A 118,097-nucleotide genomic window follows, 5' to 3' on the forward strand; every position below is an offset into this window, starting at 1 on the left:
ACCTGATGTCCAAGGCAGCAATGCTAACAACTGCAGAAATGTGCCAGCCTATCTGTGAATATTTCTTGAGAGCAAATAGGTGATATGGTACTGTATCCCCAGAGTTAATAAAACCTGTCTCAAATTAGCCAAGCTAATTTTTCACTTCACAGAATCTTTTACAGTTTTTATCTTTGCTTCAAGGAAAACAGTCTTGGGAAAATGGTTCCCAGAAAGAGTTTTCAGAAGGAGTCCAGGCAGTTGAATGAGTCAGCACCTCACACATTAAGAGTTTACAAACAAAGTCAAGGTTGTGTAAAAATACTGATTTTGTTTTCAATGGCTGATCAGAGGGAACCCACCTGTCATGACGGTGTCGAGGTGCTCTCTGTGTGGACAGGTGGGGTGACAGGGCAGGACAGAGGGTCAGGACCGAAGACAGAAGCAAGCATACGGCTAAACTGTGTTTTAATCACGTCATTAATTAAGAAAAGGCCATACTTGAGGGATTTCCTAAGCTGTTCAGTCTTATTTCATAGGCTTCGACCCAAAAGAAACAGCACTTTGTACGCATTTACATTTTTAGAAAATTCTGTTATAGGTATGTTTACATGCTTTTTTTATGATTATGCATTATGCTTTGAAGCCAAGTATTTTGGAGTGCCATATCGAAACTATCTGCCTTTAGGTTAACTAATAGCCGACTAATCTGAAATCTAAAAAAAATCCAAATCCCAAAGCAGACCAACAACCAGAAAATTCGAGAAGGGTAGAATATCATGTAATTCTGATGTTCTAATTTTCTGACTCTAATTTTGCCCCGAGCAGCAAGCGTGAACTAATGTTTGCCTGGACCCCCCTTTACTACACCTGACACATTGCCACGTGAATGTTGTGTATACATACTTGAACAATCTTAAAAATGAACCAAATTAAAGATATACAGTCATGTCTGCTGTTTACAAGCAGTAGGGAGATGGCATGTTTTCAGCTCTTTCCAGAAGAGGATACTCACGTAAATATTCTAGGTTCAGAGTGCTAAACAAGATAATCCCCTGAAATCCAGACGGAGTAAGACTGATGTGTCCGAGGACCTGATCCTTAGGCATGGTGGAATTATTCTCTGTCTAGCCAGCGGCACTGGGCCGGGTCAGAATCATGGCAGAGTAAGAGTAAGTTTGGCAGAGCCACAGTAGTGACTGGTGACATGTGATGCGGAACTCTCACATGATGCAGGACAGGTCATTGGCGTGGGGGGAGTTATGTGCTGTCTAGGGAGTAACACTGATTATGTATGGCGCCCGCAAAGCACTACGCTCGAAATTCACCTATCCGCCACACATTTTAAAATCACCGCAGTGCATTCTAATCAGCCCAGTTCTTTCAAATCCAAGCCTGTAGGTCTGGGCCTGTAGAGAGTATCGCTGTGAAGCCAAACAATGACTTTGTTCAACAGCATCCACAGATGGCCTCATGTTGCTCAGCTCAACCATATTGTTAAAAGACAGGTAACAGTTTGTAAATGAGGAAAGATTTAAATTTAACCTTCTTCCAGCCTATTCCCTGTGGGATTGTTCTTCCTGTGCTACAAGCAGAATCTCAGCATATTCCACATCAAGCTTGTGACACTCTGAACTTCCCACACCAGGGAGCCCCTGTGAACTAATACGAACACTTGGTTTTTGTCTTATTTTTCACAAAGTGGCAACCACAAGCACTTATTATTTCTGTAGGTTACTATCGTCATGAGAGAGAAGCAATAGGGTCAGGATTCCTTGGCATACAAAATCGCACATCTTGCCTCTTACTAATCAAAGCCATTACAGGGGCGTTCCACTGCTAGAACACATCTTCAAAGATGACAATTTTAAGTTTGGCAAAGTAAACCACGAAGGAATCTTCCACAATTTTAGGTCAAGCTATTGTTCATACTGTAAACACTGTCCCTCCTTTATTTATTAGAAAAGCACAGTGGCTGGAAATTTAATGTATAAACCAATGAAAACCAGGAACACAGGACTGAATTGCACTGAGACATTTATTTATGTATTTATTTAATTCACTTGGACCGAATGCAAATACAGCAAACACACACCACCAAGCACTAGGGGGCAATGTAGAGCAAAGGGGGGGTGACAGGAGTGGGTGGGGGGAGAAACGTATTTAGTGGGTGAGAGTTGGGGGAGCAGAGTAAATAGGTGCTCCTACTAGCCGTGCACAGAGCTACAAGGGTGTAGACTGGGATGCTCACGCCACTAGTGCTTTGTTTTCTGCAGTGCACAGAGCTCCTTTGCAGTAATGCAAAACTGTCCACACAGAGCCTGGCCGCTGTCAGCAATGATACGGGACTCTCCGTCTGCATGACCCCTGCAGATTCCTCTTTGCACTTGCCTGAGTCTCCTGAGTGCTGCTGCGTGTATATAACTAAAGTCATTTTTTCACACAGCCGAGTTCCCACATAAAGACAGGCTATGCACAGTGGTAAAATACTGCCCCAGGTACCTGTGCTGCACAAACTCCTCAAGCTGTTTTCAGAGTTCAGCTGCACCAGTGGGGCAGACTGCACGTATTCTTTAAAACTGCCCACTTGTAATGAGACGTGTATCGGCATGATCCATGTCTGACTCCAGCAGCAGATACAGCACTATCCTACTGCAAGTTGATACCAAACCTCTTGGCCTGGTTAACAAGAAATCTGTTTTAAACATTGACATTAACAGCCCATGCTAAGTTTAAATTAATTTAAATGATACAAGTAAACAGGTATTGCTGTGTCATGTTCTTTCTGGACAACATCTGAAACATCTGAAACATTGAGATTCATTAAGCTCCCTGCCTCCCCATCCCACTCCAGATAGATGCTGGAGTTCTACAGCATCACAAGCAGGGGATACTCTCAAGTAGTTCTGGAGTCATTTCCGAGAGCCTGAACCCCAGAGCTTTGGTACAGTCAGGCTTGTCCTAACCAGCACTCTGAGCCGGACCGCACCATTGCTGACAGTGACTTAAGCTGCACTTTGGAACGGAGTGCCATGAACATTACAGACAACCATCAACTCCAGCATTACCTGACAAAAAAAGAACTTAAAAAATATATTTATATATATATATTTAAGAAACAAAAGTCACCAGCAGGTAAGACAGATCAGGATTGGATTTTTTTTTTCCTGAAAAAGTACATTAGTGGTCCAGTGAGGGTTTTGTCCCATCCCCAATCGAGTGCAAGAAGGGAGGCGATAAACTGGGTGTCGAGGTGATGTGAAACCATGGCAACCGCATCCAGGGGGCTGCAGAGATGCACTACTGGGCCACAACGAGCCATGTTGCCAGGTAAAGCTGTGAAGGCTACAAATACAGGTTCAGCAAAGCTGTATCTTTATTTCCTCCAAGAGCATTCATTGTGAAACCACAGCACACTAAAATCATATTTTTGTAAGACCTTGGCACTGTAAGTGTGATTGTAGCAGAAACCCGGATACTTCAAGTAAGCTTTTCTGTATCAGTGTCGCTAAGAGGCCACTTTGATCTACTGTTTATATTCTGTGAAATACCTGCTGTACATAACATATATCGATGGATTGCATTAATAGGTGTTGAACGTTGTGTGTTCGCTGGCTGTCAGGGCTTGGCTACTGCTTGGGTAGATTCAGATGTGGGGGTATGGCTCTCAAAGGCTGGACTGCACTATCCTGAACAGCAGGGACTCTTGGGTTCTTTGACTGACACGGCTCAGCTTCAACGTGTTGGCTCAGTTCCGCTGGGAAGAGAAAACCGGTTACAGATCACATTGCCTCTACTGTGTTCCGCAGACAGAAAGTTGCCTGGGATCAACCTCTCGTTGCTGCATTTCTTCCCTCTGGGGTGTTTGTACTCACCCAGCAAGAGATCATGCACTCGGTTCCAGGAGGATAAAACCCTTGCCCCACATTCACCATTCTCATAAATACACAGGCAAATTCATACATTATAAATTAAAAAAAACAACAAAAGAAAAAGATCTCCTCACATTTCAATATTACTTAATAGAATTCATATATTAAAACCAATTTACTGTCTATGTCCAATCCGTAATGAGCCTACATCAGGATTCATTAGCTTTTCAACCATAGCGATGGGGATGGAGGCGACATTTGAAGGCAGGCATGGGGAAGGGGTAGGAAACTAAAATTGGTTTTTGGAACCAAGCCCGTTTTCTTTAATTGGAACTTTAAAAAAAAAAAGGAGGCAAAACCCAAAAGTACCAAAATGACAACCGACGTACAAGAAAAAGATTTTCTGCCCTTGTGTCTTGTTGGTATGGGAGCACAGGCCCCTGAGCCTACGGTGGCGATGGAGCCCCTGCCCGGCTGGTCGAGGTCCATCTGCACACACGCACCTTCCCATCGGGCCTTGCCACAGCGGAGGAGCTCCTCGATTCCTGCTTCTCCCGTCTCTGCTGCTTCTCTGCTCCTCCTTCCCGCCCCTCTCGGGCAGCGTGGAAGCACAGCCGCACATGTTCCACGGAATTGCATGTCTTTGCACGGGTCTCAAGGATGCTGAACTAGTTCTGCCTCTATTCACGATGCTAATGTGTTTCCCCAGTGGGAAACAGTCCTGTATTCTAAGCCAGCGTCTGGATTTTTTAAAAAGTCGTTTGGCTTAAATTAATTTACAAACCAGCACTGAAGCCATCCAAGCTGTTTTTGGACTGGATAGTTTTTTCCCCACGAGTTATCTTTTCCAGTGTAAGTTGTTAAGAAAACTGAATTATCTAACAGTGCTCGACTTGCTCGTTTACAGCGGTTTGGGGCTGGGCTGTGTTCTAAATACTACTTGTTTTAAACAAACTGGGGGTAGAATGATACCATTCATGGTGTTTGTGTCAGATTTGGCTGAACACTTTGGCACAGAGCACGACAGAAATCAATGAGGAAGTCTGAAAAAACTCTAAGGGAAGGGAGAAGTCACTGAAATATCTCTTATCTCCTCTTCCTGTCCCCTGACTACAGCGAACTCTGAAGCCCATGCATGAGGAGGACTGAGAGACAGCAGCACAGGCCACAGTGTGTGTGGATTTGACTGTTGTGGATATATAGTGATAGGGGACATTAAACAAACACAGGATGGGAACCTGCAGAGTTGAGTCAACAGGGCAATGAGGAAGAATAAATCATTTCCTTACATGTCTACAGAACAGAACTGAAATGAAGGATTCTGGGCTTACCTAAGTGCTCAAATATGACGATAATATCACATTACAAACACATAACCCCCATCCTGCAAGAGTGAATATACAGTAACAAACAGGGGCTCTTATGGTCCAAACTGTTGTTCCTTCTGTTCACAAAAACCCTTATGATTTAGTGGAGTGGAGGACGAAGGAGGGCTAGCTCCAGTCCCTGTGAACGGGACTCAAACCTGTTGCCACGAGCAACTCTGTGTCCGATCTCTGTGCTCCTGCTCCCTTCCCACAGGCCTCAGGCCTGACAAATACAGCAAGTGTTTTGGCCTACCCATGGCAAACCAAGCTAGGCAAAGTGCAACAAAAAAACACGACGTCACTTGAAAAGCAGAACAGAAGACTTTCTAAAACGCGTTAGTTGTAGGTGTGTGTAGTTTGCATGTGACTACCTTTCTAAGTCTAGTTTTGTGGGTCAGTCCAGGCGGGGTTTGGGGTGGGGTCAGGGGGGTTGTATCTAGAAGCAGCAAAGATCCCCAGGTGAAAGGAAGAACATGCTCCAGCAGAGGGGTGGCTGTTGCACTCACAGGCGGCGCTGGCGGGAGTGAGTCCAGGGGGGGGAAGAGCAGTGGGGGCACCCCGTGCGGCGGGGCCTCTCATTGCAGTTTCTTTCGCGAGCTCGTCTGCAGTTCTGGTCGTCCTCCCGTGCAGCAGATGGGGTGTGGTGCGGTGTGTTTTTCTCTCTCTCTCTCTCATCCGTTGCCAGCGAGTGAGGTTGGTACTGGGAAGCAGCCAGGGGGCTCGTAGGCATTGGCGGGCAGTAGCAGGCGAGGGTCCCCTCCCGTCCCCATTCCCAGCAGGGGCCCGGGCTCCGGAGCAGGCGGTTCAGAGATCAGGACTGTGGGAGAACACAGACCGCCTTAAAAACTCACAGACCGCCTTAAAAACTCACAGACCGCCTTAAAAACTCACTTCCCATGAGCAGCCCAACTGCTAATGTCATTAGAAAATTCACCGCTCTTTGCGTATTCATGCAAATCATTGCCAGACGCCATGAGCAACTAAACAGATGGTAACCTACTCCTGTTTTTTTTTTTATAAAACTGCATTTTTTAGGAAGATAAATGTAAATGTAATACAAAATGTAAATCCTGTCTGCCAGGGCTTAAAATGTCTTACAGGCGTATTCACCCCTTTCCAACAAGTCCCATATTATCGTTGATGCATTTTGTTAAAGTGAACGTTTCTTTTTTTAAAGATGAATGTTCGACCAGAAGGTGTCAAAGTGGCGCAGTGGTCAGCATTGCTGCCTTACAGCACTGGGGCCCTGGGTCCAATTCTGGGAGGAGTATCTTGCTGAGAAGAGATATTTTGCTGTAGTCATATCAGTTATGCCCTTGTCAAAATGGCTTGTAAATTATGATAAGGGATCTTTTCACAGGCCTTTTGTTGATTTTTTACTTGACAGGTGAAGCCCAGTGTTTCTTCTGCAATTGTTCTACAAAATACTGATTTGCTTGGGTTATTTGGCTCCAAAAGCTTTGGATTTCTCATTTATGCATAGCAAAGGGTGTGATTTTCTTTTCAGACAGCTCAGTGCTCTTTTACTGCTGCAGGAAATTATCATTAACATCCCCCTAAGGAGCTTCTTAGTGGGTGACACACTCTCAACACTTTTTTTACAGGCAACCATTACACTGATGTTTTGCAAAAGCTCATGTCATAACAGGGTCCAGGAAGGCAGAAGAGGTCTAGAAGGATCAGTCATCAAAACTGTCAGAATTGAATTACAAACTACAGACACAGGTTGACAATCACTGTCTGGGGTACCTCTGACTTGCTGTGTTTCTCTTGAGCAGTGGATTGTGTTTCCCTGACAACCACTGCCTTGGTAACCAGCATGTCAGGGTGCTGTTGCTTGGCTTCTTGTATAGCCAGGGCCAGGGCCTGAGAAAGAAGAGAGGAGAAGATTATTTGACAATCTGCTGGTCAAATCAATCATCGTGGCTCCATATTCATTGTGAAGTTTTTCTGTTGCTCTACACGATTAAACAATTGGTTTGTCACAAAAAATGATAATAGAGTTCAAACTAGCAACAATTTCCCTGTCCCAACAATCTCCATACAGATAACTAAACTGATTAAACTACAAAGGTTCTTCCTCTGAGAGCTCAGAGTCGATGATCAGGATTAATAACATATAACACAGCAATTCCCACCACATGGGAACATATAGAACACAACAGAACTACATGTTCTAGGCTGAAGAGGTGTGTGAAAGGGTCTGTCTAGTTCTGTAGGTCTTGACTTCAATCTAGACTCAAGACTGGTTCGTTTACTAGTATCTAGTAATAATGAGTTTTGGCTTTATTTTGAGTGTTCTTTTGCCGATGTACTGTAAACTATTGATGTACCTGGAAAAATAGGATCAAAGAGAAACATAGACAATAGAAGTGCCAGTATGATCTGAGGACAACGCACCTGGTCTTGGTCGACATCGTCATCCCCAGTGATGATGATTCTCTTCTCGATCCTGGTCTCCGAGTATCCACCCTTCACAGTCTGCAACACAACAGCACACTTCAGTCTACAAGACTGCTAGAAGCAATCCAGTCTGATGGATCTGCTTTTCATCGCGTAGAGCAGAGGATTAAGTCAATACAGTTCCCCAGCAGTACAGTCAAGAACCACAGAGGGGTTTTTCCAATTGGGTAGGAGGAGAAGCCCCTTTCTGGGGAAAGAGAGGAGACTGGGTTAAAAGTGTGCATCCAATCTGTCACAAAAAAAGGATCTGCATTTTGCACTGTTTTGTTGCTTTAGTTTCAGTGCCTGTTGCTCACAGTCTAAATACTTGTCATGTGCACAGCATCACATTAGCCTGCAGCAGGCAGTTTTATGATTTATTTTACCACACCCAAGCTTTACTGAGATTTCAATGTGTTTTACTAAACTCTTTTTTTACTTTTACTAAGATTTTAATGTCTAATAATCAATCTATTAGGCCCACTCTGTAAGTCATATGCTGTCTGTAACTTACGGGGCGCAACCCAAAACTGAGGCGTCACGATCCTCTCTAATAAGCTGAAAGTTTCTCCTACACAAGCGGGTTTTTGTGTAAGCCTTTCAGCAGCGTGGAGAAAACAAATATTGCATTATTACAAGTGGACACGGCATTATTTCACAAATAATTTTTAATGCAAAATCTGAAAAAAATGTTAAAAAACATTTTGCGACTTTGTTCAAAAATAATTGTTTAAAAACTGAAATACAATCTTCATGAAAGTACTCTCTTACATTCATAGAATAAAACAACAGTGTTACTTTCCCTTTTGTAGAAAGGAATTAGTATAAGGAAAATGCGTACTACTGTACATCTACTTTTAGACATCAAGTATAACTCCAGGTAATGGAGCATTCCTGGGTTAAACGTGCAGCATTAAAACATACTCCCAGAAGGACAGCTACATCCAGAAGGATGGGATTAAACACAGCTGGGCGCACAGCCCATCGACATCGATGTGGAAGATTTGGCTGATGACATTTTGAGCGCTGCTGGCCTTCACGAGCAGCTCGTCGAGATCCAAAAACGACAAGACACTGTTTCAAAACCAAACAGAATCACTAAATGCGCTCTGGATCAAAGCGAAAGAACAAAAAGCCATCCTAGGAAATGGAGCTCTTGAAGGTTTTACTACCATTTTTTTTCCAACCAACTTGTGTGAAGCCGGTTTCTGAGCGCCCCCCCCATCACAGAACTGAAGCTTTGAAGCCGACAGCAACCAGAGCAGGACTCAAGACGCAGCCTTTCAAAATACAGGCCAGGGTTTGAACTACTGTACCTTCAAAGCTTGTGGAAAGTCGCAACGTTTTTTTGTACTATCCGTGCTTCTGCAAACCTATTGTGCACTACCACTTAATAAAGAAACCATTTTCCTAAGCTATGATTATATTTTACGGAAATCAATTAGTATTTAGTACATACAACATACAACAAACATACATACAACAAAAGGAAGTCAATTTAAAACTGAGGCTGTGAAGCTGACTGCCAAACTCAGTCTGGTTCCTGACTAAAAAAGGTTTAGGAGCCTTGCTGTAAGTGTCCAGAGGAACTGTACAGCCTGTAGAACACCTGAGAGGCATGGCATGACTGTTCACATCCCAGCACAGCCCAGCGCCCTTTCGGAACCCTGGGGGGGTCGTTACCTTGGTAACATGTGTGGTAGTTGCTGAGGTAACGTTTTCTGTGGTGACGCTGTGTGGGGACATCCCTGCCTCCTTCCCCAAAGTGCTGGTCTTCACCTGTAAACAACCCACAAGAGCCAGTCAGTTCCCCAGGCCTGGCCACCCACTAGCAGTCTGCATTAACAGGTGGCCCACAGCTCTGTTCTTAGAAACATGTTACAAGTTCACTGGAGCATTCTTAACATTTTTTTTTTGTTTCTTAACCTCCACCACCAAGGGGTGAGGAGTTTTATGTTCTCAAGCATGACAAGTGAGATGAATTTAATAACTGCAAACGTCAATGGGTGCTTTCCGTAACTTTTTCGGCTACCACCAGGACAACCGGGCCTGATACCATTTAGAGGACTCTGCAATTTATTTATATGTTTTAAATGAATCATTAAACCTGGAACTCAAGGTCTTGTACTTTCCCCAGAGAGTAAACAAGCTCTGTCTCTTTAAAGCACAGATAAGAGAGCTTAAAAAAAAAGTCTGTGGTTAGATACAAAATTAACAGTAAAGAACCTCAATAACAACATCCCAGGAGAATACAGTGAGACTATTTAATACTGGAGGGCCTAGTGAGTAAGACTATTGATATTTCCAGTCTAGGAGCCAAGAGAGAAGGTTTGTACTGTAGCTGCAGAGTCATCCACTCATATGACCTTTCAAAATAACATGAGGTCATTCATTTCGGAGAGAGACTTTTCAAAGGCAGCTGCTGGAAAAGGGGGGTGTACTCACAGGGGAACTGGTGTCCAGGGGTGTTGCCTGGGGACTGGGAGGTGCCTCCTTCCCACTGCTCAGACTGTGACTCTGGAGGAGACAAGAGCAGGGGGTTACATGCAGGTAGCAGAAACCCATTTTAAATAAAAGACAGGAAACGGAGAAATGTCTTCCTTTTTTGACAATGTGGGGAAGCAAATAGGTTCCCCACATTGAAGAAGAGCAAATAGGATGCAGGGACACTGTTGTGTGCTGGTGGTATACTAGTTATACCTACATGAATTATGACGTAACCATTGCTAGACCATATAGCCAGTACAGCCAATGGCCTACAGCCACAGTTCCTGGTGAGTGGCTTCACTATGTCCAGAGAGCTATGCAGGCTGGAGAGCACAAGGTCAGGAGACAGAACTGGAACATGCAAAGCCCCTGAGAGAGTTTCTAGCTGGCTACAAACAGAAAATACCTCATCACATATTGCGATGAACCTCTTGCCTTAAAGTGGGAGGTACAATCAGTGTGAAAGATGTCCAGGCAAGGTAATGAAATTGTATGCTAAGAGATGAATGGCTGGGCCAGGAAAACCAGCTCAGTATATCCATAGCAGGATTAGCAATCTGTCACAAACACCACAGGGCAATAAGCAAGACACTATGAGCTCCACCCTCGCCAAAACCAAAGGCTTGGGAGCTCTGGCCTGCACTTTGAGGACTGAAACTGAAATCCCTTCTTATACGTGGCTCTGAGGGTCTCCCTGTGTCCTGGGCTCACCCACAGGGTCAGCCAGATTCAGGTACCTCACTCTGTGACCGAGGCAAATCTGCTGGGAACTCTTTTCCTTTGCAACCAGATCGCATACAGGTTCGCCTGGGGGACAGCCCTAGCGATCTCCTGTCGATGCTCCAGCAGCTGCCTGGCACTGCAATCTGTCAGAGGACACTGCAGTATCCAGTCAGCACACTCATGTGTGTCAAGAAACGGTTCACAGTGGAGGCTATGGGCGCTGCAGTACTCTGGATTGACAAGTACGGTATTGCTGAGAGAGTTTCACGCAGGTCAGCCGTCAGTTTTGAATGGTTAGTGAATTATAATGGTAACGATCAAAGGGAGAAATACTTTTTAAAAGGGAAATCTCTGGTACAATTACCTCATGTGTTTATTTACATACGTACCTTAACTATCTATCAATAATTATTATGATTAGTTCCAAGAAAGGTTGAAATTTCTCACACCTGGCACAGCTACAGTAAGTAGTTTAGTTCCTTTCTTGCACTGAAGCTCCTGAGAACTTCAAAAGCTGATACTGAGCCAGGTGTTGCCCATTGTATCTAGATTCACCTCGATAGCCACTTTCAGTTTCCATAACAATATAAAATGTTGTAAATACTATGGGGATCAAATATGATATTCTTCTAACATGGCTAAACATGTTATGTGAAATAATACCCAGAAACAAAAGCTGAAATAAAAGTTTCAGTGCTGCACAAAGCAAACAAAGACATATTTCACTTCACTGTCTCGATACTTTTCACTGTATGCTTATTACATGAGTGTTCATGATGATGAGGGCGGGTATCCAGTCGAGCAGAGAGCACTTACTGTATGCCCAGACTGTGATGCCACCTCTGGTGAGAGTTTATTACCTTGCAGGTTCTCACCACTGCACACTACCTGTGAGTTTATTTGCCCTTACAACACTTTACTCATCGTTTACCTCAGTAAGCTGTTATAAATTCCATGCCATCTGCCACACAGAGAGGATCAAAAAGGCTTCATTCACAAAGCCGTAACATATGAGTTATTCAATAAAAGGATTTACATACAAAGACTCTCTTAAGGGCAGGATTCCTAGTTATGTTATTATTGTTAGCACACTGGAATTTAATAAACCAGCTGCAGAGATAAAACGATGTGGAAAATGACAAACATCTCACAGATACCTCACAGATAGTGAAACATCTATACAAACCTTTATGAAAGAATGAGTAGTACTGAGTAGAGAATACAGCTGAACAGTATTCTGTCTACAGAGAAGGCTGTGAGTCTCTATCAGGCTGAAGATGATATCAACAACTAAGTCATTGTTAGGCAGTGAGTATATTAAATATTTTCCTTTATATCAAAGCTGCTTAAAATGAAACTAAAAAAGATTGTTTCACTTTTTGAAATAATATACAACATGGTGCAATACAGGATGTTGGGTGTGGTCATTTTTTGACTAGTTGCATGAGTCTAATTACTTCTACAAAAACACATTTGTGCAGAAGCACTAAAATTGCAAGTTTTGCAGCAAGTTATTGATGATAATATACTTTTATTTCTTTAACAGCTTGTAGATTCTGACTCATTTGCTGACCAACACAGAACAGGGAATGGGGAAACACAATATAATCTTGCAAACAGAAAAAAAGTTAAGTTAAAAAACCTCCTACTGCAGCTACAAAATTACAACTGTACTGTAGCTATGGATCCAGTTGCATGAGAGTGATAAAAGAAAGATGTGTGGAGCTGTGGAGCTGTCAAGCAGGAGATGCTCGTGGAGTTATTAAGATAAAGATACATACCGGGGAGGCTTCAGCAGGCTGTGCAGCCACAGTGACAGATACAACTCCTGTCTCCTTACTGCTGCTCTCGTTCACCACCTGCTAATCATATAAAAGACACACATCACTACACAGCTTTGCAGTACTACTGCAGGGTCACTGCCCTCGCATCAACACACAGCCATGCAACACTGCTGCTGGGTCACTGACAGCTGTGCAACACAGCAGGGTCACTGCCCTCGCATCTACATCCAGCTGTGCAACACTGCTGCTGGGTCACTGACAGCTGTGCAACACAGCAGGGTCACTGCCCTCGCATCTACATCCAGCTGTGCAACACTGCTGCTGGGTCACTGACAGCTGTGCAACACAGAAGTTGGGTCACTGCTCTCGCATCTGCATACAGCTGTGCAACACTGCTGCTGGGTCACTGACAGCTGTGCAACACAGCAGGGTCACTGCCCTCGCATCTACATCCAGCTGTGCAACACTGCTGCTGGGTCACTGACAGCTGTGCAACACAGCAGGGTCACTGCCCTCGCATCTACATCCAGCTGTGCAACACTGCTGCTGGGTCACTGACAGCTGTGCAACACAGCAGGGTCACTGCCCTCGCATCTACATCCAGCTGTGCAACACTGCTGCTGGGTCACTGACAGCTGTGCAACACAGCAGGGTCACTGCCCTCGCATCTACATCCAGCTGTGCAACACTGCTGCTGGGTCACTGACAGCTGTGCAACACAGAAGTTGGGTCACTGCTCTCGCATCTGCATACAGCTGTGCAACACTGCAGCTGGGTCACTGACAGCTGTGCAACACAGCAGGGTCACTGCCCTCGCATCTACATCCAGCTGTGCAACACTGCTGCTGGGTCACTGACAGCTGTGCAACACAGCAGGGTCACTGCCCTCGCATCTACATCCAGCTGTGCAACACTGCTGCTGGGTCACTGACAGCTGTGCAACACAGCAGGGTCACTGCCCTCGCATCTACATCCAGCTGTGCAACACTGCTGCTGGGTCACTGACAGCTGTGCAACACAGCAGGGTCACTGCCCTCGCATCTACATCCAGCTGTGCAACACTGCTGCTGGGTCACTGACAGCTGTGCAACACAGCAGGGTCACTGCCCTCGCATCTACATCCAGCTGTGCAACACTGCTGCTGGGTCACTGACAGCTGTGCAACACAGAAGTTGGGTCACTGCTCTCGCATCTGCATACAGCTGTGCAACACTGCAGCTGGGTCACTGACAGCTGTGCAACACAGCAGGGTCACTGCCCTCGCATCTACATCCAGCTGTGCAACACTGCTGCTGGGTCACTGACAGCTGTGCAACACAGCAGGGTCACTGCCCTCGCATCTACATCCAGCTGTGCAACACTGCTGCTGGGTCACTGACAGCTGTGCAACACAGCAGGGTCACTGCCCTCGCATCTACATCCAGCTGTGCAACACTGCTGCTGGGTCACTGATAGCTCTTAACACTGCTGCTGGGTCACTGATAGCTCTTAACACAGCTGCTGGGTCACTGTCCCCACATCAACACTGCTGTTGTGAAACTGACAGGTCTGCAACACTGCTGCTGGGTCACTGTATGGTTCTGCAGAACTACAGTGAAACCTTTCCACAAGTTGCTGTGCTTCAATGGCCTCATTTCGAGTAAAAAAAGATCAAATTTACAGTCTAATCAGACAATTGTGGGGAGCAGAAGCCTTCATGTGTCCTTTCTGGAGATGAATTGGTCTGTCTTTTGTTTTATGACTATCATAACTTTACTGTCAATTTAATTCCTCAAGGGTAACAACATAATTGAAGCTCTTCTGCGACAGAAAACCATATTTATCATAACATTGAAGTTCTTAATGACCACCTAATTCACAAAGCAGGTTTCTAAACTGCATTAATTAAACAGAAAATACAATCCATTTCATGTCAGAATGTTTGTACAGACACAAAGTTGCTCAATAGTATAATATACTAATGCTTAGAATTAGCATCTTCTGAGGTCTAGAGAAAGTTAATAAAGAAAGATGTTTTTCTTTTCAGCTGCATGTAGCACAGGAGCTCTCCAGAAGGATCACAGGAGAAACTTTTTCCTGCACCCTTTCAGTAATCATTTTATTTTATTGTTAGTTTTGTCCAACCACTTTATAAACAGCATTCTCTACAATAACAGGGATGTTGTAGACATTGGTATGAAATGTTATACTGAACCTGCTCCGATGTTTCCACAACTATGGTCTTAGTCTCTGAGGTGACAGGGGCTCCATTGGGTGACATGTCAGTTTTGGAGTCTGTTTTTTTGAGTGACTGTGCAACACTCACAGCACTGGGATCTTTCTTGGCCACAGGAGGCTGAGGAAGAAGAGGGACAGATTAGCAACAGAGCTGTACTTGGCCCTGTCTGCTTCAGAGGAACTGCACGGAGAAAACAGACAAATGTCATAAGGAGACGAGGACCTTTTTTCTGATGACCCAGGGCTTGTATGACTCAATACTAATGTGCTCAACAGGGAAAGATCTTAATAACACATTAGCACTTTTGGTGATTAACAGTTTTTAAAACATTCACTTGTATTAAGCTTTTGTTTCCCTTTTTGCCAGTTCTACCTCATGCACATGGAAGCAGGCAAAACAGTTTCTCCCACACCTTTCACTAGGTTGGGCCTGCAAATAGGTAGCTTTATCTCAGTGCACCTAGCAAGGCCTAAAAAAACCCACAATCTTAAAAGTATAAAGTAATTTAGTATAAGGGCGTTCACTGTTGGAACAAGCATTCATTGTACAAACACTGCTCAGAAGAGACCACTGCCAGGAATCTTTATCACTGATTCTTTTGGCTTGCATTTATAACACATGGTACTTTCCAACTGTGACCTTTGCGGATTTCCTTGGGAGAAGAAGTGAGAAAAATAAACCAGCAACCAAGAACTAAATAAACCCCGAGTTTAGATTCACGTGCAGGACAAAGGCAGATCAGCCGCAAAAGTCATGTCAGTTTAAGGTGTCAAGTCCTTGGGAGTGGGGTTCTCAGAGTAGCTTTTTCAGGAGCTCACCAGGAGCCTCACTCAAGTGTTCAGAGATACTGTACAAATGGCGCGCCCCGCAGGCTGGGAGGACTCAAGGCTTCACAGGTGAAAAACCAGTGCGTTTGACTCCACAGCAATGGAAAACACGAGAATCAACGCTAAGGGATGGAACAGAGAAGCCAAAAAATGAAGGGCAACTATAAGACGAGGCACAAAATGGATTCACAAAAGAACGAAAATCAACTAGATACAAAAAAAAATAAGTAAAGTGCCATGCTTCTCAGGAGGGTTTATTCAAAACCATGCGGATGTTGTATTGAGATGGTCCACCGGAGCGTGGGGTGGTAGCATGCTGGACGGCTAACACAGACGGGATGGTTCATGCAGCGCAGATGGCTCCAGGCTGGGGCAGGGGAGGCTCTTTGCTACCTCGTGCAGAGGGAGATCTTCCGAGCGGCTGTCCTCGGCAGGAGATCTCTCCTGGGAGGCCATCAGGCGGGCCGAGTAGAAGCGGGAGGTCTCTTCGAAGTCGTCGCGGCCCACCTCGGGCAGGCGATCCCGCTCGCCCAACTCGGACATGCCCTTGGAGAACTCCTCCACCCCTGTGTGGAGGTCCATGATGACGGTGAAGTCCACCTCGGCCTCCAGGCTGGAGGTGGAGCTGACGGTGATGCTGGAGCACTTACGCTCTATGCCCAGATGGGTCTCCTTCAGGTACAGGGTCTCGCGCTCCTGGTCGTCCTCGGAGGCTGAGCCTGTCCGTCTCTCCCAGGGCTCCCTCTGGACAAAAGACCAAGACAGTGAGACAGACGGGGGGGGGGGGGGGGGGCGCCAGGGCACACAGGTCATTTCTTTCACCTGTGGCAATGTGGAGGTGAACAGGAGATGAAAGATGAACAGAGAAAAACAGGGAGAGAAAGCCCGGATGTCCTGGCTAATGGCACGGGAAGCAACTCCCGGAGTGTCTGTTACCGGACTCTTTCCAAAATTCCCCAAAAATCGGAAGCGTTGGTTAGACTCCTTGACTGTTGGGAGACCGGCATGTCATGTCATGGTCCGTGACAGGGGTGAAAAAGAGAAGACAACCCCGCTTCTGCGATGAAATGCAATTGTGCCACATCCATAAAGAACAAGAAATGGGATCTTAAAAGAAAGAGATTAGATACAACACAACAATGGCAGAGGAGAGACGGACAGGGGTTTCCACATCGTTGGTCCCAACTGTATGTTGCATGCATGTTCCAGAACCAGTCCTTCATGTATACAGTACATTCCAAGCACAATTTTTCACAGTATCAATACAGGATTGGTTACTGGATTAAACCAGAAACTGTCTTAAGAAATCGACAATCACATAACCATAGAGGTGCACAGATCCACGTTAAAGCAAGGCATTATAAAAAGTACTCGGTACCTGGCTTTTATTGGCCAGGAAAGGTTTAAGAAGGTAGAGTGAAAAAGCCTTGAGAAGAGATGAGATGAGAGGCAGCAACGCACACAAGTCTAATGGACTTGGCAGCATGCAGTCCGAGGACTCTGGGAGTGTGGGGAGCGAACACGGGGGAGATCCAGATAGTGAAAAGGTTAAAGGATGAGGTTAATGAGGAGACAGAGATGGACCAAGGCCAGAAACGGATGCTGAGGTTAATGGGCAATGGATGATGGAGGGGGTGATGTTTTAAATCCAAGAAAAAACGGGCAACCTGAGATTCGTCAAGCGGCTCTTCGTGAATGGCGGGAGTGGAGAGGGGCTCCTGCAAAGGCAAAAGGACAGCGGTCCAGAGTTAGTCCAGCGTTGCCATGGCAACGGGGCTGGGAGGAAGTAACAGGGCCAGGCCTGGAGTCTACCGGCTCTCAGCTTCTCCGCCAAAAACGCCTCTCCTCAGAGACTCGACCAAACTCTGGCTCAGCGTGACTGGCAATCCAGCAGCACCAAGAAATACCACAACATATTTTCTATATCGCCATTTTAATACAGCTCCCTAAACTGTTAGGACCTTTCATTTCATTCTCAGCTCTCTCCATAAAGTAAGAACCAACCTTTCCCATTAGATACATGCTCCTGTATTTAGTGACCTCTGAATTAACCTGTACATTCAGACACACACACAAATAAAAAAACAGCCTTCAGATACAATGTGTAATAAATTTTCAATACAACATGAACGCTATTCCAAATTTCACATAATATGAAAACACAATATGAAAGCACTAATTTTACATATTTCCAAACCTCCAAAACACATACTTATTAAGACCTACAGTATTTGTATAATTGTATGTTTTAGTTTTAGCAGAAAAAAAAGACACCTAACCAAACCATTACAACAGTAGATACTGTAAAATGTCTATGAAACAATGAGACCAATGCAATGACTGTTTGTGCCTGTCCCAGAAGGTGTCCCACAACAATAGTTACTCCAGTTAAATATGTATTTTATAAATCTCAAACAAAATCTGAAAAGAATTGGGCTCACAGATAGGTCCAGCACTAGGCCAGAATATTTATATAAATATATATAAATCACCACTATGGGAATACTGACAACACTGCCTGAATGTGTGTGACAATGTGACCTGTTTGACACTGTGTATATTTGATGCAGAGTGCTGTATATTTCACTGCGTCACATCTGTGGTCATTGAGCACGGTATCTTGTATCAGTCTCAGAGATCGAAGCAAGTACAGTAGCAGTGGTCTGGCTTCTTTCTCCAGGTCAGCCAGGTTTAGACTGCATGTGGTGTCTAACACTAATTCCAAGCAGGAATTCGGAAACATTCACCCAGAATTAAGAATTCGTGTTGTTGTTTTTTTGTCAAACACCTGGATTTTCCCCCCAGGAATTTCACTTCATGAAAAGTAATTCTGAACCTGTTGCAAAATAACCCACCTATGCCCCTATTAACATTCCACTGGTTCCAGAGCCTGACATATTGCAACTTGTAATTACTGCACTTTCTAAATTACTGTGGCAAGCAGGATATTTTTTAAATGTGCCAGGAAAGGTTTTCTTAGGGTTTTCCCACCATGCAAAACCATGCATCTCTCTCTCAAATTCTTGAAGCTGCTCTGCTAGTTCTGTAGAGAGTGGGAAAAAGCTCTGAGACACCATTCCCTAAGTAATAAAAGAGTTGAACGCTGACAAGGAAAGGTGATAACGTAGAAACATTCATGTATTGCAAGTACAATGCTTAAGATATAAACAGCTCACTGCATATGGCAGAAAAGGCCTTGATTGGTATTGCCAGTATATGTCTAATCTGGGATCTCTAGTATCTGGTTCAGTTTGGCTGAAAACCTGATATTCTGTGAAAGTGCACACCCATATGCAGCACAAACCTTCCTCTGCTATCCTGCAGCATTGAACTCCCCTGTGGAACATCTCATGAAGTGGAAGAGGCTGCAATTTCAGCACCTCACACGTATTTGTGGGTATAATATACACGATCAGCCACCCTCCTACAAATAGCCAAGGAACTAGGAAGGCATAAGAGAAATTAAACTGATCCCACATTTTTCCACCAGTTACACAGAGAAGTCAATAAGGGATAAGATTTGGAGTGAAACTACATGTCACTGTTAGACTATACATCCCACAGTCTTTACCAATAAGGTTCTTCTCTCCACCCCTGAACCCGAGTCATTCAGATTCGCCATCCCTGAATTTCTGTTGTGTGGTCATGCCCAGCTTCTGGCCCCACTGGAGCCTACACAAAGTACGGTCCAGTAACACCTTTGAGGCCGGCACAGAGGAGAGTGGTGGTGAGATCCAGAGCCTTCGTTTTCCTTTCCGAACCTCAGAAACGTCAAGCTGATTATCAAAGAACAAAACAAAAGGTACTGAAAGGAAAGAGAAGGTCTGAACAAGGTTTCAGGAAGGGGAGGGGGACGAAAGCCACAAGCCAAAGCATGGACACTACTTTGCTAGGGTCAATGCACAGCCCTCTACTGAGTTCTGCTGGCACGCAAGCAATAGAGCCTAAGTGTGCACTTAGAGGAGGAGGGGGAAGGGGGATGGGGGTACAGTAGATTGGAGAGCTCCACAACTCGTGAAGGAGGAGGAAAGCTGATGGCCGCACTACTGCATCAGCCAATGAGACAAAGCCAAAAAGTGCTGCATACACTTTTTCTTTTATTTTTCCTCTTTAGTACAGGCACATATACTCGGCGCATGTATACCCATCAGGTCAATAGAAACAAAAAGTAAAAAAACAAAACAAAATGGAGGTGCAGTTTCTCTTGAAGCACATGCTATGTATTGTTCCAATGATGGAAAGCGGATGCCAAGCACAGGTTTACCGCGTGTTTTTTCTTGGCCATTTCCAGGCTGGGGTCCTTGGAGGCAATCCGGCTGTTTCGGAGGATGAGTCCAGACTCTCGAGCCTTCTGGGTTTTAACGGGAGGCACGGGGGGAGCGTTTTTGTGGGTCACAAGGGTCTTTGTGCAGGGCAGACGGGGCTCTGCAGGCTCTTCCCAGGCCTTGGACGGATCTCGCTCTTTGCTGCGGGTCTTCTCTCTCTCATGCTCCTTCACTTCCTTCTCCAATTCCTTCTGCAATCGCTTCTCATCCTCCGACTCCTCTGAGCAATGGGTTTGTTGCTCAGAGGGGTCAGGAAGCTCCGTGTGTTGGCTGTCAACTGGTTGTGCAAGACAGAGATTCGGACCCAATTCACGAGAACTGGAAGACTCATATCCCATCCTTGTGGCATCAGAGTAGGGCTCTGCTTGAATCTTTTCTCTGATATCCCTTAGGTCTTCTGTACCTATGTCTCCATTCTCTTGCTGGATCACATGCTGTTTGGTTGTATCGTTTTGTGTTTCTTGTTTTTCCTCAGACAATTCTATTGTTTTAGGTTCAGGCACTGGCAGTTCAGGGATTCTTTCTTCAACTCCTTCATCACAAGACCCTTCTTTAGCTTCATCTGTTGGGATCCCTTTGCTCACCTCAGATTTCTTCCAAGCAATCTGCTCCTCACTACTTTCAGGCTCCTCTTTCTCTGATTGCTCTGGACTCAGAACATTACTCTCAGAGGTCTCTGATGATCTCATCTCATCTCCTTCCTCTACGAGGATTCTCCCTCTTTCTTTTCTTCCTTCTGAAGAAACATCTTTTTCTGACAACTCCATTACAGACTCACTCTTCTCTTCACCAGGGAGCCCAGAATCCTCTTCTTCCTCCTCTACTGAATACATCTCCTTGCTTTCAGGTGGTGGAACATGCCATGAATTCTCATCCTCTTTTTCATCTCCAGGTGTTTCTTCTTGTCCACCGTCCTCTTGTTGCAACATAATTGGAGCTAGGACCTCTTTCTCCTCTGTTGCTCCTACAGAGCTCTTTAAACAGCTTGCACTACTATCCGATTCATCTTTCACATGTCTGACCTCTGGACTATTCTCCCAATCACAGAGCTTCTCTGTGTCTTTAGAAACATTCATCTCCAGTGAAGAAGGTGCTTCTTTCTCCTTTTCACGTTCCGGTGGAGTTCTCTCCGTTTCTGCACTCTGAGCTGTGCTTTGATCATCCTTCTCCATGACTCCCGTAGTATAATGTGTCTTCACTTTCTCATCAGCTTCTGTGTTCCGAGTCTTCCCAGTTGCATCCTCCTCACTTTGACGGAAAGCTGGTTCAGCCTCTTTCTCTTCCAGGTGACCAACATGTTCCGAATCCGAACCTGCAAGCTGATTTTTCACCTTAGGTTGCAGGTCTTTGGATTTCTGAGGACTACTAGTCTTAGTCTCTGTGAGCTTCTCTATTTCATCCATCTGCAAGTACAGTTCTGCAGACACAGTCCCACTCTGTTGTTTGTCCGATGCAACATCCTGAGGTTTTTCTTCTAAGTCTTGATCTGTCTTGGCTAACGGACTGCTGTCACTGTCAGAGTCTTTGTGCTGTTGTTCCCCATCATTCAGCTTGACTTCTCTCTCGTACACAAACTCTGATGGCCTGCCCAAGTTGAGGCTCCGGGGTCTCTTTTCACGACAGATTCTAGTCTGCTCGCTTCTGTTGTACGTGATGGTGCCTTCAGAGTTTCTTGCCTGAACCAAGTCATTATCGTGCAATTTGTCCTCCACTGGTTCTGGGTCATTAGCTGGAGCTTGGAGCTGAGAATCCATAGTGATGACAAGTTGGTCATAGTCTTTGTTTGTCTCAGGACTGTCTGGCTTGGTTTCACCAGATTCTTCGTTTGAAGGAACAGTTTTGTCTTCTTGAGGCTCCTCTCCATTCTCTCTCTGGTCGTGCTTCATTTCCTGATCATCTCTTGCACTTTTGGGTTCCTCTATTCGTTCACACAGGAAGTAATGACCTGCCTCTTGTGGTGAGATACTAGTAATGTCGTTCTCCTGTTTCAATTCAATGCTCAGGTCCTGTTGGCTAGTTGCTTGTTTTTCAATTAATACCCACTCCTCAGAGCCCTATATGTTGATATAGATTAAACACAGTTAGCATAGCTTGCTGTCATAGTGCACTGCCTACAGATATTACAGCCTATTTTCTCTTACTCTAGAGAACAAGAGGATACTACATGCTTATTTGACTTTTGCAAGAAATGTACCCCTCAAAACAGGCACGACTGCATGTTTGCAAAGTTTTCAAAATAAGGTTCTGGAACCCATTTAAAGGTGCACGCTACAGTTGGACTCCCAGGTGGCTGCTTACAACAGAAAGCAAAAATTATAGTAACAAATATAAATCTTATGAATACTGATCAGACATATCTTACAAACATTTGCTGACTGTGTCTGACTTACTTCAGAGTTGACTGAAAGCATGGCAAGAATCTGCTGAGTGAAAGCATTTGAGCTATACTTGGGAACGCCTTAAATGTACATATACAGTATGTGAAGTTTCCTGGACACCCAATGATACAATCAGCACATTTTGCTACTAAGAGGAGGAAGGTAGAAGAGAGAAGGGCAACCTCTGGAGATGACATCACAGTCTTCTGGATGAAGCCTTCCAGACCAGGGCTGATCACAGGCTCCTCCCCCCCTCCTCCTCTTGACACCTGATTGGTTGTTTAGCAATCCCACAGAGGCGGAGCAAGAGAAAGAACAGAGAGCAGTAGTTAACCATGAACTCCCTGTCACTGGCTACAGAAATCTGCTTTACTTCTGCATGCTGCCAGCAAGTCATATCTGATCAGCTATAGCATCACAGGTACTATAGCTGCTTCTATGGCTAGTTGCCTGGAAAATTCACCTTAAACTTAAATGTTCTTCCTGACATCAGTGAGCACTTCTTTGTGTACTGGCAGTTCAGACTAGTCAAAGTATCTTCTCATTACTTTCCACAAAATATCCTGGATGGAGTGTAAAAGGTTTCCTAAGTTGACACTAGGTTCCACCTCTGTGTGTAAAGCTTATTGTATCAAGACAATGGAATTATCATTTAAATTCTTAGACTCTTAAACCATACTCAAATCAAACAGCACAGAGTGCATATATTTCTTGCGTGCAGGGATCTCATTGGCAGGTGTGTAAGGTACCGGGTAGGGCAGAGTGTGAATACAGCACCCCTGGAGCACGAGGGAGAGGTTCCACAAGACTTTCCAAGTAGCCAGTGGTCCAAGACACGGGGATACAAGCCACTATGCTGGCAGTACAAGTAATCAAACAAGGGCCGCCAAGAAACCACCGTTGTGGTTTTCCTAACGTTACATGCGTTCATCCTGTGAGCATCTATTTCCTGTGAGAATTAGAGTTGTATGAGAGAGTAGTTGTATAAAGTGTGGAGTACGCTTGTACAGGGACTGGTGTTATTGTTGTATGAGAGAGTTGTTGTATAAAGTGTGGAGTACGCTTGTATAGCGACTCGTGTTATTGTTGTGTGAGAGAGTTGTTGTAGAAAGTGTGGAGTACGCTTGTATAGTGACTGGTGTTATTGTTGTATGAGAGAGTTGTTGTATAAAGTGTGGAGTACGCTTGTATAGGGACTGGTGTTATTGTTGTGTGAGAGAGTTGTTGTATAAAGTGTGGAGTACGCTTGTACAGGGACTGGTGTTATTGTTGTGTGAGAGAGTTGTTGTATAAAGTGTGGAATACGCTTGTATAGCGACTCGTGTTATTGTTGTGTGAGAGAGTTGTTGTATAAAGTGTGGAGTACGCTTGTATAGGGACTGGTGTTATTGTTGTATGGGAGAGTTGTTGTATAAAGTGTGGAGTACGCTTGTATAGTGACTGGTGTTATTGTTGTATGGGAGAGTTGTTGTATAAAGTGTGGAGTACGCTTGTATAGGGACTGGTGTTATTGTTGTATGAGAGAGTTGTTGTATAAAGTGTGGAGTACGCTTGTATAGGGACTGGTGTTATTGTTGTATGAGAGAGTTGTTGTATAAAGGTGTGGAGTACGCTTGTATAGGGACTGGTGTTATTGTTGTATGAGAGAGTTGTTGTATAAAGTGTGGAGTACGCTTGTATAGGGACTGGTGTTATTGTTGTGTGAGAGAGTTGTTGTATAAAGTGTGGAGTACACTTGTATAGGGACTGGTGTTATTGTTGTATGAGAGAGTTGTTGTATAAAGTGTGGAGTACGCTTGTATAGGGACTGGTGTTATTGTTGTATGAGAGAGTAGTTGTATAAAGTGTGGAGTACGCTTGTATAGGGACTGGTGTTATTGTTGTATGAGAGAGTTGTTGTATAAAGTGTGGAGTACGCTTGTATAGGGACTGGTGTTATTGTTGTGTGAGAGAGTTGTTGTATAAAGTGTGGAGTACGCTTGTATAGCTACTGGTGTTATTGTTGTATGAGAGAGTTGTTGTATAAAGGTGTGGAGTACGCTTGTATAGGGACTGGTGTTATTGTTGTATGAGAGAGTAGTTGTATAAAGTGTGGAGTACGCTTGTACAGGGACTGGTGTTATTGTTGTGTGAGAGAGTTGTTGTATAAAGTGTGGAGTATGCTTGTATCTTGTACAGGGACTGGTGTTGTTGTTGTGTGAGAGAGTTGTTGTATAAAGTGTGGAGTACGCTTGTATAGGGACTGGTGTTATTGTTGTATGAGAGAGTTATTGTATAAAGGTGTGGAGTACGCTTGTATAGGGACTGGTGTTATTGTTGTATGAGAGAGTTGTTGTATAAAGTGTGGAGTACGCTTGTATAGGGACTGGTGTTATTGTTGTGTGAGAGAGTTGTTGTATAAAGTGTGGAGTACGCTTGTATAGGGACTGGTGTTATTGTTGTGTGAGAGAGTTGTTGTATAAAGTGTGGAGTACGCTTGTATAGGGACTGGTTTTATTGTTGTATGGGAGAGTTGTTGTATAAAGTGTGGAGTACGCTTGTATAGGGACTGGTGTTATTGTTGTATGAGAGAGTTGTTGTATTAAGTGTGGAGTACACTTGTATAGGGACTGGTGTTATTGTTGTGTGAGAGAGTTGTGGTATAAAGTGTGGAGTACGCTTGTACAGGGACTGGTGTTATTGTTGTATGAGAGAGTTGTTGTATAAAGTGTGGAGTACGCTTGTATAGGGACTGGTGTTATTGTTGTATGAGAGTTGTTGTATAAAGTGTGGAGTACGCTTGTATAGGGACTGGTGTTATTGTTGTGTGAGAGTGTTGTTGTATAAAGTGTGGAGTACGCTTGTATAGCGACTCGTGTTATTGTTGTATGAGAGAGTTATTGTATAAAGTGTGGAGTACGCTTGTATAGGGACTGGTGTTATTGTTGTGTGAGAGAGTTGTTGTATAAAGTGTGGAGTATGCTTGTATCTTGTACAGGGACTGGTGTTGTTGTTGTGTGAGAGAGTTGTTGTATAAAGTGTGGAGTACGCTTGTACAGGGACTGGTGTTATTGTTGTGTGAGAGAGTAGTTGTATAAAGTGTGGAGTACGCTTGTATAGGGACTGGTGTTATTGTTGTATGAGAGAGTTGTTGTATAAAGTGTGGAGTACGCTTGTACAGGGACTGGTGTTATTGTTGTGTGAGAGAGTTGTTGTATAAAGTGTGGAGTATGCTTGTATCTTGTACAGGGACTGGTGTTGTTGTTGTGTGAGAGAGTTGTTGTATAAAGTGTGGAGTACGCTTGTACAGGGACTGGTGTTATTGTTGTGTGAGAGAGTAGTTGTATAAAGTGTGGAGTACGCTTGTATAGGGACTGGTGTTATGGTTGTATGAGAGAGTTGTTGTATAAAGTGTGGGGTACGCTTGTACAGGGACTGGTGTTATTGTTGTGTGAGAGAGTTGTATTAAAGTGAGTTGAAGAAGCCAGGGAGCAGGAGACACAGCCAGTATTCTCCCAGCTCTGGTGGGGTTGCCTGTCCAGCTTCTCAGTCTGCTGGTCCTGAGTGAAGACTGGTGTCTCTCCACTGCAGGGACAGAGAAAGGCCTTGCCCCAGATTGGGTACATGCAGACCATCCGAGAAAACGTTATTGTGAGAGAAAAAAGATGAAATATTCTTGTGTGAAAAGAGAACATTGGGTAAAGGGAGTGCGATTGTGAGACCAGAGACCAGGAGACACTGGTCCAGAGAAGGCTCTTGGCAGGGGTGAGTACACAACCACAACCACCACAACCATCTGAAGACTGAGTTACTGATTACTGAAAGAGTAACATGAGTGTGAATACAAAAAAACAGTGCGAAAGTGAGAGAATGCTGAGGGGAAATTTGACAGTAATTAGTGTCAATGTGAGTGGGACTAATACAAATGAGTGAGTAATGTGGGAAGTAATTATCTACACGTCTGTATTGAGCTCACCTGGTTGGGCTGGGGCCATTCTGTCACAACGTGACATAAATGAGTTCGCAAGAAAACTTCAGAAAGTTCAAAATATGGATCTCTGGCCACTGCATTCTTTCTCTATCATCCCATTCGCTTTTCATAAAAACCACTGTCATTTCCATTACAGCACTTTCAAAATGTTGATAATGAACAAAAACTGGAAACACCACAGTCATGTCAATTAACAGGCCGTCGAGCTACCGTGTCTGGCCAGTACAGCGTATACACTGGTATAAAATCTGTCAGTGGCTGGAATTCTGCAGGAGGGATGCAGAACCATTCTTCCACCAGAAAACACCATCTCAGGTGTCATTCCAGAATATCCCATACATGTTCAACTGGGTTCCAGTCTGGACACTGAGAAGCTCATGACACATGGATAACATCAGGCTCAAGAAACCACTGGTCAACCACAGTGGATGGCAGCATTGTCATCCTGGTAGATACTCCTCCCGCCAGGAAAGGAATACTTCAACGTGGGTTGAATATGATCACTCTGTACCATTAAGCACCGTTAAGCATTGTCCCAAACATTTAGGAGAATAAGTGCACCATGCCAGGGGAATTCACCCCACAACATTACAGAATAACCAGAACCCTTCACTGTTGGAACCAAGAGCTCGGGGCTGCAGAAGTCTTTAGGCTGGCACCACACATACACTCTGTAGAGATCATGGTCAAAAAATAATTCATCTCACCCCTTTCCTGTGCTCTTTGCATCACTGGACTTGCAAATGTGCTCTTCCAGGTGTGATGAGTGGTTTGTGCACTGACACCTGACCAGGGGATCCTGCTGTGTGGAGCTCTCCACAGACCATTTTGCTGAAACCGGCTGCTCATGCCACAGGTTGGAATCTGCAGTCAACTGATCTGCAGTTGCTCGCCTGTTTTGCCTTGTAGTTTGAATTAATGCACAGATATCATGATTCCAAGCACATACTTCCACCCACTATAGTCCTACGCTGATGAGATCTTTCCTTTGGAGTTCTGTACTGACATCACCTTAACACACATCAGTAAGTTGAGCTGCCTTGGTCACTGAAACATCCTAACAATCTCCCCTTTGAGGTCTTCTCTTGCAGCCATGCAACCAATAATTATAAGCAACCAGATCTGTCCAGCATATTCATATATGACCCTGAGTAAGCTGGGATCTTGCTTAATTAACACAAGCCACTCCTGTGTGGAAGCTCTTGTTTTTAATATACTTGGTGTGCCTTGTACCTGGGTGTTTCCATTTTATGTCCACTCCCTGTACCTACCACATGTAATGCCCTTTTGCTATTGTGTAGGACTGCACAGACCCTCTCACTACACATTATCTGATGCGTCTGCAAAGTCTTGTCAGTATTCGATTAGGAAGATAAGATCTACTTCAGCTGCAGGAACAAGACAGATTTGATTCTCTGCCTCTAACTTCAAAGAAGCAACGGATACCCTTATCGTTTCAGACATCAGATGAACAAGGGTGTCTCGTCTATTACAGAATAACTAAAAAACTGCACCGTATTGACAAAGCTCAGTGTGTCAGAAAACATTTCAGCTGCCACTTCATATCTGCACAAAATGAAACAGGTAAAAGTAGACACACTGTTGGACTGACACATGGATTGAGCAAATCCTTGTGAGCAAGAATCTACTTGATAAAAATATAAGAATTATACTTATTGAAAGTAAGCAATCCATACTACTAAGGTAACAAGATTTATTACTTATCTTGTAACAAAACAAAATGAAATTTAACAAAATCATGCCTAACATTAAAACTGTAATTGTTTACCACTGTTTTAACATACTGATTTTTTAATTAAATAAGCATTGCTACACTTCTGCTGCAGATCTTTTATGATGAGGACCTGCTGTTTTGCATTTTGCTACCGTATCAGCTCAAAACTGATGTTTTCTCTTCCATCCCGTTATTCTCCCACCTGAAGCTTCACCCTAAGCAGCACCTTTCTCTGTTGCTGATCAGAATGCTGCTGGTGTGCTGGTGTGCTGGTCTCTGTCACACTGGTTTCATCCTGCTGGATTCCTGCTTCTCCACTGTGTCTGTGTTCTGCCTTCAGGTTTCACACTGCATGTTTCAAGTGCCTTGGGACTCACCCAGCCAATTACAATTATCCTCTAACCACTTTCAAAAACTCCCAATCACCTCGCTGTATTTATCTGAGCATTGAACAACCCTCCAATTAATTCAACTGTATATTCGAAATAATAAAATTCGAAACTGTATAATAAATAAAACCAAAGACTTTCTTCGAGAGACTGTGACTGAAACATGCCCTTTGCCCTCATCTTCCCTTACTTGTGATATTTGCAAAGCCTGAAACGCCATCAAATACAAGGAACAAGACTAAAACTCGACAGCACTGATGCGCCCACACACACGTCCCTGTATTCAGGACTAAACACTTTCTGAACTCTCATAGCAATACACGTTCAGCGCACAGAACAATTTCAATTGCTGGTAAATACAGAATGAGCGAAAATCAAGATCCTGCTTAGTACAATGAACTCCAAAGCAGTCTCCTCCAGATTTGACATGACGGGTTCTTTTTACAGGAGATGGATGACCTCCTGTGACCCTGTTGAGTCAGTACCACATACCAACACCCCTCCCGAAAGGAGAGGCATCAGCTCAGCACGCAAGCCCCCGCAACAGAAGCCTGGGGCGTAATGCAGCTGCGGCCTAGGAAGCCGATGGGCTCGAACCCGAAACCCCTACTCACAGCCTTCTTCTCTGGTGTGCCTCCTGGGGAGGTGCCCGACAGTCGCTTCTCCCTGTGCACCAGCTTGCTGTTGGGCTCCCTCAGGGCCCTCTTCAGCTCGTTGATGCTGGCCTGGTGCTTCAGGAGGATGTCCTCGGACTTGTCCAGGAACTGCCCCCGGGAGAGAGAGAGAGGGGCGGGGGGGGGGGGGGGGGGAGAAATCCAGCATGAGGGCCGGTCTGCATCAGGCAGCAAAAGCAAACGACATTCACGTCCATGAAAAATGGATTGCCACCAACCACACAATGCTCTTGTCTGACTCTTCCATTTAATCGGAATGGAAGCGTTGACTTGTGATGGGCGACACCTCCATACAATCAGAGACTTTCATCTTTAAAAGTTTAATAAATCTAAACTTTAATAAATGTCTATGTCAGTGTCCTGTCTATCCTGGCTGTATTTGCACTGTGAATGAGGAGGAACGATATTGCGCTCCACTGTATACTTCTATATGGCTGGAATGACAAATAAACATGAACTTGAACTTGACTTTCCAGATTAAGGGCTGGACAGCATGGAAACCCCGACAGAATTTGCAGGGCTACAATTGTCCCCGACAGCTGGTAAAGAAATTACTTCAAAATCCACCTACCACTCATTCAGAGGTCATTTCATTGATTTCTTTATCAACCTACTAGATTTTTATTTAACTTCCTCCCACTGATGTAAATTACTGTGAAAGTCAAGCTGAGCCACTGAATTAGGCATTGTTAAATAGCATCTTGTGAGCCTGGTCTTTACTGTTCCACAGCTAAAGGCTTTGGAAGGAATGGTAGTGGAAGTTTTTTCAACCCACTCATCTCCACAGGCACCGGGAATAACCAAATAAAGTCACTATAGACAAGAGCAGGGGGGTCAGACAGCCATGCCAGAGTCTCACATATTCATTACTGCAATGACAGAACAGTGGGAGTCACTTGTGTGGATGGAATACAGTCTGCAGGTTCAAACAAAGGAACAGTACTTCACAGTCTGTGCACAGAGGAGTAACAAAAATACCTCCTGTTTGTGGCGAGGGGTTGACTCCTGATCCGACTGAGGTGGTGAAAGGGGAGTGCAGAGACAGAGAGGGAAATCACAGAGGTTGAGTCAGGAAGCAGCCAGACAGACAGACAGACAGTACAGTACAGTACAGTACAGGTCAGCTCAGGCAGGCCATTCAGCCTGGAAATACTCAGACACGGAGACCAGACAGACACACTGGCTGGATCACAGTTCTATTTACACACTCACACACACACACAGACTGATGCCTAAGGCTGCATCACAATATTGAATGACATTTACAGCTTCAGAAACATTGGACTGGTCTCCATTCCACAGAAGAATGTGTGCAGTTCAGCTGTGGCAAAAGAATAAGAGGGTCTTTGGAACCCATTGGTACAAAAAGACTTTTCTAAATTGTAATATAAGCTGAACTGTAATGAAATGATCCAAAACAGCACAAAGACAGCGCTGAGGACAGCGAGACAGACAGACAGACAGACACTGGCCACCATCTACAAGATACCTCCTGCTTATTGTCAGCTGGAGACTCCGCGTCCTCCTGACAGCGAAAAGTTAAAGAGAGAAAGCAGTTTAGTGAAAAAAATGTACGAAAGGAAACAGCTAGATTCTTTCTTCCTGGAGCAGGATTAAAAAAAGCAGTGAGGCCAGGTGTAATAAAAACATGCTAAGACTACTGTCGACAGACTGGTTTAAACAAGCTCAGACGTCCCGTTGCCTTTTCTGTCAGTACAGCAATTCCAAGAAAGCCGATATATCACTCCCTTGCCTTCTTAGGCACGGGCTTTAATTTCCATGAAACGAAAAGGGCTGTCTCCCTTTTATCAAGATATTGGGCCTAATTAAGCACAGCAGAGGAAAGCTTTTCAAAAACAGCTTTCTGCTTCTTCTCCGTCAGCTGTGTGGCTAGGCAGGGACGCACACATTCCAGCAGGGAGGAATGGTGTGATCTCTCCAAAGATAATCTCCTAGAACAGACAATTCGCGTGGATTCGTTTTTCTAACTGCAGTTTAATTATGCAGGCCCCACGATTCTAACATCTGCTTATCCACAGGGTGCAGGCTGTCATCTGCTTTTCAGCATTTACTTATTACTTTTTGCATACTTGTTCTGCTACTTGAATTCATCAACTCTTCAAAGCATAAGTGCTGTTTTCTGATTAATAAGTGCATAAGTGCTGTTTTCTGATTAACCCCAGTAACAAACCAATCCAGAGAAAACAACAGACTCTACAGACAGCAGTAAAATGGTCGCTGGGAATCTGAACACACTTTTCATGCAGTATCTTCTGCTTCTTCTTCTGTGTCTACTGTATGTCTGCTTCACTATGTGTCTAAATACAGAGGTTCTCCATTCTGGTCTTGGAGCAAATCAGCGCTTCTTGGTGCCTGTGACTGTTCAGCTTGCTGGTTTATACTCTTTTCTGAGTACTTTTTCAGGCAGTACTCAGTCCTATGTTTCCAAAATGCCCCCACTTTTATAGTGCATTATTTCTGACACATTTAGAACATGGGATTTTATGAAACCTCTCCTGAACTTTCTAAACAGCTCTTAAAAGGTGGTCAGTTGAGGACACAGAAATGTCTGATATGCAGTCATCCCAACCTCTCACCTCCCGCTGGTTATACTTCAGCACACCCACCTGAATGAGTGTGAAATTCACTGCATTATCGCAAGGTCTATACCGATTACAAACCTCATTAATGTTTTTCAAGAGCTGAAAAGCCTCAAATAGAAAAAAATGAAGTCAATTAGCCTGTGATTAAAACACAGCTGGAGCAAAAACCTGAAGACACAGGGGCAACTCAAGTTCAAGACTGAGAACCACTGTACTACGGTATTTTCGAAACCTAAGTGCCTAAGTGCAGAACAAAGCCTAATCAAACAAGCCGGTCAATTACTGTCAGCAATTAGCACCTGCGATTAAGGGAACAGTTGGAAGAAAAACCAGCAGGCATGGGAGTAGTTCAGGACCAGGACTGAGAACCACAGTCTACCACTTTTGTCAACCAAATGGCCATTAATACTGCATACAGGGGAAGCTCATTAATGTGACACTATACACTGAGTCCTTCTGGTAAAGTCTTACTAAACTAATATTAAATAACTGTAGTTTTAGAAATATTTATTTATTGAATAATTTGTTAGTAATACTGTAATACTGAAGCCTGTCTGACAATGGTCTACATCCTCAACTATTCCTCAACCAGGGCACCAGCTTTGGTTGGAATAGTTCTATTAAATGAGCATGACAGGACAAGTCCTAAGCTTCAGAGGCAATTGTTGGGAAAGACTTTAGGAAAATTCACTGAGAGACACAAAATGGACTGGGACAATATGGGGAACACTAGGGGGGGTCTAAGAGGAGACACCCCCCAATTGGAACATGATCTTTGCCGCTCTCCACCCTTAAGGAAACAGAAACATAACGTGAAAAAACGTAAGGCTAAAATAAAGGATGATAACTAGCGTTGAAGAAAATGCACATTTCTAAATCACTTTATTATGGAAGAAACGGTATTCCACAGCACATCATGACTAATAACTCATCAGCTCTTCAAAGCAGAATCATTCAAATACCGCCTCAGTGCCGTTCATCCACCGAGAGCTGAGAGAATCCTGCCACCCACTCCGGCTGCTTCCTGTTCCTCATTCTTCTCATCCAGAGAGGCAGCTGCTACCGACTGTGCTTTTCCCACACTACGCACCCGGAGCTTTTCTGAACGCTCAATGCCCCCAGATCACTCTGGAAAACATCACTGATACCTGTTTGTATGATAACCTGCAAGTGTGTTTCCCATCCTGGTTAGTGCGTTATATCTCATGCTTAAGGGTTTTGGAAAAACAAGGTCAGCTCTTGGTGGCACAGAAAAGCCAAATTCAGAGTTCCTGCTTTATCCTTAAGATGTGCAATGTGAGACCCGTCAAGACTGCACAGACAGCAAAATATGTCTTTAGTTCTCCAGAGCAAAATGTTTTTTACAATGAGATAGACACACTTCAAGTAACTCCAGCTTGAGGTCAGGAAGTAGATGTGTTGACTTCTGGTACGTGCGTGGTTGGAATAAGAAGAAAAGGTTTTAGGTGGATTAAAAGGTCTCAGAGACAGGTCTGATTCCTTGGGAAGGCACACAGGGAGTTTGGTTAACCTCAGATCATGGGAGCACAAGGAACCAAAGAAACAGCCTGGCAGGGGGTACTGTGGCTGATTAACCCCCACAAAAGGTGACATTGGGATGGGCGGATGTTAAAGACAGAAGTACCTCCTGTTCGATCATGAAATTGGATGACTCTTCCTTCTGACATCACAGCGACAGAAAGGAAGAAACACACAGCAGAGTTCGTGTGGTGATGAGCAGGCAGTACAAAGCTGAAGACCTTGATTCACCTCCAAATAGCTGAGCTCTGCAGCAGGTCTGCTATAGGAGGCAAACAGGAGGGACTGTGCTTCTTAGAGGGGCGAAAGGGAGAGGAAAGCATCAGCGATTTGAAGCTCAATCTCATCTGCACTTTGCATGTCTCTTACATGTTGCTTCAGGTTTACAAGCTGTAGTGGACGATGTCATCCATCACTTGCATTATAGTTTCAGAAACAAGGAGAGGCCATATGCCTTTAATCCAGTGAACACAGACCCGTGGTACAGCACTGCTCTGACTCAGGCACCTGGGTCTGAAACCTGCAACCCCCCACCCAGTCCAGCTCATGCCCCCCTGTGCCTGTGAGGACAGCAGGCTTTGCTTTACCTTCAGCTCCTTGATCTTGGTGGGGGTGGTGACGCCCTCCTGTTCGTCCTCTGAGCGGCGGCGCTGGCGCTCACTGGCACTGCGCTGAGACACGCCGTCGTGGTTCTCGTCGAGGGCGGAGGCTGGGCAGAGGAAATCTGCAGGTCAGAGATGCCAAGAGGAAGACACAGAGACACAGGAGAGGGTGGGGGGGCGGGGGGGTCTGGGCCAGGATGCGAGAGGGCAGGGTGGGTCATGGGAAGGCAGGACAGAAGAAGGAGAAGACACAGGGTGGGAGACGTCACGGGCAGGTCAGGAGTTGGCAGGGCAGGGTGGGGCAGGTCAGGAGTTAGCAGGGCAGGGTGGGGCAGGTGAGGAGTTGGCAGGGCAGGGGTTGGTAGGGTGGGGCAGGAGTGGCAGGGAGGGACAGTTCAGGTGTTGGCAAGACAAGGTGGGACAGGTTAGGAGTTGGCAGAGTGGGGCAAGGGTAGGTAGGGTGGGGCACGAGTTGGCAGGGCAGGATGGGCTATATTGTGGAGGTGAGGCTGACTAAGAGTATAATATCAAAAATAACAAAAATATATTGTAACTTTAGTAATACAATAGAGCTAGGTCCAAGTAAGAACAGAAAAGCAGAAAATGGACGCAGCTTGAGCAGATTCTTTGCTGTTTACTCAGTAATATTGCCCCCCGCTGATTAACCACTGTGAGGTAATCAGTGCATAGTGTTCTAAGGCTCTGCAGCAATGTCTCTTGCCAAATAGCTCCTTTCAGCTTTCCACAGATCAAGTCAACACTGACTCACTTGCTACGTTTGCTTGTATTAGCGCAAATCAAATGAGTGTGTTCAATTAGATCAATCAGTCTGTTACCTATCAGAGCTGGCATTTTATCATTCATGGTGTGCTTTTATACCAGCAGTGTTACTACCTGATGCCATCAGCTCTTCCCTCTGGTCTACATAACATCCAAACCAGTGCCCAAGCAAGGAGACTAAGAACACTGTACAGTAGGAGGTGCCACCTTAAGATGAGAAGTTAAAGCTGACAACTAAGTCATTAAAGACCCCATGGCCATTTCATCAATCAATCAGATGTCCTGGTGACAGGTGACTCTATTGCTTTAAGAAAGGGAACATCCTGCTGAATGTGTTTAGGAAGCCCTGCTCTCCATTTCCTTTATTACTTGTAAGCGCACAGACAGTTCAGACAAGATGGCAGCTTCGTCTGGACCACATTTCCCAGAAACCTTTGCAGAATGGGCTGCTGCTGCTCTATGTTACCTCGTAGGGAGACAGTTGGTCAGGTGAGTGTTTAAAAAGCAGAAAGCAAAGGACCGTGGAACCAGGGAACTTGTGATTAAGTCTGAGAAAGCTGAGTTGAGGGGGTGTAACCCCGTCGTCCTGGCCAAATTTCCCATTGGCTCTTACCAATCATGGCCTCCTAATAATTCCTATCTATGAATTGGCTTCATTACTCTGTTCTCCTCCCCACTGATAGCTGATGTGTGGTGAGCGTTCTGGCGCACTATGGCTGCCGTTGCATCATCCAGGTGGGGCTGCACACTGGTGGAGGGGATCCCCATTACCTGTAAAGCGCTTTGAGTGGAGTGTCCAGAAAAGCGCTATATAAGTGTAAGCAACTATTATTATTACTGAGTCTTCCCTGAGACGTGAAACAAATGCTCTCAGGGAAGACTCAGTAATAATAATAGTCCTTGGGTTACTTGTGAAGAGTCTCAGAGACAGACTTGGGTTTTTCTGTAAAGTCTTAGGAAGAGACTAAAGGTCAATTGTTTTCAGGCTGGTAAGCAGCTTAGCTGCCCAGCTGCCACAGTCAGGGGCTGAAGAAGTTAGTTGACAGCTCAGCGAAGAGCTAGGCTTTTGTTCTGGTGTCGGGTCAATTTTTGGTTTCCCTCACTGTAAACCTAAGAGCACTAGTTGTGAAGCTCACAGCTGTGCATTGATGTGTCTGTGGTCCTGGTCCTGCCTATTTTTAAAGCTCCCGGAATGACACACCCAGCAGGGTCTCGTGCATTCAGAAGCCAGCTGAAGTCGGGGGGGGCGTGGGTTGACAGACCCGGAGAGTGTGTGGCCGTGACACCTACGCTGTACCCACCTCCGTCCATGCTGCGCGACAGCAGGTACCTCTTGCTCGCCGAGCGCTCGAAGTGAGGCGCTGGGCGGTCAATTAAGGCACTGGCCTGCCGGGTCTGTGCCTGCGTCCGCCCACTGTAGCGGAACTTGGAGCCCATCACCAGGAAACCCTTGGGAGGGGGCTCGGGGGACACCAACCTGCAGGAGATCCGTGGAAACATGGAAGAAAAACCACCTCAGATCAACCTTCCTGCGGGGTCATGCAGATCATCGACACAGCCCACCAGATCCATCAGGGATGGACTGTCTGTTTAAAAGTGAACCACATGGAAACTCAAGACCCGGTGATATGGTGGCTAGTGATATACCAGCAGCCATATCACCCTGCAACTCACAACTGGCAGCCCAACTGGAGCTCAGCAGAGTGAGCCTGATCAGTACCTGGATGGGAGACCTCCTGGGGAAAACTAAGGTTGGTACTGGAAGAGGTGTTAGTGGGGCCAGCAGGGGGCGCTCACCCTGCAGTCTGTGTGGGTCCTAATGCCCCAGTATAGTGACGGGGACACTATACAAAAGGTGCCGTCCTTTGGATGAGACATTATAGACGATGAGCGCTATATAAATGTAAGGAATTATTATTAAGACAGGGTTCAGATTATTACACAGATATAATATAAAATATATTAAATTCCAAGTTAACTGTTTATAAAGATCTGCTCCCTGCCAAACTACGGGGTCTGTGAGCCTGACACGATCTGGAGCTAACCTGGGAGTGCACTGTGAAAAAAACGCCATCGCAGAGCTAGCAGCCCCCCTCTGTGATAGCAAGATTACAAACTGCCACCAGACAATCCAGACTGGACAGACAGCACCCAGACCTGGAGCTCAACTCTTCCTGTGTCCTACATGAGCACATCCAATAAGTTAAAGGTCAGGAACGGTGCTATGCTTGTACAAAGTTGTACACTTTGCTGTGTGAACAGAAGCAGGCAGGCAGAAAAGAGGATTATGAGAATCGGGAAACTCCCTGCCCTTGACTCAGGACTGACTAATGAAGGAAGAACCTCTGGAACTGCGGTGCCAGTTTCCCAGTCGCCTGCTGGAGACAGGCTGCCCCTTCAGGGGTTCAGACGCAGGGTGTGTACCTGAAGAAGGTGTGGTGCTCGATGCAGACCTTCCACAAGCGCTTGGCAGCTCGGTGGTTTGGCAGCTTGAAGCCAATGGTGCTCTCAAACTGTTCGTACTGGGGAAGGAGAAGGGCAGTCAGACAACAGGATAATAGCACTCACACTCTGGCTCTGAGCACCACAGTAAGGATACTGCAAGTAAGGTGTAATCTTTATGGAAGGACAAAGAGAGGTCTTCCAAATACATTAATAAACTGCTAAAATAATAATAAACTTGTGACACCAGACTTGTACAGGGATATATTCATTTTTATTTTTTTTTAATTGACCTGCTGCATAATACTCATACTGAAATTGTCACGGAGCCCAGAGAGTTCTTTCTTAGCTATTGCTTGCCAAGAAGTCTGAAAGTGCGCTTACTAGACTTTTTTCACTCTGCAGGAGACACAGAGCTCACAATTATTTATTGCTGGCCTTGGGCAGAACGCTCTGAGCTCTGGAGCAACGCGCTGAAGTACAAGCTGTGAGCTAGCCCCCTGAGCTATCATCTACCAGCGCATCTGGGAGAAAGAGTGGGGTTCATGGCCAGCACCAGCGAAACAGGCAAAAAGGAAAACTAACAAACAACCATTTAACTAACAAGAAAACGGATCCCCTCGCCCCGGTGCTGTGTAAGTCTTAACTGCTTTGGTATTTCCTAGCACACATTCCTATTCAGCATCTCATGATCACAATTGAAACTCGGCTACGTGACAAGAATGCTGGCAGCTGCCCCAGACCTGGAAAAAGCACCTCTTTATGCTGTGGTCCTGACTCTTTTCACAGGCCTTTGTGACTTGCCTGAGCTGAAGGAACGAGGCCACCCTTGGTAGAATAAAACACACTGCAGCAAGATACCGCATGGAGCTCTGGAAGAGCCAGAGATCCTAGTCTCCTCTCCCATTGTAGACCTTCCTGCGGGAGCAGTCCTGGGAGACACCACACCCCACTTCCACTGCGTCCTTCCTACTATATATCACTGCAGCCAAGGTGTGGCATGCTGAGAGGAGGTATTAAAGTAGGCCAGGATTTCAGGGCAGCCATCACAGGAGGACAACTACAACACCATCCAAACTTTTTTGTATTCTACACTTCCCTTTTGTCGTCTCATACAAGGAGACATAGATCCAAAACTTCCATTCCCCCTTGCAAATCCCTGCTTTATCCCAAGACTAAAGTGAATTCACTGCTTGATTAACAGTCGTCTATGACTGCACAGTTCCTATTCATTTCGTCAGGATGGTCTCCCATTCTCACTCTCCAATGTGTCCTGAGTCAACAGGCTGTAGCTGAGGCTACACTAAACAGTGCAGCTATGATGCTGACATCTGAAGTCCGAGTACTGTCAGGAGCAAGACCCATTCCCTCAAAGGTCACATTGCTCTTGGACAGCTGGACCATGCCAGAGCATGGCTCTTCAGAGATATAATCTCAACGCGGGGAGAGGCGGTGACTGTGCGCGGTGCCGGTGTGGTCCCAGGGCTTGCCTCGCCTGGCCGGATCTTGATGTAGAAGTTGCTCCTCTTGTAGGAGATCTTCAGGATCTTGGGCCAGGCAAAACGGTTGATCCGCAGGCGATCGCGGTAAATGAGCAGCCCGTTGGCACACACTCCCAGCATGATGTCGATGCCTTCGGAGTCCTGCCCATGGGAGAGACGGAGAGAGCGAGTGGGCGGGGTGTTGAAGTGTGCGTGGGGAGTTGTTAAATGAGGAGAAGCAGAAGAGGAGGACAACAAAGGGATAAAATCGGCAAGAGAAGAAAGAGGGAGAAAGTGTAGCATGCGTCTATTTGCAATATTAACACCAAGGTCTTGGTAATTTGCTGTTTGGACATTGGATGGCCTAATTCACTCCTTTACAGTCACAGAGAGGGCAGGAACAGACTGGTCTGGGATCAGAAATCAGGATGTCCAGAGGGAGCACAGCTCCAGCAGGTACTGGGCCGCAGTGGTTGATGGGAAGCTCGGACTCTTGAACGTGACCAGGATGCTTACCTTGGCATGGTGCAGGTCTACCCCATACATGGACAGCTTCTTAGCGTTCTCCAGGAAGTTGATTTCAGCTTCAGCAGGTATCATGCCCCTGGACACAACAACAATCACAGCACAAGTAAGACAACTCCTCTAGAAAACAGAATTCTCATTAAGAATAAAAAAAACAGGTTATACAAGGACCTACGTGCCAACTGGATTGAGCAATAGAATTTGTCCGAGCAGGTTCTCAACCCTGTGCTTTAAATCAATCACTGAAATCTCATCTTTAAAATGTGACTAAAGATGTCTGAAGTGAGAATGTATTAAAAGGAGCTCCTCGCTATCAGAGGCGGACTGGATGTGACTTCTCTTCAGTATAGGGGCCCACAAATGAACTAATTTCAACTTTGGACTTGGGCCAAAATCATACGGATTGATCCATAAACAGAATTTAAAGCACGGATTGAAAGCACCCTAGAATACAAGTTTCTCCACGTCTGAGTGAGTCTGAGTAAAGCCACATGCAGAGGTGAACACACAGTAGAGACTGCAGACTCTCTCTGCAGCTGCAATGCAGATCCTGTCCTGCCTCTTACCCCTGCCATCTAACACAGTAATGTTGAAGTCCCAGGGATATATCAAGAAATAATTGGATGACATCACAAGGCCTATAACCTGCCAACAGCTGGACAAGCCAGACTGACCAAGTAACATCTTCTCGTTTGCTGTCATTACTACTGTGGTGTGAAAAAGTGTTTGCCCCCTTCCTGATTTCTTATTTTTTTGCATGTTTGTCACACTGAAATGTTTCAGATCATCAAACAAATTGAAATATTAGACAAAGATAACACAAGTAAACACAAAATGCAGTTTTTAAATGAAGGTTTTTATTATTAAGGGAAAAAAAATCCAAACCTACATGGCCCTGTGTGAAAAAGTGATTGCCCCCCCTGTTAAAACATAAATCAACTGTGGTTTATCACATCTTTGGAAAGCTGAGTTAAATTTCTCTAGCCACACCCAGGCCTGATTACTGCCACACCTGTTCTCAATCAAGAAGTCACTTAAATAGGACCTGCCTGACAAAGTGAAGTAGACCAAAAGATCCTCAAAAGCTAGACATCATGCTGTGATCCAAACAAATTCAGGAACAAATGAGAAACAGAATAATTGAGATTTTACCAGTCTGGAAAAGGTTATAAAGCCATTTCTAAAGCCTTGGGACTCCAGCGAACCACAGTGAGAGCCATTATCCACAAATGGTGAAAACATGAAACGGTGGTGAACCTTCCCAGGAGTGGCCGGCCGACCACAATTACCCCAAGAGCGCAGCGACGACTCATCCAAGAGGTCACAAAAAACCCCACAAAAACATCCAAAGAACTGCAGGCCTCACTTACCTCAGTTATGGTCAGTGTTCATGACTCCACCATAAGAAAGAGACTGGGCAAAAATGGCCTGCATAGCAGAGTTCCAAGACGGAAACCACTGCTGAGCGAAAAGAATATAAAGGCTCATCTCAGTTTTGCCAGAAAACATTTTGATGATCCCCAAGACTTTTGGGAAAATACTCTGTGGACTGATGAGACAAAAGTTGAACTTTTTGGAAGGTGTGTGTCCCATTACATCTGGCGTAAAAGTAACACAGCATTTCAGAAAAGGAACATCATACCAACAGTAAAATATGGTGGTGGTAGTGTGATGGTCTGGGGCTGTTTTGCTGCTTCAGGACCTGGAAGACTTGCTGTGGTAAATGGAACCATGAATTCTGCTGTCTACCAAAAAATCCTGAAGGAGAATGTCCGGCCATCTGTTCGTGACCTCAAGCTGAAGCGCACTTGGGTTCTGCAGCAGGACAATGATCTAAAACACACCAGCAAATCCACCTCTGAATGGCTTAAGAAAAACAAAATGAAGACTTTGGAGTGACCTAGTCAAAGTCCTGACCTGAATCCAATTGAGATGTTGTGGCATGACCTTAAAAAAGCGGTTAAGGCGCGAAAACCCTCCAATGTGGATGAATTACAACAATTCTGCAAAGACGAGTGGGCCAAAATTCCTCCACAGCGCTGTAAAAGACTCATTGCCAGTTATCGCAAACGCTTGATTGCAGTTGTTGCTGCTAAGGGTGGCCCAACCAGTTATTAGGTTTAGGGGGCAATCACTTTTTCACACAGGGCCATGTAGGTTTGGATTTTTTTTCCCTTAATAATAAAAACCTTCATTTAAAAACTGCATTTTGTGTTTACTTCTGTTATCTTTGTCTAATATTTCAATTTGTTTGATGATCTGAAACATTTCAATGTGACAAACATGCAAAAAAATAAGAAATCAGGAAAACACTTTTTCACACCACTGTATGTTTTTATGTTCTTAAAAAGAACATGCTCGGATTCATTTCAGTTACTCATATTGTCTCACTGTTGTATCCTGTACTCATTTAGTGCAAAAAACCAAGGCTCTCATGAACTGCCACTTGTCCTGGATGAGTAACACAATGACGTATTTCACTATACTACAAATCTGTAAGGGCTCCCAGTCTGTATTTTGAGGGTTCATCATTCAGAAAAGTTTATATAAGGCAAATAAAGCAGAACCTTTAACCCTCATCTATCCATTTTCTAATTGCTTTATCCAATACAAGGCTGAGGTGGAGCCAAAGCCTCTCCTGGCAAACAGCAGGCGAAAGGCAGGTTACACCCTGGATGGGATGCCAGTCCATCACAGGGCACACTCAGACACACACACATCCACACACACACCCACACCAGGGCCGGTTTGACAGAAGGCCGTTAACGTACCAGCATGCCTTTTTGACTTTCTTTTGCATTTTTCTTTGGGAGGAGACGAGAGCACCCAGAAGAAATATAGAACATACCAACTCCACACAGACAGCACATACACACAAACCCTGGATTCGAACCCACGACCCCAGCCCCGCGAGGCAGCAATACTAACCACGGTCACCCTAATTCTAACCTCCTTCTTAAAAGCGCTAAACCACTTTTTCCGAAACCCAGAACCTGCGGCCGGACGAGCCCCCTGAACGCAGGGCCATCACCTCCCCCCGGCCCTAGCGATGGTACCGATAGTTGCGGTGCAGCTCCATGACTCGCTCCTCCAGCTCGCGGGTCTGGTTGGGGGCGAAGCGAAACTCGCTGGCGTAGTCGGTGCCGTGCTCCTCGGGGTCGTAGTCCCCCAGCTCGGCCTGCACGGCGTAGGAGCCCAGGAGGGCGTGGGTGACAAAGGAACAGGGCAGCCGGCCGGACAGGATGTCATCCCTCAGCTGCAGGCACAGGTAGTACCTGCGAGAGGACGGCGAGAGGCAGGGTGAGGCCAGGAGTGAGGAACGGGGTGAAAGAAGGAAGGATGAAGACCACAGGGAAGGGCAACAACACTATAGGGAAGCACTTTAAGGGAGATGAGGCTGTTCAAGCCCAGAGTGGTATGTAGTCAGGACACCAGGGTTAACACCCCTAGCCTTACAGTGTCATTAAACCCTTAATAACCAGCACTATAGGGGGTCAAATTGTAAAAGCCATTTTTAAATCTATGCTCATGACCTCTTTCCACAAGCAGGGCCTACGAGAAGGGGGGACAGCAGGGTCTTTTGGGCCAGGCCTCACCTCACTGGGGGGAGCTCACCTTAGCCCAGGGTGCATGGTCCTCCACTTGCACCCTTTGGCTGTGTTTCCCGACTTGAATTTGGAACTTTTACCATATACCGTGATTCTCGACTGAAGTCCACCAGTGAAAAAACGTCCCCCTTTCAGTGCCAAATCTACCCTTCTTTAGAAGTTTCAACATGCCCGCCTTAATCTTCCCATCATGCCATTCTTTACATTAAAATATTTTTTACCCCCTTCCCAAACAATGAGGAGGCCTCACAATGTGAAATGGTCTGGGCCTCATCTGAGCTCTCAGAGGGCCTGTCCACAAGTGTATTTTTTCAAATCCAGTACTGATATTGTTTCTTTTTCTACACCCCAGTATGGAATATTGACTTGTCATCGAGCTCAGCCTAACGTTGGAAGCCCTCCATCACTACAGAAGCAAACATCTTCTCTTGGAAATACGCTCCAATGAGCCGTTTGCCATTTTTCTCATGCTGTGAGCCCCACAGTGCCTGCAGCAGAGTCTTAATCGAATGGACGAGTGGTGCAACTCTCCAATCAATTAATCAATCAAGGTTTATTTGTCAATGCACAAACAGTACAGCATAATTCAACGCTGTTGTCCGCAATGAAATGCTTTGTCTGCAGGCTCATTATAGCTCGGATAGAAGAGGAGAAGGACAGGAATTTATAGGGATTCGATTAACGAAAAGAAAGGAAAAAAAATTAGGATACAATAAATTACACCATCGCAATCAACAATACAACAACAGAATGTCAACAACATGTCAACAACAGAAAACTCGCAGAGATCTTGCAAGCCAGCAGGGTCTTTGGTGTGTGTGAGAAACTGAGGATACCCACAGACTAAACTTCTCCCCACGCAGGAAGTAGGCTGATAACAACATCACAGCCTAGGACCTCGAATTTCCAGACTATAGACCTTAACCAGCAGTCTCTCTGAGTTCCTCTACAGGCTGATCAAATGAGAAACCTCCCTTTCTGTCACACGAGCTACGAAAATAGCATTTTGTGGTAATAAGCAAATTGGCTTGCAATTTTTATACGGAGCATTTCATTTCGCAGGATCCCAGAGCATTTACACACACCCACGTCATCTCCCCCTGAACCAGCTGAGCAGAACTGAGAAATTTCCCCCCTTAATTTAAATTGAAAAGCACTTTAAGGGAGACAAGGCTGTTCATGCCCAGATGGGAATCTAGTCAGGGCACCAGGGTTAACACCCCTAGCCTTACAGTGTCAATGAACCTTTCATAACCAAGCAGTAAGATAGCACGTCTTACAGCACAGTGTCCTTCCTCCCTGTGTTGGTGAACTGGTCCATAAATTCTGGTCCAAAGAGAAAAGTGCCCCCTGCTGGTCTACCAGCACCACTTACAGCAGGAACATAGTTTTCCTTAGAGGTCTCCCATGCTGTTACTGACCAAGCCCAGTCTTCCGTAGCTTCTGAGACCTGACAAAATTGGGCTACAAAGGTGGTAACAACACTGATACAGTCCTAACTAAGCCTTAGATGGCTTTGGGAGTGAGGCGCCGATCCTCCACCGCTGTACATTATACTCAGAGCACAAACTCCAATGTGTTGATGCAGAATGGCTGCTAAGTTTCTAGAGCTCTCTTTGGCTCTGCTTCTGGCTGAGAAGGCGTGTGGCCAGGCTGAGACAGCAGAGAGGGGGAGTGTGGAGGAGAGAGAGTGGGCAGGAGGAAGAGAGCAAGCAGAAGGAGAACAGAGCCCGTAGGCGGAGGTCAGAGAGGGAACTGAAGAGTGCAGGAAGACGGAGAGGCACAGCAGGGGGCCCATGATACCTGTGCCTACCTGGTAATGTCCTCGGTCAGCTGAGAGGGGTCAGGGGGGTAGAACTTCACAGCAAAGTTGAAGTGCCAAGGGCCAGCTGGAGACACGGGGAGACAAGAATACAAGCTGAGTACAGTTGCTGAGAACAACAAGGGCTCGCAGGGCCGCGTGTTGAGAAAACTAGTTTCTGACAGGCTGTCAGGTTCTGTTGGGCTTTTCCAGTCTCATTAAAGCAAAAAGGGACTTTTTTTCTCTTACTGTGGAAGTGTTGTTTCAGTGGCGTTAGTGGTGGAATGTGTCTGAATCTCACTGCACACTTGCTGGTACACAGCTATTCAATCTTGCAAACTAGGCTTTATAAGATCACTTTATTGTGCCACACACAATTTCTTGTATTAGGAATTTGTCTTTTCTCATACCCCTACTTGCTCTCCATGAGGCACACAGACAGGGAGAGAAGCTGGGGGTCAGAGCGCAGGGTCAGCCATTTTATACAGCACCCCTGGAGCAGGTGGGGTTGAGGGCCTTGCTCAGGGGCCCAACAGAGTAGGATTCCTCTGCCGGCTGCGGGATACGAACCAGCACCCTTCCAGCCACAGGCACAGATCCTGAGCCACAGTGCACCCCACAGAGAGCCACCGTACCGGTGACAACATTATGTTTAACATTTGGGACTGTCACAGTTCCGCGCGGGCACGTGCCCTCCGCCGCTCCACCCCGCCCGTTTCGTCCCGCAATACCTGGGGCGCGAAGCCGGGCCTCCGGCGTAACGCAACAGGGACCCAGCTGCATGAGCTAAAGGAGACCTCCCCCACCCCCAGGCGGCTGAGGTCCCTGCTACGCGCAGGGAGGGCGATGACGTCACCGTGCCCAAACTAGCTCCGCTTCACATTGATAAAAAATGAAGAGAGCATTTAGGTCAACGGAAGATGGCCTCTGTACCTTGACACTGCTATTACTGAAAACTTCTGACAGTCTTGATTGTCTCCATGCTGCGGCTCTGTTTTTGTTGGTTTTTCAACAAAATACCCACTTCAAGAAGGAAGTTTGAGGGAGCATCAGCATTAAGCACAAAGCAATTAGAGATTACTATTGCTAACAAGCGAAGCAAAATTATTGGTGCACAACAGCTACAGCTCGCAGACAGTGCCTATATAATCACTGACTGCGTGACCTCCCCTTGGATCTGGGCATCTTTCCATCTGGGCATTGATTTAAACTACTATTTAAACTCAGATGCAAGAGATCTAAGTTATCTTTAATTATCACAGCTATTAACCTCCTTAATTTGCACAATTGACTGTATATTTGATTCTATTTTCACACAAGTGTTTTTCTTTCTTATCCCACATGTATGTCTCTTATATGTTAGTGGGTTCATCTTCTGTTAAATGTATTGTGTGTCTTCTACCTGCCTGCAAAGCAAATTTCCTATCTGGAACAATACAAAGGAAGTAAAAGTAGGATATTTCTTGTTTTTGTTTTAAATCTTGGTGTCAAGAGATGGTTATAGGAAGATAACCACTTCAACTGTAAGCAGCTTTTCTCCAGGGTTAGGCCTGGTTGAACGCAAGCGACACACCCAGTAAGAAAGACACTCACTGCGGATCTGTTTCTTGATCTCTTTGGAGGGGTCCAGCCAGTTCTGAAACACAGAAGACAAATTCAAATTGATACCGGTTTCAGCCCCCAGGCATGCCAGCCCCTGACATTCAGACTGCATTCAAATACCTCAGCTGGCTGGCTACTCCAGCTTCCAAGTGGCAGCCTGTCCTGCCTGCGTTTACTGAGTGAGTGAAGGAATCCGCCTGCCCTGCTGTGATCTTCAGCACGGGGCAGCGAGTGCAAATTGGAGCATCTGCTGCCCAGCCGCAGTGTTAAACTACCCCACACTGCACTGTCAGACTCCTCTCAGCAGGTCTGATCTGCATCGCTGCCTCCTCCTGCATCAGAGGCGCAGCAGCTCAGGAGACATGCCCAGACAGGTGCCTTCACCCCTGTCCAACACGCCTTCTCTGCTGGGTCTCTTGACCACACCTGGGCTCAATACACACCAACCCACGCGAGTCAAAAGCACACATGACCATCCTCCCCTAAAGATAATTGCTACTGTACAGCCTTACAACGGCTACCACTGCAGGGAAGAACACTCACCCAAGTTCAAATGCTAGCCTAACACGAGGGCAAAAACATCGTCAGCCTTGTTATATGCTTCAGATTTAATTCGAAAGTACGCTGTGGATGTCACTGTTGCAGAAAAATCGCCTCCCAATCTGAGTAAGCAGGCCTGCTAAATAAATTGATGAGCTGAAACAATGAACGATGTGATTGATACAATTTAACGTCTGAAAGGCCAAGAGCAGTTCATAATTTTAGTGCTCGGATCTTCACAGAATGTCTCAAACCCTAGACACCAAAGCTTCTGCTTTAAATTCATTGTTCCAGCTCATCTGTCTTCAGGGAATAACAGGACTGATTGTTGTGTTATCTGCTACAGGTCTGTCATAGTTCAGGAAACCATAATGGAATAAATCCTTCTCCATATGGAGTTACAATTCGAACATTCAGCTCAGAAATGACATTTCAATCAAGCGCACACAGGTTAAGGTCACCATCTGCCCAAGGAGCTGAATTCACTTTCGAAAATCCCACTCCTTTACAGGGGATTTTTTTTTGTCATCATCCTCTGATCTTTTCAGTCCTTCACCTTTAATTTCTTGGTGTGGTTATGTTATATCACAAGCATAGTCTAATAAAGTCCAGTCTTAAGTTATCCCGACAGCCAGCTCTCTAATTTTGCATCTGACTTTGCTATCTGCCTGTACACATCTACTCCAATAGAATGAGCCAAAGAATTGTTAATATTGATTATTAAGTGAGTAAGTGAGGTGGGAACTGTTTCAGCATTGCACAAGTGTTTAAGAAATGGGCTTCAGAGCACTGCATAAAGTTTGTCTTCGCCCCCAATACCAAATTGCTGCCCATCAGGTTTAATAAGGCTCATGAACTGCCAAAAAACCAGGCCAATTAAGCAATCATACAGAATATATTCCATTCGGTTTGCTACAAACCAGCGGTGATGTGACTGGAATAAACCCAGTCTGTAAAATGCTCTTGTCCCCACACACAGCCCAGTCTGAACAGACCGAGCGGGGTGCTCTCGGTTAATGGATCACAACATTAACCGAGAGGAACATTTTCACCCAGTAACAGCACTGGAGGGGAGCTATTCGATCAGTGGCGTAGGAGTGTGTTGAAGAGAAGGAGAAATAAATCCCAAAGCCCAGCACACAATCAGGACATAATTGCCTGAAGGCAGACTCATAAAGACAGAATGACAAGGCTATTAAACTCCTTTTAAACTCAGTCTCACTCAGGGGCAAACTGGGAATGAATCAGCGACAATTACAGTGTTCAGCAAACAACTATAGGTTCAGCAAAAGAACAAAAGAAGAGAGCAGCTGTTTCGGGGGTCATGTTGCCAGTCAGCTGGTCAGTGGGTGGTGTTTGGTGTCATTTATTTGCTCTGTAGGGTAAATGTAGCGACAAATCCAGAGTTCCTGAGGTTCATCTTGTGCTGTTCCTGTTGTTATTACTATTCTAAATTTGTAACTATGTTTTCAGGAAGGATGTCACAGACCTGTTGGTATATCCTTACTTAATTGAACCCTGAACTACAGTATACTACTTATGAGCTTGGAAGTTACTAATATACTAAAATATTTCATCATAATATCTCCTATTGTGATTTCTCACTACGCATCTTAAAATTCAGTGCAATACTGTCTATGAACTGGATAAGGTTTCCAGCTATGCAGATTACGGTTAGTTCAAAATAAGGGCTCAATTAAATACCTGACAGGTTAGCTGGAAATGAAAACCCAGAGGCACCCAGAGACCCCGGAGAGACGAACCATGCTGTAAGTCAGTGGTTCTAAATCCCAGTCCTTAAGCTCCTCTGCTGGTTTTTGTTCCAGCTCTCCCTTGATTACCCGGGTTGACTGGTGCCTGCACCTGACCAGCTTATTTGTTTAGACTTTTATTCTGCAATACATGGGCCTTGGTTATGAAAATACTCTAGTAAACCTATGTTATTTCCAAAACCTTTAAGACTGTGTCTCCCTAGCTTGCCTTATAAGAATTTGCTCCCTTATCCCTTATTCCTGGCTACACAGCTCTTAATAGGTGATCAATTGATGAGGAATAGACACAGGTGGGAAAGACAGTGTGTCAAATGTGCCCTGAGTAAGTGTTTTTCCTTCTGTTCAAGTCCAGTGGGCTCATATTGCTGATCACACACCTGGTGGACAGGAGTTCTGAACCTCAGAAATTGGCACAAGGGTCGATATCAATCACAAACCCCATAAAATATTTTAAGAGCTGAAAGAAAATATATAATAATAATAAAAAATGTTTTTATAAAGCACCTTTCCACACCCAAGGACTCTGTACATCATGAATAAAGAAAAAGATTAGTACAATCAAAATAAACGAAGCAAAAAACAAGAGCATAGAGGTTTTCACAGACGTAGGAAATCAGATGTAGACCTTGATAAAAAGGTAAGTTTAAAGTTTAGATTTGAAGAGAGTGAAAGAAGTTGTCTCTCGTACAGTCTGAGAAAGGTCATTCCACAACACTAGAGCAGCGACAAAAAAAGGCATGGTCACCAAAATGTAGTGGCACAACTATGAAACAAAAGTGAAATCAGTTTGTGGGGCGTCCAGAACGTTGCTGGAACTAAAACCAGAAAACACAGAGCTCTTCTACGACGAAGACTGGAAACTGCAGGACTAGAGAGAGAACTTGAACTTAACAAAAAGAATTAGACCCTGACGAAGTAAAGGCTCAGTGACCACAGCCTGGCCATAGAAACTGGACACAGGCAGACCTGGCTGCCCAGAGAGGACAGGCTGTGCTCCCACTGCCAGCGGGGAGAGATAGAGACAGAGGTGCACTTCCTACTGCACTGTGACAGATACTCTGGGATTAGAGAAACATCCTTCCCTAAATTCAGAAATCTTAACCCAGAGTTCCCACACCTGCCAGAATCACAACGGGTCCCAATCCTACTGGGAGAGGGAGGAGGGAACTTAGTTGAACTGGCAGCCCAGTATGTGATTTCCTGTCACAGCCTGAGGAACAGTGAGTCTGTCTCCCAATAATGCTCCATCTGTCTACAGTATATGTAAATATTTTATGATATGTCTTTGTTGTAAATGTCTGTAGATTTTATTTTACTTTTATTTTTTTTTGTTTCATGTGAATATCATTTTTTCTTTGCTTTGGCAACACTGATTGCACCAATCGGTCATGCTAATAAAGCACCTTGAATTGAACTGAACTGAATTGAATTGAATTGAACTTGTACTCAAGGACCTACCGTGGGCTTCACAATGACCAGGCCTGTATTCCCCGAGACAGGACTAACCTTTTGGCTGTCAGTATCGCAAAACGTCAGGCCAAAGTAGTCCTTCTCCAGCAGGTTGAGATGCTCACACACCAGGTCAAGAAGGACCTGTCCACGAGAGTGTTTCTGCCAAACAGAGAGACACACATGGGTAAACACACTCCCGGCGTTCTGCTGTACTGCCAGGGCAGTCTGACCTGGAGACATGGGGCCCTAATGCCTGTACTGTATCACTGCCGTGTGAAGATACCATCAGTTCATTTCTGCAATTCCAAAGCAGTCGGATGATACAAACATCAGGTCTTGTCGCTTGGGAAATAAATCATGAGGCTTGTCTGGAAAGATGTATGTGGCAATTCTGTAGAAAGGCCTATAGATGTGATGTATGGCTTTATTATTTGCCAAATCCCTTACAGCCAGCAAGATATTTGTACGAAAAAGGAAAAACAAATAAGTGTCAATCTCAAGATTATTGGAAAATGGGTGTTCTCCTATTCTCAGAAAGGGGTGATGAGTATTTTAATTAAAATCTTAAATTCACACAACATACAAACAGTTTATTTGAAGTTCTGTTTTAATATTGTTCTAGAAAATCTCATAATACAGATGGAGGCACTTTTATTCAGGCTTTTCCTTAGTACTTTATTGCTTTGAAATTAAAGACAAGAATCTGCCTATTTAATTCCTGGTGGGGATCTCAATCTCTGTAAATCTCTCATAAAATTTTACACAGGGCAGTGTTTGAAATCATTCCCAACATCAGGGTCATATTCCTCCTCTCCCAGATACTGTTCTCCTTCATTTCTTCTCATATGGACCAGAATTCCCCAAATCCTTCAACTTACATTCAGATTCCAAGGCAAAAGACAGATTCTGCATAAAAGCCCTGTTCTGTCAAGTTAATGATACAGGCTGACGGTAATAACGCTTCAGGAAAGACACAGCCAGATTTGTCATCACTGTCAAAACATTTGCAAATTTGATAGAGTATTCTGTGAATCCCTGCTAACAGTAAACAGCTTAAACAATATCTTTCATGGTATATTCATGGTGGCAGCAGGTATTTATTGATAAAATTAAAAATGGAGGAATTCATTAGAATGCAAATTAAACTCAGACTGGTTCCGCAGAGCTGGGACTGGTGCTGCAGTCTGGTACTAGTTCCTCAGCATTGTGCCTCAGTAATGTGGACTGGTACCACAGAGCTGTGGGCTGGTTCCTCAGTATCGTGGACTGGTAGCAGGCTGGTTCCTCAGTACCATGGACTGGTACCACAGAGCCGTGGACTGGTTCCTTAGTATTGTGAACTGGTAGCAGGCTGGTTCCTCAGTATTGTGGACTGGTACCACAGAGCTGTGGGCTGGTTCCTCACTACCGTGGACTGGTACCACAGAGCTGTGGGCTGGTTCCTCAGTAATTTGGACTGGTACCACAGAGCCGTGGACTGGTTCCTCAGTATTGTGGACTGGTAGCAGGCTGGTTCCTCAGTATTGTGGACTGGTACTGTTTAAGTCTCCTTTGACAGGACAGTGATGTTGGTTAGCCTGGCAGCCTGTGCCCAGCTCCCAGCTTCTATCTAGGCTTGGCAGGAAACCCCTCCAGTAAAGAAAGAAAACCCCATAAGCTATTTCACAGGAGTGACTCACAGAAGCGGCAGTGCTCTGCAACATGGATGGAACACTTTTATAACATTGGGCATGATGGAGATACTGATGTCTTCCCTAGTAAACATCTGTAGGTTTGCTATTTAGTATAAAGCGTACTATTTATTTAATATATTCTATTAGAAATTCCTTATTAACTTGTAAATTTCTTGTGTTTCTTCCTGCTTTTATAATTCTTACACAGATAAAGCACTGTAAGAAGGCATTCATTTATTATTAACCTGTCCCACTTTTACAGTTGTAGTACTGGAAAAATATTCTGCATGTTTTACCTTTAATGTGATATTCTTTTCAGTCTCCCTTATTTCTAATTGCTTATTTCAGCTGTGCCTTAAACGCTTTACCTACCTCTTATACTTAGCCCTATTATGAAGCATATGGAGTGCTCTCTTTTGATTTTTTTCTTAAAATCCCCTTTCATTTTTCATAGGCCATCTTAGAGATGGATTTGAATTTAAGCCTTTAAGATTACGTTCTACAAACATTAAGATTAAAGTTTGATCTAAGCCTCGTTTCCATAACCTGTCATTTAACAGAAGTCTTACTGTCTATATAGAAGTCTATAATTACATGACTCTGTCTACCACTGCAGTGGAGCACCTCCTGCACTAGCAGCCCCGCTGCTAGCAGATGAGGTGCAGGAGAAACTGCTTCATCAGTTGAATTAAGGGGGAACATTAGATAGGACACACTATTCTAGCCCAGAAGAGACCTTACCCAGGACACCAGAGTCAATTCACACAGTGCCACAAGGTCTGTAATTACCAAGCAGTCCAGCACTTCAGTTTAATGTCTCATCGAAAGGATTAAACCACTTACAAGATATCTGCCTTGGTCAACAATACTGGCGCATTGGTCAAGATGTTTTGGAAGGACTCACCTTCCAAACTGGTCCACTTACAGCAGTAATCTGTTTCATCCTTATCTCAAGCCAGTAAAGACCAAGCCCAGCTGCTGAGATGTGCTTAGATCAGATAGAAGGTGGCAGTTTTCCAGTCCAGGGGTATTACCTCTCTGTGTCACACAGCAAGCCTGCCTTGGAGCCCCGTATCCACGGCAACAGGGAGAGCAGCAGTGTTGCCAGAGAAACCGGGGTGGCACGGTGTGAGTTTTCCTGTGTTTCTTTCAAAGCCCGGTTCACCGGAAACATTGATCCACATGTTTCGCGGGTCTGCTCTTGGGTCAGAGAGGTTGCAGACAGAACCTGCTGCAGATGACGCTGCTGTCATGCTCACATCTCTCCTCGGAGTAACGCTTCCCTGCTGCTCACGCCTGTGGAGAACCAGACGGGGGGGTGGGGGCTGCTCCCAGTGACCCCACCCGCCTCCCAGCCCGAGCCCACGTCTCTCAGCGCGTGGGGTCTCGCTCTGCTGAGGCTCAGCGCGAACCTGCCCCCGGTCCTGCCCGTGTCCCACTTCAGACACAATCAATACGTCTTCCTTGTGTCCCCAATGGTGCAAATCATTCCTCAGGCTTTTCCCTCATCAGTGAAGGACAAACTCCTCTGACAGCTGCTTTCCCATGGTAAATGTACACTGGCATTTTTACCCTGACTTATACAGATTATTCCATCCATTCACTCTACCATAGCCTCCCATGGTGCCTGTCATAACTAAATAATTCCTTACACTTATATAGCGCTTTCAGGACACTCCACTCAAAGCACTTTACAGGTAATGGAGATCCCCTCCACCACCACCAATGTGCAGCCCCACCTGGATGAGGTCACGGCAGCCATAGTGCACCAGTACCCTCCCCACACACCAGCTCTCAGTGGGGAGGAGAACAGAGTGATGAAGCAAGTTCATAGTCATGGATTCTCTCACACCTCTGCCACTTTCTGTCCCATTATTTCACTGCGTTTGTACAGAACCTTGGTGTAAAATAGCAAACATTTACAATGAATGTGACCTTGTGGGCAAAGCACAGGAAGGTTCCCACTCAAAACCTTCCCAGTTTGATTGCTTCTGGTGGGAATGAAGGGAGAGGTACTGATCCTCCACGACTCCATCTCTTCTTCACTCTTCTCTCTTGGGCTCTCTCGCAATGCTTTCCCCTGCATTTGGAGGCCTTCAACAATACCAGAGGATCAGTTCTCGGGGCGTGGAGGGAGGAGGGAGACCAGATGGGTGAAGAACATCGGAGCTGGGGTTTAAAACCGGACTGTGTCAAAACCAGACAGCTAGCAGCCCTAGACAGGGCAGAGGGATGAGAACTCATTGTAGTGTGGTTTGTAAATCAAGAAACCGCCATTGTGTAAAATCAGCTACAGTGCAAAGGGAATCCTCAGGTCAGGTGTTACACAGCAGCACGCAGTTCAGTGTAGTGCCCAGCAGGACTAAGAGGCACAGAAGAACAACACGTCAAGCCTTGTCCCTGAACATACACACTGAGCTATTCCAAGGGGAAGTGCACTGTAGTTTGAAGAAAGAGCATTTCCGCATGATGCCAGGGGTAACTTCAGATATTTAGCATTTGTCACAGGCCCGTTAATTAACCCTCACTCGCGACAGTCCCTCGCTGGGAGAGTGACACAAATTGCCAGCCTGCGGCCTGAACACTGCCATTACTCAGCCCTCAGCAGGGCACCGTGAGGGCAGAGCTGATATTGCAGCCCTACAGTACAATCTGCTGAATGGCACAGGAAGAGCAAATTGAGGGGTTTGAGGTCTTGGGGGAGTAGAACAGAGATTCAGTTCTTTATTATTTGTGTTTCTAGAGTATTACAGTAGATGTTTTGTTTCCTTTCAGCAGGAACTGTTAATAACATACCTAATAGGATTGTTATATTGTTTCTGGTGAGATTAAAAAAAGGCTCACAAAAAGCTCTCACAGCACACTGCGTGGGACAGAGGAGAGAGTTTAGCATTCATTCCAAGAGTGTATCTCTGAAGCACAGACAGAGTGGTAGCAATCAGAACTAACATGGTAGTGTCAGGCTGCTAAATGACACTTCAGACTGTGCTTCTCCACACAGACAGGCTTCAGGCAGCATAAGGCCTCACACACGTTTTTATTTTCTCTTGTTTGTAACCTTATCATCTTCCCATTAACACAAACACACAAAACCACAGTACTCCATTGATACCCTGCACAATGGTAAAAGAAGAGATTCCCCCAAATCCTGCTGCGTACAGTATTTGTTTTTGCTCACGTGCATCTTGGGGAGGGGTTGAAGATGAAGATGGAACAGACAACCTCTGCAAAGTCTATTTCAGCTCCAATGAGAAAATGGAGACAGCTGGTAATGGAATAACGCATCGCTCTTCACAAAGGCAGTGTAGGGGGAGAGCCTTGACACGAATGCTTTCTCGCTCAGTCCAGTTCTGTTCTGTTCGGGTTCTGTTTCGATGACGCTGTGTCCGCGGGGCCCACTTCGGCTCCAGGCATCAGCACCTGAGTTCCACTGCCGCCATGGCAACCTTAGCTGCTCCCTGACCACAGAAGGGTCCCAGGAGACTGTCCGAGTCCTGAGAGCTTTATGAAGGTGCGCTGCTGTGATCTGATCTTGCCTCAAAGAGTCAAGGAATCCAGCAGGCTTCATTTCCTACCTAACACATCCAACATCACCGAGGATAAAAAAGCAATGATGCCAGAGAAACTCATAGATCTACTGTAGGCTGGCAGCACATGACAAGCGGACTAGCTATACACAGCATAGTTGAGATCATGCACCTTTAGATTCCCCATCTGCAGGACCATGCTTTCAGTGTCCTCTTACCAAACTCATTTTCACCTCTGTCATTGCCAGTGCTGACCTATGATACTCTTTTGCAGCACTGCATGGGGGCATCCCTACCAGAGTCTGAGGGGGACCCTTGTGTGGCTGCACTTAGGATTAGGCACCGTCAACTCAAACAGCACCACCTGCATGAAACAAGGAAGGACACCTCCGTGCAGACAAGCCGGGCTCCACTCTGTCAGCAGGCACACCAGCGGGACTCTGAACGGGCTCCGCTCGTGCGCAAAGGGAGAGACAGCAGACCTTCTTGTGTCATGAACTCTGCTGCCTTTCCAATCAGCCTTTCCTCTTCCTGTTTCAGCTGGACAAATTCCACCAGGCTTGTTTAAAAGAGCGGCTTACAACACACTCTCTAATGTAGCCTAACTGACAGCCTGCGTACTTTACCGCTCTGATTGAACTTTGTTCTTTGTTGCTCTGAACATGTGTGACCTCTCTGGCTGTTTTTTGGTGTTTCGTCATGCTTTCCACATTACGCACTGACATTGCCATACAAGACTATATCTTGCTTCATCACACCTCTAGGCCTTATTTCATTATGATTTGCCCAGTCCTTATTATATTTTGCTAAAATAGAGTACCACTGGAAATTAGAATGAGAGCACGTTGGTTTTGTGACCCATAGCTACAGAGGTCACTTCCATGTTCCCGAATCAGGATGAACAATTGCTTCACAGTGGCCTGCGGCTGGTGAGTTTGCCAATTGCACTGTGTTAATTCAGAAAAGCCAAGAAGTTCCAGCTACAATTCTTGAAAAATAAAATGAGCTGTGTTCATGTCATTTGAAAATATAGTCAATAAGCCAACATCATCTCAACAATGTTCTGGTATCTATCGACCCAGCACTTACCTCAATCTCGTCTTCATACTCGGAGCTGTCGAGCAGAGTCACCTTGAAGAGAACAGTTTTGGGCCTTTTGGAGGTCTTCTGAGGGGATTTGGGGGCTTTGCTGGGAGTTGTTTTCTCCGAGGCTTCATCTGCATCCCGGTGGTCTTTGTCATCCAGATGTTTGGCGTCATGATCCTTTGGAAGAAAGGTGAGGACTGTCACACCCTAATCAAGATGACACTTGTGCTACATCAGCAAGCAACGTTATTCCATTCCAAGCGGAACTGAAGAAAAGTTTGCCGCTCCTCATTTTCAAAATGACTACAAATCTAATTAAGTTCATTTAGAGGCTCATACGTGTTATCAGACGAATTTCTACTTCTGTCGGTGAGACTGTGCAATGTTGTAGTTATGCTATGTTTTTACTGTTTTTTAATTTGTATTGTCAGTTCAGTTTATTATAAGGCTTTATCAAATTTTACAAATCGTTTTAACCTAATGATACAGTGTGCTACAGGAAAAGAGACAGGAGTAACATCTGGATTACTGGCTGACTGATGCTATGAAACATCTGGTGAGAACTGCCAGACAAGGAGAGTGACATCTGGTCAGCATCTCCCCCGAAAACTCGGGATTCAACTCGAATGTCAAAATATATGAGGGAACTCTCTGGATTCATTTAAACCAGAGAAACACTGAAACATTCCCTCCCTTCAAAAACGTTTGCAAATGCTTAAACCCCTCTGACTTGCAAAAAGAATACAACATATTCGCAAAGAGCAGAATCACATATAGGAAGTACTGTGCTCAGTTGCAGAAAAGATCTAGAAAACAGAAGAAACAAGCACACCTGCATTCTACTGATTCTAATGTAAAATCCATTCATTTCTAATCCAGATGCCCCTGCGATAAACAGGTGACCTGTGCTTCGAGAATGAGCTCCAGGTGGCCGAGACCCTTGCCAGGAATGACAGTCTTTAAGATAATGGAATGATGGTTGGATATAGTCCAGATGATATACAGATGTCAGACAGTAATAATATTTTAATTTATGAGCACTTTTCAAGAAACTCAAAAGCGCCGTACAATTGCTCACATGCTGTATAATGCACAACAGAAGCAAAATAAAAGTGAAAAGGCACAGCAGACTGACTTATTGGAACCAGAAGTAAAATAAATTATACATTAAAAGGCTTTAGAGAAAAGACAGGTCTTTAAGCCAGTCTTGAAAACGTTGACAGTCACAGAGTCTCTAATGGATTGGGGGCAGTGAGCTCCACAGATGTGGTGCTGCACACTAGAAAGCTGTATCTTTCATTGTGTGAAGCCTGGTCCTTTGCAGATAAAGAAGGCTTGAATTAGCAGATCCCAGACTAAGAGCTGAATTACACCTATGCAATTATTTTTGAGTCTAATAAGTGTGCAGAAGAAACTTAGAAAGGACCCTGTGCAATTTCCAGAATAGGGGAGAAACACTTTTAAGAAAAACTTTTCAGTAGTGTACACTTAATTATATAAGATTTTATTGAGGGATTTTTTTATGGACACACAGCACTCCTGTACATTTAGACAGAATGCAAACAAAAAAACTGAGAAGAAAGAAAAACATTGCACATTGCTCCATTACAAAAAATAAGAAAATAGTATTTGTCACGATCGCTACTCCTCCTCTTAAGGATGCTGCAGCCCTTCCTTGTTTTGCCCCATTACCTGCACCTGTTTCTTATTTCCATTCCACCTTAAAAGCCAGACGCAGACGTCACTCCTGGTTCCTCATTGAATCCCGCTTCGTGAGTGTCTGGCTCCGTTATGGTTTTAACCTTCTGTTCCCGATTCCCCATGCCGGTCCCGACCCGGTTCATGGTTTTATTTCCTGGATGGATCCCCTGGCCTTGGACTCTACCTTCTGTCTTGAATGACCCGTTTGGATTAACTCATGGATAGTTCGCCCCGGATTCACTCCCCCTGGACACCTGCACCCCTTGACAACGCCCCCTGTCTCCATACCCTCTCCTGCATGACTTTTTCCTAGCGTTTCCACACTCCCTTCCGGATCGTGTCGTCTGCAGAGGGCCGGGAAAGAACTGTTCGTGACAGTGTTGTGTAGTTTAGTAAACTAGATATGCTACAACACTTTTAAAAAAAGCAAACATAAACAAGAACCAAAAGAAAGAAGAAAAATAGCAAAACAACAACAACGAAAATAACCAACCAATAAGGAATAAAGAAAAAAAAAACTACAGAAAGTACAGGTGTCCGTGTCACAGCAGGGCAGCGCCAAAGAAAGCCATTTAAACAGTATTTTAGAACCAGATAGACAAGTGCAAGGAAGCAAATGTTACACAAACGGACGAAATTGTGACATTGGGACCATAAGTTTCCAATGACAACACAGGGTTAATAACAACACTGAAGTCATCAGCTTGGCAAAGCTGTTGTGAGCCTATGAACAGAGCCTCCTGGCACAGTTTAGACTTAAAGTTCTGTTGCATCCGTGTCTCAGTGGCAGACTGGCACCTGTAAAGTACCGAAACCACGGCAGTGCTAGATTTGACCTGGAAATAAATCTGAACAAAGAGACGCCGTGAAAATCTGAAGAAGTAAAGGTCCTAGCACAGCGCCTTGAGGGCCACCTTGACAAAGCTGAACAACTTCATTTTTAATACCGTAAAGATCTGCAAACTGGCTCCTGGTAGCAAAACAGAAGCCATGCCAACAAGGTACAAACGATCCCTAAGACAATTTTCGGTCTGATCCAGCAGGAAACTGGGATTGACGGTTTCAAAAGCTGAAGAAGCAGAATACTAATCGATTGTCTTAAGGACAGTGTCAGTGCTGCACCCTGACTGCAAATAACAGAGTTCACTAGATTGCAACTGACCTGCCACTGCTTGTTCTATAGGATAGCTTTTACAGAAAAGGCAAACTGATGGCACTTGTACTTGGGGTATCCGGCTGAGTTGTACATATACAGGCATGACACCAGCAGACGTTAAGCCGACAGGAACTAGACCAAATTTCAGAGTCTCATTGAGTCTCTGTATTAAGTTATTCATACGTGCACAAGGGAATGTTGCTGGGAAATCTAGAGTTGACTGGGAAAATTACATCTGGTCTCATTTTAGCAACCAACTTAGACACAATAAGCAGCAACAACAGCAGTTAAAGGAAATGCACACCTGCAGGAGAGCACAGAGATGTTATGACTGCAGGAGGTGAGGTCAGGAACTGGGGAATTAATATAATGTATTGTGTTGCCTTGCTCAGCTGAGAGAGGGACGTATTCAGGAAAGTCTTTGTAGCTGGTTTGAGTATTTCACTGATGATTGAGAAGAGGACTGAAGGATCACTGCACCCCCTTTCAGCAAGACTAGAACAAGTATAACACAAGACTAATACATGGATAAACTCAATTCAGTATTTCGTCAGCAGTGCTCACTGTCAACTGTGAGGACCACCTGAGGTACAAAGACACAATCTCTCCCAGGTGCTCTTGGTAAGACGTTACCTGCTTGGCCTTCTTGCCATCAGCATTTGCAGTGTCCTGTGAGCTCATTGTCGCCCCCTTCTGCTGAGGAGGCTCTTCCGCCGCGTTCTTCACCTCCGACTCCGATCCCGTCTCCGTTGTCATAGTAAGCGCCTGCTATCCTGAGACAGGGTGGGAAAAAAAAAACGTTTAGAGAGAAAAGGCAAGGTTCAGCCAGTGCACAACAAAGAGGCATCAGCTCTGACACAAACAGAATTCATTCATATAAATACGGTGTTATTTGGTTTGGTTCTGAAAGTGTCTGCCACAAATCTGAACTCTTCCTCTGTGTCATTTACTTGTGTTACCTTTTCCCCTCAGCTGACTGCACAGGCACCTGAGGTGCAGATCTGAATATCCTTACAACTCTCCAGATTTTCTGGATTTGCCTGGCAGGTTAAGCATCAGCCCCTGTGCCCCACACAGCAGAGACACAGCAGAGGAGAATAGCCTGAATCCTTCAGCTGTTCCTAGATGTGCTGGGATGTGCTTTCAGCCTTTCAAGAACTCGCAATAATGAACAGAATAACCCAAGTTGACAAGCTGTAGTACAGAATGTTTAAAACAACGGAATGCAAATGCAAATGGAATTAGCTGAAAAATCCGTATTTTTCAGTGTCACTCCTACTGAAAGATTATGACGGCAACTTTCCACAGCATTTTGAATTTAAGCTCATCTAAGTCATACCTGACACATTCTTCGCCTCGCAGTCTTTGTCCCTAAAGGGTTTTGTTCCCTGACTCCTCTGCTGTGTTTAAAGAATGCGCTTATTATGACTTCATTGTGCCCTATTTCATATTATTCTGATTTTACCTGATTTCACCAGATTTTACCTCTTCTGTAATCCAGGATGAACATTACATTGGCAGCTTTCTAAAGGTGTTTTTTTTTCTCACAAAATAGGCTGCCCCTCTCGAGGGTGAGACTGCAATATCCCTGTCAGCAGCACTTGACTGGCTCCCCACCTCTAATTAAACACATCTACAGCAGGTATCATCTGTGGCGACGCAAAGCTCTCTCTCTCCCTCTCTCTCTGTTTCAGCATGCCACGTGATTCCATTGTCTCCGCAGTGCACTGGCACACAGAGACAACGAGCAAATTCAAAACGATAAGAATGTGGCAGGAACAGATCCCTATCTGTCGGACGTGGCTTTCCAAGCCGCCAATACGGATTCTTCATCGACAACGATAAAAAACCCCAGACAGAAACAAAAGGCAAATTAGACTTTCTCCTTCTGTATCTGTTATTGGGATGCACAACTAAGATGCGATCTGCATGTGTGCATCTGAGAAAGCACAGCATCCCCCCCTGAAAGAAAAAAAACAAGGCAAGCAGAAAGGAGGGGAGGAGGAGATGAAGAATTGAAAGCAAGATAAAGAGATGGAAAAACAGAACTACTCTGCTGGCAGGTTCAGCAGAGCGACTCGCCACGTTCTTCTGGGGATAAGTGGGAGTGTGGGGGTGTAGGAAAGTGCTCGTTACCAGCGCTGTCTTTTACCTCACATATACATATTCACAATCTTCAACCCATAACAAAGGACACGATCGCACCAGGCAATATCCCGGCAGGGTGGGACACATCCCAGTTCAGCACTGCAGGTCATTCCCTGGATTACTGCACCAAATTCACGCTGGCCGTGTAAACTGCAGATTTCCTACAGTAACTCTGTCCATCTTTGGGCCAATTCCCTCTGCCATGACAGGAGTTTTTAAAAGACTTGCGCACGCCAAGAAAAACTCTTCGCAAAGGGTCGTTCTAGTCCAGTCCATTTGAATGAGAGGTCAATTGGGGCTTCTAGACTCTGTTTGCCAAATGGCTGAAAGACTTTAAAACTGGCCCCGGTATTTAAGACTGTGGGACAAGTGAATCCATTTCAGCCCAGGACGTAGGGTTGTTTTACTGCTTACAGATGAGAATACGCTGCTTACCATTTAATTATAAGAGCACAGAAACCAGGACAGAACCTCCTTTCATTAGAAATAAAAGGCAAAATGATTTTTTCATGATGAAATGCGTGGTGTCTGCCTGCTCTAGGGCTAATTTTCTCCCACTGTCAAGTCCAACTGAGCTCATCTGGTGGTGGGCTGTAATATATATAATTTCGCTTCAGCTATTGAAATCAGAATATTACCAAGTATGCAGCCTTCGCTGTAGACGAGGTCACTGTGGGGGCTAGCGACCAGACTCCAGCATCCAAGCCTCTTCACTATTTATTGTGTGAAATACATTCCATTCCATTACATCCTAGAAGATTGTTTTTAAGGGCTGCCGACTATCTGATGAAAATAAAAACTGATGGGATTTTCCCTTTCTTTCACCACCAAAGAGAATGCATACACTTTTTTAAATGATTCTGTTTGAAGATACAGTACATTTTTCTTCGGAGCACGTAACTTGTTTTTAATTCTTTTTTAACAAATCCTTTCAGATGTCTGTTCTTGATCATTTGCAGATCTGATACACAGCATACACTCAATTTTACAGGAAAGAACAGCCGCCTGTGACTAAGCTGGAAATCGGTTTACTTCATGTATAATTGCACACAGTCATTCCCTTCCACTGGGTTGACAATACAGGCAGTTGGTTGATCACTCCACACATACTGCTCCTTGTTGCTCCAGTTACTCAGCACCCACACAACACAACCCCCACATCCACAGGCAAATTTCACTCCGGCACAAACACACAATTCTGTTTTGTGATGACGGGCTGGGCCGTGGGCTGGCGGTATCGAGGCAAGATTGGAAAAAGTTAAAAACATGCGAGATGAAGGGGTTTAACATGTCCTTTCAAAGACACAGAGAGCAGTGTAGGCTAGGAGACTGAATTAATTTGATTGAAGCGGAGGGACTGCAGGGTGAAGCACACCGGTCATGGCTGCTAACGAAGGAGATGGACAGAGCAGCTCACATGTCACCACAACTGACATCGGACTCGCCTCTCTCTCAGACACAGAGGAGCAGTTTGAAGAAGTCAGTAACTGTCCAGTGACTGTAGATAGCGCAAGATCTCATGACATCCCTACTCTCCCAACGAAAGAATCTCACTATAAAACTGCATGGCTACAACACTACTCAGTTAACTGGAGTCAAGTTACAAACCCTAATATTAATTAGGGTTTGCAGTGAGTACCTATCCTACAGATTTCTTACACTGCACTGAGGTGCGCTCCTCCGTCATGCCTCACACGTGTCTTTCAGGCCACTCCTGAACACTGTGACTCAGAAAGCATCCAGTCCTGTGTGCTAGAACTACAGCACTCAGCCCAGTGTGACTGATGGCTGTCAGCGGATGTCTGATGCTCCTCCGGGGCGTGTCGGGCAGCTGCTGCAGCAGCGCCAGGAGAAGGAAATCGCCGGGGCGACAGGCACACTCTGGGGAAGCTCTCGACATCAGAGAAGCTCGTGGATTGAGGCATCTCTGATCCGCCTGGATTCAGACGAGCAATATTCCCGGTGTTTTTCCTGCTTAAGTCAAAAATAAAAAAAAAAACATAAACGGTCCTTTCTATTGTATTCCCTTGTCGTACCGTTTCTTTCTTTCTCCCCTCTCTCTCTTTCTCTCTCTCTCCCTTCACGCTGATAAAAGCCTCTACTCTGCCCCCCAGCCCTGACTGGCTAGGAACAGAGGATTTGGTTGCCATGGAGACCACTCTGCATTTCAAACACTTTCCTGGCACAATGTGACTGCGAGGGGCCTGTCGGGAGGTGGTGGTGCGTGGGGGGGGCTTCCTGTCATGAGCAATGAGCAGTACAGCAAGAGCTGCTGCCCAGGATTAGTATTCCATTGCACCACAGTCCTAATACCCCCCCGTCCCCAGCACCCAGCAGGCCTCTAGTAAGGACTCTGGGCCTTTCACTGACCCTGGTCCCCTTCCCAGCCTCCTCTGTCACAGCTCTGCTGCCCACTGTGCCGGAACCTGAGATTCTCAAAGGGCAGCGTTTACTCCCGGCAGCTGCCTGTTTTTTACTCCACTGTGGGGCAATGTTATCTCCTGCCAAAGCCTCCTTTCTTTTCAATTTGCTGTGAAAACAAACCGGTGCTGTTCTGCAAGAAACACGAGTAAACATCTATACATTTGGTTAAACAGCGCAGTGAAAATCTATGGGTCAATTCTTGCTTATCTGAATACAGTCAGGAGGGAAATTGAGTTTTGATCAATGTGGACACTGCAGATACTAATGTCAGGTTCTACAGAGTGGTTTCATAGATCCAACCGCAGTCTTTAGCTGCTTTGTGTTTGTTTCTGAGCACAGAGGGCGGACTGTGGTAATTTGGAGCCGGGTGTGTTAGAAATGAGCCTGTGGAATCGCATATCCCCCGAGTCAGTGGCCCAGTGTCTTCCGTCTCATTCCAGCTGCAGCACGATGCGGAGGCTGACAAAACGCAGCCCTGACGATTGATCTGAGCCGAGCAGCGAGGCGTGGCACAAACGGGATGTGGCGAGGGGACGTGACGCCCCAGCGAGCTGGGGTTGTCCAGCAGTCCGGGTTGTCGGGCTGTGAATCTGCCCCACAGGCAGGGTCGTGCAGAGCCAGGCTACACCGAGAGCAAACCTCCAGCCCCTTGTAGCTTCTGCAAGGTTTTAGAAATATCAGGACACTGGAAAAACCTATATTCTTAATACAGGGGGGGAAGAAAACTCAAGTGCTGCCTTCTCTTTCTTTATTTATTGATCTTTTGCGAAACTGGTACGAGATAAAGAGAAGGTGATGGGCACACCAGACATATTACAAGTCACAGCAGACTGCAGATTCAGCCCCCTGATATAAATGCTTACTGAAATATATGTGTGGTAGTTCTGGTTCCTCTAACACTTTTATCGTGACTTTCACAACGTTTCTGTTTGTGTCTCAGTGTCTCTCGTGACTTAGCCAGTCTCCCACAGCTCCTTTCCGTACATTACTGGTGTACTACCACACAGGACAGACTTCTTCAGAACAAGGGTGGTGTTCCGGCGGATTTGAACAGGTCGTGCTCTTAACAGGCAAGACACATCCAGACAACTACACAACCAAAAGTACTCAGCTCTCTTCCTTGTCAAAACTTGTCATCCACACAGCACCGGTTGAAATCAATGTTCCCAAACAGCCATTCTTCCAGGTAGCTGGCTCCGCAGGTGGGTGGGCAATTTAAGAAATAACCAGAAACCTTTTACTGTTGTTGTTTTCAGAACTGTTCATTACCTGCTGTCCGACTTTCCACCCACAGCTTTAAGAAATGAGTTAGACGATGGAATTTACTATGATATCTGTAGAACTACATTCAAAGCTCACTGCAGTAACAAACAATGTGATTTAGAAGCCAAAATACACGCTGTCTTGTTGCACTGTTACAATTGGCCTGACCAGCACCACTGAAAATGTTAAAATATTCCTTATATTGTCACTCACAAATTTCCCATATTTCTGCTTTTTATTCACATTCCAACATGAGACATCCGTTCCAGTGTTTTGTCTTTTGAATTCAACACACTGCATAAATATAACAGCCAACTTTACAATCTGCCTCAGATGGTGTCCAACTCTATAAAAACAAAAGTTACAGCAGCATAAGTCATCCCAACAAAATCATCTACAAAAACACTGACAGTTCTTCCATGATGCTGTGACGACACATTGGGGTTGAGCAGTGGTACTGTGGGTAAGGCTCTGCCCCTGTGGCTGGAAGGTTGCTGGTTCAAATCCCGCGCCCAGCAGAGGAATCTTACTCCATTGGGGCCCTGACCGCTGACCCCAAGCTTCTCTCCTTATCTGTGTCTCATGGAGAGCAAACTATGGTACGCAAAAAGATGAATTCCTTATGCAAGAAATTGTATATGGCTAATAAAGTTATCTTATCTTACATCCAGCAGAAAACAGGTGGGAGCAGGAGCTGAAAGAACAGGCCCTGCCTGGGTTGAAGAAGTATTCTGGTCAGGCTCCAGGCCTGACCTCTAACCAGCTCTGTTTGTTTCAGATCAGACAAGCAAAGCAGAGAGTAAGGGGGCATAAAAAGCTTCAAGATGGCATTTGAAACTGAACATGCCAGCGTTAAGAGTGAAACCACTTAGCAACGTCGTGCGTCTTTACAGTAAATACCGATCGAGGGCTAACACCCGCAGTCAGTTCCTCTCCTTGGAATAGATCTTCTGAGGCGAGCTGCAGGCAGCTCCGCACTCGGAGTCCTGCACTGCTGAGGGCCAGTCTTGTAGGCTCTGCCGACAGAACAAAGACCCACTGATTCAGGTCACCCAGCAGGCCGCCTCCACCCTCACCCGCCCACAGACGAACGGCTGCCTCCCTGCAGGACTCTCCCGAGTCCCAAGGCTGGCCGAACAATCTGTGCTTTCAGCCCTGCAAATGTGCACCATCAATATTGCAGGAGCTGCTGTAGGGAGCCTCCTAGTCAAGAGCGAACCCTACTGCTTTCAGCCACAAGGGCTTCTGCAGTCCTTGGCACTCGCCTAGTTCTACAGCTGCATCCACAGGCTCCGATAACTCGCATTTGAAACAAGCGAGTGTCAAATTTATTAGGCGTAATATGAAATGTTTGTGAAACGAAGCTTATTTCATTCCTAACATTCCCTCTAAGTTTACAGACTTACAAAGGCAATCATTCTAATTCAACTAATTATATTTGTGTCTGTAAATTACTGAGAAAGTGTAGGCCGATTTCTATTAGTACCACAGCTGAAGGGCAGAAAGGCCCTCAGTCCCACTTCTCCGATCCACACCGTCTTCCATTGGTTACAGCAGTGAGCACAAAGCCTTACCGTCCTGATCAGTCTCTCATTTCTACTCTCTCCTGCCTGAAACTCCCATCTTCCCCTGTCTTGGGCTGAAGAATCAGTGTTTTTATTACCCAAGTCCCATGGCCTGAACTAAACCATAAGGTCAAATCCCCCTAAATAAAACGCTAAAAAGCTTCTACCATTGAGTCTTGTGCACCTTTGTCTCTGCATTTACCTTTAAATTTACCTGAGGTGGGAAGATATGCAATTACACTCGAATACCAGCATAATACTAAACAACAGTTTTGTTTAGCGAGGAGGAATGGACAGTCTAAAGCAACACAGGGAGCCTCTACACACAGTGAAAACGGTTTTCAGAAGCAGGCCCTGAAACAGGTCTATAGTCTTGCCTTGAGAACAGCCTGTAGTGACAGGGCTAACAGTTGAGCCAATGACAATGACAGAAAGAGAATGAGGTGACGCCTGTGATACAGGCCTGGGACAGCGGCTCCTCTCCTAGTCCCTGTTGGGAGAGGAAAAAGCTCCTCTCTGCCGGGAGTCTCTCTGCCAGCCGCGGTGCAGAGATTGTCCGGACTTTGGGATGAGAACCTGCACAGAGGCAGAGGGTCCTGGACTGAACCCCATGCTGTGAAAACGTATACAGTTTAAGAACGCAGCCTTAAGAAGCCAAAATAGTTAAGGTTTTGAAATACTACTACTACTGATAGAAATAAATAGTAGTTATTAATGTTCCTCATCGGCTGAATTAAGTGCACACAGCCTTTTGTACCACGCGGTCCTGGACCACATTTTATGGCCACCTCAAGACCCCTGTTTTGGCAACACCTCAGCTCTCAAATGAGTGTTTCACTGAATTCATGTAAGTCTCCATTTGGTAATGGAATTAACCTGTTTCACATATTCAGCTGTAATTAAATGGCTAAAAACAATGGCTGCGCATCCACACTCAGTATATGCTTGCTACTGTTATGGTAGTTTAAATTATTTTGTCTTTTTTTCTTTTGTTTTTGTGTCTCTCTTGCATTGCACCTTCTCCAGTAGCTTCATTGTACTTTCCTATAGTGTAATTTTATGGTGCTGGCTCTTGTAATAACTATATTACTGTTCCCTTTTATACCTGCACTTACAGTAAATCTTTATTATGAACCGTGTGTCACCTTGGAAAATGACATCTGCTAAGAAAACAGTAATAAATCCCCTTTCTTTTTATAGAATAAGCGAGCTGTGCTACTTGATTGCTCTCCCTCCCTTTGCTATCTGCAGAATACCGCACCTCTCTCTAGCTGTGACCAGATGTTCCTGTTCTTCTGCTTGTTAGATTTCAGACTGCAAGCCCAGGTGTGCTGCAACAGAGCACCCAGTCCCCCTGATTTCAGACTGCAAGCCCATGTGTGCTGCAACAGAGCTCCCAATACCCCTGATTTCAGACTGCAAACCCAGGTGCGCTGCAACAGAGCTCCCAATACCCCTGATTTCAGACTGCAAGCCCAGGTGCGCTGCAACAGAGCTCCCAATACCCCTGATTTCAGACTGCAAGCCCAGGTGTGCTGCAACAGAGCTCCCAATACCCCTGATTTCAGACTGCAAGCCCAGGTGTGCTGCAACAGAGCTCCAAATACCCCTGATTTCAGACTGCAAGCCCAGGTGCACTGCAACAGAGCTCCCAATACCCCTGATTTCAGACTACAAGCCCAGGTGTGCTGCAACATAGGCCCCAGTACCCCTGATTTCAGACTGCAAGCCCAGGTTTGCTGCAACAGAGCTCCAAATACCCCTGAATTCTGACTTCAAACCCATGTGTCATACAACAGAGCACCCAGTAACCCTGATTTCAGACTGCAAAATTTCAGGTCACGAATCCATGTTGTGCTACAACAATGCCAAAGGTAGCACCAGCAGCATAACTGTTAATAAAGGACAGACATTTTTTTTTATTTTAATCACTTGATCCCTTCACTTTAGCAATATTAATGGTCATTAAAAACCATGACAATAAATAGAGCCATTCTAATTAGTAATCATTCTAACAGCTCTGGAGTCCCTCCAGTGGCTCTGGCAAGCTCTCCTGCGCACACTCACTCCCTCCCCCTGCTGAAGCAGGCAGACAAACACCCTTCTCTTCCTGCTCTGCCACTGAATGCGATCAACGTCATCCTTGGGATTATTTGACATTATCACATGAGATTAATATTGTACACAACAAATCCAGTGTGTGCACAACTATATTTGCAGAGTACAAAGTTTTCATTTGTGAGAGGCACAAACATATGTTCACGTAGGGCAGTTAAACCTCCAAAACATAAACCAAACAGAACTCAATCCTAGCAGCTTGTCGAACTCTAACTAAGCGTCTTCTGTGTTTCCTCTATACAGGCACAGCAAGGCAGCTATGCTGCTTCCTGGGATCCAAAACAGTACTCTCTCTCCTTGCATAATCCCCCCCTACAACAGGTACAATCCCATAATCAAGGATGCCTTGGCTGGTCTCTTTCTTACTCCTGTCTCTCTTATCTGTGCAGTACAGTGCATAATGGAGCCTCAGCTCTCTTCCTAGACAGCAGAGCTCCACGACAACTGGAGAATGGAGTTCCATCAGGTTCTGCCCTTTCCTCTGAACCGTCCTCACACTCACATAAACAAACACCTTGGTAATTAATAATAATAATAATTGCTTACACTTACAGTATATAGCGCTTTTCTGGACACTCCACTCAAAGCGCTTTACAGGTAATGGGGATCCCCTCCACCACCACCATTGTGCAGCCCCACCTGGATGATGTGATGGCAGCCATAGTGCGCCAGAACTCTCACCACACATAGGCTCTCAGTGGGGAGGAGAGCAGAGTAGTGAAGCCAATTCATAGATGGGGATTACTAGGAGGCCATGATTGGTGAGGGCCAATGGGAAATTTGGCCAGGACGCCGGGGTTACACCCCTACTCTTTTCAAGAAAGGCCCTGTGATTTTTAATGACCACAGAGAGTCAGGACCTTGGTTTTACGTCTCATCCGAAGGACGGAAGTGCCTAGTACCAAGCGCATTGCTGGCGGCAGTTCACTGAATTCCATCCATCCTTTTTCTAAACACTGCATCCAGTTCAGGGTCGCCCTGGAGCTGGAGCCGAGCAAGCAACGGGCAGAAGGTGGGGTACACCCTGGGCACCATCACAGGGCACACGCAGACTGACACAAACACACACTCACACCAGGAGGTCCGTTTTCCATGAAGTCAGTTAACCTACCAGCATGTCTTTGGACTTAGGAGGAAGGAAACTATAGGAGGAAACCCGGAGGAAACCCACATAAAAATACTAACTCAACACAGATAGCACCAGGTATTGATCCCAGGCCCCCAACACAGTGATTGCAGCAATGATAACTACTATGCCACCATGCTGCCCACTGTTAAAAGCATTTTAGATGATAAATACTGTATGTCAATTAGATTGACCTGGTTTTTCAACATTTCATTGAGTGAGATTGCCATATATAATATTATGAAAAGGGTAAGAAACCACTGTATTAGGCAGCTAAATATCTGCAGATGTCTATTAGAGATAAGAGATAACTTGCCATATATAATATTATGAAAAGGGTAAGGAACCACTGTATTAGGCAGCTAAATATCTGCAGATGTCTATTAGAGATAAGAGATAACTTTATTGGCCATATACAATTTCTTGTATTAGGAATTTGTCTTTTCACGTACCCCAGCTTGCTTTCCATGAGACACACAGACAGGGAGAGAAGCTGGGGGTCAGAGTGCAGGGTCAGCCATTGTACAGTGCCCCTGGAGCAGTTGGGGTTAAGGGCCTTGCTCAGGGGCCCAACAGAGTAGGATTCCTCTGCTGGCTGCAACATTTGAACCGGCAACCTTCCAGCCACAGGCGCAGATCCTTAGCCACAGAGCCACCGCTCTGCCCCTTATTAGCAGAGGCAATGCACCCTGTGTCAGCTCAATTTGCTCCAAATTGTTCTCATGCTCAAGGAAAAAGAAAATCACGTCGATAATTCCTCCTCAGCAGACATTTGGATCTCGCTGTTACGTTGCTTAACAGAACCTTAGTGTCTACTCAGCCACACCTCAGGGAAGTCAGAAGCACCAGAGCTATTCTCAGTGACCTTGAAGGCAAACTTGTCTAGCTTAGAGCTTCCCAAACACTTCCCATTGCTTTTCTGCAGTTGTTTACCAAGTAAAAAGAATTCTGGCCTTCTTTGAAACCCTAAGCTCGAGCCCAAGATGTATAACAATTGTCTCAAGACATGGCCAATGTGTTGAATACAGATTTGCAGTGTGATTATCAACAGTAAAGCTACCGACTTCAGAGTTATATGGCCACCGTGTTAAGGAATCACTTTTCTAATTCGAATTTTGAGAACAACAGGGGAACAGAAACTACACCAGCCTATAACTTTCCTAACAAAATCACAAGACCTAGCATGCATAGACGTAATCTGTCACAAAATTAACACCCCTTGCCTCTGCAATCATTATACTGTATATCCTGCTCATGTGTTTTACTGTATCTTGCTCATATGTTTTACTGTATCTATCTACTGTGCAGCAACACTTTCTTATGTCAAATGTGACAATAAAACATGGTTTCTGTTTCAGTTTTCCAATCTTTGTTAGCAAAAGGCTTAGCGAGAACGAGGGGCCTTGGCTGCAGTGTTGTGAATCAGATTTACAACGTATTCTAGACATTATTCAAGTCACTGCCTCAGACGCCTTCCAGATGGTGCAGGTTTTTATTATTTCCTCAGTTACCACAACAGAATTCAAGAGGTGTTTCAACAATGGCGGCAATGACAGCACCTCCTTGAGCAGCTTCCCCTGTATCTATAGTGGGGAACTAGATTGAAAAGTCTCATTGAGAGGGAGGAGTGACACCTACTGGTCTATCAACACCACTTACAGCAAACCAAGGTCTCCTATCTCCGTACTGCCAAGCCTTGCTTAGGTACTGATATCAGGTAGCAAGACGTAGCTCCTATTGACACAAATCAAAATTTTCTTTCAGTCAAAAAGACAGGTGTTCTTCTATCATTAAGGTAGATTTGAATATTAATTCTCATCCATCTTGCTATTGTGTACATCATATTACTCCACTGAGTCTTTAACTAACATCCAAGTAGTGAATGGGTCTTTTGTGCATTAATTCACAAAAATTCACATTCATTAATGGTGAAGTGCACATCATACAATTTCAAGTTAAACTCTAGCCCGTAAAATTATAAAATGGCTTTTAGTTTTGGGCCACGGCCTCTGTGCCACGGTGAGAAGTCAGCACATCAAACCAATAAACCAGAGTCAGATTGATGTCCTGTATTGCTCAGTAATTTTAGTGCTTTGAAAGCAAGCTTAGCATTCAATAAACAATAAACACACAGCAGCATGTAAACACTTTCTGAAATAACTGTTCCTGAAATGAAAAGGGTGCCTTGTTCAATAGTTTGCACGAACATCCAAGACCAACATTGAGAGAGCCAGCTGCCCAGCAGGATGAAGATTTCAGTTTAAGTGATAAAGACAGTTGAGGATGTGGCAGTTTCGGGGGAGAGAGAGAATTGTTATCCCTGATCCCAAGGGGTAGACAGACACATGTCCATTCACATCTTATTTCAAATTAAATTTCAATTTTCCTTCAGCTCACAGTGAAGACAACCGCTCCAGAGCACCACTTCATTCTCCTCAAGAGGACAGGAGGAACTCTCTGAACGAGAGCTGACCTGTGACACTCTTGTTCTGCAACACTTCAATCTCAATACAGGTGTGAACTCAAGCCTAGAAATGACAAAACCAGTTTGCACCAAACCCTCCACTTTCTATAGAAGTACAGTAGGATGTTTGGACTGCACTGTTCAGAATTGTGAAAATCTTACCAATCAGTGAGGAAGAAGATACACCTTCAACTTCTTTGAGACCCTCACATGCCCTCTAAAAGCTAGCTAGCCCACCTCAAAGACACATATCTCCGTCTGAGTGGAATAATTTCTATTACTTTGAGACATTTATGAGGGATGACTCTGCAGACTCAGACAAGAGACTATGATACATGATATAAGCTGTGTTCAGACCCACTCGCTGTGCTTGACTGCTGCAGTTGCAATATGAAATAAAATAATTATAAAGATGCATGACAACAGGCTTTACAGAGCTCTTTTGAGAAAAGTGATGGGTCTATTTCCAAAAGCCAGGAAGACGCATTGAAAGAAACTACTGTATTCACCTCAGAAAAGGAAATGATATTTTGAACAGCCATGCAGACGTTATTCAGTCTTTCATCACATTGGATGTCATGATCACACATCTCTGTAGAACAGTGACTTCACATGATGGGATTTCCACATGAATTTGGCCCATTTATAATGTTATTAAGGTGTCACCAAGCCAGTGTTACATACTGTAGTACAGAAGGAATAACTACCAAATTAACTGGATGAATGGATTCCTCTTGATTTTAACTCTTCTTATGTTCTGATGTCATTACTGGCCAGTTTTTATAGTGCACAGCTGGGGAGTGCTACAGGATCACCATACTCAGGCATTAAGAACTGATAAATTACAAATAAATGTCTTCCAATCTGAGGGCTCTTTTAAAATCCTAGGCCGTCCCAAAGTGCCCCAGTGTATCTGGAGTTACACGGTCAGCCTGTTGAGGAATTACTTTCTTAATTACCACTTGGTGAATCCCAAAAGTAACTTTTGTTCTAATAAAAATTCTGCTACCTAACACACGAAACACTATAAACCAATGCATTACATTCTCGGAGAAGTGAGAAATGACCTTACAGGCCAGGGAATTAAACTGGTCTTTTAAGATGTTTGAAAGGCTGCACGTTAACTCTGCTTGAGAAAGCACTATCATCCCACACAGCACTTACTCCTGTGAGGGGCGAGAAAGCCAAAAAGCCAAATAGTACATAGCAACCAAAGACTCCAAGGTATTCCCTAGAGCAGAAAGAGACAGAATGTCAGAACAGAAGGCTGCTGAAAAATTCAGTCTCTTCTTCTTTTCATCTGATATTGATTTGATAGAATCCAGTCCTCGGAAGGGGAAAGGTAGATGAATTGTTTCATCAAAGTCTTGGCCGCTGCACAGCCGGTCTGTACAGAAGCCAAAAACGGTGCTGAAACGACAGGCAGTGCCTTGCTGTGAGGCTTTTATGTAGGAGACTCTAGCCAGTTCAGGGCAGCAGAGGACAAATACGTTCACACACATCATTTGGGTTCGCTAATCACCCGAGACACGGCTCCTTCAGAGAAATACACTTTGTTAGGTGCTGATATTTTACACATAGCATTGCACAACGTATCATTTCAGGACCCAGAATTGTAATAGAAGCCAAGATCATTCTTAATGTTCACGCCTTCCCCCAGCTCTGATCGCCTGATTTATTTTTACAACTCCTTTCATTCCCAGATTCCCATCTTCCATACTTCCTTTGGGATTTGCAGGCTTCCCCCTTTAACCTTCCCCCTCTCCTCAGCCTCCTATCCCTGCTCCTGCCTCCTTTCTCCCTCACACCTGCAGAGGCTCCACAGCCGAACCCAGGTGCTTTTTCCTGCTCCTTTTGCGGCGCAGAATGAATCACCCTGTCTTCCTTCGCAGAATCAGAACCACAGCACAGATGGGTACTGAAAACCTGCTTTACTGGTTTAACCATCCCCAAAAACGTATAAAAGACACAGATCGTGGGGTAAGCCATTTCAAAGAAAATTAAAAGGAGTGCCAAGATGCCAGCCAGGACAAAGAGATTTCTTCTGCTAAGCACGGGTGGAAGTACTGTAGCATTTCTGATTCTGCAGATGAGAGAACATCAGTAACGCAAAACAATCCAAATCAAAAGACTGAACAACTAGATCTTACTTCAAGCCAGGGGGTTATGATCAAGGGCAGATTCGTCAGGCACATCTGGTTCTGCAAACCACAGAAGTACCCCCAGGAGGGAATAATGCCCCCCAAGTTATGGGCAGGTTTGTTCAAAGGTCAAGGACTACAGACTCAGGGGGCTACTTAAGACCTCTCAGGCATTCCAGTGACAAGTCACAAGATTCGCCTGGAGCTTAGCTGCCCTGATCACAGCCAAGAGATAATCCCTCAAACTGCACTGCGCCTTGACAATAGGTCCTACAGGGTGGAGCAGGGGGGCAGCCATTAGGGAACAGAGGCAAAGATCAGGACTGAGAAAGCCTGCAGCTCTGACAAATTAATTACAATGTGGCAGCACAATCAGGAAGCAAGTCAATAACGGCTCTTGTTTTCCGATTGTTAAAATTAATCATCTATGTCAAGGGAAAGAGCAACAGCTTTCGGTTGGATGTGGCCAGACTTTGAATGACTCTTAAGGGGCTGTTGAGATGACAAGACCGCAGTCCTGAGTCTCCAGTGACATGAACAGTTCAGAACTGCTCAACGTTGCCCTCTGCTGAGCAGGGACAAACTGTCTGGTCAAAACTATTCTCTGACGTTAAGGAGGCTGGTATTGCCTGTCTGTAAAAGCAACAGTTAAGAAAATCGGCCAACACGTGGATTGAATCTGCAGTATAATTAGCGAACACCGGTTGACCCCATCAGCTCGTTTAGAGATTTGTTCCGCAAAGTCCGATTCAACCTTGGTTTTATGCAGATGCGTATTTGAATGGCTCAAGACAACGTTTTCGGTCACGGTGCTCTGATGAAGATTTCCGGCTCTCCAGCTGCTCACTGTCTTGATGCTAATCACAAGGCAGTGGCCCTCTTACAGATCATCCGCTACCAAGGAAACAGGGGTTCACATGGGTTAACATACTGTTCAAGGAACCAAGCCTGAAGTAAAGAAAAAGAAAAGGAAAAGAGTTTCTGCACCCACGCAGAAATCCCAAATAATAACAAGGCTGTTTATGTTCTTGACAGCCTAATTGTCATTTACATACTCAGGAGCGCAATGCGTGCTTCAGTGAAACAATAAAAGATTGCGACTCTTGTAAACACTAAATATGCCCACTGCCTGCGTATCACCAGTACTCAGAACTCAGAACTCAGAACTCAGAACTCCAAGCATCTCCAATACTGGTCAGTGGAAGTTCACAGTCACACATTCCAATCAGCTGCACTGCTTATCTGTGGTGAATAATTACAGCTTCAACTCTCTGGTCAAGAACAAACATCCAAACCCTCACTGCCTCTCTCAGACAACACAGATAAAAATGGAAAAATCCATATATCTTCGGCGCAGTCGCTGACGGGCTTTGGAAATGATATCCCCGAGAACCAGAATCTCATCTGTCTTAATATAGTGCCTTATTTGTGTTCTTTTCTCTTTCTTTTGTTAAAAAAAAGTTCATGAATGCCACCCTGAAAAATGCTGACTGAAGCACAGGGAGATAAATGGGGAGGATGCTGTGGCGCTGACCTGAGTCTGAGGAAGATGACAAAAGCCACATCGCTTGGGGAAATCGATCCTCTCGCACGTCCTCACGGCTCGCTGAGCCAAACGCAAACATATTTGGCGAAGCTCGGCCGCACGCTGAACTATCAGACATCTGGAGCACAATCTGCTAAAGCGTGATATCAGATATGACACCCCCCTCCCCTGCGGCACAGCACACCATCTGCAAGGGCGCGCTGTCAGGGGGGACCCCAAACTGTCCACAGCCCAGGCCTGCAGGGAGCAAACTACAGTGAGCAGAAATATCCTGTTTGAGGAATGGGGTGGTGTGGTGGCTGTGTGGCTAAGGATCTGCGCCTGTGGCTGGAAGGTTGCTGGTTCATATCCCGCGGCTGGCAGAGGAGTCCTACTCCATTGGGCCCCTGAGCAAGGCCTTTAACCCCAACTGCTCCAGGTGCGCTGTACAATGTCTGACCCTGTGCTCTGACCCCAAGCTTCTCTCCCTGTCTGTGTATCTCATGGAGAGCAAGCTGGGGTATGTGAAAAGACAAATTCCGAATGCAAGAAATTGTATATGGCCAATAAAGTGATTTTATCTATCTTATCTAATCAAACACTCCTTACACCAGTCCCTCCTGATACCAGGAAAGCCTACATTCCAGGATTCTCCAGCCCTGCTCCCAGACAGCTACTGGCTCCACACGTTCTCATTCCAAGCCTGTTCTCCACCACTGCAGCACACATGGCCCAACCGTTGTCTTAATTAGTCCAGATTAACATAGATAGATAGATACTTTATTGATCCCGTGAGGGAAATTGCAGTGCAACAGCAGCTTAACACACACAACACAGCCACAGTGTAACGAATTATATAATAATAGTACAATACATACAATACAATACAAGAGTTACTCACAGTCCGGACACACAAGAACAAACTAGAACAGAACAGTACACAGAAAATCGTATCACACGTATGAATATAAATATAGATGTAACCATAGATATAAATATAAATATAAATGTATTGCACAGGTCCCTGGCATATATTGCACAAAAGTGGTTGTAAACGGGAAAAAGAAAAAGAAAAAGAAAGAGAACAGATGTAGCAGTAGATGTTGTAGATGCGTTCAGTCCAGAAACAGGTCACTGTCGCTGTTGCCTCTGCCAAGACGCAAGGTGGATGCGTTGTACAGTCTTATGGCAGACGGCAAGAATGACCTCCTGTAGCGTTCCCTGTCGCACAAATGTCGCATAAATGTTTAACGACAGATTGGCCCTGAAAGAATAAGGCCCAGCAGCAGGAGTGCCAAAGTTTTGAATACGACGGTAAAATGCTGATGGAAATAAAAAGGTACAAAACGTCTCATCATTTCATTTTGGCCTTTCAACGTGTGTCCTGGCTGAGCAGCTGGACTGAGGACAATGATCATTCTGATCTCCAGTTGCAGGGGAGGCAATACTGCCCCCTAGCTGCAGTACCTGTCACACCACAGCTCCTGGAGGTTTCACACAAGCACGTCACTGGGGACTTCAGTTCTCTAAACCTGCCTTGGGAGATATAATAAGAAGAAGAATTGCTTACACTTATATAGTGCTTTTTTGGACACTCGGTTTTACGTCTCGGCCGAAGGACGGATATGAATAAAGTTGTCTTGGTTAAAACCATTTTAAACTTCTTTGTGCATGAATATGGGCCTCCAAACCCTCCAGAAAAGCCACATCACTGATGAGATGTCCATTAAAAGCCTAAAAAGACCAGCCAGTCTTACCCAGTCAGAATTTGATGCCACCTCTCAAAGCTCACCAGTCTGAGCTGGAAAGTCTTGTATGTGCTCTCACAGTAGCCACAGTGTCTGGACTCATAAAGTCCAGGGAAAAGTGCCGAAAGCACACTGCTCACACTGAGATTTGCTGAAGCTGTCCAACAGTTATGTTCAGCCAGGAAAGCTGTTCTGGGAGTGAATGTTAATAAGACTGCTGGCCATGTGTGCAAGACATTTACCACTGAGCCAGCATTACATCAGCTTCCAAAATAAGAGAAATAAGACAATGTGCAGCCATGTTAATAACAAAGTATGCCAATAAAAGACATTTTTTTTACTTTTTGCCTGTCAGAAATAAGAATCCTATTCTTGCTTGTGACGTGACTGTGGCCACTGGTTTTCTTACTTTCAAATTCCTTCTGCTGCAGCTCCTGGTAAAATCTTCCCCACGTGTGGCCCAACCCAGAAGCACAGGGTGTACGTGCTTGTGGGACAGTGGTATTTCTGTGAAACACTCAAATGTTGGGATTTTTAGCCTAGCTATTATTCTTCATGGGCACAGTACCAGCACACGTCTTGCACAAGACTAGACTGCAGGTTACAGTCTAGCGGGTTTAAATGACCTTGCAGGCCCCTGCTGCCTATGGCAGTACCTTTAGTTATCTTGCCTGCCTCGCAGCCTGGCAGTGGAAACTTTTGCATATTCTGTCCCGGTGCCAGATCTCCCCTGCTGAATCATGTGCTTTTTAAGCAGTGATAAACAGCACTGCAGCCAGAGCTCTCTCACAGTCGCTCACCCTTGCCCTCACCTTCCCCAGCCTGCCACGCTTCTCTGCTCTGAGGCACCACCAATCTGAGGCACCGCAGAGCCCCCCCAACGTCCCTGTCGCCCCCACCGACACCGCGCTGGGCCCGCCTCGTGCAGACCCGCGATACAGCGCTCTCGAAGGGCTCTCGGGAGACGAGGAATGATGTGGCGGGCGCAGTGCAGGGAGCCGGTAACATTGCTCTGACTCCAGCCTTTCCTCTAAGCTCTTTCTGCTTCTCGCGCAGGCAACTCGTAAGATCAGATCACTTTCTTGGCCACATACTGTACAATTTCTTGCATTAGGAATTTTTTTGCACTCCCCAGCTTGCTCTCCATGAGACACACAGGCAGGGAGAGAGAAGCTTGGGGTCAGAGCGCAGGGTCAGCCAGTGTACAACGCCCCTGGAGCAGTTGGGGTTAAGGGATTCCTCTGCCGGCTGCGGGATACGAACCGGCAACCTTCCAGCCACAGGCGCAGATCCTTAAAGCCACTGCACCGCCCCTGATACCAGACTGCAGGTGAAATAAGAGGATTTTATTACTGCTCCTCATTTGGAATCCCCAGTTGCTTTTCAGCACAACCTCCCTGGATAATTAAGCCATGACAGTGACAAGGACTGACACTGCAAAGCAAGTACTGTAGGTTATACATGAGTCAAGTCCAGCAACCTCCCTCCACCACAGTCCCTACGACCTTCGCCCAGGTTTTTGTTCCCAACTAGTGACGCTACAGAAGCAAACGGCACAACCTGGACTCCCTATTGGGAAAGGCTTTTACTGTAGGACCCTGCAGGCCCTGGCGTTATCCAAACCTTTCTCATCAAATTTACCGTACGAAAGATGTCTGCAGACACCCCCTTTCTGGTGAGCTGCTGCTTCCTAAACCCTTACAGAGAGCCATCTCACAGGATTCCTTTCATCTGAATTTTAAATTGGGGTTTCATTGACAGCATGCCGGAGCCTGAATGCTTCCTCCTGGTGTGACCGACACCATAACGTGTCGGAATCGCAGTCCCATAACACACAACGATCAAGTCGCAAAAGACGGCGTCAGAAACAGCCCTCGATTTCCCAGCAGGCGTTGCAGCAGGAGATACGGGCACCGACAGGATGGGTTAGCACAGGGGGTTTTGAAAACAACCGAGGTGCACACACACACACACACACACAACACAACAATCCCACGGGGGAAAAGAGGATTTTACCTTTTTAGTCATTCCCGGGACTTAAACGACATCAAAAGGCGAGGACTCAGCCGAGCCTATGATAAGCCCTCTGTTTTGACAGAAGTTACTTTGAGAAGAGCACTGCAGCTCTAGCAGAGGCCTCGGGTATTAGTCAGCGGAACAGCAGGAGAGCTGACAAGGTGAGCCTTGATCATCACACACCTCACCACGTTTAATATTCTTCTGCTGTACCATGGCAACCAGCGCCACTGCAACTTTCAGGCTCATATGGCTTACTACAGTATACAACTCACACATCTCACACATCAATCTCTCCCACGACCTCCAGGTGACAGCAGCAGGGTGCTGGGATATGAGGAATGGAGGCCTGGCTCTCCACACCTCCTCTTAACTGCCCCGCCAGAGCCCGGAACGAGATGGATAGGACTGTGAAGCTCAGCTCTAACCAGCAAGAAGCTCTTACCAGCAAGCCCACACTGACAGCTCAGGGAAATCACAGGCAAATCTCCAGGATGAATGCACTGCTAAATCCACAGGCTATTTAAAAAAAAAACTATCACAACCCATTGAAAGAACCATGCTAGATGACATTCAGAAAGAGCGTTTTTCGCGGGATGCTTTATTTTACTCTTCCAGAGTCTCGCATCTGTCTGTCACCACCTTTCTCTGCTCCAGAACCGAACGTCATTTATTCATTATTTCAGTTGTTCCGCAAGAAGGCAAAAATCCTGTAACCCACAAAAGGCATACTTGGGGAGAATGCCCCACGAATTAGACACAAGAGAAGTGTGCCACTCGATTAAATAAAACCTGCACAATTATATGAAGGATTTATTTCCTCTCTCACAAGGGGAAGCGGTTCCTTTTGTTCCTTCTCTCAGAGTGGTAAATAATTCACGTGAATTACTGCAGCCCTTTTCCAGCTCGTTTTCACACCTCCCTAAACAACAGCTTCATTGTTATGAAAGCCTGTCACCAGCATTGCTGTTACCCACTTTCCACTTCCTACCGATATTTCTTGAAGGGGTCCCCACCACGATTATAGTTATTGTTTCTCTCCTCTTAGAGATAACTTTATTGGCCATATACAATTTCTAGCATCAGGAATTTGTCTTTTCGTATACCCCCAGCTTGCTCTCCATGAGACACACAGGCACACAAGACAGGGAGAGAGAAGCTTGGGGTCAGAGCGCGGGGTCAGTCATTGTACAGCGCCCCTGGAGCAGTTAGGGTTACCCAGGGGCCCAACGGCGTAGGATTCCTCTGCCGGCCGTGGGATTTGAACTGGCAACCTTCCAGCCACAGGCGCAGATCCTTAGCCACCACACTATATCTCAAAACAACTTCCCTGTATTTCCTTCCTGAATGCAGGAGCTAAAACTGATATGGAGCATAAAGGGTTAATGATTGCTTCTTAACTCAATTAAACCAACTAGGAAGTCTCATTGACCTAATCCTTTCAAACACCAGGATATAATTAACAAAATAAACAGGAAAATGTTAGCTACAATGCAATATTTTATTGAAATGTATGGATTTTTTAAAATATCTTTCAATCTCTAAAACTGGAGCCAAAAATTAAGGCTTTATAATTTTATAAAGCAGACTGTGATGGAACGGCAGGGCTGAAGGGTAATGAACTGGGAACAGTCAATGGGAGAAGGATGCTTATTCTTCAAAACCACAAGCCGAAACATTCAAAACAAATCCATCCTTTAAAATAAAGTCTGGGTCTAGGAGACTTTGGCCTAAATGGTTAAATGGAGATATTAAGAAAATATAAATAAAATGAGGGGGCAGCTTATTAGACTTTGTAAAAGGCCCAAGATTTAAAGGCGGAAAAAGAGTATAAAGAGCTTCAGGCACACATGCAAAAAGACATACTGTATGCATTGCAGGTAGAAAGAAAATAATATTCTATAGCCAAAAGATAATGTAACGTGTTTTTCCAGTACTACAACTATAAAACAAACTGTAGAAGTGGAATTAGATATTTATAACATAGTATTCATTACACAGTAAAATAGAATTTATAAGAGTGTTAGGTAATTATAGCATAACTGACACTGAAGAGATAAAAACAGAATTCAATCTCTTTGCACTTTTAAGAAAAGGCTGGAGGGAATTTTAGTTCCTCTCCCACAACAAACCAAATGAGCGAATGGGCCAAATTCAATATCCCACACCAGCCTAGTTCTTATCTAAACAACTGCACAGTAACAACTACATTTGTTTTGGAACCTGTACTGCAATCCTGAGGTGAAAGTCTGCAATAACACAGAGCAAACAATCCAGGTGAGCACACAGCCAGGAGGGCAGGCACTAAAGACACTGAGCCCCGGCCAACACAAGCACTTTCTATCACAGGCCAGGCAATCACAGAGCTTGCATGCGACCAACATCAGCAGAGGATGAAAAGAAACACATGGAGGACCACCAATGAGTTTGCAAAGCAGTCCAAAATTAACATGACATTCTCACATCAATGCAGATCTCAATACAAGCCCATTCCTTTGACTGAGTTTACGGAGCACTGCTTGTTTTGAAGAGAGATCAGGACTCGTCAGAAGGAAGAACTTAAGAGTAACAGCCTACTTGGCCCATCAGGGTTTGCGACATTCGTAGGCACATAGTGATTCTGTCACACATAGTTTTGACAGATCTTGATACACAGGATATTTCTCTGAGTACAAAGACCTGACTACTATTGGTGCAGAGTTAGTCAGTTGGCATCTTAATGCACTACCATACATTCCACACACTAAACTTAATTTGAAATAGTGATTCTGTTAACTCCTTAAGCATATTTTTGTCAATAAAAAGAAAAATGTAAAAATGCAAAAAATAAAAATGTAAAACTTGTGGACTCAGTCTCAAGGTATTTGCAAAAACCTATAAAATACGTCAACATAAAGCTTCAAAACTCTTCATGTACATCTCAATACATAGAGCCTGTAGTACAACTGACTTGTTGTTTTGGTAGAATAGGGGACGCTAATATGCACTAAACAGCGGCTCCTTTGAATGTTCAGGTAATATGACTCTGCAGCCTTTTGTATTCTCCCTGTTTCACATCTCTTAACATGCCTGAATGACAGACACATTCACCCAGACCCCAGAGGCACCAGAAGGATTCTTCACTGTGTGAGCTTTCCTCAGCTACCGGGCAAACAGCACTACAAAAGGTCAATACAGGCCCCTCCAGGAAGACTGGTTGCCTGGCAACCCATGGACACAGAGCTGCTGTCAGCACGGGAGTGCTGGCAGTGGTGCAGCGTGGGATAGGTCTGGGAGGGAGAGTCGAGAGGGCCTCCATCTAACTGCCTCAGCACAGGACCTCCCCCTGCCATGTGTCTCATTAGTACTGTCACTGGCACAGCATGCCCACAGCTCCGCAAAACTGTTGTGGCAGGGGATTCACAGCGTCGCACCAGAGTGTCTGGCAGGACAAAAGGTGCTGCCTTCCTGGCCAGCCAATCTCGTGTTTGTCCATACTAAATTAAACAGTGCAATGTTACACAAAAAGAATTATTACATTAGATTCCCTTCATAATTTAGTAAACTGTTGCCTACTACACACAAATAATGGACATAGCAGCCTTAAACAATTTAGTTGTCTACCTTACTGACTGCTTGGCAGCACAACACAGTGAAGAGCCCTCACTACAACAGTCTCGTCTTCAATTATATTTAATACAGCAGCTCTGCATTTCCCTAAAGGTGGAATTATCCAAATCTTGCCTCCTGATTTTGCCTTTATTTGCGCGGTAAATTATTCCAGCAGTGAATGGCGAAGGACCTATAGTTGTCGAAGGGGGCGGCTGCCACAATAATTTCACAGCAAGAACTATTTTTGCTGTTTTGAACCCACAGCTCAGCAGCAGTCATGAATCTGTGATTCAGGCGCATTCGAAAGAAAGGCAAGACAATTCCACAACGCCACCATCAACGCCGCTTTCATCTTCTACGGCTGGAAGGCTGCTATAGTGTGGAAAAGGAGGAAACTATTAGCCTGTCATCCCCCAGCCTCCCCCCGTCCATACTGTAAGACTGAGGGACAGTCACAGCCAAGGCACAGGCTCAGGGAAGGGTGAGGCTCATCAGAGCAGTGGCTCAACTTTGAATCAGGTGCAAAAGGGTTTCATCTAAAGAGACGCCACCATGCAAGACGCACTGAATGTCATCCTGCTGTACTAACTGTGGCATGACATGGGGGCGTGTCCAGTGTGGAGGCTAAGCGGGGCGGGTCCTACAAAAGCACACTGGACACCCCCCGACGGGACGAGCAGGGCCACCCCCGGAAGGTTTTCAGGTTTTCCGTTCATTTTTCTTTTTGCCTGTCCCATCTCGCACTTTCACGGGGCAGACATACACACACCTTTTTCGTTCCGCACTCAGTTCTTGTTTTGTTTTCATCCTCCGCGCCCTGCTCACCAGACTGGACCCCGCTAAACAGGGTCAGTCCAGTCCGGTCACCGCTGTGCTGGCGGCTCTTTTTTTTCCCACGCTGGACCCCGTTCAATAGGGTAGGCCCAGTCTGGAGGTCACGTGGCACAGCGGTACACTTTCTTTTTGCCTTTTTGTTCATTATTTTTCACTCTTTGCATTGTTTTCAGTCCCCTCACCTGGGCCGTTGACTTTTTACCGCCACAGCGCCTCCCACTCCACACCGTCACATAACATAAACTGTATCAAAATATCAATGCAAAAATTCACAAGAATGTATTTTTCCTGTTTCCTACTGCCCCAGGGGATTCACCAGTTCTTAGCCAATTGAGACACACACCTCCTCAGAACTGGGCACATATCAGCCTTCCTGCCTCACACTCACACTGAGCTGTGGCAGGTGACCAGAGGGGAAAGGTCACAGGTCACAGGTCACAGGTCACAGGTCACCGGTCACCGTGAATCAGGTGCCCAGCACTCCCAGCCCTCATTGGTCAATCAGAAGATTGGGTGGCACTCAGCCAATGTAGGACCCACAGCTCTATACAGAAACAGCCAAGACTCAACCCGGCCTTGTCTACTGTAAATAAACCAGCATGCATTTGGGACAGGTGTTTTACAGGTTTATCCGCTGTACTCGAGTTGTTAGTATTTTCCATTATGTAAAATAAACTACAAGTTCATCAGTACAATGTCGGTTTCTGTTTTTCCTGCACAAGTACCATGGGCGCAGATCTGATAATCATAATGGATCCTCAGAGCCCACCTTTACACGTCCTTGAGGGAGGAATGCATATTTCTCTTCTGGAAATTGTAACAGAATAAAAGTATTTCTCTTTCATTTGTGTGGGGCACAACCCTGGAAGCAAACAAAAAAATAAAACAGGATATTTATTCTATTTCCTGCATGAGAAATTGAGCCCATAATTGAAGAGGATGAACAAAGAGCCCTGATATTCATTTCCACCAAACAGTCTCTTCTCCAAAACACTCAAGGACACCTTGCAAAGACTATCCAAAAACACAGTCCAGCCCACAGATACCTCCTTTTCATGCAGGTTTTCTTATTTTCCAAGGATACAGATTCTATGGCTTTATTCACAGGCTTCTTACCTTTGGAATTGGTCTTGAATGCAAACCATGCTAAACACAAGACGCACAAAAAGGCAGCATGCTAATCCTATCACAGAGTTTTCTTCGTCTTAAAGTTGCGAAATAGCATTCCATTGGCTATAAGCCTTAAATTATTTTGGTCGCCATGGAAACAGGCACTAGAACAAAACATGGCCAACTGCTCACCTGAAAAAAAAAATTAATTACATTTTTTCAAACGGGAGATTATTCCAAAACCGGCATGTTGGCACAGTATTTAGCAGTGCTGCCTCTGCCCTTAATTTCGGACATGGGGTCCGGACCTGTGTCCTGGGGTGCTATCTGTGTGGAGTTTGTATGTTCTCTCCATGTTCACATGGTTTCCTCCAGGTGCTCCAGTTTCCTCCCACAGTCCAGAAACTTATTTTCGGGAAACTTATTGGGAAAACATGGCCCTGGCCCGATTGTGTTTGTGTTTGTGTGAGTGTGTCTTTTGATGGACTGGTGTCCTGTCCAGAGTGTACCCTGCCTTGTTCCCACTGCTTGCTGGGATAGGTTCCAGCTACTGTGCAATCCTGTACTGGATAAAGCAGTTAGAAAATGGATGGGTGGGTGGTTAGATTATTCCAAAATTAAAGTAGTTAAATAGTAAAAATTTTATCAAGAGTTATCAAGGCTGTGTGAGGACACATGTTGAGGACACATTGAAGGACATATGTTGACACCGAAGAGGCACTTCAGAGTTGACCTACACACCTGGCATAGCATCTTTCAGGCTTTCCTAACAGTGAGGTAGAGAAAATATGTCCCAGTGCAGAGCTGGGCTGGGTTATACTATTTATTTCCACATGGCAGTTCTGTTCAAAGGGCACTCTCCTGGAATGAAGTGAGCAAGTGAGAAGAGAGCAGCCATGAGCACTACTGTACCTCCTTGCTCACCCTCAGTCCTGAGCACTACCTCCTCGCTCACCCTCAGTCCTTATCACTACCTCCTCGCTCAAACTCAGCCCTGCGCACTACCTCCTCATTCACCCTCAGCCCTGAGCACTACCTCCTCATTCACCCTCAGCCCTGAGCACTACCTCCTCATTCACCCTCAGCCCTGAGCACTACCTCCTCTCTCACCCTCAGCCCTGAGCACTACCTCCTCGCTCACCCTCAGCCCTGCGCACTACCTCCTTGCTCACACTCAGCCCTGCGCACTACCTCCTCATTCACCCTCAGACCTCATCACTACCTCCTCGCTCGCCCTCAGTCCTCATCACTACCTCCTCGCTCACCCTCAGTCCTTATCACTACCTCCTCATTCACCCTCAGCCCTGCGCACTACCTCCTCATTCACCCTCAGCCCTGCGCACTACCTCCTCATTCACCCTCAGCCCTGCGCACTACCTCCTCGCTCACCCTCAGCCCTGAGCACTACCTCCTCATTCTCACTCAGCCCTGAGCACTACCTCCTCGCTCACCCTCAGTCCTGAGCACTACCTCCTAGCACTACCCTGGGGCCAGTAGGGGGGAAAGTATACTGTAAAAAGGCCCCGTCCTTCAGATGAGATGTAAAACTGAGGTCCTGATTCTCTCATTAAAATGTCCAGTGTCCTGGCAAAATGTTCCCACTTCCAATCACGGCCTCCTAATAATCCCCATCTCTGAACTGGCTTCATCACTCTATTCTCCTCCCCACTGAGAGCTGGTGTGTGGTGAGAGTTGTGGATGCACTATGGCTCCCAACACATCATCCAGGGGGGGCTACACACAGGTGTGTGGTGCAGGGGAGTCCCCATTATCTGTAAAGCACTTTGAGTGGAGTGTCCAGAAAAGCGCTATATAAGTGTAAGGATTACAGTTTATAAATTCCATGAGGGTAACCTACAGTACAGTAGCTTTCCCCAGCCCTGTGCTTTAAAGACTAGATGTTTCTTTGTCCTGTCAGTCCCACACCTCTCTTCAACAGACCCCAGCCCTGCTCTAAGCTTTGCTGGAAGAACTGGTCTGCCTTGAACCCGGCAGTTTCTCCCTCATGGCCGCCGCTGTCACCCACATCCGCCCTGTCAATCACCGCAACAAAGGGAATCCTCTTCACTGCCTCTTACTACTGTACACACTGCTTTCTTAAAACTCTCCTTTGAACAAAAGGGAAATGACAACACAAAAAAATAACTGTGTGTTTATCACAAAAATACAATAAAGTCGTTTCGGAAAGGACGGTAACTATGGCAGCCTCACTGAGCACTGCAACATACTCGGCCTCTGTTGGCCTTGAAATATTCTGTTACTGATTGACACATGCACAATTGCCAAGGAGGAATTGAGGCACTGTAAGCTGTATTCACAGAGCAGCGCATTTCAAATATTTCTGTCCTCTGCTCTGTTAAAGGCAACATCACCCGCTTCACTCCAAAACAGGAAACAATGAGACACTGAATCCAAAAGCTCTTCATTTTCTGAGTTATTTAAGTGGAACATTTCTTCACAAACTGTGTTTGTATCCTAAGGTTTATTGTGACATATCGCGCTAAAGGCGGAGAACAATGTAGCAAAGATCACCATAGCACAGCACAGAGAGGTGTAGTAAAGCACAATACAGCTTCATAAAAATGCAAAGAGTGTCCATGATCTAGTTTTGGAAAGGTCAAGGATAAACTGTGAAAAGACTGAGCCAATGTATCACGGTTTTTACAGTAATGGGTACAGACATAGCTCTATGCTGGGGGAACACAGCAGCCCATAATTCTGGATTCACTGATCAGTGCTGATCTCAGATGCACTTTCCAATGATGGAGCACAGCTGCTAGCCTCCCCCTCTGATCCTGTCCCTTCCCAACCTCACTGACCACTGACAGCCTGTCCAAATCTGAAACGTGCAAATATGCAACATGCCTGTACGTGAAATGTACAGTATTTAGGATTGAAGCTGGATCTTTAGTAATATGAAAACAAGAAGACTTGGGCACAGATGAATAGAACACATTCAGATTGAACTGTTAAGGTCTCTTATTTTTCAGGGACTGAGTCAATGCTGATAAGACAGAGTCTTTTCCACTGAGTTTTAAAGGAACGTGGATTCTTCATTACATTTTTGCAGGAAAAAACTGCCTGAGGCTGAATACATCTGGCACAGAGAGTGAGAGTGAAGGACTGGCTTGGCAGGATGTGCAGGTGCAGATCTGTGACGGGCAATTAATTATTGCCATTAGTATCTTTAATACTAACGTAACTACAACTATCTCAATCAACTGCACAATTCTCATACACCTCTAATGGCAAGACAAAAGTACTCTCGCGGGCAATAATGTAAATATTCCCTGTGGACAAAAACTGAACACATTCCAATGTGACTGATTACCTGTGGAGTGGACAGTTTGCCCACGGTTCACTGGGAAAATAGGCGTCAGATATATTTTAGTCAATATGCAAGCTTGTTTAGGAGAGATTGTTAAAGCAGACAGATGCTCAAGTAATAACCCAAACTCATGCTTTTTATACTGTTTTTTTCACGAGATCAAGTGTGGCCTCAAGAATAACTGCTGCCCTTATAATTATCTCCATTCCGAAACAAGACAACTGTGAAAATATAGTAAAACACAGACTGGGATGCTTTGGTACACAGGAACATGAGAAACACGGGGTTGGTTAAGAACATAAGCAGGTTAGAAATAATGGGAGCTCACGTTTAAGAACATAAGAAAGGTGGAAAACAAGGGAAGCTCGCTCTTAAGGACATAAGACACGTTAGATACCACAAACGGCCATAAACGTCTCTCAGATTTCCAAGCAGGTCATTTATGAATCTGCTCACCTCATCCTTGGCATTATGAAAAACACTCAGAGCTGATTGTTGCGAGATGATGCAAGCCTGCTGGAGAATGGGCTTGTTGAACAGGGAATGTGACAGTCTTAAAGGGCTAACAGAGGAATGTTGCCAACCCGCAGTGAAGGAGCCGACAATGAAAGAGCTTGAGATTGGGCAGATCGCACTGGAGAGCAGAGAAAAGAATATTTCAGTTCTCGTGATGAATGTGGAAGAGCTGGGAAGGGAGCGTTCTGGTGGACAGAAGACACTTCAGTGTCAATGGAGTGGCTCGGTTTTCAGTATTTAGACACCGGAGTTGACGTGAGCATTGAAGAGCTTTGGTGACATTATTAGGGATCATGATTGCAGATGGGAGCGCTCCCGTGGTAATTATTAACATGACGTTCCTGGGCACGGTGCACGCCGGCACAATCAGCAGGGAACAAAGCGTCTTTGGGAATGGAGAGGCTGTCTGTTGCCGTGAAAGGCTGTCAGGAGAACCTGCGAGGCGAAGCGGTGTTGTTATGGTGGAGCAGTCAGAAGAGAGCCCCAGACTGCAATGTTTGTGCAGGAGCTGTTTGGCTCTGAGGAGAGCGCTCCCTGGGCTCTGCCCACAGACCAGTCAGACCGGTTTGCTCTGACGGGAGCTGTGAGGCTGGGAAGCCACAAAGACGGGCACAGCAGGGCAGCAGCCAGCCTGCTACTGCTGCAGAGAAGACTTCGACTGTGAGCCCAGCATCCTCACCCAGGCAAAATACTGGAGAAGCAAGCTCAAGCTTCTTACTCGCTATACAGCACCCTGCAGACGGACTCACAACACACAAGCAGACCCTGGACTCAGGGAGGCAGGAGGAGATTCTCTGGAAGTCGGCAACATCGTATCTCCTGTCGAGTTCGGGTGCACTTCATCTTAACAGCCACAAGATGAGCATCATCCCCTCCCTACACAGCTTGCAAAGTAAAAGCATTCTAAACACCACAATTTCCTATCATTCTGATGCCCCTCTTAACTTACTAAATAATCCTTCGAATTAATCCTGCAGTGGTATGCTCAAACACAGAAATTCTGTGTCACTCATGTGTCCCTCTATGTGACATTCAGAAGGATTACAGTCAAGGGGCCCCAGATAAGAAGGTATCCGAGACCTCAATGTGTCAGCCAAGCCTCCACAGGTGCCGGGTTCTGGGATAATGGGTTACAGAGAAGATAAAGACTGCTTACATTGAGGCTGCAAAGATATTTCCAACTCCCCATCATTTTGATATAAGGAAAATTCATACAGATTTAATTGTACCCCCCAATGAAATAGGAAAACAAACATCACATTTCAAATGGCAGAGTATCTAGCTTAAAAACATTCTCCAAATTTGAGCAGAATGTTATTGTAGACTATGTTTTTTGCTGGATTTTAGTGGAAGGAATACCTAGAGGTACGAATGAATGTGACCCTTGTCTATTCTGGGCTTAAATGATCTGTGACAGCAATAACGTTGCTCTGTTCAATGCTATAATGATTACAGTGTAGCATGATTAGATTTTTTTAAGCATGACACATTAATCACTGCATAACTCAATCCATTATATGGTGTTCTGTGCTTCTTTTGTATCTGGTGTTTGAATAGATCTGAAGGGCACAAGGCTATTCCTTCTTGCTCAATACCTTCTTCAACTCCCATGTTTTTTTTTTCCTGTTGAATCTGGGATCGCCCATTATTTTCTATTCATATTGAGAATCAGCTTTGCTCACTGCTCTTAGCACCTCACGTTTCAGCTAGACATGCATCCATTTGTAAATGTGTCAGAGCATCCTCCGTTCATGAAGAGTAGTACCAGTCTGAGCAGTAAAGCGCCATGCTAGTCATCGGGTCAAAACTCTGTCACCATCACAAGTAACCAGACTCACAGCTCCTGCGTCACAGGGGTCTCAGCTCCTGGGTCACAGCATCTCAGCACTCACTGATGCCATTCTGCCCCACAGGGGTCTCAGCTCTCACTGACACCATCCTGCCCCACAGGGGTCCCAGCTCTCACTGACACCATCCTGCCCCACCGGGGTCTCAGCTTTCACTGAGGCCATCCTGCCCCACAAGGGTCTCAGCTCCTGCCCCACTGGGGTCTCAGCCTTCTAGACTCCAATAAGAGTCACAGAGACTGGAGGTCTCACCAATGCCAGCAAAAGTCACAGCTCTCTCAGATGCCAAGAGTCCAGGGAAAGCTGCCACAAGAGATACCCCAGGCGACTGAAGCCCATCACTCGATAAACCACAACTGAACCAATTCATCGCCAAGTCATTGGGCATCCCTGCCTTCAGTACATTTCATCAGAGAACACTGTGCTATTTGAGCAAAACGCATTTTCTAAACCAAAGTGTCTATGTTTATATGTTCCGATCCAGTAAATGTCAATGCTGGCCCCGAAAAAGAAATGAAATCAAGATTTTCCTCTCAACGGGACAAGATAATGGAAAATGAACTAGGTTTGAAGTCACAACTTCTAAAATGAAGCCACAAATCTTTAAAAGCCATCCATCAGCATAGAGGTATTAGAGCCAGTGTTTTACAGATGTATTACAGGTTAAATATCTCACGCTGCCTTGTTTATTTCAGAGATTTTCATGTTTAAGGGCTCCGGTACCTGACCTAATCTGTGATATATAATAGATATGAAGTAAACGTATTTCTGTCTTGCTGTGAGGTCTGCCTTCCTGCTCCTGCTTTTTCATGTACAGTGTCAACAAGGTATTTCTGAGACTTCAACAACACTGGAGGTGATCACTGGGGTGTTGCACTGGGCCACGTCTTTCACACTCTGCTTTTCTACATAAAAATGCACATTTGTAGCTGCTGAGCTGTTTTTAGAGCAAAAACAAAAAACAGAATTCAATAATAAACTGCTGCAACAGCAAACCCAAGACCGGGGGCAACACAGCTTAGTTCACACAGTCTTTCTCCCGAGTGTTGCTGCTTTGGTCTGAACTGAAGGCTTGGAGAAGAAAAGGAGTTTCTAACTTGAGGTTCAAGCCTGTGTAAATCCTGCCTGAAGCATTACAGCGAGATGGTGGGGGCAGAGGAGACACTCAGCAAAGAATAAAAAAACACCACGATAAAACCACATTGTTTCACATTTTTGCTGACTCACTGAGCATTACCGTCAGTCAGAGCTCTGGGGCTTGTGCTCTACAGCATCCTAAAGAACGCTTTCCACATTCCTACAGGCATGTACTTGTTCCTCTAGGGATGAATATCCCTAGAATAATTAATATTTTCCATCAACAATGTGTAAGACCCAGGAGAATACTCAGAAGTGCAGGACTAAGAGAAAGTAAATAGAATGTAAATCCATCTGTCAGAATAGCACAAGAAGCAAATACATTTCGGCAAATGTCACAAAACCATAATGGAAAAGCCTGTTTCTTCGGGATGAATATTTCTGCAATACATCCTAACGACAAACCTTCAAACACTACAACCTTTTAACAGGGATATGCGCCTTCTAGAAAGAGTGTCCATTACCATAAACGATTAAATAGTGACAGTGCTGTGTGTGGTGAGCAGGCAGGTTTCTGAGTCTCACTGTGAAGGGAAGGAAGAATGTGATAGCTAAAAGCCAAAGCAAGGTTAAGAATCCCCACCCTGAGACAGATTAGCAGCCGGACTGATATTAAGAGAGATTTCTGAAAGGAAATCTATGTGTTCTGAATGGAAAACAATCTGAACTGCTTCCAAAGGCAATGAGTGCAGCATGTTTAACAGCTGGCAACAACGTCAAACAGCTGAGGAAAATCACAGGTTATATGTACAAGAAGCAAAAGGACATCCTGTGGATATATAAGCTAAGAATCGCATTTTTCTTTGATGAAATGACTGCACGATTTCAACCCCGAATGCCTCTTAAGAGTCCTTCAGGAGAACCCAACGCAATGGTTTTATTTTTGTGACCTGAGGGGCAGCCATTTGGAATGACAGGCAGCTCTTGAGTCAGAAGCATGTTTATTCCCTCGAGCTGCTATGATCGAAATGTTTGGAATAACCCCTGACCCCGATGACTTCTCTCTGCTCACGCTATCCAATCAGTCCATGCACTGCAGGCCCTGTGTCTGATCTTCCCAGCTACTCTTATCCCCCAAAAAACACTCACCCACAGTGGAAACGTATGCGGATCCCTACACAACAGAAGCCTCCTCTTCTTTTTGCAAAAGGTGTGTTATTGGAATCTGAGTCATTTTAAATGTGTACAGTATTTCTACTTCACTACTGATGTTGCACAGCGTAATGTTCAATACTATCAGCCGGTTTCATCCACTCCCTCGACAATCATCTTCTATTACTCCCCGGTTATATTCATTATACTGGAGCAGCTGGTTAAAATGTCCTGCCCCCTGCCTGAGGTAGCATGTTTCAGAGAGCAATGCCCCAGAGCTCCTGCACGACAGCGGGCAGACAGCCCCTCAGGAAAAGACACTAGACAGCCAAGTCCCTAGATTAGCACATTCATCTTCGCACACGGCCTCAAGATGTGGAACGATGTCACCTGTTTCAGAAACAAAGAAGCCTGAAGTGACATGTGTTCATGCCGCTGCTGGCTTGACACATCAACCCATTCATCAAACCTAGCACTGATGTGGCTGTCTCTATTCTATCTAATTGCATCTCTGACATAAAAATTTGGATGACTCACTATTTCATTCATCTTAACTGCGACAAGACTGAAATCATGCTTATTGGCACCCCCCATCAACTTCGTAAAGCCTGTAACCTTATCTGTAGATGGTTCTATACTTGAGCTTCAATCTAAATTTAAAAACCTTGGGGTTATATTAGTTTCTAGCATAACATTCGACCCACATGTGCAGCATATTGTCAAAACACCTTTTTTTCATCTCAGAAATATCGCTAGACTACACCCTATGCTATCACTAACTGTGGCTGAAAAGCTGATCAGCACATTTGTGTTCTCTCGAATTGACTACTGTAATGCTCTACTCGCTGGGGTATCTAAATCTACTTTGAACAAACTGCAGTATGTCCAAAATTCAGCAGCCAGAATCCTGACCAGGTCTAGTGCAAATGATCACATTACTCCTATCCTGGAGTCCTTGCACTGGCTTCCGGTCAAATTCTGTGTAGACTTTAAAATCGTTATGCTCACCTATAAGGCTCTGCATGCATACCTCAGTACCTGTCTGAACTATTATCGCCCTACTCCCCACCTCACAACCTTCGCTCTTCTAACTCTGCTCTCCTAACTGTCCCCCAAGCCCGTCTACATTGTATGGGTGACAGGGCCTTCTCCTGTTATGCCCCCAAGCTCTGGAACTCTTTCCCCAAGGATATCAGAGAGTCGCCTTCTCTAAACTCCCTCAGATCCAGACTCAAAACCTTCTTCTTTAGAAAAGCCTTTTCTTAGTACCACCATCCACGGTCTCCTCTGTATATTAAAATTGTGTTTTATCTTGTGTATTCTTTTTATTTATTGTTGTTATTATTCTGTGAAGCGCTTTGAGAAGCCACCTTTAAAGGAGCTATATAAAATAATGTTTATTATTATTATTATTATTATTAATATTATATTTATTTATTTTACAGCTGGTGATTCATTCTGCTGTCCTTTACAAAGCACCTTATTAGAAAAGGACAATTTAAACGGTATCGTGAAACAGTCAAATGTTCTGTGAAATACCTACATCTGTATAAACTGGAAGTTCTTTTACACTCAATCCCTGTCACACTGGTACAACAATTCAGTCCCAGTAAGGCCACTGCACAGCCCACACTAATATGCTAACGGGAGCTGAAGAAGAAAAAAAAAATGTTTGCTCTCATAATTGTGGAACACAGATACTAATCTGTGACCAGGCAGGTCAGCACTGTGTTTGTGCTCCAATATGCAAATCTCTGTAGCATATTCCACACTCGTCTTGTCTCTTGACACTAGCTATAGTGGCTGAAATGAAAGGCCATGAAATAAAAGTGACAATGTAAGGAATTTATTTTGCATTGACAGGCTGTTTTGGGCGGTTAGGTTAGTGCACCTGATCCCCCGTGTGTGAAGAGATAATGTGCTCAGCCAGATAAGACATTTGACAAACAACACTTTCCATGTTACACACAAAGCGCGGACACCCGCCCCTGACTTCGGCACTAATTACTGAGCCCAGCTGCCGTGCAGGTCTGGACAGGCAAGACTAGCACAGGTTTGTGCCTGGTCTTGAGCAGGGAGGTTGCTCTGGAAGGATGGGCCCCTGTGGCACTGAGCCACCTGTCTCAGCCTCTGAGGCACTGTAACATGCCCCAGAGTCAGCCTCCTGCATTTGAGTTGCAAATGCAGCTCGGCTCTGCGCCCCGTACGATTCCCCGGCGCCCACCTCGCACATACGCTACTACCCAGCTCCTCTGTCTGCAGCAACTGACCGCAAAAACACCCGACGAGCCACCAGAAATTTCAAACGCCACAACACAAGAAGTGCCAAGGGTTGAACAAAGAAAGCAAGCCAGGCATGGGCAGTGTGTTTCCTAGTGACCTTACAAAGGAAAAAAGGCAGAAATTCCCTTTTTGGCACAAAGACGTCTGAAGGCACAGCACAAACCATGATGCCCTGTTATAGAGGCTAGCATGCCAAGGACTTTGGAATAAAGTAGAATATGGATTTTGTCGAAAGTGCTCCTTGCTATCCCAGACTCTACCCCATGTTGGTGAGACTGCTTGTGCCTTATTACACCATGATTTCCAAATCTAATGGGCTTAACAGTCCTCTGCTTCACTGTTTCAGTGCTCTCACATCAGCCTCGGCAGCTAGCCACAGTATCTCTACATGACAGTACAATTAGCACAGTGTAGTGACATGGAAATAGCCTGCATTCAGCACAGGGTCATTATTAATGGGTCTATCTCACGGTTCAGGTGATAATGCGCAGAGTTTCACAATCGTCCCATGCTAGGACTGTGCAGTGTTTTTGCTTTGACCTAGCTTTAAAGCTAGCAAAATGTTTAACTTTACCTTTTTAACCTCTTATAAGCTTTTACCCTGACATCCCTGTCGCTTCCTGTGCTCATCACTTTAAACTACTTGGAGGGCATAGAAAACGCCGGAGGGCACATTTGTAAAACAGAGATGTCAAACAAGGACGGTCCTGTCAACCCAATCCATTCTGAGTTTACCCTGATTCCCATTGCAACCCAGAATTTCTCTTCTCCTCAGGAGCCCAAAACAATGGCCCTTTTCACTGGGCTACAATATGGTTCCCACAGGGGCCTGAATGATTGCACTTAAGTCATTTCCCACATCATTTCTGCATCAGTGTTTGTTCAGCACAGCCAAATGAAGGGCTCAAATAACCAGCTGCTGTCCCCTAGCTCTTAAAATGATCAAACATTGCCTAACAGCCACAATCAATGATCAATCACATTGACCCGATCCCATGATTACACCTGTCCGTTATGTGGGGTTGCAGATGCCTGGGTAAAGATATCCCAGGACAGTGGAATGCTCCTGGGATACTCTTGTTTTTGGTAAAATAAGCTACTGCAATCACTCCGATGGTTTCAGTGGGACACAAGCTTTTTATAACAGGACCTGTCTTAACAAGCACGCAGCAAAAAATAATAGATGAATAAAACGCTGTTAATTGTAATGGATGTTTATGACAACACCAGCCTTCAGCAGCTGACATTCCTACAGGTTGCCTTTACCGCAGTTCATGTTACAAAACGAGTTTCCTCTTTGAAACTGCCTTCAGGATAAAGCCACTACAATTAGAACTGAATACCAGTCCCTCCTCTTCTCTGTGCAGTTTAATCCTCGCACTGTCCTGGTGGCTTCCAGCTCACTGCAGCTCTGCTCATGTCTAAGCCCTGGGTGTCTCTACTAGCCTAGGTGAGCATGGACACTCCACTGTAACCTCAAGAAAAAGTTCACATTTATAGTGCACTGGTGAGACGTTATTTGCACACTTATGGTCACCATTTTACAAAAAAGAGCATTGGTGTTCTTCAATCAGTTTAAAGAAGGCCACAATGGGCAGTGGCCCTAAAAGAAGGTTTCAAACAGACTACTTAGAGTAACTCAACCTCCTTGAAGTGAGGAGACATGGGTGACTTGTTACAAGAACAACCAAGAGAACTACTTCTGGACTAACTAGAAATGTAAAACCAAACCAAAGTCACAAGCTGAAATTAAGAGTGCATTGAGGAACAAAAGCAACAATCTTTACACAAAGAGAGGTGGATGACTTTAGCAAACTGCCCCAGCCATGCTGCTGAGGCTGCTTCTAAACAATCATATACTCAATCCAATTTCAATGCAATTAATTTTCATATAGCGCCTTCCACAACAAGGTTGTCCCAAGGCACTTAACAAAGCTGTGTGACAATATATGACATTACAATACAGAAAGAGGAAAAAGCCAAAAGACAACAGAGGAGAGGAATTAAAAACTGTGTAAGGAGAAAAACAACCTCTAGGGGTCCGAGGTCAACTGGCTGCCCTCTGGGCATGCTAAGACTACACATCTCTAAAAAAAGTACTAAATGTGGAGTGTTAAGTATATAATATTATATACTGTAATCCTACTAACAACCAAATCAACAAGACTGCCTAACTGGCCTAAATCTTCTGTGTATCTTCATGAGCACTCAAAATACTCAAAGCCATTCACTGGGTGGAGAGGTGGCTAAGGATCTGTGCCTATAGCTGGAAGGTTGCTGGTTCAAATCCTGCAATTGGCAGAGGAATCCTACTCTGTTGGGCCCCTGAGAAAGGCCCTTAACCCCAGCTGCTCCAAGGGTGCTGTCCAATGACTGACCCTGTGCTCTGACCCCAAGTTTCTGTGTCTGTGTCTCCTGGAGAGCAAGCTGGGGTATGTGGCTCTGTGGCTAAGGATATGCGCCTGTGACTGGAAGGTTGCCGGTTCAAATCCCGTGGCTGGCAGAGGAATCCTACTCCGTTGGGCCCCTGAGCAAGGCCCTTAACCCTAACTGCTCCAGGGGTGCCGTACAATGGCAGACCCTGCGCTCTGACCCCAAGCTTCTCCCTGTCTGTGTGTATGTGTCTCCATGGAGAAAAGCTGTGGTATGCGAAAAGACGAATTCCTAATGCAAGAAATTGTATAGGGCTAATAAAGAAACATTATTACATTATGTGAAAAGACGAATTCCTAATACAAGAAATTGTATAGGGCTAATAAAAAGATGTTATGTTATAAAGTCAGCCCAGAGACCTGACAGAATCACAGCCCTGAATGCCAGGCATGATTGGAAAGCAAGAGCAAGTGTACCCTTTGCCTGAAGGAGGGAGGCCCTCGGCACACAGCAAGCAAGACAGGTCAAATGGCCTCCTCTTGTCTGTAACCTTTTTTATATGTTCTTAACAACTTAAAGGAAAGCAGCAAAATGCCTCTCTGCTTGCGGCTCTCCTTCCTGTGCCAGTGTCGGAGAGCAGGCTGAGGAGAGCCGGGCCCCGGTTGCAGGACAAGGATTAGCTCAGACTCTGAGCTGATTAACTCTGCTCGGCCCACGGCAGGCTGGGGCTGTGTGTGTGTGTGTGAGAGAGAGAGAGAAAGAGAGAGGGCGAGAGCAGTTCTGGCCATCTGCAGGGCTCTGCTGACGCCCTGCCTCCGTTTAGACCGGGCTGGAAAATCTCATTTGCCTCAGGCTTCGCCTTGCAAAATTCCCCAAACAGATCAATCGTCAGCTGCCGGGAGAACGAGGCAGGGCGCCCGCCGCAGCTTTGAGCTGCTCTGGGCTTGGAATGCCCTGGCACAGAGGGAGACATCGTGCCGTCTTCTCTCTCCAAGGCAGGCGCACAGCAGTGTGTTAAGCACAGATGAAACAAGGGGGTCAGTCAGCACCTCCCACCAGACCCCCCCTTCGGGATTCGCTTTAGATGCTGAAGACCTGCCCAGAGCAGCCAGGAGTATTCCCAGCGTCTCGACGAAGATCCGTCTCTGTCCTAATGAGATCCCAGGTAACGGTTCAAAGAGGCAGAGGCAGCTTCGGGGGGAAGTGAAACGCATCAAGGGGAGAGGAGACATCGAGAACAATCGCTGACACGCCGCCTGGAAATAACGAATTTAAACAGCAGCGGATCGGGATGCAGGATGGAGAACCTATAAAAAAAACACTGGCATTCTCAAGGGCTGTATGACTGAAAGCATCCGTGAATGTCACGTACAGCACAGTTGGTTCACCAGAGCTGAGGAATTTCCACTCTAACAGATTACAGCCTTACTCACTAATCAATCTCCGTGGCACAACCAGGCTCCACGTCCTATCATAGCACCTAGTTTATACAGGCAGGTAAGATAAACACTCCTCAAGAAAAAAAAAAACATTGCATATGCCGCATGCGATACTGCACAATGAGAGGACATCTCCAAAGAAAAGGCGCAGTACAGAGCAAAGATTAGGGCTCTCGATTCTCAAATGTGTGCTTGACTGAAGACACTGACGCTGTGCCCCTAAGCCAGGTACTTAACTGAGACTGCACCAGTCCACCCAGCTACAGAAATGTCAGTCCTGTTAATGCTAGGGTGAAGACTAAAGTACTTTTACTTGCACAATTAGGCAAGAAAACCTAAAACATTACAGAAATGCTGATCCAGATTAGGCCACATTTTCAGGCAGAGTGCACCCTGCGAGTTTCATACAGGCCAGAATGAGGACAGACTGAAATTGTACGACACAAAGAGGCATTTCCGCCCCAAAATTGCAGACCTCCATTCCCCACTGCACTGATCTCTGATCCTAGTATTGAAAGATCCCAGCGTCAGTATCTCTGCAATGGGTCTTGGTAATATTCCAGGCACTGGTCATTCTTGGTACACAAAAGTGCTTTCTAATATACCGTACCTGCTCCCAATGTTCCCTCTAATTCTTAAAGCCCTGTGTGCGCAAAGATTACAAGTTGTGCAAATTGTTTCCTCAGTGCAGTGATAAAAAACTTGTGCGCACTAAATTGAAAATTGTAAACCTGAAATTATTTTTTGTTAATATAGTCATTCTCATCGAAGCATAGAGATCCCAAAGACCGGGAGAGTGATTCAACGAGCCCAGTCATAGAGACTGAGTGTCCAGCGAGCTTGAGCAGGGAGGTACAGAGATATCGATGATCGAGTAGCAATAATAATGCACACAGCCAAGTTGGGCCTCTCCCAGCTAGTCTCACGTGGCCGGTTTAGCATTTGTTTTATTATTATCAGATTTCTTTTGGAATTAAACTTTTTGTGCGCAGTTCAATTTCCTGTGTGCGCTGATTTTATAACCTGTGTGTGCGCACAACCTCGCACAGCTTAGAGGGAACATTGCCGGCTACATTGTTCAGCACCTGTACGCTGTAAGATGGTAAAAGTTAAATTTAAGGCCTCCTGTGGCGTTTATCCTCAATAAAAAGGGAGCTGGCTCCTATCACACAGTTCCAGAGTGAGCAAACACAGGAGACAAGGTCAGGCCTGTTGGACTTCACTTGCGGGTGCAATTACCACAACTGATGCAGCAACCAGGGAAGAATAATAAGTCCTCAAAGAGCTGAGGGGAAGCACATATATCTTTCAAAAATGTCTTAAGTGGAAAGGTTCTCCTGTCCCTAAGGGTATTGCTATGCGGTGTGGTCAAAGCCTCCGTTCACCTGCAGCTGACAAGCCTGACTATCCCATCAGGCCTCACTCCACCCCCCCGCCGGGTTTTTTTTTTCCAGCCGCCCAAAGAACTGGATGCCTTTTCCAATGCTCGCGAGCAACGCTCTTCAGCGTCAGGAGTTCTCAGCAGAAGGCAAACCGGCGCAGCCAACCAGCCGTGTTCCAACTGCTTCATCCAGTTCGTGGCGACAGGGGAGCTGGGGCCCATCCAGACAATCTACAGGCGCAAGGCGGGATACACCCTGGACAGGACGCCAGGCCATCGCACACACAGACTCAAACACAGTCACACGGTTTTCCCAGAAGCCAACTAACCTACCACTTCACCAGACTGCGTGAAGTCGGCCTGAAAGCTCCAGTTTCTGTGTTTTTTGGCCCAGGCAAGTCTCTTCCTCTTATTCTGCCCTCTTCACAATGGTTTCTCATCAGCAATTCTTCCTGGTAGGCCAGCTTCACGCAACCTCCTCTGAACAGTTGATGTTGAAACATCTGTACTTCTAGTTGAATTGAGCTCAGCTTACCTTCATTTCGTAAAGTAACTATAGACTGCTTTTGTTCCTTGCTTAACTGAGCAAAGTTCACCATGTTCATGCAGGAATTACAAACTTTTGCCCATGTTCCCTATATTTATAGTAATCGTGGACCCTCACCTGTTTACCGATAATTGGTGGCAAACGTTTAATGAGGTAACATGCCAGTTAACTGTGAAAACATCTAACAAAGACAAGCTTAAACTTCTTTTAGTGGTCTAAAACCCCTTGTTTTGGGTGTTCACTTTATTGAAAATGGAAAATTAACATTTTCAATGCGGTTCACTTAAGATTACAAGTACATATATCATGTAATTGAATATTAAGTGTTTATAGACACGTTTATACAGTTTAAAGCACAGATAATCATGAAGACTGTATCTTCTTAATCCTGTTGCTGTGATGATATAATGAACTGACAACCCCAAGATGTGAGGCTTTGTGAAACACACAAGTGAGTCAGTGTGCAGCAGAGTACTGTGTGCTGTCCTCAGCACAGTGTTATGCACTGTGCAGGAGCCAGATTTAATCACTGGGGGTTAGTGAATCATAGCCTGCATATACTCTACACAACATACTGTATAAACAGCTTTCAAAACTCATGCCACGATACAAATACTGTTAAGGATTCCAGAAATATAAGAGCATTGACCTCATCTTTTACGCCTGTAAAACCAGAGGAAACTACCAGAGGTATAGTGAAAAAAAAATCAGCAGCATGGTAAAAGATCATCAGGAAGGGTAAAACTATGCAAAAGCACTGGACGCCATAAGGAATGGATCGCTGTGAAAATACTAATGCAGATGAAACATGGTGGAACTTTTCTCAGGGTATTTTATATGCACGCTGCACGCTGCACGCTGCATTTACGTGTATATACTGTATACATATGACAGACACGCACTGTCAAGCGTGACCTGAGCGATGTGCCGACACTCCCCTCCACTGCAGCTGCCTTCGCCGGAGGGAATCAGGCAGCCGGCTTGTCGACTGCCAGTGTGCCTGTCGAGGGGACGCCGACCCGGAGCGCAGCTCGGCTCCTGCTCTGTACGCGTCATGATCAGGCGGGCATGTAAAATAAAGGTTACCGCCCCCGACACAACCAGCGGAGATTTTCCTCTGGTCCCCTTCATTAATAAAGGGGGGGATTAAACGAGTTTAGCGTCATAAAACAAGCTGTATACGAACCGTGGGACTGTCAGCTTTGGCTGTTATCAATCCCTCTTTCCAAGTTAGGTGCTTAGCACAATGCCAATTTATCCTTTTAACTGAGACCTGGGGCAATTCAGAATTTTGCACATCTACCTTTGTGGGACTTTGTGGCGCTTAATGATGTTTTGCTCCAAAATCAAGAGGAACCCTCATCCCAGTCCCTTCTCGCCCTTGCATACTCTATGTGCACGAAGCTCGCACACACAGCGCCAGCGCTCTTCTTTAACGAACAGATGATCTTCCCTGCAACTAGCTGGTGTCGCAACTTCCCAGCATTCCGAGTCCTCACCTCAACGCTGTAGGTGGGACGCTGCTTCCAGTTCCAATCAAACAGGCTGCCTCATTCAGCCTCGTCCCTGCCAGGCAGCTCCACAACCCTAGACTCCACCCGCAGCTCTGCAAGGCTCGCCTGCCAGAGCTTGGGCATCCTTAGCGTGTGAACAAAGCAGCTGGCCCAGCTGGTCGGAGGTTTCAACCGGTGGCTCTCTCATGACTAACCAGGCCAGACCGTTGTATCTCTACGGAAGCCCCCCCGACTAACACCGTCACTCGCACGTCCCCTGCTGTTCAACACCTAGACCTCAGCCTTGACACCGAAGACAGAGCGTTACACACTCCCTCGGTTATTAGGGTGGTGGAGGTTTACTCGTCGTGCAAAGAAACACCGGCTGAAATGGGCTGTGGAGCGGCGCAGCGCTCGTCAAAAATAAACGCAATAGCGACACGTCGTAGCGTAGCTGTCAAGAATATAGAGGTGCAAAGATGAGAGCCACAATCACTTCGCATTATGGCCCCTTTCCAAGCGCCCGGCTGTGGCAGGAGATGTCCCGGACACACCCTTTGTCTGAACGCACCTCTGTGGCTCCTCATGCAATTCCCTGCCCTTTTAATACATTGTGTACTGCTTGCTCTTTCCCCGGGATGGACCACTGAACACACGGCTACCCCTGCAAAGCGTCACAGTGCACCGTGGAGCTCCAGTTCGCCAAAACTGCATTGTTCAAGATCTCGGGGACGGCTACCGTCTTCCACGGACACGCACTTCTCGCAGAGCACCGAACCGAGCCACGCGCCTGACGCCTGAGTGGGAGCGTCCCACTCGCTACCTTCTCTCTGGCCACGGGCTGGTCAACCCACCCAACCCACAGCCATCAAGCGCACGACAAACCAGCACAGAATGGGGAAAAGAAAGCAGCGCCGATTTAAAAAGACAGGCGCAGCAGAAAATCACGAGACAGCCCTGACAGCGCAGCGCTCGCCGGTTGTGTTAGCGGAAAACAAAAACACGGGCGATTTCAGCTCTTCACCCTTCTGACATCGACAGCAGAGGTGCGTCGACACGGACACCAGTCATTTCAAGGTAAAGACCGCCTAACTTAACAGGATGTCTTGGGTAGAAAAACGACGGACAAAAAAAAAAAAGAACAAATGCAAGAGTCGAAATAACAAAAAATGTCGCAGTACTGGCTATCGCCTACCTTTCCAGGAGATCTGTCAGTCAGTAGACCAGATGTGGCTCATTGAAGACTGGGGGGGCGCACCGAGCAAAGCAATCCACGACCACGACCGCCACCGCCCCGCTGTTTCCTGACACGGGAGGTATTCCGAGGGAATGGCAGAGAGATGCGTGTGTAAGAGAGAGAGGGAGGGACAGAGAATGAGAGAGAGAGAGCGAGAGAGCGAAAGACGTTTTCTTAAGACACGGGATCCCAGAGAGCGTCGGAGTGGAAGCGAATCAGACTCCGGGCGCATTCAAATGCGAGGCACTGCCTCCTTTTCGCCAAGCGCACGGCAGCGAGAGCGTTTCGGAACTCCGATTCGCCACTCGGGAGGCCTGTCCGCCTCTTTTTACTCCTCCTGTTTCTCGCTCCCCCGAATAAACTCCCACTGTTTTTACCCTGCCGCCGAAATGCGGGGCTGCACAATCCGCCAACAAGGGCTGGAGGGAGATGAAAAGGCTCACCTGCTGCAGCTGGCTGCTGACCATTATCGTCCAGCCGCGGCGCCTCTGTGAAGCAGGGATGTCGCTACCGCTTTCTTATTGCCAACGCAGTCGCAGCTACCTCTTGGCTCCATCTACCGAGAGCAAAAAAAACCGCCCCCTCACACGCACACACTCACACGCCGTATAATGCCACTTTCCCGAAGCACAGAGTCCATACCCATCCGGAAGAGCAGCCTGCGGAGTGCTCTGGCGAAAGGGATGTTCTGAGAGTCGGTGCCTGCAAAGTAAGCAGGTGAGCTGAATGTGCCGTCCTATGTTGACCCTTTTGCAGATTTGGGAAGGAAAAATCAATACCAAGTAAAACGAAGTGTGGCTCAGGTGGAGTGCCGCAATGTCATTCTGCACAAAGACAACGATGCTGCGTGCCTCACCCCTGGAGCCTCTGAGTTCCCCGGGGGCAAAACTCCCAGAGGGCTCACCAGCGACAAAGACCCCCTCCAATAATGTAGAAACACCAAGTCCAGCTCAAACTCTAAACTGGACGATTCGGTTTTCCCAGGCTTCGCAACCTGTCAGTGACACTTTGTAGCGGGAATTCAATAAACACCCCAACTTTCCCCCCTGAACATACAAGCACGATGATGGGCTGATGAATTCGGACTCTCTGAGCGTGTTGTTCGAGGCCCAGTTTTCATTAAGCAGTTATGCTTGCCGAAAGGCCAGCTCTCTCAGTCTGAAATCATCTGAAAACATTTTCGGCCTGTTTGTTTTGTGGTTGTGGACGCCCGTGGATGCCCTGGTAGCAGTCTCATTTTTTATGCAAAGGAAATTGAATTGAATAATAACAGCTCAAGAAATTAATCATTCTTTACATGAAGCATTTCAGACCCTTGACCATCCATCCATTTTCTAAACCTCTGGATCTGATACAGGGCCACAGAGAGCCAGAGTCTATCCCAACAAGCAATGGGCACAGGGCAGGATACATGCTCACACTCACAGCAGGGCCAATATTGCCAGAAGCCAATTCATCTACCAGCATCGTCTTTGGGGTGTGGGAGGAAACTGGAGCACCTGGAGGAAACTCTTGCAGGCACAAGGAGAACATACAGACTCCACACAGACAGGACTCAAACTTGCAATGTGAACAGCTGTGCCACCATGCCTTTGTAACGGTTCTTGGGGTCTCTCTTCGTCCCTCACTGCCTGGGCGCAAACCCGGGTCTCCAGCGTCACGCAACAGGGAACTTGCCAGCTGAGCTAAAGGAGACCTCCCCAGCCCGGGTGGCTGAGATCCCTGTTATACGGAGGGGTATATTCGTTACAGCTTCCATTCAATATCATGATACTTGGACAACAACTACAGACAAGTCAATAAAAAAAACATACATATCTCCACCTCCTTCCAGCACAGCTCTTCTGTTGTGAGTTATAGAGAAAGCTATATATGTCTATATAAAGTACAGTATATATCCAGCATGTATGCCCCCAGCTTGAGATGCAGTCCTGGGGTGTCAGCCTGTGTGTCTCCAGCAGGCTTCTCCTGCAGCACAACACTGGGATTCTGGCTACAGAGATCTGCTCCCTGCAAACGCTGATGCTGTCTAACTCACCTCACACCCCAACCCACACGCCAGAGCTTAAGATCACTTTTTTGGCCATATGCAATTTCTTGCATTAGGAATTTGTCTTTTCACAGACCCCAGCTTGCTCTCCATGAGACACACAGACAGGGAGAGAAGCTTGGGGTCAGAGCGCAGGGTCAGCCCCTGGAGCATCTGGGGTTAAGGCCCAACGGAGTAGGATTCCTCTGCTGGCCACTGGATACAAACCGGCAACCTTCCAGCCACAGGCGCAGATCCTTAGCCACAGAGCCACTGCTCCGCTCCTTTTTTTTCAGGACTCTTCTTCCACATGGATTTGATGGATCAGTCCCATGGCCCTTACCACTAACTCCATGCATTTCCCAGATGTGCCCTAAGCTTCTGCCCATCCGTACAATATGAGCCACATTTTCCACCTGGTGTCCAAGCAAGAGCCGGCAAGTTCTTGTGATAGAGATCATTTTCAGGAGTTTCAATATTTTTGAAGAGAGGAGGAAAATATGTCGTGTAATACGTTAATAGGATGTATCAGTTAAGGGAGTGTGTTTTCAGAATTCCTATTTCGGTTACATTGCATATAATAATAATAATAATAATTGCTTACACTTATATAGCGCTTTTCTGGACACTCCACTCAAAGCGCTTTACAGGTAATGGGGATCCCCTTCCACCGCCACCAATGTGTACCCCCACCTGGATGATGCGACAGCAGCCATAGTGCGCCAGAACACTCACCACACACCAGCTATCAGTGGGGAGGAGAGCAGAGTAATGTAGCCGATTCATAGATGGGGATTATTAGGAGGCCATGATTGGTAAGGGCCAATGAGAAATTTAGCCAGGACGCCGGGGTTACACCCCTACTCTTTTCGAGAAACGGCCTGGGATTTTTAATGACCACAGAGAGTCAGGGCGTCGGTTTTACGTCTCATCCGAAGGACGGTGCCTGTTTACAGTATAGTGTCCCCGTCACTACACTGGGGCATTAGGACCCACAAGGACCGCAGGGTGAGCGCTCCCTGCTGGCTCCACTTAACCCAATAACCACATAACCAAGGAGAGGCCCATTTTGTGAAACTCGCACCCCACAGGAACACAGGGCCAGTTTGGCTCAACATCATCAAGTACGGTGTTGATGAGGTTAACCAGAGAGACTGATGATCCTGTAACACACTCATTGGGTATCATCAGAGTACTGTAATTAAACATTTCAACTGGCGAAATCCTGCATCATGCTTACTGTACCTCCCCAAATACTTTTGTTTATATTCATTAAGCATATCATTTCTTAAGCATTTATTAGATCCACTGAATGCACCAAACTATAACCAAAAAAAAGGTAGACTCAGCCCCCAGCAATGACACAATAATTCCTGGGATGCTGGGCATCTCTGAAGCTCATAATGTATATATCATTGGGTTAGAAGTACTCAAGAACTGTACTCAAGAATTGACCTTCCATGGTTTTCTATACAGTCAAAAATACCATTCCTAGGGTTTTAATGTCATGTTTGATTCTTAAGTGTCTGGGTTCAATGTGAAAAAGGCTGAAATTATTTTTTACATGTTTTGCAGAACCACACTTTAAGGAATTGCACAGATTGTATATAAAAGGATCTAATGCCAGATTGTATATAGAAATCCATTTGGAACTTTTTCCAGGATCTTAAGAATACTTACATATATATATTTATTTCACTGAAGTAGTTCAAGTAGGGAGCTGCATCAGCATGCGTAGGCTACAAAGGAACAAGTAATAGGTTTATTCCATGCTGAAAACACACAACGTTTGTTTCTCTTTTCAGCATGGAATAAACCTATATATTTCACTGTCTTTGTCATGTTTCTAATATAGCACAACTACAGGGAGCTCGTATGGATGTATGAACCTACAGCATCTCCAGAACCATGCTGTACAGTGTTGTGGATACGCCAGAGACCACAGGTTAGGAGCAGTTTGCAGCTGTTAGCAGCAGCTGGCTGATGGATTGTGGCATTAATATACAAGCAGCACAGTCTACACGCATTCTCAGGGTGAGCTGCTAATTAATTTATCACAACCAGGCTCCCAATTTTTCAACAAGCCTGACTGTATTTTAAATACCGAGAATAGCTTCTTAAATCTTTTACAGAACTGGCTGCCTCTGCTACAAATAATGATTTTCTGGGAGGTTTCATAGTGTAGTCTCCAAACACGGTACAGAGCTGAGGCTCTTGAATGATTGCCTATGACATGCGGCCTGGCTTGTTCATTATGCATGCACTTTCAGACACATCTCTCAGTCTTTCCCCTTCGGCTGTGTCACCTGTAGCAGCCTGATCCTGCCAGCTCCCAGCCAGTTTGTGCAGCAGGATGAGGTCAGTGTTCCTCATGCTAGACCTGCAGCCTGTAGCAATCTCACCTTGAGATGAAGCTCCTGCGAGCTGTCAGGAGGTACAACACTGGGGTCCAACACATATGGTCAGGTTTTCTCTTGGGCGTAGAGGCTGTGCAAAAACCCACAAGGTCACAAGTGACTATGAACAAAAGATCCAAAGATTCAAAGAAAACATCTCACAATCAGCACACGTCCTAACAAAATCTCAAACTATCATCACATAAAAACTTTCCGAAAGAGGTGGCTGTTTATTATCCATCAGTGCAAGTGGATGATGGGGCCAGATTTGCGCCATGGAAGAGTCCCTCCACGCCCTGCCACTCGCTTTTGTCCGTGGCATTTCCCTAACCTGTCACGCTCATAAACCCCTCCTCTTAAGGACGCTCCCGTCCTTCCTTGTTTTATACTCGTCTCCCACACCTGCCTCCGGTTCCAGCCCCCCGTGCTATAAAAGCCAGGCGTTCCTTCCAATCTGGGCTCAGCTTTGGAAGATGGACGCCCGGAAGCCCGCCTATCCGCAAGTCCAGGAGCGACTCAATGGCACAGGCTTCATCACAGCGTCCTGACCTTCTGAGTCCGGGATTAGGGAGCGTCTGGTCCCGTGATCCTCCTTTTTTTCCCCCGTCCCTCCGCTGGATCCTGCTCCGGCTTTTAACTCTGTCTGTCAGGATGGATTACCCAGTCTTGGATTGCTACACTCATGGATTTGCCTCGGACTCCCTTGGATTGTTTGCCTCGGCCACACCTTCCCCGAACACCAGCGCACCATGGACACGCCCCCTGTTTTCCTGCCAGCCCCTTTGCATGCTTTTTTCCCCGTGTTTTCCTCACTCCTCCCCAGATTGTGTTGTCTGCATAGGGTCCTGAAGGAACCCTTCTTGACATAACCCAGCTCTGAAACTGCGGGGCTGGAGCTCAATCAACAGGGATTTGCACTTTAGTCCCTGTACAGGTCCCAACGTCCCTCCCAGTGCCCCCTCGCCATGGAGAAGCCCAATTTGGCAACGTTTCGCTTCATCTTCCCTCTGAGATCCGCAAGGATCCTCTCCTCCAGCTCCCTCGCTCCCCACCCTGCGTTGTGCCGGATGAGAGAGTTCCTCGCCTTCCGCAGTCCTTGTTTTATCAGGGACACCTGCAGCCAAACCAAGGACTGCGTCCCCTTGTCCAGTCCGGTGGGTTTCAGCCCCAGCAAGACGTGCTGGTAACCGAGCACCGCTCCCACTCCCGGGAGTGGCATAATGTTGTCCTTTCTGCCCCACACCGCTTTGGCGAAGGGGCAGCTCCAGAACACGCGCTCCTGAGTCTGCTGGACGAGACTCGTGTCCCGGGGGCAGTGCGGGTTCCTGGTGAGCGACTGTCTGTCAAGGACCTCTCTGGTGGCCAGCCTCTGGTGGACAGTCATCCAGTTCAGGTTCTTCAGCTTGTTGTCCAATTCCTTTGGCTGCGTCCTTTCCCAGTCTCGTCTGGGAACCTGCTGCCTTTCGTCAGCGACCAGTTGCCCCCTCACCTCTGTGGTCGGTGCAGAGCTCTGGCTGTCTCGTGGCCTCGTACCTCCTGCTTGTACAGATCCAAGCCATACAGCTGGTGCACTCTACACAAACCACAGTGGCTCTGTGAGATAGGTGGGGGGGTGGCAGCCTTGCACGGTGGGTTAGTCTCTGGTTTCATAACCAGTGGGTTGCAGTTTTGAGTCCCTGCTGCTGACTTTGCTGTTGTACCTTCAGGTACTTTACCCCTGTGGCTCCAGTCCACTCAGCTGTATAAGTGGGAGCACTACAGAGGTCACGGTCCGGTCTGTGTGTGGGGGGGAGGGGACATGATGTGCTCTCTAGTCTGCTTGGCGCCATGGAAACCATGATAAGCTCCAGTCCAATGTGCTGCTCTGGCTCCAATATGGAAACAACCTTGCTAGGATGTGGGTGTGAACCAGGTATGACAATACCCACTACAGCTACCGTATACTATAAATGGTCCAGAATAAAGCCCAAATGTCCATTTACCTATTTCGCAAATCAAATTAAATGAAATTTCCTCGCTTTCTCACACCAAAAGAAGGCTCCACAGCTGTAACCTTGTGTTTCTTTTCTTCTCTTTTCAGCACGGAATAAACCTTCTTCCTTTGCAGCCTACGCCCGCTGACGCAGCTCCCTACTTCAACTACTTCTTTAATGTTTGGTATAGTACTTCGCGTATTGGCGCAGAAATCAATTTTTGTTTTTTAAAGGAAACTAAGCCCAATATTCCATTCCTGCAGGAATGATAACAAGTGACCTTACGCATGGAATCTAAACTGTCCCTCTGTGAATTTGAATCCGGTTCTGTGTTTTTCGTCTGCTCTTTCTCTCACGATCTGAGCGCTGTTTGCCCCGTTGTGCCCTGCTGCATCGGGTGAAGGGGTCATGCCACTCTGCACAACCAAGATATATATGCTGGGATATATTCCTTCTCACGTCCTCCACACTCTCCTGGTATCAAGAGCCCGAGTCTGAAACACCAAGAGCCCCTGTTCATTAAAATTTTATGACTGCGATCTCTCCCGCTGTGTCTTCCTCATGAGAAAACAGCACACTCAGGCTGATGTGGGAGATCAAATCAGTCATCCTCATTAAAGGGCCCTATCAGCATTTTCAACATTTCTGCAGAATTATGTAGCACCATGAGTCTAGCTTTGCTCTTTAAAAAAGGGGACTGCTATAGTCCGGTGTGATAAGATTAACGGATTAATGATCCAAACACCGTCGGTGATTTCAGGATTGAAACTGCCACCTGTTACAGCCACTGCGAAGAAGGTCAAAACACAAAAGGCAACTTGTAAAACTCGAAATAACTACAAAAGTTTAAAAACCCAGAATCCAGGTATTGAGGATGCTGCTGTGTGAGCCGCAGATGCAGTTCTCGACTCTGTGTGTAGTTGCTCCCATCGCTGTCTGTGAAGCAGGTGTTGGCTTCACCCCAAAACCATCTCCAGAAGCATTTATCAAGTGTGAGAACTGCCCGTTTCCTCCATCAGAGCTCTGTGTTTTGCTACAGTTCTGTTATAATTTCTCTGAGCATTATTACACTTTATTTCACCATAGCCAGCCTGTATCAGTATCTTGATTGCTACATCCTCCCTGCCCATTAACAAGTCCAGTCACTCACTGTAAATATTTAGCTGACTGCATCTCAGAACTTTCAATTAATTAAAATCCACGATACTGGCCTCCAGTACATAAATACCCCCATGTCCTGGCATTAAAATGTGCAGATTAAGCTAACAAAATTATGAAGCGCGATTAAACTGTTGATTGCATAATGTATTTTTAATTTTTGTTTTGTCCTGAAATCATTTGATGTGTTAACACTCAGAGAGATGCCCTCTCAGTCATGCTGTAATTGGAAACTAAACAGATTTCATGTGTGCTGCATAATAAATCCAGGATCAAGGACAGGAACAAGAAATAAAAGCTGGAATCTGAACCAGTACAAAGGATCAAGACATTTTTTGATTGTGTTGGTTGTGAAAGTTTGCTTAAGTGACAATTATTAAGCTTAATAACCATAGGAACACTGGTTCTTTTGAGCACTTAATTCAAGTGCCTGCAATGTAATAAGTAAACTTTTTTGTTTAATTGAAAAGAGCATGTGGAATCAAATTGAAAGCTTGAGGACTCAACTAAATAAAATTCTTGCAGTGGCAGTCTAATTTGCCGTCTGAATCCCAGTCTAGTTGACAGCTTCACAAACAAGTTGCCTGCTTGAGACCATCAGTGAGGGGCTGCCCTGGTGTGGATTTCTGTCTGAAGGAGAGATGGACACTAGGTGGTCACTACTTTGGACTTCCTTTCAGTTAAGGGGAGCCAAGGATACAGAGAAGAGGTGCAATATTGAGCACAGAGTTAAATATTTCACTTAAACTTTCAATTTTACTGTTCAACATCTTTTCCACTACTGTAAATAAATGTGAAATGCTCGTCTAAAATCACTTCTGTTCCGTCTTTTCAGTCTTGAGTTTTTTCATCTCATTAATGATGTCTAAGAAAGGTTATAGGGAACATGCAGTCATCATTTGTGTCTTCACCTGTTCAATGAATATGACCTTTAAAAAGATACTTTGCAAAGCAGCCACCAACCTGCAAGAAACAATCAAGGTCACTTGACAGTTACTGATAAATATCAGGCCATATTAATGAGCTGCGCGCTAGTTATTTGGGATCTGGACAGTACAAACAATGGTGGGGTTGTATTTCAGTCATGAAATGGTCACCTTGCTATGGAATGTTGAGTTAGCAACGTTAAGGGTAGTGTATGTTCTGTTAGCTGAGTGTGAATGAAGTGTCTTCAGAAGGAGAGTCTGATCTTCATTTCCCTCAGGGCATGTTGTATCAAGCATCAAGGCGGGTCAGAGACACGATCAATGTGTTCTCAGTGGTGATGTGAAATATAGTGCTAGTGCAAATCAACAGACAAACAACTTCAAGACCAATACTGAAACAAGGAGCTTAAGACACCAGAGGACAGTCAAGAAGGGTGCATTCATGATAATGTTTCTTTATTAGCCCTATACAATTTCTTGCATTAGGAATTCATCTTTTCGCATACCCCAGCTTTTCTCCATGAGACACAGACAGGGAGAGAAGCTTGGGGTCAGAGCACAGAGTCAGCCATTGTATGGCGCCACTGGAGTAGTTGGGGTTAAGGGCCTTACTCAGGGCCCCACCGGAATAGGATTCCTCTGCCAGCCAAGGGATTTGAGCCGGCAACCTTCCAGTCACTGGCGCAGACCCACCGCTCCGCCCATAAAGACTTAAGGACTGAATCGCTCCTTAAGGACAGAGCACACTGACCTGCCTGGCTGGCAAAGCAGACTGCCTGGGATCCTTCGAGAAACAGCTGGATTAATAATTAATAGACTGAATGGCCCAGCTCATCTATAATCTTTCTTATGTTAGTATGATCTTAAGTCACATACAGAATAAATAACAGGAGGTACAGTAGGGCATGTTTGTTTATGGTGAAAGGCATGTGTTACTAAAATCAAACAATCTTTTCAGTAGAAGAAAATCATGGTTAAGTGTTACGCTGAGAGATATGAAACACGGTTAGCCGCCACAAACAACACAGGATCTTTTTCATCAAGCCCTAAGGATCCAGTTGGCTAGAAAAGACTGCTCTGGCATTTGTGGGATTGCTCTGGTTTATTTCACGGGCCTGTCCAAACCTATCAGGGTAGATCGTTGGCTTAGCTTTCAATATTTGAGCTCCCTCATTACAAACTTGGCTTTCGCAGGCTCTTCTGTGACAACGGGAATAACTCGCCTGTCCACATTAAAAATGCAGGATGTACAGTAAAGGAAAGCAATTTTCATTCTGCTCCCCAGAATTATGCTGTGTCAGTGTTGCTAAGACAATGCTGGTTGAGTTTCAGGACTGATAATGTCCTTACAACCACACAAATTCATTCCAAAGTGTGTCTTATTACCGTATAAATGCACTGTCATCATTATACTGTCAACTGCTATTGGTGGTAATGTAGCCGGTTTCTCCATTTTCTTGGAGAAGTACGCATACGGGACTAATTGTGTTATTTCCTTGATGGTGTCCACGTCTCCCACTGCTTTTGAACGGTGGTACCAGTGCATGAGCTTGCCTTCTGTGTTCAGGAACACTGCAGTGATTCAGGTAGTTCTTGTTTGTTTTCCCCCTCCTGTCCTTAGCTGCTCCAGAAAGCTGCAGGCTGGGTATTTTTAAAATTCAGCCCTCCTCAGCGTATATTAGTGACTGATGTTTGTTTGCTGGCTCTTGGTGAGAGTTTAAACTGACTGTTCCCATTGCTGGTTTTTTCACTTCAGCTGCGGCACAGGCTATGTTACACATTTTCAGCCTCTTGTTATTTGGCACTTGGTGCCATTAGATTTTGCTGAATTTTTATTTCCTGCATTTTTCTTGCATCTATTTAAATAGATTTAGGCTTAAATCGATTTCCTTTGTTAATCTTCTTTACTGCAGACTTAAAAAGAAAACACTGGAAGATATTCCTTATAAGGTCTGAAAATAATGCGTTCTCGACAGCACTATGACATGAGTAAGACTCTACAATCCTTTTTAACATTAACGTTCTTACTCATTTGAGTGTTTTTGAATATAAATTGTCTTTAATTTTAAAACTTCTGTAATTCATGTGTCCCAAACTATACTTTATTAAACTGTGTTACTCAGTTTCACTTCAGGGATAAAAACACTGGGGCAGTTGCCTGCTGGGAGGTTCACTAACACCTGTATGATATTGCCTGTCAGAGATCACGGCTTGGGACAGTTGTTTCACTGCAGATTTATGATGAAGACCTAATGTGTCTATGAAACATAGTTCAGGAAACATAAAGGAAATGTCTCATCAGAAACGATGGCAGGTCTGTCACAAACTTTCCCCCCACCAGAATGTGGCTAGGGCCCATGGAGTCTCAGGTACCATCCCCTCTTCCAGTTGAACACTTGCTCTGTTTGCAGACAGCCCAGCCTCCTTCAGGGTAGTCAGACGTGCCTGCAGATCCCTGAGGTGTTGGACCAAGTCCTGACTAAACATAATGAATGACATCATTAATAAAGGCTGCTGTGTGGGCAGCACACAGGGGAAGCAGCCTGTCCACGAGCCTAGCTAGACCTCCATACAAACCAAAAGACATTGTTACAGACTGGTGTAATCCAAACACAGTGGATTTTATTCATCTGCACAAAACCGACTTATCCTATCAGACTGAGGTGCAAGCACAACAGGCCTGCTCCATTTCCTGTGTGATGCACACCAGCTCCGGCATTTTCCTGGTTTTCCCCCTGAAAAACTGTGTTTTGTCCTGGTCTGAATCCCGGTTCCGGGAGCTGTCCATGTCTGATGGGCGACAAGGTGGGTGTACTTCACCTGGAGAGGAACCACGTCCAGCTGATCTGCCTTCTGCCGTTGCAGACCACTTCCCAAACAGTCCAGAGGCGCAGTCGGACAAGCTGGAAGCTCCATTCCCAGCTGGCTCGAGCGTCCCTCCAGGCTGCGGAGTGTTCCACCAGCAACCACTCACACAGCTTTGAGGAGTAACACACTAGAGTTGGCACGCACCTCCCTTGTCGGTGTCTCCACCTCACAACGCCTTCACAATCAGTTGTTTTTCTTGTTACAGATGGTCCTGGCCAATTGGCTAACAGTTTGGATGCTGTAGCTGGGAATGTAGCAGGTAATCTGGAGTTAATGTCTGTGATTAAGCCTGCTGTGTGAGATCAGAGTTCAGTGAGATCAGTGTGCAGTGTGATCAGTGTGCAGTGTGAGGATTCTGCTGTGTGATCAGTGTGCAGTGTGATCAGTCTAATGTGCGATCAGTGTGCAGTGTGATCAGTGTACAGTGAGATCAGTGTGCAGTGTGAGCATTCTGCTGTGCGATCAGTGTGGTGTGATCGGTGTGCTGTGTGATCAGTCTTATGTGTGATCAGTGTGCAGTGTGAGCATTGTACTGTGTGATCAGTGTGCAGTGTGATCAGTGTGATCAGTCTACTCTGTGATCAGTGTGCAGTGTGATCAGTGTGCTGTGTGATCAGTGTGCTGTGTGATTGGTGTAAAAAGTTGATGGAAGTGTGAGGGCCTCAGAAGTTGTCCATGGTAGTCCCATCCGGCCCATGAACAATGTAATGAGTATAACAGGGCTGCTCACAGAGATAGGGTCATTGTCAGAGAAGCACAGGTCTGCACAGGAAAGACATGAAATAGCTGAGCTCAGCTCATCAGAGGAACGGGCCTCATTCATGCAAGACAGAACCAAGAGAACAGCAGTCTGACAGCACATCTCACTGACACCAGGAGCAGAGGCCAGTGACTAAAGGAGAATATAAACAGTGCAAACACTGCAGCTCTGCTCTTCTGAGATCAGCAGTCTCAGAATGGGTGGCAGACAAGTTGAAGTTCATCATTAGATTTCATATCAACGTTATTAAAACACTGCTTATAAAGATTTAATAAAAAGAAATAATAGATTTAACCACATTGCATCTCTCAGTCCTGGCCTTTCTGATGAATCTGTGTGGCGTCCTCTCTGTGTCTGTCCTACCATTCACCTTCTCCTCAGCCTGGTGATTTTATTGCCAGATAAAGAAGATTAGGCACTGCGGCAAGGCAGCCTGTATTTCACAAGTCAGCAAGCTCGTTGCCAAAGCCTTAGTCAAACAGCACAGCTGAAATATGGCAAATGCAATTTCAGCCCAACTTTATTCACCTTTACTGCTTTTCCCATTATGAGAACTACAGACACGAGCATGTGTAAATCAGCTGGCACGAAAAATGGTATTATTATTAATGCATTAGCAACTATTCAGAAAGTTTTGTTAATCACTTCTCTAACCCTGGAAGTTCAATGTTTTCCTGTCTTTAATATCGCTCTTCAATCAAAGTAAATTAAATGCAAATAGCTAAAGCTATCAATTGCAGAAGACAACCATCCACAGACAATTGAGGGATGTAAAGATAGAGAGACACACAACTACATCATCTTTATTAACTAATATCGGCTGTAATGCATTTACATACTTGGATGAGTATCCTCACTGCCTGCTACCACATTGAACCTCTGTGGATCTTACTGCATTGATCTTATTCTGCCAGTTTTACAAATCATCCCCACAGCCAAATTCTTCAAAAGGTTTTATTGACACTGGATACAAAGTGGGGATGTGTACTAGCTCTTCACCAAGGGGCTACAGACACACTAATTACCTTCTCATTATATTTATTTCCTAGATGTTCCAAGGGTTCACTTCAGGGGCTCTAGAATGAGATCTTTATGGTTAAGGGTTATTAATTAAGGAAGGGATAAGGCTGAGTGCTATAGGAGTTTGGGCTCCGTTTCTAATGAGGAGTTGAGTGAAGAAACAAACTTCCATACTTCAAAAAGATCAAACACCAAACTGTGGAGTGTTGCTCATATAGGTGCATTGTTAAAGACTTAAAATTTTGAGCAAAGTAAACGAAAAAAACAAATTCATTTCAAACCCATTATGAATTCCATTTATTCAATTTGGGGTAAAAGGCAAAGCTGAAGAGCTTTGTATTCTTGTTAACAAAAGGGGTTCTGTGAGCTATCTCCCAGTCTGTTTTCTGCTTGTCCGTTGTGCTTCACAGCCAACATTCGAATCCCATAAAAAGATTCACATCTTGTATCATGACGCAGCCTCTGTGCCACAGAGTTCAATGAAAATCTTGAAAAGATTCTACTGTTGAAAGTCTCTTATTCCTTGTGAACCTCTGGAGCGTGATTTGTAGGGCAGGGGACCGCAGTGTGGGTCATGGGGTGAGTGACACTGTGGTGCCCCCTCACTCCTGTGTGTCTTACCAGCTGTGAATGTCAGGTAACAGCTACACTGTGTCACGACCTCCTGCAATCAAACACAAGCCTCCACCAATTCCAGAAGGCATAGACTTCAGAATGAATTATCCAATCAGCCCTCCCGATCACTACCACACCTTCCAGCTCCAGACTGGTTAACAGCAGCACACAGCTGCTTCGATGCTCAGTATTGGGTTTCCCTGTTGAGCTTCATGTCTTGCCTTTACAGCGATTCTCCTGATCTCTGTGTTCCTGGTTCCTGGACTTCGATTACCCTCAACAACGGTTCCGGATCTCGATTTACGGCTAAGTGGAGCGGTGGCTCTGTGGTTAAGGATCTGCGCTTGTGGCTGGAAGGTTGCCGGTTAAAATCCCGCGGCCGGCAGAGGAATCCTTCTCCATTGGGCCCCTGAGCAAGGCCCTTAACCCCAACTTCTCTGGGGGTGCTGTATGAATGGCTGACCCTGCGCTCTGACCCTAAGCTTCTCTCTCTGTCTGTGTGTCTCATGGAGAGCAAGTTGGGGTATGTGAAAAAGACAAATTCTT

At 45.5% G+C, this 118,097-nt stretch overlaps 1 protein-coding gene across 20 annotated transcripts; it reads right to left on the bottom strand.

Moving 5' to 3' along the window:
- Window positions 1-1,999: 1,999 nt before the first annotated feature.
- LOC102685625 (band 4.1-like protein 1) lies at window positions 2,000-104,356 on the bottom strand. Of its 20 annotated transcripts, none has more exons than XM_069179588.1 (27): window positions 104,250-104,355; window positions 103,765-103,873; window positions 59,694-59,833; window positions 56,207-56,380; window positions 49,972-50,076; window positions 46,145-46,187; window positions 44,564-44,639; window positions 42,199-42,417; window positions 39,134-39,221; window positions 38,627-38,779; window positions 37,119-37,216; window positions 35,996-36,171; window positions 33,900-34,036; window positions 30,660-30,695; window positions 30,149-30,184; window positions 29,111-29,260; window positions 22,585-22,671; window positions 19,964-22,078; window positions 17,367-17,417; window positions 16,093-16,443; window positions 14,849-14,989; window positions 12,652-12,732; window positions 10,106-10,177; window positions 9,344-9,439; window positions 7,619-7,699; window positions 6,968-7,084; window positions 2,000-6,035 (listed from the first exon to the last, which is right to left on the bottom strand). In XM_069179588.1, exons 3-27 carry the CDS (start codon window positions 59,814-59,816, stop codon window positions 6,030-6,032), a joined length of 4,812 nt encoding a protein of 1,603 aa, XP_069035689.1. In that variant the 5' UTR covers window positions 59,817-59,833; window positions 103,765-103,873; window positions 104,250-104,355; the 3' UTR covers window positions 2,000-6,029. The 20 variants fall into 20 exon arrangements, 18 of the variants coding, with proteins under 18 accessions (XP_069035689.1, XP_069035696.1, XP_069035690.1 ...); XM_069179595.1 differs by lacking the exon at window positions 104,250-104,355 and having other exon boundaries at window positions 16,093-16,265; window positions 16,350-16,443; window positions 103,765-104,138; XM_069179589.1 differs by lacking the exon at window positions 103,765-103,873 and having other exon boundaries at window positions 104,250-104,356.
- Window positions 104,357-118,097: the final 13,741 nt, after the last annotated feature.

Source organism: Lepisosteus oculatus, chromosome 16, assembly GCF_040954835.1.
Source record: "Lepisosteus oculatus isolate fLepOcu1 chromosome 16, fLepOcu1.hap2, whole genome shotgun sequence".
In the NCBI taxonomy this organism is placed as follows: domain Eukaryota; kingdom Metazoa; phylum Chordata; class Actinopteri; order Semionotiformes; family Lepisosteidae; genus Lepisosteus; species Lepisosteus oculatus.

Bases quoted from the DNA above. Each gene is read 5' to 3' on its own strand.
- LOC102685625 (XM_069179589.1), bottom strand. From the start codon at position 59,816: ATGACAACGGAGACGGGATCGGAGTCGGAGGTGAAGAACGCGGCGGAA. The intron at 14,990-16,092 runs GTAGCAAAGAGC...CTTCTTCCTCAG, and splicing joins AAGATCTCCCTCTGCACGAG to CCTCCTGTGGCCAAGAAAGA. The intron at 12,733-14,848 runs GTTCAGTATAAC...TTATATGATTAG, and splicing joins TTGTGGAAACATCGGAGCAG to CAGGTGGTGAACGAGAGCAG.